The sequence below is a fragment of the Musca autumnalis genome, unplaced genomic scaffold (genome assembly GCF_047663935.1).
Source record: "Musca autumnalis isolate F117 unplaced genomic scaffold, ASM4766393v1 scaffold_3, whole genome shotgun sequence".
In the NCBI taxonomy this organism is placed as follows: Eukaryota; Metazoa; Arthropoda; class Insecta; order Diptera; family Muscidae; genus Musca; species Musca autumnalis.
Window position 1 is genome coordinate 161,919,654 of NW_027411866.1, and position 127,705 is coordinate 162,047,358.

The following is a 127,705-nucleotide window of genomic DNA, read 5'->3' on the forward strand; positions in this document are numbered from 1 at the left end:
TGTTCCAGAAAAAAATATCAGTGTTGGTCCACGGCTTCCTATATTCCCCACAGAAGCATAGCTCTCGATTTACGGTATTTTTAGGTTTTTACCACATTATCTTATGCTTGGTTTATATTTACGAAATCCACTCGATTTCAACTGTCAAATCCATAGGTTAAACGTCAAATAAAATCCAGATGAGATTTCATTTGACGTTTGAACTATGGAATTGACAGTTGAAATCGAGTGGATTTCGTAAATGTAAACTTAGCATTACTGAAATATCCGAAATTTTGTATTTAGTCGTCTTTGAGTCTAAAAACTTTATGCCAGGAATTTGTCGGTATAGATCGACGTTTTGATATAGCCTCCATAGAACGGTACCTCCCGAATTTCGGTATTTTGAAGGTTAACGACATTGTTTTACCGAAATTGCTGAAATTTGGTTTTAAGGCTTCTTCATAAAAACGAAAGAAAACTAATTGTTCCATTTTACCTATATACCACTCGTGGTGGATGGTCGGCCGAACTTAAAGCCGTTCTTACTTGTTGATTTTACTGTTGGCTCATTAAGTTTCTCAATGTTCATTTTTTACGCATTTTTTTCTTTACATTTGTTCTTAGCTTTGTTTGTAACTTTGTCATTAGTAATACATGATCGGATGGGACGTCCGCTCCTCGATATGTCGAGGTTTTTGTTACAAAAGAAGAATAGCGTTTGTTAATAAATATATAATCGATTTGATTCCTAACTATTCTTGTTGGTCTATCCTGGGGTGACTTTCAGGTATACAGTCTTCTATCGGGTAGGCAGAACATTGTGTTTGTAATTTTCATGTTATGTTCCTGACAGAACTGGATCATTCTGTTGCCTCTTTCATTCCTCTCTCCTAGGCCATGTTTTCCCGTAACTTCAACAAAGTTCCAAACAATATGTAGGTCGATAATATGTTTTTGTTTCAATAAGGACCTTTAACATGTATAACACGAATATTGACATCCTGTGGGAACTAAAAGAAGTATTCCAAAACTTATATAAGAAGTTTTGCCATAAATACCATCACATTTTAACACATCACATATTAAGAAATCTATTCAAAAACAAATTATAATACAGCCTGTGCTTACACGTTTCCTCATAATTTTCTTATAAAATTAATAAGCGATCCACCAAAATTTAATTAATGTTCATCTTTGAATATATAAAAATCAAATAAAAAATTATTTTGATAAATGCAGAAAAAATTTTTTGCACGGAGTCGGAGTAGAGTTTCTTCACGACTCCGGCTCCGACTGCAGCAAAATTTGTTAGACTCCGACTCTGGTTACTACAGAAACACTTTTTTCAAATTCTTTTTGCAAGTTCTCCATACTTACCCCATACACAATAACATCTAATTTGGCAATGAAACTCATCTTTAAATCAAATATATATTTTTTGTAATATATACCTTTATTTTGTCCATTCACTTTCTATCGTTTCATAACTATTTTACAATTATATTGCAAAAAATTATATTGTTTCCGTTTTGTTTTATTTCACACTTGTATTTTTTTCTCTTTCTTCTATAGTATGCACTTTTAAATAAATATTCTTCTTCTCATCCTCTATGCAATCAACTAATATAATTCCATTTTACTTCTCTTTTTATACAACAAATAATGCTAAAATCGTTATTACAATACTCGTCACTTATCGTTCATTTCTGTACTTTTTGCTAAATTTATTTTTGGGACACCATTAACCATTTTACCACAAATTGTTTTAGTTTCTCTTTTCACCTTGTTTTATTTGTATTTTTGTTGTTTTTTATGAAATAATCAATTTATTGTTAGTTTTATTTTGTTCTTGTTATTGATTTCTGTTGACATTCATTACTAAAATAATTGTAATTTGATTTAGTTTTTGTTTGGTATCTATCTTCAATATGTTTTGTTTTTGTTGCTATACTAAAGTTGTCCTTTTTTGTTTTGTATTTATTTTCTTTTTGTTTGTAATCAGTGTACTATATATTAAATTAACATTTACACAAATAAGAAAATTAAGGAAAATTTGGTTGTTTGTTTATTTTTTGTTTTTGTTTCTATATTAAAATATCAAATTCAAGGAATTTATTTTTCATATTATTTTCTAATTATTGATTTTTATTTCAATTATTATTTTTTTGGTTTTGTAATTTAGTAATAAAAAATATATATTTTTTTGGTTTACAGTTAACTAACGATAACAGTTAATAAATTTTGATATTTTGACAACTGTTTATAGAGTACGGTTTTTGTGGTTTTCGTAAAGAAAATTTATAACAACACAAAAAAAAAACTAATTAAAAATGTATAGCCAATATAAATTGTGATACATCAATTGAAAAAATAACAAGTAAAAAGTCGTTAAGTTCGGCCGGGCCGAACTTTTTATACCCTCCACCATAAAATAGTCTTAATTAAAATGGAATAATTAGGGTCCTTTCACAATTTTAGGTGGAACAACTTTTCGACAATGAATAGACTCCTACTGCCTCCCACTATTGCTTAAATTCCACTGTGAACACAAATGTTGGGGCAGAGATAATTCCGTTTGGAGATAAAAGCCCTTGGTGTGTGTATGTTAAAAACCCCGAAGGACAGATGCGCCGTGAGTCGATCTTCCGCGTTATGGCGTGATGAAGTTTTTGCAAGAGACCCTGTAAGCCTTCATGAATTAGCATTATATCTTTGTTTGTTGTTTTTGTAGAGCACTTAAGCAACAGTGAACAAAGATACAACGCTAATTCCTAATGGCCCACAGGGTCTCTAACAAAAATTTCATCACGCCATAACGACTCACGGCGGATCTGTCCTTCGGGGTTCATAATATACTCACCAAGGCCTTTCATCCCCAAGAGGAATTTTCCGTGCCCCAGACTTTCACTTCCATTTTGTTCCACAGTGTTATCTAATCTAATCTAAAAAAATGTGTTCAGCTAGGTGAAAGGTACCACCTATCTTTAAATTATCTTTAAATTTTTAAGCGGAAAAGTTTTATAGCTGCAGGGAACTTCAAGAGTCAAATTGAGGGTAGTTTCATCAAAACAATGTAGACCCTCAAAAATGGACCCATGTTGACGAATTTTAGTGAAGAAATTTCGTGACCACTGAAAATTACCGAAAATCGAGGGGGGGGCATATACCAAAACATGGACCTAAATTGACAATGTTTTGTTGGAGATGTTTTATGACCAATGAGAATTTCAAATGTCAAATTACAGCTATTTCGGTTAAAAACTGTAGCTAAAATTCTCAAAATACCGAAAATTGGGAGGTACCGTTACATGGGGGCTATACCAAAACATGGACCTATGTTGACGATGTTTCGTTGGAGATGTTTCATGGCCACTGAGAACCTCAAATGTCAATTTGCAGATAGTTCGGTTAAAAATTGTGGCTAAAATTCTCAAAATACCGAAAATCGGGCCGTTATATGGGGACTATACCAAAACATGGACCTATGCCCATATCCTCTAGGATATAAGTTTGTTGATCACTAGGAACCCTAAGTGCCAAATTATAGCTAATTCGGTCTGCAAATGTGGCGAAGAACGTCAAAATACCTCAAATCCGGAGGTACAAACTTAATATACCCTCCATACTATGGTGGAGGGTATAAAAAATGTGTTCAGCTAGGTGAAAGGTACCACCTACGGGGCTATATCAAAGAGTCAACTTATCTTTAAATTTTTAGGCGGAAAAGTTTTATAGCTGCAGGGAACTTCAAGAATCAAATTGAGGGTAGTTTCATCAAAACAATGAAGACCCTCAAAAATGGACCCATGTTCACGAATTTTAGTGAAGAAATTTCGTGACCACTGAAAATTACCGAAAATCGAGGGGGGGGATATACCAAAACATGGACCTAAATTGACGATGTTTCGTTGGAGATGTTTTATGACCACTGAGAACTTCAAATGTCAAATTACAGCTATTTCGGTTAAAAACTGTAGCTAAAATTCTCAAAATACCGAAAATTGGGAGGTACCGTTATATGGGGGCTATACCAAAACATGGACCTATGTTGACGATGTTTGGTGGAGATGTTTCATGAGCACTGAGAACCTCAAATGGCAAATTGCAGATAGTTCGGTTACAAATTGTGGCTTAAATTCTCAAAATACCGAAAATCGAGAGGTACCGTTATATGAAGACTATACCAAAACATGGACCTATGTTGACGATGTTTCGTGGAGATGTTTTATGGCCACTGAGAACCTCAAATGTCAATATGCAGATAGTTCGATTAAAAATTGTGGCTAAAATTCTCAAAATACCGAAAATCGGGAGGTGCCGTTATATGGGGACTATACCAAAACATGGACCTATGCCCATATCCTTTGGGATATAAGTTTGTTGATCACTAGGAACCCTAAGTGCCAAATTATAGCTAATTCGGTCTGCAAATGTGGCGAAGAACGTCAAAATACCTCAAATCCGGAGGTACCGTTATATGGGGGCTATACCAAAGAGTGGACCGATATAGCCCATCTTCGAACTTGACCTGTCTATGGAAAAAAGACCCTCGGGGGCAAAATTTCAGCACTCTATCTCAATTATTGCAGACGCTAGAGTGATTACAACAGGCGGACAGACGGACAGACAGACGGACATCGCTAGATCGTCTTAGAATTTTATCCTGATCAAGAATATATATACTTTATAGTGTCGCAAATGATTAGTTCGATGTGTTACATACGGAATAACAAACTTAATATACCCTCCATACTATTATGGAGGGTATAAAAAAATGTTCACTCAAAAATTTTAGTTTTAAAATATCAATGTAGATTTAAAAAAGAACATTCGTCATCCCATTCGATTCTACTTTTATTACAATGAAGAAGGAGATTCGAGAGAGTTAATTTTTTTAGCGGCTATATAAATACTAAACAATTTAAAAATGCGAAATAATTAAGTAATCACTAGGTGTATTACTGGTGTATGATCCCTCTTTTAGCCTCCTAACGGTGTGTCGAAAGTAGTAAGAAAGTTTTATATTAGTGAAATAAGTGGAATTTAAAATGAGATTTAATCTTCAACAATAACAGAACAAACAAAAAACAGTGGATGGCATGAGCAAGCGAATTTTGAACAAAAATTCCAACAACAATCATTCACAGGCAACTGTGTTGATGTTCTTTCAACTCACAGAATTCGATGAACTCTTAGTTGATACGTGCTTTTTTGTGTTTTTTGGGAAAGCCGAAAAGTGATTATCATTCTCATTCACATGAGAATACTCGGTACCTCCGGATTTCTGGTATTTTGAAGGTTGTGGCCTCAATATTCCTTCGAAATGGCTGAAATTTGGTATTAGGTCTTCCTTGGGGGTATACAACTTTCCACCTGAAATGTGTCGGTATAGGTCCACGTCTTTATATAGGATTTCTGGTATTTTGAAGTTTGTGGCCTCAATATCCCTCCTAAATGGGTGAAATTTGGTATTAAGTCTTCCTTGGGGGTATAAAACTTTCCACCGCAAATGTTTCGGTAAAGGTCCACGTCTTCATATAGCCGCCATAGAACGGTACCTCCGGATTTCTTGCATTTTGAAGGTTGTGGCCTCAATATCCCTCCGAAATAGGTGAAATTTGGTATTAAGTCTTCCTTGGGGGTATAAAACTTTCCACCTAAAATTTGCCGGTTTATGTTCAGGCCTTCATATAGGCCCCCATAGAACTATACCTACCGATTTTCGGTATTTTGAAGGTTGAGGCTGTGGTTATACATTTCTCTATTTCATTGACTTGTCTCAAAGTATTTTAAACAGAAAAATTGTACATTCAAACATTTTTGTACCTATTATTGAAATATTTGTTGCATAAAAAACAAGTAAAAAAGTATCAGTCGGCTTTGCCGACAGAGATATACCCTCAGCCTGTGCAAATTGAAACACTTTTTTCACAAAAAACTTATGTATTTAGGGGGTTTCAAAATTTTGGTCGTATGAACCGACAAAAATGTTGATTAGGATTAAAGTTCAAAAATTTTGCGGATAAGGTGCCATAGGGGGTTTTTACACCCTTCGGGCTGTTTTCTCAAGAAGTATGGACTTGCCCCTGAAACAACTTTTACCATCGTAATTGAGGCAGCGAATGTAAGTTGCTTCACCAAAAATCAAAACGATTCAATAGCAGGTTAAAGTGAACTTATCCAAAATTTTGTGTGGGAGGTACGGGATGGAGTGGACAAATATAGTCCATATTCGAACCTGGTAGATATTATGAGAATGTGTAAAGTATGGACCAAATCGGTCACTCTCATCAAGAGTTATCGTGCGCACAATTTTTCTGAATATTTTTGAACATTTGTGGGGTAGGTACCTGAAGGAGTGGACCGATATGGCTTATATACGAACTTAAACTAAGTTTGGAAACAATATTACGAAGGCCAAATTTTGGCCGGAATCGGCATACCCGTTCGAGAATTATTTTGCGCTTCCACCCATAAACATGGTGTCATAGGGTTTGTTTTTCAACTTTCAGACTATTTTTTCAGGAAGTATGGACTTGCCCCTGAGGAAACTTGTACCTTCGTATAGGGGACAGTGAATACAAGATGTTACAACAAAAACCAAGGCTATTCGAGAGCAGGTCCTAAACTGAACTTTTCCGAAATTTTGTGTGGGAGGTACTCGAAGGAGTTTGCGGATTGAGTCCATTTTGGAACCTCATATAAGTCTGGTAGAAATTTCATAATGTGCAAAGTATGGATCAAATCGGTTACTCCCTTCAAGAGTTATCGTGCGCACAATTTTTCTGAATATTTTTGAACTTTTGTGGGGGAGGTACCGGAAGGAGTGGACCGATATAATCCATCTTTGAACTTGAACTAAGTTTGGACAAAATATTACGAAAGCCAAATTTTGGACCGAATCGGCAGATCCGTTCGAGAGTTATCTTGCGCTCCAATCACTACACACGGTATCATAGGGTTTTTTGTAACTTTCAGGCTATTTTCTCAGGAAGTATGGACTTGCCCCTAATGAAACTTACAGCGTCGTATAGAGGACAGCGAATACAACTTGCGTAAACAAAAAGCGATTCGAGACCAGGTCCTAAACTGAACTTTTCCGAAATTTTGTGTGGGAGGTACCCGAAGGAGTAGACCGATTGAGTCCATATTGGAACTTCATCTAAGTTTGGTAGAAATTACACGATGTGTAAAGTATGGACCAAATCGGTTATTCCCTACAAGAGTTATCGTGCGCACAAGTTTTGCGACAATTTTTGAAATTTTGTGGGGGAGGTACCTGAAGGAGTGGACCTATATGGCCCATCTTCGAACTTAAATCGAATCTGGACAAAATATGTCGATACCCAAAATTTGAACCGAATCGATTGATCTGTTCGAGAGTTATCGTGCGCACCAGCCAGACAGACAGACGGACAGACAGGCAGACAGACAGGCAGACGGACGGACATTGCTAGATTTACTCAAAATTGTCTGAAACGGATATCGTACAAACATACTTGGGGTCTAAAACCATTATTTCGATGAGGCACATTTTTGGTCGTATCAAAGTGTAAATACCCTCTTTAGCCTAAAGGCTGAGGGTATAAAAATATGTAAAATGCATAAATTTTGCATATGTAATATGTTTCGATTGCAATTTAACCCAAATATGCCCAATGTCCTATATATAGGACACTTGTTTTCATTTTACATCAGCCTTATCAAAGTAAGGTTTTTATTGTTGACATCAAAGATATAGCTAGAAATGCATCTCGACACCGTTTCGGAGGTGCCCAGAACACAAAATTTTTCTCAAGCCTTGGGCATATCCGAGTTAATACTTGTTTTTCGTAATACTCATAATTTTGTACATACAAATGAACTGTTTTGTAGGATATAGGGGGGGGGGGGCTGCCCCCTCCCAAGCTATTCCTGGCTACGCCCATGCTTGCTGCTAATGCAGTTTGTTTCCATAACATTATAATGGGTTATTCGACTCATGTGGCTTCCAATTTTTTGCTGGGTAGTGAACACAAAATGCCGAATAACAGGTTACTCGGTTGAAAAATGTGACTAAAACCTTCGAAATATGGGGGATACACCAAAATGCGGACCCGAGTCAACAATAATTGATAAGAATATTTTTAGCCACAGAGAACATGAAACACTAACTTGCAGCTGATTTCATGAGAAAATGTTCACAATATGAAATATCGGGAGGATCACGACTCCCGTTATGCCGAAATGAAAAATGGGTTTTTGGATGTTATGCTTCCATATACTTAAGAGAATAGCTGAACCGCCTCGTTTCCATAACATATTGTCGCTGTACTTTATATTCACAGTCTCGGTCAAGAGTTATCGTGCGCTCCAGCGCCATAGGGTTTTTTACAGCTTTTTCATTTTTCCAGGAAGTATGGAATTGCCGCCGAAAAACGTGTACTGTAGTAATAAGGGCAGCGAATAAAAGTTATTACAAAAAGAAGCAAACCGATTCGATGGCAGGCCTCAAACTAAACTTTTCCCAAATTTTGTGTGGGAGGTACTCGAAGGAGTGAACCTATATAGTCCATATTCAAACCTAATCTATGTCCCGTAGAGATATTACGATATGAAAAATATGGATCAAATCGGTTACTGCCTTTGAGAGTTGTCGTGCACATCATTTAAGCGAAAAGTTTTGAACTGTTGTGGGGGACGTACCAGAAGGAGTGGACCGATATGGCATATCTTCGAACTTATACTAAGATTGGACAAAATGTTATAAACGCCAAATTTGAGTCGAATTGGCCGATCCGTTCAAGAGTTATCGAGCGATCCAACTACTGCACATGGTGCCATAAAGGTTTTTACAGCTTTCGGACTCTTTTCTCAAGATGTATGGACTTGTCCCTGGTGAAACTTGTACTGTTGTAATGGGGGCAGCGAATACAAGTTGTTAAAACAAAACTCAAACCGTTTAAAGAATAGGTCCTAAAGTGAACTTCTCTTAAATTTGTTGTGAGAGGTACCCGAAGGAGTGGACCGATAGAATCCATGTTAAAATCTCATCAATGTCTGGTAGAAATTTCACGACGTGCAAAGTATGGACCAAATTGGACCAAACACAACTGAAGTTGAAGGGCTGTTCGAGGAGCATTTGGTCTTGTTACAGCGATATTCTATTTTTCATAGCTAAGTCCGTGCTTCCCGACATAATGGTAAAAAAACTATACGGTGACCAACTAAAATTCCTGGTTATATGGTGTTATAACTATCGAAAGGAAAGGCTCTCAAAATAAGATCGACTTCCTAAATGGATATGTCGGTCCATTCCTTCAGGTAGCTTCTCCAAAAAGTGCAGCCCCTTTTTCCCTTTAACCCAAATCAAATTTATTAATGTTAGGATTTATTTGGAACCGTCACAGTCGTTAAGATAAATACCCCAAAAGTTTCGATATTTTTGTTTGAAAGTTCATATGAAGTTCATAAAATTCTGAAAACTCTCTAAATGTACATTTGACTTGATGGGGAAAACATTTTGGTTGTGTAGCCGGTATTCGATCTGTTATGGATAAAATCTTAATTAGCACACAGGCTGAGGGCATATCTTTGTCGGCAAAGTCGACTGATATTTCTTTACTTGTTTTCCAGAAAATAAAAGTCACAAGTTTGCTTCCAACCACTTAAAAGTCATGACAAATTGAAAACGCTTGTATGATCAAGTGATTATTCCTGTGGGCAGAGTTTTTTTTGATATATTTGCTTATTGTTACATACCAACACTATGTAATTTTGAAACTAAAAATGTATTTTTTAAAAGTAAAAAGCGTTAAGCCCTTGCGAAATTTGTAAACCCTTTACCACGAAATATTTTGAAAAAATATTTTTTTCCGTTACGAAAGTACCAATGTCCACAATTATACGTGGAAACATTTTTTGATCACTGGGAACCATAAATATCTAATTTTAGCTAATTCGGTCAGCATAAACTTGAAAATACCGGAAATCGGGCGGTTGTATGGGGCTATTCCAAAACACGGACCTACATAATTTTTGTAATTACCGGAACCCCAAATTCAAAATTATAGACAATTTGGTCAGAAAATGTAGCTAAAAATTCAAAATACCCAAATCGGGCGATAACGCTCTTAATGTCACCGAATCCAAAAAGTCGTACAATTGCGAAATTAATAACTCCTTTTCAGTAACATTATGTATATCAAAAGTAGGGAATGCTGTCTGAACAAAAATCATGGAGTTTTGTATGTTGTAGCATTTTGTCAACATAGCAAAAAGTTTCAGAAAGTTGAGTCCAGACATTGTTTTCTCAGATATTTGTTATGTTCTTGGCAGAGGTCAAACACGAGTTTCGTAGGCTCAAACAGTACTGCGAGTAGGATTCGGAGTCTATGAACCGTAGTCTGTATCTCACGACTTCTTGCATAAACACTTTCCTATTTTCTTAATGTAAATTTCTGACTCTTTTCTGGTAAAATAGCAATTCCTTGGAGTTTTGATACGTAAGATATCATTATTTTCTTATTTTATCGACTGAATGCTGAATTGGACATATTCAATACAAGTCCAATCTGCATTCGCGAATTCGAATTATTCATATTTTTGGAGGTCAAAGAAGTCGTTTAAAGTGTACTTATGAATTAACAAAACCATGCAGAGTCAATTCAGATAAATATTATAAAAGTAGTTTATAGAGAGAAAATACTGAGTTAATAAAATACCATGTCGGATTGCTGTATACCAACTACCATTAAACGGTTTATAAGATGGTAATGTGGTGAAATGTTGAAGATTTGTTCAACTAAAAACTTTTTGAAATAAGGGGCTGAAGTTAGAGTGTGATAACTGGAAATGAACTTTAAACCGAATTTTTATAACTCTATTCGACATATTCGTTATATCGGGGTTGCATTGAGTTTCTACAAACCGAAAGGAATCCCAAAATCCATATTATAGTCGATGTTCTTTAAAAAATAGCCTAAGATCTTCAAGATTCTCAAAATCTTGCTATGGCGAAAACCATGACAATTCTCTGCGTGAATTAGAACATACTCGTAATATGCCTATTAAGAGCGGATGTGGTTAATTTTTTTGGATATATGTACCAAGCCGAGAACATATATGGTTAAAGGTTTCAAAATACCGAAAACCCGGAGAAACTTTTTGTATAGGAGTTTCAAAATTGTATTTCAAATATTGTGAACTTTGTCTTATATTGAATTTATATACTTTGTATCTATAACTGATATAAAATCAATTAACTACACCTTAAAGTAGCTTTAGATAACGTTACACAACATTTTATATTTTCATGATTTTTGGTCAAGTTGGGCGATGATGAACCCCCTAAAAAGGCGTATAAACACGTCCCACATGGTGGTGCACGCAGAACTGGCAGGCCAAGGCTTCGGTGGAGCAAACAAGTGGAAGGAGAGATGACAAGGCGTGGTAGTCCAAAAAGCGAAGCAATAAATAGAGAGAATGTGTTAGAATGTCTTAGTTCGGCTTACGGAACAAATGTTCTGTAATGGGCCAGCTAAGTAAGTAAGCTGCATGGCTGGCATTTAATGGGCTGATACATTAATTTTGACTTTTCGGCAAGATTTTCTGCAATTTTTCTGTTCCTCGTACTTTTTGAACACATTTCTGTGGAAAAGAAAGTTTTGACAGTTTGCGCTTTTGCTAACTTTACCATTAAAAAGAACGGGAACAAACATTGATTCATGGGTGGAATGATAGAAAGAAAATCTGGGTTTGCTGTTTACCGAACTGATAGTTTCAAAGCACAAGCCGGACCAACTGTGGAAAATTAAAACAAGGTAAATTTTGAAATAAAAAATCACTTGTTCAAGGGGATGGAAAAATAGAAGTCATATACATATAGCAGTATTTTGAAACTTTACAACGAAAGTTAACGTAATTAATAAAAACTAAAAATAAAATATATAATTATATATGAGAATTAACTATCTTTTTTATATACTTTAATATAATATACTTACGATTGGATTACACAGTGAAACATACACAAGAGTGGAGAAGGATGGAAAATAATTTACAAAAAAATAAAAAAAGAATACTATCCTATGGAGAATATCTATTAATGGTCTTTTAAAAATCCTCTAAAACGAGATTTTTCTTTTAAGGAGATTTTTTATAATTTTTTCAAATCAGATTTTTTAAATTCCTAAAATATATAAATTCTATGCTGTACAATAGTTTTTGTTTTTTATTATTATTTTTTTTTTTCAGATGAATAGGATATTTCTTTGTGGTAGATTTTTTTTCATTGTTGTTGTTTTTTAATTAACTTCTCTATAAATAAATTTGATCTTTCTTGAATTTTCATAATTATTAAATTATTTATGCATTGTTTCTTTACTTCTATTAGTATGATTCCTTGTGGGTTTTCTTTAATTTATAATCATAAATATTGATTTGTTGATGTTTGTTGTTTTTTGTTTTTTTGTTTAATTCCTTACCATTCTATTAACACATCCACTTAAAGCCTTACATTGTTTTTTATGGTTTATCATTTCAATTTTCTCCAAGTTGGGAGAAAATAAATTCTAATATTTTGTTTACTAAACTATATAAATCAAAATGTACATTTAAATTAATCACTGATATAATTTGTTTGTTTATTTTTTATGGTTTATTGGTAACATATACACTTTACATTGATATTTTCTTTCAAGTTTTTTTCTTAAGAAAATCAGGACTTAAAATTTATTATTTATAGTTCTTTTTTGTGTTCATTTATTTTATTGTTTTATTTAGAAAACGAAAAATTTGACACATCTTTCTAAACCATTATTTACAATAGCTATTGTTTTTGTTTAATATTTAATATACACTGGGCGAGCAAAAGTTGTTACATTGAATGTAGGTAGGTCTTCTTATTGTTATCTTTAGATAACTTCTCTTGTAGTTCTTCAGAGACTTCTGAAAGTCAACTAAGTTCCACTTTGTTGTAAAAAAATTGATAATCCTTGATTTGCTACCCAGTGTATATTACAATTTTATTGACATTTAGGATTGATCTCCTTTCTATTCTCCATTTTTATTTAATAAAATTTCTGTTTCAAAAAAAAGGGTGGTGGGCTTAACTCATGATATTTTTCTAGTTATAGTTTAGGTTTTGAAACATTATGGATTGTATATGTAGGTTGTTGTTACAGATTAGCATTTTATTATCCAATATGAATTTTCAAGATATTCTTTTAATTAGTTTTCATTTATTTCTTATCATTCTTTATACGGCTATGAAACAGTTCCAATATAAAGAAGAAACCAAATTTATAGATAGTAGGGGAGATTTAATTGCCTCAGCATTATTATTTCATCAATTTCAATTAATTATTATTACACATTTTTCAACTAGATAGTCATTAGAATAGTAATGTTGTTAGTTTTTTGTTTAAAACATATAAAGTAAATTTTGTATTCTTGGTTGTTTTTTTGTTTTTCTTGTCTCAAATTCATTTTCTAAAAATATTCAATTTTATTTTATTGTTATAATTTTGGACTCTTTAAAGTTGAATGGTTTTTTGTAGAGTTTTGTTCCTATTAGTTTTAGTTATGTATGTATTTTTTGTTTAAGTTTAGTGTATTTTTATTTTGTGTATTTTTTCGTAGGAGGGAAGAAAGCTTTCTCATGTTTTGTATTTGTTTTACTCAAAGTTCACTAAGGTACAAAGTTTTAGTTTTTTTTTTGGTTCACTAATATTTTTCTATTGTTTTGTTTTTATAAAATAACCAGGAAATTCTTGGCTATATTTTTGTTTGGTTTTCAACACAATTTGTAGTTTTCCAATATTTTGTTGTTGACGGAAGACTGTGGTTAAATAAACTCAAATGAATTCAGCTTTTGACAATTTTGTTGCTATTGTTTGGGGTTTTTGCTTGTTTTCTGTAAGAAATAAATATTAAAGAGAGTAGAATAATTATTTAAAGTGGGCTAAGAGAAAGAATAGATAATTGTTCATTGCAAATTCGAATGGGAAAAATGAGACAGTATAATGTTGTAAATAATACGTTTGAAATATAAATCATACTAGCAAGTGCCCGCTACTTCGTATGAGGAAAGGGAATGAAATATATTTAAACCATACTTAATATAGAAATGGTGATCACTGACACTGTAGTTAGAATTTCAAAAAAAAAAAAAAAAAAAAAAAATCTGCCGTATCGCACCCCTACACAGCTACAATATTTTTTATATCGAATTTCCAAAACTCATCACGATGTGCCTTAACCAAATTTAAATGGAAGGAGCTACACCTAAGAAGTTTTTGCGGATTCTGAAACTGCAATGTTCACAGATGAGAAAAATCAAAGAACTAAAACTCCGGAAGGCTTTTTAAATAAATCGTGGTCAAAGTTTAGGGGTTTTTTAGGTTTTCACGATTTTGCTAGAAAACCGCATGTGTTATGGAAATTAGACTAAAGATAATGTTATAGCAGTGAAAATTCTGTACAAGAGTGACCTATATGATATTTTCGTAGGTTTTACCGTTTTTGAGATATAGAAGTTCAAATTGGGACAATGCACTGACTGTATCGACTCCTTATAAAAAAATGCACGGCCCGCCTTAACTAACATTAAATGAAAACCGCTTATACGGATTTGCGGATTCTGAAACAGCAATGTTTGTAGATGACAAAAATCCAAAAACAAGGAAAAATCACCAGAGGGATTTTTAAATAAATCGCGGTCAAAATTCACATTTTTTGGGATTTTTTTAGGTTTTTAACATTTTCCTTGAAAACGGCAAGTCCTGTCGAAATTGTAGCCGTGAAAATTCCCTAGAGGATTGATCTTTATGATTTGTTTGTAGGTTTTTCCATTTTTGAAATATAGAAGTTTAGGTCACATTTTTAGGTTTTTTTGTTAGGTTTTCACAATTTTGCTTGGGAACGGCAAATCTTATCGAAATGGGACTAGAGAAAATCATATAGCTGTGAAAATTCTTTACAAGATTGACTTTTGCAATTTTGTCCTAGGTTGTACCATTTTTGAGATATATGTGTAAGTTGGGAAATAGTCATTTCATTGTTTTATAAGGAGGTGATACAGTTACTGTGTTGTCCCAATTTGAACTTCGATATCTCAAAAATGGTAAAACCTACGAAAATATCATAAAGGTCAGTCTTGTACAGAATTTTTACTGCTGCAACATTTTCTTTAGTCCCATTTCCATAGAACTTGCGGTTTTCAAGAAAAATTGTGAAAACTTAAAAACCCCTAAAAGTGTGAACTTTGACCGCGATTTATTTAAAATGCCCTCCGGTGATTTTTTTAGTTTTTTGATTTTTCTCATCTATGAACATTCTAGTTTCAGAATCCGCAAAAACTTCCCAGGTGTAAGCTCATTCCATTTAAATTTGGTTCAGGCGCACCGTGTCATATCACAGGCATACAACAACAGCGACTCATATTGCAAATTTCACACTTGACTTCTGGTTTTACTCCTTCAGTAACACAGCAGGTCCGTAAAATTTTCGGCATTCGAAATGGCCATTAATATCTACGTTTTCGTATATCGCCATATAAAATATAATATCCTCATATAAAATATTTTAAAAATAGAACAAATCTATCTTGTCGAATTTCCTTTAAATTTAGACCTTGAATATTAAGACGATATAAAATTTGAATTAAAAAAATTTTCACTTCACATTTTATGCACATTTTCCAATCGAAATTCGGAAATTGTGGCATGAATGGTTAGAAGAACTTTTTTACAAAAAAATTTACTTAATGTACACGGGTATGTCAACCGTATATAACGGCAATTTTTTAAGCGTTTTCAATTTATGCCTTTTTATTATCAGAGGATAAAAACCTTCCAGTTAAAAAAATTGTCGCATTGGACCACGCTTCGACTTAACATACTAAAGCGGTCAGAACTAAAAACATTTTTTGAAAATATAATTCACGTTTGACTACTTAATTTCAGTACATTATTTAGAAACGCCTTCGCGTTAACATAAAATCAATGGAACAATATTGAGTAAAATTTTTTCAAATCTGAACTTTATGTTCATAACAAATATTTTTCCATTTCGTATTTTTTTTCCATATTATACAATCCCAGCTTTGTTCCTATACCCAACACCAAATTTAGTACCATTTAGTACTTTTCGTTCCCTTATAGTAGGTATTTCTCGCCTTAACCGTTTACATAATACCAAAAAGGGTTTTGGTACCAACATGTTACCAAACTTTTCATACACATAGGTAAACGTTTCAAAACTTACTTCCTTATATTCAACATATATCCAATGCGCAATTCCGGCTTTATCTGTTCCCCTGAAACAAATTATAGTACTATTTAATTCTTTTTGTATAAATAAGTACGAATTTACAAAACCTCCTCCCTACCTCCACTTTAAACAACAATTGCTAATCTAATAGCGAATTTCAAAATTCCAGTTCTACCCCCTTTACAAAATCACATATTGTATAAAATCACATTGGTACCAAAAGGTACCAAATTTTGTGCCATTTTGAACTTAAGATTACGACTTTCCAAAAACTACTTCCATATCTCAGCTCTATCCGTTTACCTAAATCTGAATTATAACCAATGTAGTTTCATTCATTTCCATAGCACTTTTCCATAAGTACGAATTTCCAAAGCTATCTGCAACAGTAATCTGTTCACGCAAATACAAATTGTATCCTATTTAGTACCATTTAGTACTGCTTCGTGCACAGTAGTATGATTTCCAAATGTACCTCCATATCTCAATTCTACATTCCAACAGTAATCATAATTCCAAATTTCAAAATTCCAGCTCTATCCGTTCACCCAAATCCAAATCATAGGACTTTTCGACTTTTGGTAAATCTTTCTTACTCTTCATCAATGACCCTCATTCCAAATTTCAGGATTCCAGCTCTATCCGTTCACCCAAATCCAAATTGTATTGAATTTAGTACCATTTATTACTTTTCGTGCACATATAGTTCGAATTTCCAAAAATTTTCTTTGTTACTCTCCATCAGTGACCCTCATTCCAAATTCCAGGATTCCATCTCTATCCGTTCACCCAAATCCAAATTGTACTAAATTTAGCATCACGGAACGGTCTTGAAACGTGTTATAGCTGCCGCGACTCATAGCATGAGTTTGGTTGCGGATTTGTAGTTGCTTAGAGTTTAAAACATATGATCTCCAGCCATTCAGTGAATGAAAGACTCGCTACAATTCGATCACTGAAGACAAGGACCACTACCTTGTTGCAGCAAAGGTACGTACCCTTCTAAACGTTGCAAATAAAGCACGAACAGATACAACGCGGAAGTTGGACATCGGTAAGTCTAAGTCTTCTTCCTAGTGCCTACAAGATATTGTCAGGGATATTATGCGAACGACTAAAGCCTATAGTCAATGAAATAATTGGACCATACCAGTGCGGCTTTAGACCTGGCAAATACACCATAGATCAGATATTTACCCTGCGGCAAATCCTGGAGAAGACCCAAGAGATGCAGATAGACACCTACCACCTTTTTGTCGATTAAAAAGTAGCCTTCGACAGCCCCCTACGTTCAAAGGTATTCCAAGCCATGTCTGAATTTGGTATCTCTGCAAAGCTCATTCCGCTTTATAGAATGACATTAACTGATATTCGGCCCTCAGTTACAATAGGAAACAACCTCTCTGAAGAGTTTAGTAGCTAAAGAGTTTTCAGACAAGTAGCCGGTCTGTCGTGTGATTTTTAAACATCCTGCTGAAAAAGGTTATATAGTTTTTAAGTAATTTTGACGCTAATTTAATTTGTACATGTAAGCGATTTCTTTGTGTACAGTGTTTGTATCTCTAGATTGTAAAAAAGGTGTGATATTAATATTAAGTATGTTTTGTAGATCCCCCGAAGATGCAATTTATTCAATTGCGAAATATTGGAAGCAAATAAATGAAACCAAATATGACCTAAAGCTCAACAACAAATACATTTGTTTTATTGAAATCAAAAAGGTCGAAAAAATAACATCAATTATAAAGAATTTATTACACTGCACTATAGGTAATTTGCCCTGTTTTCGAGACAAAAATTAATAACAGCGGAATTATAGGATTTTTTAACTTTTTAAAGTATTTATGTGTAAAAGTGAGATAAAACAAAGATTTTTACAGACAAATTCGGATATAACGAACAACGGTTATAAGCAACTACGTTTTTAACGAACAAAGTTATTTTTTCCAATGCAATTTTCATTAGTTTTCTAATACACAACAAACTGTTGAAAACGATCACGGTAGTAAGTAGCAAAAATTTTGTCCCCGCTCGTAGATTTTCCAACGAATTGTTGCTACAGTTTTGTATATTTTTTGAATATACGTTAATAAAGACGTGTTTAGTACTCCGTTAAACCGTATCAATGCTTCATATGTAATAGAGAGATAAAATAAAGTTTGCTATTGTCGTATCGTTTATAGAAAACCACTGATATACCGAACAATTTGTCGCCATTACTTATTTTACTTGCAATGAAATTGTAAACAACAATATTTATACCCTACACCACTATGTGGGGAGGGTATTATAAGTTGGTTTTGGCCAAAAAGTTTGTAACGCATCGAAATAATGGTCGTAGACCCATACTTATATATACCAAAATGAATGTCTCGACGAGCTGAGTCGATCTGGCTATGTGTGTCCGTCCGTCAGTCCGTCCGTCCGTCCGTCTGTCCGTCTGTCCATCTAAACCTTGTAATCACGCTACAGGTCGCAATTTTGATCGGATCGTCACGAAATTTTGGATGTTGATGGGGGTCCCGGAGGGGAAGAAGCCTATTGATTTTGGTGATGGTCGGATAATATTTAGGGGTCGGAAAGGGCAAAAAACGTAGGTGGATAAAAAGACAACGTTTTTTTCCAAAGCGAATATCTCAGCTTCTGTATGGGGTATACCAAAAGCAAAACCTGACAATGAAAGCAGAAAATATCACCTTTCTAATGATGCAAAGTAGGTGCTCGTAGGTGATCAAACAACGAAGATATCACAATAGTCGTAAATAAAACCCCAATTTTCAATTTTGCGATTTTAATTACATTGACGAATATCACAGCTTTAGTTAAAAATTTTCCAAAAGCAAATCCTGACTATGAAAATAGAAGATCCCGTCTTTACAATGATGCAAACTAGGTCGGCGTAGGTAACCAAATAACGGAGATATCGCAATAGTCGGTAATACATCCCATTTTTCTATTTTTTTGGAAATCACGCTACAGGTCGCAATTTTGATCGGATCGTCACGAAAACTTGAGGGTTAATGGGGGTCTCACAGATGAAGAAGCCTATTGATTTTGGTGATGGTCGGATAATATTTAGGGGTCAGAATGGGCAAACACTTATTTGCAGAAAAGTCAACATTTTATTTCAAAGCCAATATCTCTGTTTCTTTAAGAGGTATATCAAAAGCAAAACCTGGCAATTAAAGTAGAAAATATCGCCTCTACAACGATCTAAAGTAGGTTGTCGTAGGTGGTCAAATAGCAGAGATATGGCAATAGTCGATAATGCATCCCATTTTCCGATTTTTTTGTAATCACGCTACAGGTCGCAATTTTGATCGGATCGTCACGAATTTTTTGGGGGTTAATGCGGGTCCCTCAGAGGAAGAAGCCTATTATTAGTTTGGGGATAGTCGAATAATATTCAGGAGTCGGAATAAGTAAAAAGCTTATTTGGAGAAAAGTCAACGTTTTTTTCTTATGCGAATATATCCGCTTCTGGTAGGAGTATTCCAAACGGAAAGCCCGTCGATGGAAGAAAGAAAGATCTCCTTTATATTGATGCAAAATATGATGGCGTAAGTGGGCAAACAACCGAGATATCGCAAAAGTCAGTAATATATCAAATTTTTCCATTTTTTTGTAATCACGCTACAGGTTGAAATTCTGATCGGATGGTCACGAAATTTTGGTTGCTTATGGGGGTCCCAGAGAGAAAGAGGCATATTATGTTTGGTGGTAGTCGGATTATATTCCCTAAAAGAAATGTTTACCAGTGAAAAGCTTATGTACAGGTGTAGTGGTGTAGGGTACCACATGGTCGGCCCCGTCCTGACTATAGCCTTTGCTCACTTGTTTTTACATTTATTGTTTATTTCCTCAAACCAAGCTTCCACAATTTTAAGACTTTTTATTGAGAAGTAACCTAAAAAAATCTCATAAATATTTAAAAAACGGCCAAAATCGGGTTTTGAAACCTAGTAATACCAATGAAGAAGACTTTCAGTAATGTGTTCTAGGTGGCAAAATCACGGCCAAACACGGCCAATTTAGTATAAGTCTATATGAAGTGAGTTTAAGAAAATAAAATATTTATTTCTGACTTTTTGTGTTTTTTGGTCGCTACCCAAAATGTTTAAGCTCTATTATATATTAAATAAATTCCTCTCGCAATTGCCAATCTATTCCAGTTTACATATATTTATATTTGGTTTATTTTTCCGCGGTTTTAAATACATTGAAATATGCCTTACGACATACATTTTTTTAGTTCTTCTTCGAAATTTTCACTTTGACTGCAATTTAAACCGCGATAATGACGCTATTTTGAAAAATAGCATTCATATTAATGCATTTTGACATGTTATTTTTTCAATGCCAACTAAAAAATTATTATTATTAAAAGTAGCAAAATCGACTTTTTGCCTCAAAAACTGGGCAAATTACCTATAGTGCACTGTGAACATTAATTTTGGGGCAGAGATAATTCCTTTTGGAGATGAAAGCCCTTGGTGACAAAATCGATTAGTTGTCAATGAGAGCCGTACCTAAAATTTTCTGAGCGACATTTTTGCAGAACATTTCGAAGCTGAAAAAAGTCATTTTGTGGTACTTTTATAGCGGCTCCAAAAATAATGGACGAAAAGGACATTAAAGGAAGCGGGTTAGAAGGTCGAAGTGCTCTACGAAAATAATCCTCATTCGATTTGACTGAAGACATGTCATCTCAAAAATAAGCTAAATCAACTCTGAACAAAGATATAGCGCTAATTCCTGATGGTTTACAAGGTCTCTCTATTTGTGTAAAACATAAACAAAAAAAAAATATTACAAATTATGAAATTTCTTCATTAAATTCAATCGCAACTGAGTCTGTTTCGTCCGCTTTCCATCTAATCCAAGCTAAAATGATTTTGCTTCATCTGCATGGGTTCTTATATTGTCTTCCCATCACTAGTTGAGATTTCGACAAGTACTCCTAAACACTTCATTACGTAATTTTCATCTAGTGAATAATCGTAAAAATGTTCCCAACTTTTGGTTGTACATATTTTTATACCCCCATCATTTATGCATACGGGCAAAATGTGCCTCATCGAAATAATGTTTTTTGACCCCAAGTATGTTTGGACGAAATGGGTTTCAGACAATTTGGAGTCGATAACTCTTGAAGGTAGTAACCAATTTGGTCCATACTTTGTACATCGTGAAATTTTTACCAGACTTATATGAGGTTCCAATATGGACTCAATCGGTCCACACCTTCGGGTACCTCCCACACAAAATTTCGGAGAAGTTCAGTTTAGGGCCTGCTCTCGAATCGCTTTGATTTTTGTTGTAACAACTTGTATTCACACTCCCCCATACAACGGTACAAGTTCCATCAGGGGCAAGTCCATACTTCCTGAGCAAATAGCCTGAAAGGTGCAAAAAACCCCTATGGCACCGTGTGTAGTGGTTGGAGCGCAACATAAATCTCGAACGGATCTGCCAATTCGGTCCAAAATTTGGCCTTCGTAATATTTAGTCCAAACATAGTTTAAGTTCGAAGATAAACCATATCGGCCCACTCCTTCAGGTACCTCCACCACAAAGGTTAAAAAATGTTCGGAAAAATTGTGCGCACTAAAACCCTTGAAGGGAGTGACCGATGTAATCCATACTCTGCACATCCTATTATATCTACCAGACATAGGTCAGGTTCAAATAGGGACTATATTTGTCTACTTCTTCTGGTATCTCCCAAACAAAATTTCGCATAAGTTCACTTTAAGACCTGCTCTCAAATCACTTTGATTTTTGTTGATGCGATTTGCATTCGATACCTCCATTACGACGGCAAAAGCCCATGTTTCTTGGGAAAACAGCGCGAAAGGTGTAAAAAACCCTATGCCACGATAACTCTCGAACTGTTTAACCGATTTGGTCCAACATTTGGTCTTCGTCATATTTTATCCAAACTCAGTTTCATGGGGCAATTCTAGGACGATATCACTTGAATTGGTCAACCAATTTGGTCCAAACTGTGGTTCTCCTAATATTTTGTCAAAATTTTGTTTAGCTTCTAAAATGGCCCATATCGGTCCTCCCTAAGGTTACCTCCCCACGAAAGTTCAATATTTGTGTATAAGTGCAGTTAATTCCTAATCAACATTTTTGTCACCAAGTTCAAATGTTCAAAAAGGGCCACAAATTTTTGAAGAGATCCTAAATACATTCGATCTGCCCGTAGATGAAAGTTTCACTTCACATTGGCTGAGGGTATATCTCTGTCGGCAAAGCCGAATGACGCTTTTTTACTTGTTTTATTTTATATCAAAATTTTTAAAAATTGATGCACTATTTTTTCTTTGGAAAAATTCTGTAGTTGTTTGTAGGTATCTACAAATTAGCTTGCTTGTTTGTAGGGATCACTAAGTCCTTGGTCACACTAGAATGGTTTCATTAAAACAATTTTATGAAAAAAGGGTTCCAGGTCGAATTCCAAACTAGAGTAATATCATAAAGTTACAGTAGTGGGGAACTCGGTCTGTAAATACCTAAAAGTTTCAATGAAACCACTATAGTGTGACCTTCGACTAAGCAACTGCTTGTAAAATGTAACAAACGGAGTGCCTGTTTCACGATTCTGTATGAACTGCAATTCTTTGGATTGCATTCAAAAGCGGTTAAAATGTGATGAATGAAGTGCTATTTTCACGACTCCGTTTTAACTGCATCAAAACTTGCATGTCCAAATTGCACTACTTCCAATTTATTTTGCTGGATATGGCCTAATATACTTTATGACAGAGCCCACTTTAAATAAATATACTTTTTTTGGCCAAAATCAATTAAGAAAAATGTCATGTGTTTTTGTTTATTCAATAACATTCAATTAAACAGGAAACTGATTAAAAATAAAGCTTTTTTTTCGTAAAGTAATTGTGTCAATCTGTGTCTTTATAAATATGCAAATATAATATATGATTTAATCTATAACATGTGGTCCATTTGTTTAGGTTTTTGTTTAGTTTAGTGTTTTAGATATACACAACAACAATATGTAGATAAATTTAAAAAATTAAACTCACATACATTTCAGCAATATTTCATCATTGAGACTCATTTTTTACATAATAAAAAAACAAATTGATACCAAATTTAAACAAAAAAATAGGGTCATATAAACATTGTTAAACTTCATTGATTATACCAATTTTCTTGTCAAAAGTATTTAAAAAATTATTTTCAATTACAATTAACATATATGACCTTGTTTTGTAAAAAATTCAATTTGGAAAAATGTTCCCTTTCACCAATAATTTCTGATTACTTTTCAAATAACTTTTGCTTTAAGTAGCTGTTATGGTTTGGGATTATGTTAGAATGTGGGGTGCAATAAAAAATAAAAAGGGCAAATAAACTTGTTAAACACAATTTGTTTTCACTGTTTTCAATGATTTATAGACTGTCTAGTTTCTAATTTATTTCGTTTAACAAATATATTAGAATATAAATAAAGCTATTTTTGCCAGTAGTCATTTCAATCCAAAAACATAGATTTAGTTTCCAGTTGAAAGTCATCAGTATGTCTTCTAATTATTTTCTCTAGGTTTAAATTTTAAACACAGTTTGGGAATGTTCTTCTTCTTCTTCCTTTCTTTTAGTTGTTTTGGATTTTGTTTGTAAGAGTTTTTAGAGGGGTGTGGAAACATTTAGTATAGATATAGTATTGTATAAGTATTTTTTGTTTTGTTTAGCTATAACAATGACATTTTATAACATTCGATTTTAAAGTTTTAGGTTTTTTTGTGTGTTAATTTTCATAAGAATTACTCTCAATTTTTGTTGTTATTTTTTAATTTTCAATTTCAAATATTAGTTGGTTGGTTGTATTATTTGTTTTGTCTGCCACACATTTGTAGTTTCAATTAAATTTTGTTTTATATAAATAACAATAAAAATAAAATACAATTTTGTCTATAGCTAATTGATTTTAATTTTCCATTCAATTGTTGTTGTTGTTTTGTTCCTTTGATCTTTGCGAATAAACATTGATAAAATTCAATTTGTTTTGTGTTTGTCTTCCTGTTGTTTTTTGTTATTTAGTTTGTTTCGTTTTTGTTTGTTATTAAAAGAAATAATAATTAAAGCTCTTGTTTTTTTGTTCCTTTGCTAATATTGAAATCAAATGATTTGTGTGTGTGTGTTTTTTTAATTTTATTTTTTAAATGACAAAAACCATTCAATTATTGTTTTATTTGATAATGATTCGTAATTGAATATACAAATTTTCAAATGAACACAAATCATTTCTCCTGGGAAATAAACAACACAACGCCAATGTATTTTTTACTAATTGAACAGCTATTATTTTTTACGATATATACGAGTAAAATATTACTCTCATTCGTTTGTTGTCACGAGGATTACGGTAACAAAGCAAAATACCTTGCTAAACAGAATGTAACTAAAGCTATCGCTGTGAACATGCTTTTGTAACAGCCAGCAGTAGTGTAGGGCCAATGCAATATATACTTTAAGTTCTTGGAATATAATTGCCGACTAAGGCTTCGTAATCCTAATTTGGAATCGAAAAATCCGTTGATTGAAGCAGGTTTATTTATTTGCATTAAATAATAAAGAAATATAATCGAAAGTATCATCATTGCCTACAAAAATAATCAAATCAAAGAATCGACATGCCGAAAAGAATCAAATCCAATATGGTTTTTCCTCAAAAAATTGTTTACTTCGGACGTCTAATTTATTTAATTTCCTTTTTAAAAGAGAGCCCATTATAGCCCAGTCAAAAAAAATCCACCAAAGCTGAATTTTGGTGGAGAGCTCATCCCACGTGTGCAAAAAAGTTATTCCGGTTCAAAGGTCATATTCAGTTTTTTTTTTAATTTTTCTCAAAAACAGTAAGACTTAGCAAAAACCGGCTACTATAAAATTTGTAGATTTTAAAAAAAGACATCATATTTGAGATATCGCGATCAAAAAGTCAAATTAAAAACAAGTAAGAAAGTATCAGTCAGTTCGACAGAGATATACCCTCAGCCTGTGTGGATTGAAATACTTTTTTCCCAAAAAAATGTATATTTAGGGGGGTTTTCAAAATTTTGGGCGTATGAACCGACAAAAATGTGGATTGGATTAAAGCTCAAAAATTAGCGGGGGTTTACCGATAGATAGAGCTTTTGTACCATACTGGCCTACGAAAAACATAATATCGCTGTAAACAGAGCCACTAGGAAACCCTAGTGAACATGAACTAAGTTTGAACAAAATATTTCGATATCCAATGCATGGATCAAATCGTTCACTCCCATCAAGAGTTATCGTGAGCACAAATTTTCCGAAGATTTTTGAACTTTTGTGGAAAAGGTACCTGAAGGAGTGGACCGATATGGCTTATCTTCAAACTTAAACTAAGTTTGCACAAAATATTACGAAGGCCACAGTTTGGACCGAATCGGTAGATCCGTTCGGGAGTTATATTGCGGTCCAACCACTACACACGGTGTCATAGGGGTTTTTCTTTAACTTTTCAGGCTATTTTCTCATCAAGTATGGACTTGCCTCTGATGAAACTTGTACCGTCGTATGGGGGGGGGGGGGCAGGGAATACAAGTTGCTACAACAAAAATCTAAGCGATTCGAGAGCAGTTCCTAAACTGAACTTTTCCGAAATTTTGTGTGGGGGGTATCCGAAGGAGTGGACCGATTGAGTCCATATTAGAATCTCATCTATGTCTGGTAGAAATTTCACGATGTGCAAACCAGTGACCTGCAACCGGTGCCAATTTGCTGATTCATATTTAACGCATTGTATGTAAAGACTTTACTGCTTCGTACAAATTAATACCTCTTGCTAGAATTGTTCGTGTTGACTTCGTTTCGAATATACTTTATGCATACAACTAGCGAAAAGAAAAACAATCGAAAACACATAAAAAATCTAAACGCATCAAATGAATCACAGTTATGTCCGCCTATGTACGTTGTCGTAACACCAAAACAAACGCATTCTCTGTTTAGCTAACACAGCCTTTGTATAACACAACAACACACCTCTCTCATAAATTCCCCATATTTGTAGACAGCTATGTTTAGACAACTGTGTTTTTTTGTTTTCAGTTCTCTCATACTTTATGCCTTGTAGGATTACTACTCTCTCTTTGTGTTTGTTTGTCACTGATGGGCAGAAATGCTCTGCCTCACACACAAAAGTGTAAAAAATACATGAGTCTCTCGCAATTTGCCCATCAGTGTTGTTTGTACACTAACGATCACAGATTAGTAGTTCGTAGATCACACACATTTATGAGTGAATCAAACCGATTGTTTGAGATAAGAAATGCATTCTTGTGGTAGTCATTGGCGTTTGCTGATTTTTGGTAAAATGAATGATTTGTTTACGAAATGATGCGATACACTACATAGTTGCGTTGATTCAACGCAGGCCTCTGGTGCAAACCACGGACCAAATCGGTTACTCCCTTCAATAGTTATCGTTCGCACAAAATTTCCGAACATTTTCGAACTTTTGTGGGGGAGGTACCGATATAACTCATCTTCGAACATACATAAGTTTGGACAAAATATTCCGAAAGCCAAATGTTGGACCGATTCTGTTGATCCGTTCGAGAATTATCGTGCGCTCCAGCCAGACAGACAGACGGACGGACATGGCTAAATCTACTCTAAATTGTCTGAAACACATTTCGTCCAAACCTACTTGGGGTCTAAATCCATTATTTCGATGATTTTGCCCGTATGAAAGTGTATATACCCTCGTTAGCATAAATGCTGAGGGTAAAATAACCACACCAGGTGTTAGATATTTCCATTAGCGTTCAAACGATATCCACTTTGCAGTAACCGGGTATAGTCCGGTTTTTAAACTTTGCCTATGGGGTCGAGCCACCGCCCATAAAATAATAAATTTTCTTAATCAACGCAACAAACCCAACATTAGGGGAAAAATTCAAAACAATCGGAGAGATTTCGTTGGGCTTACGATTACGCATGTGACTTAAGTGGGTTAATTTTGCATAAATTTAATTTAACATAGAACAACACTGTGCAACATTTTTAAGTTAATCTTGTTCAAACAATTTGAACTGAGGATTTTTTGAATGTACAGACCCAAACGACAAGAAACCCTAGTTGGGTTTTGTTGTGTCGGATCCAGCTCGGATTTTATGGCCCCATCTAAACATCGTTAAATATTGAGTTTTTAAAGAAATTCGGGGCTATATCTCTGAAACCAATACGAATCTTCTTCTGACCTCTGAGCAAATTTGTAGATAAGGACAAAAATAAAATATTTGGAGAAATAATGGACTGGAAAAACTACATTTATTGCCTCAATTTTCAAAATATATGCAAAAATTCCACATTTTTTGTATATTTCGCACCGTATCTCCAAAACCGTTAATTTTTTCTGAATATTTTCATATGGAAAAATATTCCCTGGAATGTAATACACAACTCTTTAGAACATGTAATTTTTGTAAAATGCCTCTATGCCATAATGCACTGTAGGTCCAATGGCAGGTATCTAAGGCAAAAAGTCTATTTTTGAAGTCATATATTTGGATAAAATAGTAACGGGATTAGATTCTTAATACAAAACAAAATCATTTCAACCTGGCAACGCTTCATGACCACATACCGGGCTGTCAAAGATAAGATGCAATATCTTGTAAAATTTAATAAAAGCTATCAAACGAAGAACAAATTTGTTTCGGTCGACAATTAAAAACCGCTAACATAATAGACAGTTTTTTTTTAATGGATAACACGTGTAAAGGTATGCAAATTAATATTCTTATTAAAAATTAAACAAAGTTAGATTTGGTAAGGAATGTTTGAAGTAGACTAGTGGTGTATTTTTTGTGTAGTTTATATTGTAGTTTATATGGTGTTTGGAATAGAACTCTCGGTATTGCGACGTATTCGAGAAACTATATATATGTGGTAGAAGGTAATAGTGAGTACTATATGTGTAGAAAATTTTATCCCCATATGGATCCGTAAGCGTATAGAAAAACGCTTACAGATAGCGTGACACTTAAAAATTTGGATATTTTTAAGTATTGGGCTTTGCTGGGAGTGGGACTTGTCAATATGACACAAGTCGCCAAATTTGATAGTTATCTTAATCGAGTTATACAATGCATTGAAACCTTTTATGTTCAAGATCTCTTAATTTAGTAACTGGGACTACAAACACTTACTAAATTTAAAAATCCTGTAATTATAAAGTATTCAAAAATGGGACGCGATTGCGGTATTCTACTTCCAAATCATCAGTTAGTGATGGAGGTCACAATTACTATTGTATTGTATACCAATATGTCTAATAATCTCTGAAATTTCGTTCGTTTGGCTAAAACCCGTTGTGGGGGAGGTCCCCCCTCCATTTTTCGGTATAAAAACTACCTTACGATCAATTCTAAGAAAAAACCCGTACTAGGGTTTTTGTAGTCTCAATATGTACTTTCAAAAAATGAATGCTGGAAGTTGTTTGCATTTTCAGTGTTGCATAGTGTAACTCAACTAAAGACTCTCTGATTTTATTGGACTTTTTTAAAGATAGGTAAAATCTTGGGGGGACAGAACCCCGGTTATTTTAGCCGGTTCGCCTTATTATGTGCACACTTCCCTTATATGAGCATAAAAATTATGTGCTTTTTAGAAGAGCTTTATTTCAAAAATGGTTCCTTCTAGGAACAAATTATGAAGACCAAACTTGTAGATAATTTTACTGTCCACAATATACTCTAGTCACTTTTTGATTAGACCAACGGTTTTCAAAAAATAAAGCCGAAAACTTAAAAAAACCTCAAAACTTGACTTTTGGCCACGAATAACTTTTTTTTGCAAACGTGGGATAGATGAGGACTTTTAGGACATTGCTTCTAATGGCAAACCCTAGATCTCCACCAAAATTCAGCTTTGTGGCAATCTTCTAAAAGGAAATTAACAAAATTAGACGTGGAAAATTTTCCTATTTCAATATCTATTTTGACTGGGCTGTTAACAGTTCATAACTTTTATAGACATTCATGAGTTATTAACCATTATATTTCGTCCAAAATTGACACTGAGATCACAGCTTTCGTATGAGGCAGATAGATCTTCGCCTAGAAATTGAGACTTTTATCTATAAATAGATCGAATACCGGCAACACAACCTAAACTCTTTTCACCAAAAATCTTGCATTTTAGGTGGTTTTCAGAATTCTGTGGTTTTTTCATTAATATGAATTTGCCAACAAAAATACAATGCTATTTTTAATTTGGTATTTATCTAAACGACCTATTACTCATTACAAAATTACCTACTTACCCATTATTTTAACAAGGAAATGTCGCGCGAAATAAATAGTTATTCTTTATGAGATCTAAAACCATTACTAAACTTGCACACCAGGTATTTTAGTTGGTGGCAGCTTTAGAGTAATTGTGTCAGGGCCCCATCTGAGGAGCTTTCTTAAAATGTTCAAGTTTATAAATTCCCGAATTTTCAATGATACCGTCCGTAATAACTTGAATAGATCAGTATTAACCATTCTTACAAGGGCCCAATCACTACGTTCATATGTTTTTTGATACCCAAATCCCTGATTTTTACTGGTAAGCAATATGGCTGCACTCCAATATATGAATTTTATTAAATCGAAAACTGAAAGGGGAAGAAATTTGTATCACTTCTGAAGTGACCAAAATGAATGTCTCGACGAGCTGAGTGGATATGGCTACGTGTGTCCGTCCGTCCGTCTGTCCATCTAAACCTTGTAATCACGCTACAGGTCGCAATTTTGATCGGATCGTCCAAATTTTGGGTGTTGATAGGGGTCCCGGAGGGGTCGGATAATATTTAGGGATCAAAATGGGCAAAAAACTTATTTGGAGAAAAGTCAAAATTTTATTCCAAAGAAAATAAATCAGCGTCTATAAGGGGTATGCCAAAAGAAAAACCTGGCAATGAAAGTAGAAAAGTTTTCTAAGAAAACATCACCTTTCTAAAGATTTAAAGTTGGTTGTGGTAGGTGGTCAAAGAGCGATGATATCGCAACGGTCGATAATCCAACCCAACCTTTCATTTTTGCGATTTTAGGTTAATGACGAATATCACAGCTTGCGTTGAGACCTTCAAAAAGCAAATCCTGACTATGGAAGTAGAAAACCCCACCTTTAAAATGATGCTTAGTAGGTTCGCGTAGGTGATTAAACAACGAAGATATCGCAATAGTCGGTAATGCATCCCGTTTTCCTATTGTTTGTAATCACGCTACTGGTCGCAATTTTGATCGGATCTCCACTAAATTCGGTCCCGTCCCGACTGTAGCCTTTGCTCACTTGTTTTTGTTTTATATCGTGTTAAAACTTTTCATTTTCTTATTTTTGGAGCAATTTTTTAAGTAATTTTACGTTCAAAATTTTTTTTTCACTTTTTTAAATGAAATCGATAAACTATTTAAGCTGAATTTATTGTTCCTAATAAGTTGGCCGCCACTGTAACTATCACCAAGGTTTACAATGTTTGGTTCACTGTCTAAAAAGCCATGATAGCCATTTCCGAGCCATTTCTAATAAACGTTTTTATTATTTGTTGGCATATTTTTCTCTTAAAAGTTCAAATTTCATTCAATACCTTTCCCCAAGTGTTGTCGAAATGTATTTACTGTATTTAATAAGTTTCAATTTGAAAAAAAATCTATTTATTTTGAACCTTCGTCTATGATGCCATTATTTACAAGATTTTCTTTGTTAAATAGTTGTTAAACCGAAAGAAATTTTCTTTGTTAAGTTCTTGAAATATTTATTTTCCATTAAATTCAACTATGTTTTTTTTTTAATTCCTTACTTGCAAATTCTTTCTCTGGTCTGTGTGCATCGTTGTTGTGGTTTTCTTTTTTTTTTGTGAATTTTCTTTGGAGTGGAAATAATGGCTTTGAGAGAAAAGAATTATTTGAATGAATTTTCTCATTAATCAACTATTTACCGTGAAGTAATACTTGTGGGGCTTTTTTTCACCGTACCATTTTTTAATTTACTTTTCACAAGGCGTCCACATGAAAATTACACTGGCCTGGCCTGGAAACTAAATTAGGTCAATTACAAGAGAAATGGTGGAGACTACATTTAAATCACTAGCAACAACAAAAAGAAAAACAAGAAAAGGAAAACTAAAACTAATTAACGAAATAAACAGATACATGGTACAAAGAAATAAACACCATCATGGGACCAAACTAAAAGGGGTGACGATGGCGAGAAAGGCGATGATGAGGATGCTAAGTTGTAATGCATACAAAGCAACACGGCAACACGGATATTTACAGTACAAAATTAGTTTATAAGGGTGCTATTGAGAATTGTTAGGTTGTGGTGGTGCAAGGACGACGTTGTTGACCCCTTACAATTGACTATATTTTGACACTTTTTTATACCCTCCACCATAGTGCTTTGATTTGTATTTTGTAACGCATTATGGTAATCATTAGGGTTATAACTTTTTTAACAACTTCACATCCCTGTGTCGTATCGTGATGAGTTTGTAGATACGATTACATAATATATTACATATAAGGTGATTCGGTTAGAAAACCTCACGCACAAAATGATTTTTAATTTGAACACGCAGAAAAAAACGGTATCTCTAACGTATGTCCCAAACATATTTTGCAGCAAACAAATATATGTTTGCAACAGTCCCAAACATAACATATGTTTGGGTCCTACAAACAAGTATATGTTTGGGTGCAAACGAACTATATGTTTGGGTGCAAACAACTTATATGTTTGGGTGCAAACAATTTAAATGTTTGGGTGAAAACAAATACAAACCCAAAAGCCACAAAAAAACAAACACATGCACCAGTAGGCGATTACTGAGAGCAAGGGAGCGTAAATTTCAATGTAAAGCACTTTGAAATATATGCTCTCATTAAGAGCTCACTTGATATCTCTATAATATACACACAATTGGTGTCGTTTTTGTTTATTGAAAGGCACAACAACAACAAACACATAGGTACATACAAAATTCCAAAGAAATATATAACAATAAAAGAAAAACTGATTGAAATAATTTGTAAATAGTCACACTTTTAAAAAGAAAAATATATAGAAACGTAGTTGAACGCTTCCCCAGATAGCATTTAGAAGACCGTTTTTTCAAAAATCACATTGAGGAGTCTTTTTAGAGTCCTTTTGGTGATCAAAAATTGATTAAGTCGCTTGTGTGATCAGAAAGGGACTCGAAAGTGACTCCCTGTAATGATTACAAAGAGTTCAATTTAAAATACAACAACAAATGTGTAGCAATCACAAATAAATCATTGAGGTGTTTAAAATGTGACAATTTTTTGTTATTTATTGTCACATTTTGATCATCTGGAAGATTGAAAAATGCTTAATCAAAAAAGGGTCATACAGGTGTTTGAAAAGTGATTATAATTATGTATACTCTGATCATATTTTGAACAGTTAGGTGATTAAAAACTGATTGTTTTGTTTTATTTTTATTTGGTTGTAATTATTTATAAATAAAAAAATAAAATTCTCATATACACTTTCTACAAAATTTTGATATAAATGTAACGTATAATATTAAAGGTACAGACAAACACAACACAACAGGTTTTGCCAAGTGAAATGAAGAAGCAGTGTACTAACCACCAAGCAACATAAAGGATAATTAAAAGACATAACAAAGCAGAAAAGACTATAAAACAAAGGAAAGAAACAAAGAAGAATAAAAAGAAAATTTTTTTAATTTATTTCGTCTAACAAAAAGACTCATAAATGACTCCCTAAAGACTCATAAATGATTATAAGCATGACTCTAAAAAGACTCGAAAAAGGGTCCGAAATTAATCAACAAAACACCAATAAATGATTGAAATACGACTCGAAAAAGACTCATTTGTGATTTGTTTAGAAGAGTCGCCTGAGGTTATGTTTTCCTACCGACAAAGGAGTCATTTATGATCAGAAAATGACCTCATATTCTAGCTTTTTAATCGTACAGTCGGATCAAAAAAGACTCGAATTTGATTAAAATTTTCAAAAAATGCTGACTGGGTCTCCTCAGTTGTGAAATAAAACAAATTTTACTCAAAGTTGACATCATCAGTGGGGAATCGGCATCTGGAATCAAATGATTATGTAATAAATAAATATGGATATACCATATTTCAAATATACACTAGCGGTCATCTGAATAGGTTTGAATTTGTTTCTTTTTATATGTTAAGGTATCTTCTGATGTGTTCGTATTACAGATCCATACTATTTAGTTTTTGAGAGTCCTATCCTATGCCAAAATTGAAAAATTGTACTACCCATGCAAATATTGCGCAATTTTTTGGTTTAGTTTAGTAAAATGGAACATTCTGATTGATTCTACAACAAATTTGACCCGCTTTATTAGGAACGTGGGTTCAATTCTCAACATGGAAAAGTTACCAAGAACTTTCAGATAAAATCAAGAAATATTCAAACAAAAACGTTTTATAAACTAGCTTTAAATGACTTTTTGATTTCGTAAGATCTATTCTGAGCTTCGAAAATTGTCTGAAAGCAAATACCAAGTGTAACCATATTATTAGGATCGATAAATTAGAAAGGACATTGAAAATAGTTGGTATTTTAGTTCAAGTTTCATTTTTTAACTATCCTTGCAGTACAAATTTAAGTATTATCATGCTCACAAATCCACCATAGTGGACCGCATGTATCATTAATGTTCGAAAATTGGTCTGGAAGAATGTTTATTCGACGACAATAAAGTAGAAAATTGTAATTCAAATTTAACTCAAAGGGGCATGATATCGCCGACTTTTATAGTACTGTAATACCTGTATAGTCAGGTCAAAAAGTTTTTTTCTGTTCACAAGTCATAAAACAAACATGAATAAGTACAAAAAAATGGACTACTGAAGTTATACAGCACTATAAAAGTCGGCGATATCATGCCCTTTTGAGTTAAATTTGAATTACAATTTTCTACTTTATTGTCGTCGAATAAACATTCTTCAGACCAATTTTCGAACATTAATGATACATGTGGTCCACTATGGTGGATTTGTGAGCATGATAATACGTAAATTTGTACTGCAAGGATAGTTAAAAAATGAAAATTGAATTAAAATACCAACTATTTTCAATGACCTTTCTAATTTATCGATCCTAATAATATGGTTACACTTGGTATTTGCTTTCAGACAATTTTCGAAGCTCAGAAGAGATTTTACGAAATCAAAAAGTCATTTAAAGCAAGTTTATAAAACGTTTTTGTTTGAATATTTCTTGATTTTATCTGAAAAAATCTTGGTAACTTTTCCATGTTGAGAATTGAACCCACGTTCCTAATAAAGCGGGTCAAATTTGTTGTAGGATTTATCAGAATGTTCCACTTTACTAAACTAAACCAAAAAATTGCGCAATATTTGCATGGGTAGTATAATTTTTCAATTTTATTTGATTTAAACCTATTCTGATGATCGCAAAAATTGGACTCTTTTTTGTACATTTTTTATTATAATTGGGATATTTTACGAAAATATGGCAACACCGTCAAGTTTTTTTTTTTTGGAATGTTGGCATAGGATAGGACTCTCAAAAACTGAATAGTATAGATCTGTAATACGAACACATCAGAAGATACCTTATCGTATAAAAAGAAAAAAATTCAAACCTATTCAGATGACCGCTAGTGTACATATGTATGTATTTACCAATATTAAATGCGATTTCATCCTTGTCCAATACAATAATTCCATTCAACTTTTCGATTCAATTATAAAATGTATTGGGCATTTAATTTACTAAAAACACAATTTCTTTAAGAAAACACAAAACGCTGATTTATTCAGTCACTTTACCGTCTTGACGCTACGCTGGCAACTAAAACACTGAAGAAAGAACAAAACAAAATAATTCATACCATTTCTTCTTATCCTGTTAACAACAACAAAACAAGAAACACACAATTTTGACGCATATACGCCATCAAAGCACCCAAACCCCCTTCTTCGCTTCTACGTCTTCTATTATACAATACACACAACTCTTAATTATAAAACAGCATTCCGCAGCCGCGAGAGCACTGTTATTACTCTCGTTGACAAACATCCTCTCTCCACCCATGAAAAAGATGTTCTAACATAAAAAATATGTTTTACCCAAACATATCAAATTGAGATATGTTACAAAATGTTGCAAACATATTATGTTTGGATCCAAACATATGTTTGTTTGCAACCGGACCCAAACATATATTTGTTTGGATCCAAACATATTTCTAACATAAATTTTTCTGCGTGAATATACATGCCCGATTTTGGGCAATTTTTTGAAGTCAATATAAGCACATATATAATGAAAATAAAATTTAGATCCACATAAGATAACCAAACTGACATAAAATTTGTTTCTCAAAAGTTTTTTTTAATTCTGAGGATCATAAAAATGTCGTCAATGTTTTTTTCCCTAAGCAGTAATTTGTGCTGTTTCTTTCAGTTAACCAAACTAGAAAGCGAAGAGGAAAAGAAAAATATGGTATGAATTCTTTTTGTTCTTTTTTCTACACAATCGTTGAAAAAAACTAAAACGAAGGCATTTTCGTTCTCCATGGATACCAACACGATAGAATTTTGCATCAGAACGCTTCAATTTTTTCTGGTCAACTTTTGTAGCACAGTGCCTTTTATCGGCATTTTCTAAAAAGTTTGCACCTTCTCAAGGCCAAGACCGCCTGAGAGAATTTGTAATTACTGTCTTGGCTACAAATTTTGTCTTTCGCCCTTCGCGTTTCTGATTCCTGGGATTGAACTGAGCAAAGAAGTCCACTAGACCATATGTCTACGGTGAAAATCGAACCTCCCGATTTTGATTTGAAGTTTTTTATTGACGATTTTGGATATTTTTGGCATATAACAGCCAAACCTTTGAGATTTGCTATCCAACACAAAGACCAAAATTGTAGCCAACACAATAATTAATATATTTTTTTTCGTTTAAAAGTGCTACTTTTTATAAATTATTTCATTCCGTTTTTCTTTTATTAATTCTGTTATGTATTTCTATGGAATTTCTTATGTACCTATGTGTCTGTTTTTGCTTTTGTGTTTGGTATTTCTATGCATTTCAATAAAGCACCACCATTTATCGCGCTTACTGAGAGCAAATGAGCATACATTTCAATGTGTTTTAAATAGAAATTTACGCTCCATTGCTAGCAGTAAGCGCCCACTGGTGCATGTATTTGTTGTTTTTTGTGGTTTTTGGGTCTGTCTTTTTATTATATCTAAACTAATATTTGTTTGCACCCAAGCATAAATTTGTTTGCAGGACCCAAACATATGCCATGTTTGAAACTGGTGTCAAACAAATATATGTTTGCTGCAAAATATGTTTGGGACATATGTTAGAGAGGCGTTTTTTTTTTCTCCGTGTACGTTTACATATAACCGGATTTAATAAACCATTTCCATTGCGTATACATAAAGGGGTCGAATATCAATAGCAATTATCGTTGAGTGGAGTTGCCAGTTGTCAAAATTACTTTATGTATGGCAGCCTTCAACTGAAGTTGCGAATCTCAGTTGACGAACCGGCTATTTTTCAGCAAGAAACAAGAAGTAGAATTGAAAGGAAAAAACATTTTCTTAACAATTGTTGATTATTTGCATGATTATTTAATTATGTGTCTCAAAAATATGGTGAAAATAAAATAATTTGAGTGCAAATCCAATGTGCACATGGGTTCCATCTATACAGCCGGTTACACCAGGGAATTTCGTTTATGAATAAAAATGATTTTTGTGTTGTCTTTTTTTCCTCCTCCGTCAACTTCGATACGATCCAATTTGTCCCCTATCAAGTGGACAACTTCCTTCAATGTATTCGGCAATGTAGAATGATCCATGCAATTATTGTAATCATTGCCATGGGACTTTTGGAAACATCCCTCCGCAAAAAATCTCAACGCAGCGCACACTTTTAAAAGTGATCCGTAACTTACTTTGAAGTCATCCTTTAACGTTTCCACAATGTAAACTACGACAACGTTTGGCAATCGAAAATACGCCTTAAACATAAAATAATTTACTGATTATACCGATCTTTCCAACATGAACTTCAACGTACCGTACAAATGGCAATTCCAATGGATTCGACTTGTCCCTCAAATTTCTTCTAATATATGACATTTTTTTAATCATCAAAAAATAATTCCCCTGAACTTATCATTTTAAAATAGATTTTTTTTGGCGAATTGTGCCTTTTGAATATAGAGTTCATAATAGTGTTCACAAGTTTGAAAAAACAATGACACGTTTATCGACAACCCAGTTTGTTTGACACCAATAATACAACATTTCATCTCAGTTGTGCTGATAATTGACAACGCAACTCAAGTGGCAATGCATTATCGACCCCAAAATAAATCGCATAAAGAAGGTTTACTCCGTAAAAAGCTTAAATATAAAAATGCATCTGAAAACATATCAATGTTTTGCGAGCCAAAAAATTTGGTGGCGTTTTTATTGGTTGAGATTTTGTTTTTTTTATCTCAAAATAGTAGAGCAATCGAAGAATGGGTCTCATTATGCCTCTTTCAGTACATGCCAAGAAGCTACTAGTTTTTACTGCGATATCATTTTTATACCCTCCACCATATGGAGGGTATAATTAAATTCCGTTTGTAACACATCGAAATATTCGTCGGAGACCCTATAAAGTATATATATTATTGATCAGCATAAAATTCTATGTCGATTTTAAAGATAGAGAGTCAATATTTGGTACAGACGTTTTTATAACGTGCAGGATGGTTGGTATTGAAAATGGGATATATCGGTCTACGTTTTGATATAGCCCCCATAGAACGGTACTTCCCGATTTTCGATATTTTTAAGGTTTTAGCCCCATAGAACGGTACCTCCCGATTTTCGATATTTTGAAGGTTTTAGCTTCATTATCCTACCAAAATGGCTGAAATTTGGTACGTAGTCTTCTTTAAGGTTATAAAACTTTCCCCCAGAATTTTGTCGGTATCGGTTCACACCTTCATATAGCCCCCATAGAACGGTACCTCCCGATTTTCGGTATTTTGAAGGTTTTCGCTTCATTATCACACCGAAATGGCTGAAATTTGGTACTTAGTCTACGTTGGTGGTATAAAACTTTCCCCCAGAACTTTGTCGGTATCGGTCCATGCCTTCATATAGCCCCCATAGAACGGTACCTCCCGGTATTTTGAACGTTGTGGCCTTAATATTCCACCGAAATGGGTGAAATTTGGTATTTAGACTTCGTTGGGGGTAATCAAACTTCCCCTCTAAATTTGTCGGTATAGGTTCTCGCCTTCATATTGCCCCCATGGAAAGGATTTTTCGTATTTTTTCAATGTGATATAAAACTGTTCGCCAGAAATATGTCTGTACAGGTCCACGCTTTCATATTGCCCCATTTCTGACTAAAATTCGTCAGTATAGGTCCACGTTTCGATATAGCCCCCTTAGAACGGTACCTCCCGATTTTCGTAATACTGAAGATTGCGACGTCAATATCCCACCGAAATGGCTGAAATTCGTAATTTAGTCTTGCAAGAGTTATAAAATATTCCAGAAGAGTATTATCAGTATAGGTCCACGTCTTCCTATATCCCCATAGAATCGTATTTCTTGATTTTCGGTATTTTTTAAGTTTTAGCCACACTCTCTTACCGAAATATAGGAAATTTGGTATTTAGTCTTCTTTGAGTCTAAAAAATTTCCGTCAGAAATTTGTCGGTATAGATCGACGTTTTAAAATAGCCCCCATAGAACGATGCCTCACATTGTTTTACCAAAATTGCTGAAATTTAGTATTAAGTTTTCTTCATACACGAAAAGAAACAAATTATTCCATTTTACTTTGATACAACTTGTGGTGGAGGGTATAACAAGTTCGGCCCAGACGAACTTAACGCCGTTTTTACTTGTTGTCCTTTATAATATCGAAAAAATAGTAAAAATTAATAGATTCTTGAAGTTCTGGAAGAGACTTATTTTTAGAATGTGCAAATGTGTCTAAGCATCTCAAAATACCCTATAGCGTGGGGAACCATTATATGGGAGCTATAACCAAAATCGAGCATACAAAGTTGATTTTTGCTCTTTTAATGGAACCAATACTGGCAATTTCAGATGTAGAAATATTTTTATCACCTTTTTCCAATGTGTGTATTTAAAGGGCGATAGTATCAATACTATCGATAGTTTGAAATGAAAATATCGAAACTATCAAGTGTTGTGGATATCGATAGTTTGCCAGCTCTACTTTGTATGTAGGAAATAGTTCTCTTTTTTAATTTATAAAGAAACAGTTTTAATCACCATAAATTGCTGACATTTCTTTCCCACATCCTCGACCAAAATCACGTTTCTGCAAAACTCATTGCCTTATTTCAGGTTAATATTATTAACATATGCATATATTTGTATGTATATTCTTTACCATTCAATATTCCTGATAAAATTTAATTTAAAAAAACACATTTTTTAAAATATTCATTTGCAAAAAATACGAATTAAATATTCCCAATATTGCAGTTATACATTGCACATTTCACATGGGCATGTGTTTCTTTGCTTTCAATTTTAGCCCGATTAATTACAATATCATGTATACAGCAAAAAAGCCTAGCAAATATTAATAGGCAATTCAATAATAAATCCCAAAAGCCTCTTAACCAATATCAATTTCCGATTTTGGTGCACATCATATGAATAAATTTTCATATTTGATGAAATTTCGTTCGTTGTGTGTTGTGAGCACACAAAAAGAAGTCTTTGATACTTTGATGATTATAACGATCGTTGTTCAATTAAAATTATGAGCAAAATATATAGTCGCACGTACATAGATATAAGCATGTATGTGTATTGTGTTTGTGTTATCTGAATAGTTTGAGCGTTTGTTTTTTGTTCATCTATGAAAACTCAGTCGGCGGGTTTTTTGTTGAAGGATAATCATGTCACAGACAAACAAGGCCAAACGCGTGATGCACTCAATTTGATGTAAATACATACAAACATATATACCAGTACCAGTACCGAGAGATATTCTTATGTATGTGTGTATATGGGGGGGAGTCTCTCTACCATGTCCTTAAAGTGAGTGTATGTTAAAACACATTAGCAAAAATGTAGAAACTAACGCAAAAAAATATGTATATGTGTATTTATGTTTGTGCAGTTGCATCACAAGCATATGACGATGGTCTTTAATGCCCTGCTATGTTTCTTTGTATTAGCGGGATGTGTGTATGTATGAGTATGTGTAAAGGGTTATCATATTGTAGCATATTTTAAAAAATATTATTTATGCATAAAGTTGTTATGTTTTGAGGTAGAACATTCTGGAACTCTAAAGTGCTTACTTCTTGTTGTTTCAGCGGTATTTTGCATCATATCTTTTACAACATGTATTTCAAACACAGTTCACACCAACAGTTTATTCTTGCATTTCGGATTTAACTGCATTATTGACATTTTTATTAAATCGTCGTTGAAAAATGTAATGAAAACAACGGGATAGAGGCTTTTTACAACTACGACATGTTCTGAAGAGTTGTGTATTACATTCCAGGGAATATTTTTCCAAACGAAAATATTCAGAAAAAATTAACGGTTTTGGAGATACGGTGCGAAATGTATAAAAATTGTGCTATTTTTGCATATATTTTGAAATTTGAGGCAATAAATGTAGTTTTTCGAGTTCATTATTTCTCCAAATATTGTATTCTTGTTCTTATGTACAAATTTGCTTCAGAGGTCAGAAGAAGATTCGCATTGGTTTCAGAGATATAGCCCCGAATTTCTTTAAAAACTCAATATTTAACCATGTTTAGATGGGGCCATAATATCCGAGCTGGATCTGACACAACACAACCCAACTAGGGTTTCTTGTCGCTTGGGTCTCTACTTTCAAAAAATCCTCAGTTCGAAATGTTTGCACAAGATCAGCTTAAAAATGTTGCACAGTGTAATATATCGAACAGAAATTTTTATCAATGGACCCTAGTGGCCTAAAAACACTCTAACAAAAATATCGTAGGTCCAAGTTTCCGCGTGGTTCCCATGTGACGAATCATCCTGAATTGAAGTATTTTACTGTTACCAACATATTTTTCAATAGAATTTGCTGTAATCCGATACCAGGAGTTCTTATTGCATAATAAACCTCCCCGCGAAAAATTGTCAGTATTGGTCCACGATTTGGGATACTCCCATATGATTTATATCTCGTTTTATTACGACAGATGTTAACCAAGTATTCAAACCCACCTAATAAAGAAATGTGATATCGATTCACTTTTGACCACAGCCTCCATGTAAGTACTTTTTTCGGTACTTTATAAGTTATAATCATATTTTTCTGCAGAATTATCTGTAATAACATATTTATACCCTCCACCATATGGAGGGTATAATTAAATTTGTCATTCCGTTTGTAACACATCGAAATATTCGTCGGAGACCCTATAAAGTATATATATTATTGATCAGCATAAAATTCTATGTCGATTTGACCATGTCCGTCTGTCCGTCCGTCCGTCCGTCCGTCTGTCTGTCTGTTGAAATCAAGATACAGCTCGCAATTTAAAAGATAGAGAGTCAAAATTTGGTACAGAAGTTTTTATTACTTGCAGGATGGTTGGTATTGAAAATGGGATATATCGGTCCACGTTTTGATATAGCCCCCATAGAACGGTACCTCCCGATTTTCGGTATTTTTAAGGTTTTAGCTTCATTATCCTACCAAAATGGCTGAATTTTGGTACGTAGTCTTCTTTAGGGGTATAAAACTTTCCACCAGAATTTTGTCGGTATCGGTCCACACCTTCATATAGCCCCCATAGAACGGTACCTCCCGATTTTCGGTATTTTTAAGGTTTTAGCTTCATTATCCTACCAAAATGGCTGAAATTTGGTACGTAGTCTTCTTTAGGGGTATAAAACTTTCCCTTAGAATTTTGTCGGTATCGGTCCATGCCTTCATATAGCCCCCATAGAACGGTACCTCCCGATTTTCGGTATTTTGAACGTTGTGACCTGAATATTCCACCGAAATGTCTGAAACTTGGTATTTAGACTTCGTTGGGGGTACTCAAACTTCCCCTTTACATTTGTCGGTATCGGTCCACGCCTATATATAGCCCCCATGGAAAGGTATCTCCCGATTTTTCGTATTTTGAAGGTTGTGTCTTTAATATTCCACATAAAATGGCTGAAATTTGGTATTTAGTCTTCAATGTGATATAAAACTGTTCACCAGAAATATGTCTGCACAGGTCCACGCTTTCATATTGCCCCATTTCTGACTACAATTCGTCGGTATAGGTCCACGTTTCGATATAGCCCCCATATAACGGTACATCCCGATTTTCGTAATACTGAAGAGTGTGACGTCAATATCCAACCGAAATGGCTGAAATTCGTTATTTCGTCTTCCAAGAGTTATAAAATATTCCAGAAGAGTATTATCAGTATAGGTCCACGTCTTCCTATATCCCCAAAGAAGCGTACTTCTTGACTCTCTTACCGAAATATAGGAAATTTGGTATTTAGTGTTCTTTGAGCCTAAATACTTTCCGTCAGAAATTTGTCGGTATAGATCGACGTTTTGAAATAGCTCCCATAGAATGGTGCCTCACATTGTTTTACCGAAATTGCTGAAATTTAGTATTAAGTCTTCTTCATACACGAAAGGAAACTAATTATTCCATTTTACTTCAATACAACTTGTGGTGGAGGGTATAACAAGTTCGGCCCGGCCGAACTTAACGCCGTTCTTACTTGTTTTGGTTTCCATTGCAGGGAAAATTTCTAAGTTTTGGCGTGTTGCCACATTAGAGTGTCCCAAACAAGAAAAAATATTTATTAAAGTGTGTACCGCGAAAAGCTTTTATTTTTCTTTCACGAGTTTGCAGAGCGGCTCCAAGTTACCATGATAAAAGAAATCACTAATAGCACAAACATATTATAATGAACATAAATGTAAGAAAGAATAATAAAATTTCTTTAAAATATTAAAAAAAAATAAATTCAGCACATAAAAACCGGGCTAAACTTATGGTCTAAACAGTATAGAAAACTACAGACCCTTTGCTTTATTTTGGTACTAGTTTCGATTCTTGCATATGCTTGGAATGTAACTAAAACTTTAAAGAAATCCATACATCTATTTTAATTATTTTCAATTTTACCAATAGTATAACTAAAATATTTGGTAACCCTTGCAAATTAGAGGAATTGTTATAAGAAGGAAAACGAAGAATAGGAGATTTACTAAGAGATTTACATTCAACTTAAGTTAAGGCGTGAATAATAGTCCTTTGCTTCAGAAACTCGCTTATAATATAACCAATTATTTTCATTTTAAAATATTTTTTTTCGAAATTAGTAATTTTTCTAAGCCTCCTTAAGAACCGCGAAATATGGCAAAAATAAGTTGAGTTTCTAAAAAAATATGATATGTTTAGAAGCGGTTTGCATATTTAAATTTTTGGAATGATGACATGAATTGTTTGATTTTTGTCGTTGGGCGCATCCACTGAGCTAAGTATGGACGGTATACTAAGTTCGGTTTTTCTATTTGTAGCTAACTCATCGAAATTATCGTTTGCGACCCCATGCATATTCTAGATCAATGTGAAATTTCTGGTCGATTTATCTGCGGACGATTGTTGTAGTCGCTCTAGAGTGTTGTTTTTCCATAGACAGATCAAGTTTGACGAAAGACTATTTCGAAAAATTTAGGTATTTTAACGTTTTCCCACCAAATCGAACTTCTTCACCAAACAGTTTGGTCCGCCCTTTTTTACTTTTACAAGCCCGCCCTATAATGGTTGATGTTTTTATCTAAATTCTTGGCCTAAAGTAGCTATAATTTGGCTGTTAGTTCTCCAGAATGATTTATACACCTTTGCATGCGCTCAGGCCAATTGCCATACACTGGTTTGGGCCGATGTGTTCGAATTTCTCCGAAGACTTCCGACAAACAAATTGTGGTGTACCACTCAGAATTGCCCGTCCTACGTTGCTCAAGCGGAAAAGTCGCCACATGACCAATTTTGCCGAAGATACATTCGACCATTTGCTTCGTCGCCCTCCTTCCACGAACAACTTTCATTGAATTTGGTTACGTTCCCGATTAAACGTAGCAAATAAAGTAAGAACAGACGCAACACGGAAGTTGGACACCGGCAAGCTGCAATCACAACAGATAGCGACAGCATATTCCAGTCGATTAGCTCAATTGCTTAATCAAAACACTTCTCGTCCCGATAAAATATCAGCACAATGGCAAAGTAATGCCCACTCCATGCATACATCCGCAAAAACCCATATTGGGATACCAGAGGCCTCCACCAATTATCCCATGGTATGACCAGGCATATAGGGGTAGCGCACGAAAGAGGTATTTGGAGAAAAGGAGAGAGTACGTATTTTCCGCAGGAAAAAAAGAGAGACATATTTTACCATAGTGTGAAAGATTAAACTGATGGCTTTGGTACAGGTACATCCTCCTGTAGATTCGAGCAAGGCAATCTGATTACAAATACAGATAGCGTGTTCAGAATATGGAAAAAAAGTGTTCTAAACTGTTGGAATCCAATACTAGCGAAAACGAAGAAGATACCACATTTCCGATCCCAGAAGATGGTATTTAGTGTATACCGCCGGGTCAAGATGAGCTTAAAACAGCAATAAAACGGCTGAAGGATATTAAGGCAGCAAGAGCGGATGGCTTACAAGTAAAACTGTTCAAAAACGGAGGCTACACAATGAGAAGGTGTATGCATCAGCTAGTTAGCACCAACCGGCAGGAAGAACGCGTACCTGACAATTGGAACGTGAGCATCCTATGCCCCGTTCACGTGAAAGAAGATGAGACTAACTATAGGGGCATAAGTCTGCTCCATATTGCTTAAAAGGTAGTGGCGGGGATATTATGTGAACGACAATACGGCTTTGGACCAGACACATCCACAGCTTACTTTACAGCAAATCCTGGAAAAGACCCAAGGGATGCAGATCGACACATGCCATATTTTTGTTTAGGAATAAGCATTCGACAGACCCATACCCCAATTTGAACCCCGCAAAGCTAATTCGGCTTTGTTGGACGACACTAACTGATAACTTATACCTCCAACGAAGACTAAATACCAAATTTTAGCGACTTCTGATGAATAGTGAGGCCACAACCTTCAAAATACCGAAAATCGGGAGATACCGTTCTATGGGGGCTATATGAAGGCGTGGACCTATACCGACAAATTTCTCTCGGAAAATGTTGTACCCGAAACGAAGACTAAATACACAATTTCAGCCATTTCGAAGGAATATTGAGGCCACAACCTTGAAAATACCGAAAATCGGGAGGTACCCTTCTAGAGTTACTTGGTTTAACTCCCAATAGTTTAGCCGATATTGACCAGAATTTCAGCAATTATGTAAACTTTTCTATATTTTATAGAGTTTGATGCCCTAGATGGAGTTTTTATTACGGTTTTTTTTTTCAAAAGAAAAGTTCTACTAGTTTAGGGCTACAATATTGCTAAAGACAGCAAGGCCAAATTCCTATTCGTTTCTGAGATAAAGGCCTGATAAATGCAAAAAAGTGTAGGTTTAGCTCGGTTTAGTCTAATTGCGGCTAGTATGGGGGCTATATCAAAACGTGAGCCGATACAGTTCATCTACGAACATGACCTGCCTATGGAAAAAAGACAATTGGGTGCAAAAATATAGCGCTTTAGTTCAATTATTTTGGACGCTAGAGTGATTGCACCAGACGGGCAGACGGACATGGCTATATCGACTCATAATTTTATCCTGATCAAAAATATACATATACTTTATGGGTTCGCAAATGTATATTTAATGCGTTACAAACGCAAAAACAAACTTAATATACCCTGCATACTATGGTGTAGGGTGTAAAAAGTGGTAAGTTCAAACACATCCTACCATCTCAGTAAGGCTAATAGTTTCGGTCAAACAACTAACAGGTACTACAGCAACAAAAATAGCCCAGCAAAATTTATTTGAAGTTGTTCTATGGGAAGTAGTGATTGAATATCTTTTTTAGGAACAGTCCACGCAGAGTCATGAAAAATGCATTCCGTTCTTCACATTTTGACAATGTACGATTTGAATCCATTTCATAAAATGTTCACATTTTACAATGTTTACATTTATAATAATTTTTTGCAAATAAAATTCTTAAGAACACAAGAAAAAATTTATTTTATGGTATTTTAATTACTTAGCTAAATGTTTGTATCCAAAAAGATAATCATAGGTGCAAGAAATGTCAGACTGCATATTTGTTTGTAGCCAAAAAAGTAGTTGAATCATGAGTGCAAGTGACTATGTCTTTTTACGTGAAAGAAGTCATTATTTCTACAAGGGCATGGTGCATCTCGGGTGCAATCAATTTTAGATGTTTATCGCCTATTTTGCATGAAGCATTTTAAGATGTTTTTGGGTATTTTTGAGTAATAAAAGCTTACTTTCTAGAATAAAAGTATTTGATTTTTATTTGCACTCAGTCGCTTTTTAAAATGATTTTTTGAGATACTCCATTGTTTTATATTATTCATTATATTTCAATTTCATTAAGACTATCGAACTACTATCAAACTACTGTTTTTTTTTTTTTCAAACAAAAATGTTCTACAAAAACATGAGTTTGGTAGTAATTTGAACGAAACTAGAGAAAGAGGCAATAAATATTAATTATAATTCACCACAACTCTTTTAAATATTTTTTCCACATGGTCCTGAGGTCTCAAATTAGTGAAAATCCTCGCTTAATAGATGTTAACTTCTCCCATATCCTCAAAAAGCTTGCTTGCGAGTCAATTTTTAAATGAATCGAAAAATCAATTCAAAATACATTCCATGGAATGTATATTTATTCACTACAAAGAACTAATGCAAAATGTGTGCTTAAGAAGCAAATTAGACAGCATCCTCACTGCACCATGCCCTGTAAAAATTATGATATCTTTCACGTAAAAAGATGTAGTCCGAAATCACTTGCACTCATGATTCAACTACTTCTTTGGCTACAAACATTTTGCTGGGAAAGGAATAATATTGCTATTAGCACCCTTAAGCAGAAGCACGGTGCGGTGCGCCTTAAATAAATATAAATGAAAGTTGCTTACACCTGGGAAGTTTTTGCGGTTTCTGAAACTACAATATTCATAGATGAGAAAAATAAAAAACAAAAAAATCAACGGAGGGATTTTTAAATAAATCGCGGTCAAAGTTCACATTTTTGGGCTTTTTTACGTTTTCACGATTTTGTTTCGAAACCGCAAGCCGTATCGAAATGGGATTAAAGAAAGTGTTGTCGCAGAAAAAATTCTCAACAAGATTGTCCTTTATGATGTTTTCGTAGGAATTACCATTTTTCAGATATAAAACTAGGTCATGACTGCAATTTCCCAAATTAAACTTACAAAAAAAAACTAAAAAAAAAACTAAGAATGTGACCTGAACTTCTATATCTCAAAAATGGTAAACCTAGGAACAAATCATAATCACAGCTACAACATTTTCTTTAGCCCCAAGTCCTATTGACTTGCGGTTTCCAAGCAAAATTGCGAAATTCTAAAATAAACCTAAAAATGTGAAGTTTGACCGCGATTTATTTAAAAATCCCTACATCAATTTTTTCTTGTTTTTGGATTTTTCAAATCTGTGAACATTGCTGTTTCAGAATCCGCGAAAACTTCCCAGTTGTAAGCAGTACATTGTTCCAATTCGAACGTCTATATCTCAAAAATGGTAAAACCTACGAAAATAAAATTGAGGTGGATCTTGTAGAGAAATTTCACTGCTACAACATTTTTTTAATCCCATTTCGATAGGTCTTGCATTTTTCAAGCAAAATCGTGAAAACATAAAAAAGCCCTAAAAATGAGAACTTTAACCACGATTTATTTGAAAATCCCTCCGGCGTTTTTTTGGTTTTTTGATTTTTCTTATCTATGAACATTGTAGTTTCAGAAACCTTCCCAGGTGTAAGCACCTTTCATTTAAATTTAGTTAAGACGCACCGTGGAAGGTATGTTAAAGGCCGATATGAATATCTAAAAACTTTGTATCTAAATGTAAAAACTATGTATGTATGTGCTTTATCTTGTTTGAAATTTTCTCATATCGTATAGACTAAGAAAAGTATACTATAGACAGAGAAATCCTCTCACCTAAATTCTCTCACTGAGTGTGAATTGAGTCAGTTTAATATGCACTCAATTTTTATACCCTCAGCCTTTAGGCTAAGGAGGGTATATACACTTTGATACGATGAAAATGTGCCTCATAGAAATAATGGTTTTAGACCCCAAGTATGTTTGGACGAAATGTGTTTCAGACAATTTGGAGTCGATCTAGCCATGTCCGTCCGTCTGCCTGTCCTGCTGGCTGGAGCGCACGATAACTCTCGAACGGATGAACCGATTCGTTTCAAATGTCGGCTTCCGTAATATTTTGCCCAAACTTAGTTTAAGTTCGAAGATGAGCTACATCGGTCCACTCCTTCCGGTACCTCCCCCACAAAAGTTCGAAAATGTTCGGAAAGTTTGTGCGCACGATAACTCTTGAAGGAAGTAACCGATTTGGTTCATACTTAGCACGCCGTGAAATTTCTATCAGACTTAGATGAGGTTCCAATATACACTCAATCGGTCCACTCCTTCGGCTACCTCCCACAAAAAATTTCGGAAAAGTTCAGTTTAGGACCTGTTCACGAATCGCTTTGATTTTTGTTGTAGTAACTTCTATTCACTGTCCTCTATACGACAGTACAAGATTCATCAGGGGCAAGTCCATACTTGCTGAGAAAATAGCCTGAAAGTTACGAAAAACTCCTATGACACCGTGTGTAGTGGTTGGAGCGCAAGATAACTCTTGAACGGATCTGCCGATTCGGTCCAAAATTTGGCCTTCGTAATATTTTGTCCAAACTTAGTTTAAGTTCGAAGATAAGCCATATCTGTCTACTCCTTCAGGTACCTCACCCCCAAGAGTTCAAAAATGTTCGGAAAAATTCTGCGCATGATAACTCTTGATGATAGAGATCGATTTGGTCCATGCTTTACCTACCCCAGTATATCTACCAAATATATATCAGGTTCGAATATGGACTACATTTGTCCACTCCTTCGGGTACCTCCCACACAAAATTTTGGATAAGTTCACTTTAAGAACTGCTCTGGAATCAATTTGATTTTTGTTGAAGTAACTTTCATTCACTGCCTCAGTTACGACGGTAAAAGTTTTTTTCAGGGGCAAGTCCATACTTCTTGAGAAAACAACCCTAAAAGTGTAAAACACTTTATGGCACCATGTAGTGGCTGGAGAGCACGACAACTCCCGAACCAAATACTGAGTTGATCCACACTTTGCATATCGTAATATTTATTCGAATATTAGATGAAATTCGAAGGCGGTGCATTTACGTCCACTCCTTCCGGTACCTCCCCTACCAAAGTTCGATAATATTAGCTAAAATAGTACACGCGATAGTTGTCGGTTCATACTCTAAAAATTTTTAAAACCCCTTAAATATATACGTTTTTGAAAAAAAAGTGTTTCAATTCACACATGCTGAGGGTATATCTCTGTCGGCAAAGCCGACTGATCCTTTTTTACTTGTTAAAATGACAATAACTATACATTTTTAAACTATTTATTCTGGGTAATCTTTTCATCTACATCCTCATATAAAAATATTCAACAAGATATTGCAATTCACCCCCTGAACATTGTACAATTGTGTAATAGCCCTGGCAATTTACATAAGGGCGACACCTAGAAAAAAGCAAGCACATTACAATTTCTCTGTCTATACATTTATTAGTCTATGGTCGTAATGTTCAATTTTCTTGTTGAACAAGGTAATCTCCTCTGTAAATCACGATTTTACGTGTATATTTCTAGTATGCGTGTTGATTACATCCTACCTCACTCTCTAGCCTATTTTGCACTCTCCTCCCTTGCTAGGTGGTGTTGTCGAAAAAATTAGTAATAAAAACATGAATATTTTCATATCGAATTAAGTTTTTATTCAATATATAAAACAAACTTAAAATAAATTTAAAATTATTTAATTAAATTAAAATAGGAATTTAGGAAATAAATATTTAACTTTAATTAAATTTTAATAATAAATTCTGGATGTTGTGACTAAAGTAAAATAATTTTACATTAATCTTTTTTTATTTTTCTCTCTTCTTGATAACCCTTTTTTTCTTTGGCATATATTTTGTGTGTGTTTGTATTCTTCTCTTAGTTCAAAGTATTTTAACGTCTAGGTAGGGACATGGGAAAATGAGGATAGAGGCGGTTCTTGTTTAACTTTCAGCTGCAGGGAAAACTAAATGTTGTGTTGGTGCTGGTGTTGTTACTGTGTTGTGTTGTTGTTACTGACATGTTTGTGATATGAAAATTGGCGAACAATTTAAAGGAAAATATTAGCAAGAGACACCTTGCTTAGCAACCGTATACCAAGTGCTCACTTTAACCAATGACGGTGAATCCGGCGTGGTGGCCACTGTTGCATGTCCCGGTTCCAAAGTCGCCATGTGGCTAGCTGCTTCATCCGTGGCATTCGCAGGCGGATTGTTGATATTGGTGGTGGAGGAGATGACCGCATTGGTCATGGCAATGTTGTTGTTATTGTTGCTGGTGGGTGAGGCACCCTGTGGAGCAATAACAGTTTCTGTGTTGGTTAATGGCAGTTGTGGTAGTAGTGTTGGTCTAATGCTGGTGGTTTGTTGATTTGTTGCTACCGCCGTTGTTGCTGTCGTTGCCGTTGCTGTCGCATGACAACGACATGAGCCAGGAACTGATGACACTGACTGTTGACAGTTGGGATTTGTTGGCTGAGTTGTGCAACAGTTTTTTAGTCCACATGCAGTAATGACGGCATCTCCATGTGAATCTGGAAGAACAACAACAACATCTTCACTTAAGTTTGTCGTTTGTTGTGGAACTTGATTTGATTTTTGTTTATTTGACAAATGATGAGATGGGGACTGAGGTGAGTGGTGGCGGTGGTGATGATGTTGGTGCTTTTGCTTCAGCTCACTTTCCATGGTCAGTGTGGTCTGCACTGATGTGGGACTGTAATGTTTGCAACTTCCTAAATGTTGTTGCTGCTGTTTGGATTCAGTCACATGTGTTGTTTGTGTGAGTGTGTACTGCACCTGATATGCTGTTAGTTGCTGTTGCACATGCTGGGGATGGTGAAAGTGCAACAATGGTGGCATTTGTCGGTCACGTCCCACTTGTGGTCCCACTTGAGGACAACGGAAACGTATGGCCTGTTCGTTGGCCGCATTAAGATCCCGTATTAATGGCAGTTTGTGTTGTTGCTGCTGGTGTTGTTGTTGCTGCTGCTGGTGGTGATGTTTTCTGTTATTGCAACCTGTGTTGTTGCCAGTTCCACTGGCATAATGTTTGTTATTGCGGGCACGTTTGGCACGACTCTTTGAGCGTTTTTTGCGTGTTCTTGAATGGTCACCACCACCACCACTGCCTCCTCCATTGTAACCACCGCCACCTCCATTACCCCTACTAACACCACCACCTCCGCCGCCACCATTTCCACCACGTGATTTGCTGCGTTCTCGTTTGGCCTGATGTGGATTTCTCAGCTTACTCCGCTGCCTTGGTCTCAGATATCTTAATTGCAAATCAGATTGGGGTCTTAGACAATGGCGGCAAAATGAATGCTCTGACTCACTAAAATCACCTTCACTGCTGACCTCATCAGGAACCAGGCTGGTGTTATTATCGTCGTCATCATCATCAGCATCTGCTTTTACACAATAATCACCCATGTAGGCGGTGGCGGCGGTCTCATTAAGGTTTTCTCGGCTTTGTTTGGTTGTAATGGTTAGCGTTCCTTCCTTCTGTTCATCTCTAAGCAGCTCTTCCTTGTGTTTCTGTTGTTTTCGTTGTTCTTTCAAAGCTTTCAATTGTTTATGTTTTCTATCCTCGTAACGTCCTCCCGTATGTCCTTTGCGTCGATTATCTACAATAGTTTTGGTCTTCTTGGCTGTTTTGTTTGTGGATGTGGATTTGTTCATTTCATATTCGTTGGGCGGATATGGTCAGAATGCAGAATCAAAGACTGACATTGATCTTGAAATGGCTTCGTCATTGTGGCAAGCTTCCAGAAATTCTTCTAATGTCACTACACCATCACGATTTATGTCCATTTTCTGAAAGGAAATCGTAAAAAAGAGAAAGAAACTGAAATTAGTTTTGGAAAGTTTAATGGTAACATATTTTATGGTACAGTCAAGTATAGCACAATTGGAGAACAAAAATAACTTCAGTTGTTAAATTTTATTTTCATTGTAATATAAACTATATTTTTGTCGTTTTCGTGCGTTTTCACTGTTTTTCAAATAATTTCTCTTATAAAAAAATCATGTCCTTTCTCCACAGCAAATAAAATCTTAAAAACAATATTAGAAAAATATGTGAAGAATGTCCAGTTTACGTGACGTGCTTTTCCCTAAAAATAAGAACGGAGACAGATTTTTTAAATTGCATTTCGTTCTCTACCAAAGCGAGTCGTGGCATAGGACATTGGCTGACATTGTTTTCAAAGAATTTAAGACTTGGTAATGAAATTAAATAGGATTTTTAAATTATGTTAGTGGTGATTATGAATTTTTATTTTTTATAATTCCCATATAACAAGTTAATGGAGCTGCCCTCTTCATTGACGATATACTATGGAAAACTTTTAATTTGTAGCATTTTCTTAGAAGACTTAGAAGACAAGAGACTTTTGTGAGGTAAGCGAAAAAAGAGTATCCTATGAGTAGATTCAAAGCGGAGAAAACATGTTATGTACAGATGAGCAGACTAGCAGGCGTTCCTAAAGATCCCCTAGGTTCACAAGCACGTCTAACAATCCGCTTAAAATAAAATCTTTCGATGTGAAAGATATACTACAATCTAGGATTGAAAAATGCTCTTTATCGATTGTAATATAATGTAATATTGAAATATTAATTTCTAGAAAGGAAGGGGGGGGGGACAAATGTTTCGTCTTTGGAAATAGAAAGCTTCAATTTAAATTCACAAATTCAAATTTGCAATGTTGTACGTATAAGTAGGGGCTCCAAATGACGAAAATTGTGTAGCAACAACCACATCTAATATACCTGATAATTACACAGCGGAAATTTATGCAACCCCTATCCGATTCATGTCAAATTTTGGGACTGGCCATATTTTTGGCTTCTGATTAAATTGCAATCGAAACATATGACATATGCAAAACGCATAAACTTTTGCATATGCAAAATTTATGCATTTTACATATTTTCTTATGCAACAAATATCCCTGTGAACACAAATTTTGGGGCAGAGTTAATTCCTTTTGGAGATGAAAGGCTTTGGTGAGTATATTAAGAATCCCAAAGGACATATCCGCAGTGAGTCGAACTTCAGCGTTATGGCGTGATGAAGTTTTTACTAGAGACCCTGTAAGACATCAGGAATTAGCTTTATATCTTTGTTCACTGTTGTCTTAGCTTATTTTTGAGATGACATGTCTGCAGTCAAATCGAATGAGGATTATTTTCGTAGAGCACTTCGACCCTCTAACTCGCTTTCTTCAATGTCCTTTTCGTCCTTTATTTTAAGAGCCGCTATAAAAGTACCACAACATGACGTTTTTCAGATTCGAAATGTTCTGCAAGAATGTCGCTCAGAAAATTTTAGGTACGGCTCTCATTGACAACTAATCGATTTTGCCGCTTTTCAGGCATTTCGGAGGGATATTGAGGCCACAACCTTCAAAATACCAGTAATCCGGGGGTACCATTCTATGGGGGCCATATGAAGACGTGAACCTATACCGAGAAACTTCACGTGAAAGTTTTATACCCCCAACGAAGACTAAATACCAAATTTCAGTCATTTCGGTGGGATATTGAGACTACAACTTTCAAAATACCGAAAATCGGGAGGTACCGTTCTCTGGGGGCTATATGAAGACGTGAACATATGCCGAGAAATTTCAGGAGTAAAGTTTCATACCCCTAACGAAGACTTAATACCACATTTCAGCCCTTTCGGTGGGATTTTTAGACCACAAATCCTTGTATATGTTTTTGCATACGTTCATTTTATGCAAATATGTAAAAACAAGTAAAAAAGTGTCAGTCGGCTTTGCCGACAGAGGTATACCCTCAGCCAATGTGAATTGAAACTTTCATCTACGGACAGATAGAATGTATTTAGCGTCTCTTGAGAATTTTGTGGCCCTTTTTCAACATTTGAACTTGCCTACAAAAATGTAGATTAGGGAGGACCGATATGGGCCATTTGAAAAGTTAAACTAAATTTTGACAAAATATTAGGAGATCCAAAGTTTGGACCAAATTGGTTCCACCATTCAAGTGATATCGTCCTAAAATTTTAGTGACATTTTTTAAATATTTGGGAGAAGTACCGGAAGTTGGGGACCGGTATTGCCCTACGAAACTAAGTTTGGATAAAATATGACGAAGACCAAATGTTGCACCCAATCGGTAGAATAGTTCGAGAGCCACATATGGTGACATATGGCTTTTTACATCCAAGAAATATGGACCTGCTCCTGAAAAAACTTTTACCGTCGTAATGGAGGTAGCGAATGCAAATCGCTTCAACAAAAAGTGATTGGAGAGCAGGTCTTAAAGTGAACTTATCCGAAATTTTGTGTGGGAGGTACCCAAAGGAGTGCACAAATATAGTCCATATTCGAACCTGATCTACATCTGGTAGATATATTAGGATATGCAGAGTATGGATTACATCAGTCACTCCCTTCAAAAGTTATCGTGCGCATATTTTTTACGAAGACTTTTGATTTTTTATGAGGGAGGTACCTGAAGGAGTGGACCGACATGGTTTATCTTCGAACTTTAACTATGTTTGGACAAAATATTACGAAGGCCAAATTTTGGACCGAATTGGCAGATCCGTTCGAGATTTATCTTGCGCTCCAACCACTACACACGGTGCTATAGGGGTTTTTTGCACCTTTCAGGCTGTTTTCTCAGGAAGTATGGACTTGTCCCTTATGAAACTTGTACCGTCGTATGGGGGACAGCGAATACAAGTTGCTACAACAAAAATCAAAGCGATTCGAGAGCAGGTCCTAAACTGAACTTTTCCGAAGTTTTGTGTGGGAGGTACTCGAAGGAGTGGACCGATTGAGTCCATATTTAAACTTCATCTATGTCTGGTAGAACTTTCACGATGTACAAAGTGTTGGCCACATCGGTTACTCCCTTCAAGAGTTATCGTGCGCACAAATTTTCCGAACAATTTCGAACATTTGTGGGGAGGTACCGGAAGGAGTGGACCGATATAACCCATCTTCGAACTTAAACTAAATTTAAGCCAAATTTTGAACCAAATCGGTTGCTCCGTTCGAGAGTTATCGTGCGCAGCAACCACCCAGACAGACGGACAGACAGGCAGTCGGACAGACATGGCTAAATCAACTCCAAATTGTCTGAAGCACATTTCGTCCAAACAAGAACTACATCAAAAACGAGTTCAGTTCTGTGAAATGTCAAAAATGTTTTCCAAAAATAAAGCGATTCACATAATTTTTCAATAAAATTTTGGTAGGCAGTTATTAGTAAACACATTATTACAGAAATCCGTCACGATTGCTCTTTTAAATTTTTGTTTTTTAATTTTGTGTTTTTAATTACAACAACTTTTTTGACAGCTCACAGTACATCAGTACACCGTTATCAAAAGCCTTTGATACTGTTGAACACTCTTCGTTGTTTGAGGACATCTGGCCAAGTTTGAAAGGTTGGATAATATTATATGTGTGGAAGTCAATATTGTGGCCCTTCGCCCATGCAATCATGGAGGGATCCTCATGACCCATAGAGACAGAACCCGTTTAATGCAATACGTGGGTCCGTGAATATAGGAGCAACGTGATGGACAAATATTCAAACCTGTCAGAACGCTGCCCTGAGAACTGAGGATATCTCCTCTTGTCAATAGTGCTTCTATAGACCCTTTCTGAAACAACAGCTGCTTCTATAGACTCTTGCTAAAAGAAGGGTGTTTCTATAACCCTATCAGAATGCAAATATGTTTCTATATATAGACAGACCCTTTCAGAATGAAAGGGTATTTCTATAGACCTACAGGCACTTTCTGAATGAAATGATGCTTCTACAGACCCGTAGATTATTTCTGAATGAAGTGGTGCCATATGGTGGTTAACCCAGGAGGGATCCTCATGATCTAGAGAGAGAGAGGTGCAACGATACAAAGGAGAACCCATATAATGCAATACGTTGGACGGTTCATATAAGTTCAACGCGATGGACAAATATTCCAACCTGTCACAACGCCGCCCTGAGAACTGCAACAAGATACCTCCTCTTGCCATCTGTGCTTTTATAGACTTTTTATGAAAGAAAGGCTACTATAGACTTACCGGTCCTTTCTGAATTGAAGGATGCTTCTACAGATTTAAAGACACTTTCTGAAAGAAAGGGTGCTCCTATAGACCCTTTCTGAAAGGAAGGGAGCTTCTATAGAACCGTTCTGAAAGAAAGGCTCCTTCTATAGACCCTTTTTGAAAGAAAGGGTGCTTATATAGACCCTTTCTGAAATAAAGGGTGCTTCTATACCCCCTTTCTGAAAGAAAGGGTGCTTCTATACTCACTTTCTGAAAGAAAGGGTGCTTCTATACTCACTTTCTGAAAGAGAGGGTGCTTCTATACTCCCTTTCTGAAAGAAAGGGTGCTTCTATACTCCCTTTCTGAAAGAAAGGGTGCTTCTATACTCCCTTTATGAAAGAAAGGGTGCTTCTATACTCCCTTTCTGAAAGAAAGGGTGCTTCTATACTCCCTTTCTGAAAGAAAGGGTGCTTCTATACTCCCTTTCTGAAAGAAAGGGTGGTTCTATACTTCCTTTCTGAAAGAAAGGGTGCTTCTATACTCCCTTTCTGAAAGAAAGGGTGCTTCTATACTCCCTTTCTGAAAGAAAGGGTGCTTCTATACTCCCTTTCTGAAAGAAAGGGTGCTTCTATAATCCCTTTCTGAAAGAAAGGGTGCTTCTATACTCCCTTTCTGAAAGAAAAGGTGCTTCTATACTCCCTTTATGAAAGAAAGGGTGCTTCTATACTCCCTTTCTGAAAGAAAAGGTGCTTCTATACTCCCTTTCTGAAAGAAATGTTGCTCCTATAGTCCCTTTCTGAAAGAAAGGGTGCCTCTGTACTCCCTTTCTGAAAGAAATGTTGCTCCTATAGTCCCTTTCTGAAAGAAAGGGTGCCTCTGTACTCCCTTTCTGAAAGAAAGGGTGCCTCTGTACTCCCTTTTTTGAAAGAAAGGGTGCTTCTATACTCCCTTTCTGAAAGAAAGGGTGCTTCTATACCCCCTTTCTGAAAGAAAGGGTGCTTCTATACTCACTTTCTGAAAGAGAGGATGCTTCTGTACTCCCTTTCTGAAAGAGAGGGTGCTTCTATACTCCCTTTCTGAAAGAAAGGGTGCTTCTATACTCCCTTTCTGAAAGAAAGGGTGCTTCTATACTCCCTTTCTGAAAGAAAGGGTGCTTCTGTACTCCTTTTCTGAAAGAAAGGGTGCTTCTATACTCCTTTTCTGAAAGAAAGGGTGCTTCTATACTCCCTTTCTGAAAGAAAGGGTGCTTCTATACTCCCTTTCTGAAAGAAAGGGTGCTTCTATACTCCCTTTCTGAAAGAGAGGGTGCTTCTATATACCCTTTCTGAGAGAAAGGGTGCTTCTATACTCCCTTTCTGAAAGAGAGGGTGCTTCTATACTCCCTTTCTGAAAGAAAGGGTGCTTCTATACCCCCTTTCTGAAAGAAAGGGTGCTTCTATACCCCCTTTCTGAAAGAAAGGGTGCTTCTATACTCCCTTTCTGAAAGAAAGGGTGCTTCTATACTCCCTTTCTGAAAGAAAGGGTGCTTCTATACTCCCTTTCTGAAAGAAAGGGTGCTTCTATACTCCCTTTCTGAAAGAAAGGGTGCTTCTATACTCCCTTTCTGAAAGAAAGGGTGCTTCTATACTCCCTTTCTGAAAGAAAGGGTGCTTCTATACTCCCTTTCTGAAAGAAAGGGTGCTTCTATACTCCCTTTCTGAAAGAAAGGGTGCTTCTATACTCCCTTTCTGAAAGAAAGGGTGCTTCTATACTCCCTTTCTGAAAGAAAGGGTGCTTCTATACTCCCTTTCTGAAAGAAAGGGTGCTTCTATACTCCCTTTCTGAAAGAAAGGGTGCTTCTATACTCCCTTTCTGAAAGAAAGGGTGCTTCTATACTCCCTTTCTGAAAGAAAGGGTGCTTCTATACTCCCTTTCTGAAAGAAAGGGTGCTTCTATACTCCCTTTCTGAAAGAAAGGGTGCTTCTATACTCCCTTTCTGAAAGAAAGGGTGCTTCTATACTCCCTTTCTGAAAGAAAGGGTGCTTCTATACTCCCTTTCTGAAAGAAAGGGTGCTTCTATACTCCCTTTCTGAAAGAAAGGGTGCTTCTATACTCCCTTTCTGAAAGAAAGGGTGCTTCTATACTCCCTTTCTGAAAGAAAGGGTGCTTCTATACTCCCTTTCTGAAAGAAAGGGTGCTTCTATACTCCCTTTCTGAAAGAAAGGGTGCTTCTATACTCCCTTTCTGAAAGAAAGGGTGCTTCTATACTCCCTTTCTGAAAGAAAGGGTGCTTCTATACTCCCTTTCTGAAAGAAAGGGTGCTTCTATACTCCCTTTCTGAAAGAAAGGGTGCTTCTATACTCCCTTTCTGAAAGAAAGGGTGCTTCTATACTCCCTTTCTGAAAGAAAGGGTGCTTCTATACTCCCTTTCTGAAAGAAAGGGTGCTTCTATACTCCCTTTCTGAAAGAAAGGGTGCTTCTATACTCCCTTTCTGAAAGAAAGGGTGCTTCTATACTCCCTTTCTGAAAGAAAGGGTGCTTCTATACTCCCTTTCTGAAAGAAAGGGTGCTTCTATACTCCCTTTCTGAAAGAAAGGGTGCTCTATACTCCCTTTCTGAAAGAAAGGGTGCTTCTATACTCCCTTTCTGAAAGAAAGGGTGCTTCTATACTCCCTTTCTGAAAGAAAGGGTGCTTCTATACTCCCTTTCTGAAAGAAAGGGTGCTTCTATACTCCCTTTCTGAAAGAAAGGGTGCTTCTATACTCCCTTTCTGAAAGAAAGGGTGCTTCTATACTCCCTTTCTGAAAGAAAGGGTGCTTCTATACTCCCTTTCTGAAAGAAAGGGTGCTTCTATACTCCCTTTCTGAAAGAAAGGGTGCTTCTATACTCCCTTTCTGAAAGAAAGGGTGCTTCTATACTCCCTTTCTGAAAGAAAGGGTGCTTCTATACTCCCTTTCTGAAAGAAAGGGTGCTTCTATACTCCCTTTCTGAAAGAAAGGGTGCTTCTTTACTCCCTTTCTGAAAGAAAGGGTGCTTCTATACTCCCTTTCTGAAAGAAAGGGTGCTTCTTTACTCCCTTTCTGAAAGAAAGGGTGCTTCTATACTCCCTTTCTGAAAGAAAGGGTGCTTCTATACTCCCTTTCTGAAAGAAAGGGTGCTTCTATACTCCCTTTCTGAAAGAAAGGGTGCTTCTATATTCCCTTTCTGAAAGAAAGGGTGCTTCTATACTCCCTTTCTGAAAGAAAGGGTGCTTCTATACTCCCTTTCTGAAAGAAAGGGTGCTTCTATACTCCCTTTCTGAAAGAAAGGGTGCTTCTATACTCCCTTTCTGAAAGAAAGGGTGCTTCTATACTCCCTTTCTGAAAGAAAGGGTGCTTCTATACTCCCTTTCTGAAAGAAAGGGTGCTTCTATACTCCCTTTCTGAAAGAAAGGGTGCTTCTATACTCCCTTTCTGAAAGAAAGGGTGCTTCTATACTCCCTTTCTGAAAGAAAGGGTGCTTCTATACTCCCTTTCTGAAAGAAAGGGTGCTTCTATACTCCCTTTCTGAAAGAAAGGGTGCTTCTATACTCCCTTTCTGAAAGAAAGGGTGCTTCTATACTCCCTTTCTGAAAGAAAGGGTGCTTCTATACTCCCTTTCTGAAAGAAAGGGTGCTTCTATACTCCCTTTCTGAAAGAAAGGATGCTTCTATACTCCCTTTCTGAAAGAAAGGGTGCTTCTATACTCCCTTTCTGAAAGAAAGGGTGCTTCTGTACACCATTTCTAAAAGAAAGTGTGCTCCTATACACCATTTCTGAAAGAAAGAGTGCTCCTATACACCATTTCTGAAAGAAAGAGTGCTCCTATACCCCACTTCTTAAAGTAAGGATGCTCCTATACACAATTTCTGAAAGAAAGGGTGCTCCTATGAAAACCTATTATTCATATTTTCCCATCGTCCTCTGTATGGCATGGCTCAAATTAAATTAATAATCAATATAACAAATTGTCTCCCAATAATACTTCCCATTTTTTGTTTATCCGTTAACCTCAACATATTATTGTTATTACCTTTTTTCCGCCAAAGCTTTGTTTGTAAGCAGATAAAAAAACATCACATTTCAATTTCAGTCACGTACATTTCAATGTGACTTTAAAGAAGTATATTTTTTCCACTTTTTCCAATTCGAATTTATTAAAACCCATCAATAAGTAGTTGAAAACAAATGTCTTTGGCAGGTTTTTGTTTTTTTTTTGTTTCTCTAACAAAATACCAAAAAAAAAAAAACAAAAACGGTTTCTTTACGTTGTGACATTTAAACTTATGCGTTCAATAATGACATTGGCAGTTTAGTAAATGATTTCAAGGTAGAATGACTTTGACATTTTTCTAGGAATTTTGCAGATGTTACAGCCACCATAAGTTTGTTTGTTTAAAATTGTTTGGCATTTTGTTTGCAGTTGTTGGTAATTGTGTAACGTGTGTATCAAAGAAAATTTGATTGCAAATAAATTTATATTTTAGATAAAAAAAACATTCTGTAAACTTAGTGGTTTCAGACAATTATGTTTCTCATCAAAATAATATATCGTTGTCAGCTGCCTGGAGCGGTAACTCTCGAACGAATCAACCGATCAACCTGGTAATAGTTTGCCCAAACTTATGTCCTGTTCTAACATGGGAACTTCCAGGCAATAGTGCCAGGAAAGGTGAATCGTACAGACCAATTTCCCTTTTGTCGCCAGTATCAAAGACTCTTGAGGATTAACTACTACCCAGCGACAGAAATAGTTATTCAGTTACCGATCATCAGCAAGGGTTTAGTAAGCAGCGCAGCACTACAACACGATCCGCAAATGTAAGTGCAACGCGTTGACATACTCACGTTGCAGTACATGATGTTAAACAATTTTTAGAGTAAACCAAAAGCCCTACATTCGTTGACTTTTTAAAGAATTTTGTGAGAAAACCCAAAGTCCTACATATGTGGATTTTTTAAAGAATTTTTAGAGGAAATCCAAAGCCACACAAACGTGGATTTTTGAAAGAATTTTCAAAGACCCACAAACGTGGATTTTTTAAAGAATTTTCAGAGTCCCACAAACGTGGATTTTTTAAAGAATTTTCAGAGTCCCACAAACGTGGATTTTTTAAAGAATTTTCAGAGTCCACAAACGTGGATTTTTTAAAGAATTTTCAGAGTCCCTCAAACGTGGATTTTTTAAAGAATTTTCAGAGTCCCACAAACGTGGATTTTTTAAAGAATTTTCAGAGTCCCACAAACGTGGATTTTTTAAAGAATTTTTAGAGAAAATCCAAAGCCCCACAAACGTGGATTTTTTAAAGAATTTTTAGAGAAAATCCAAAGCCCCACAAACGTGAATTTTTTAAAGAATTTTTAGAGAAAATCCAAAGCCCCACAAACGTGGATTTTTAAAAATTTTTAGAGAAATATCCAAAGCCCCACAAACGTGGATTTTTTAAAGAATTTTTAGAGAAAATCCAAAGCCCCACAAACGTGAATTTTTTAAAGAATTTTTAGAGAAAATCCAAAGCCCCACAAACGTGGATTTTTAAAAATTTTTAGAGAAATATCCAAAGCCTACAAACGTGGATTTCTTAAAGAATATTTATAGGAAATTCAAAGCCCCACAAACGTGGATGTTTAAAGAATTTTTAGAGGAAATCCAAAGCCCCACAAACGTGGATTTTTTAAAGAATTTTTAGAGAAAATCCAAAGCCCCACAAACGTGGATTTTTTAAAGAATTTTTAGAGAAAATCCAAAGCCCCACAAACGTGAATTTTTTAAAGAATTTTTAGAGAAAATCCAAAGCCCCACAAACGTGGATTTTTAAAAATTTTTAGAGAAATATCCAAAGCCTACAAACGTGGATTTCTTAAAGAATATTTATAGGAAATTCAAAGCCCCACAAACGTGGATGTTTAAAGAATTTTTAGAGGAAATCCAAAGCCCCACAAACGTGGATTTTTTAAAGAATTTTTAGAGAAAATCCAAAGCCCCACAAACGTGAATTTTTTAAAGAATTTTTAGAGAAAATCCAAAGCCCCACAAACGTGGATTTTTTAAAGAATTTTTAGAGAAAATCCAAAGCCCCACAAACGTGAAGTTTTTAAAGAATTTTTAGAGAAAATCCAAAGCCCCACAAAGCAATGCAGTTATATGGCGGCTATACGTGGATCATATGTCCACAATTTTTGCTGTATAAGTTTTTCGGCCGTTTTGAACCCTAAGTGCGGAATTGTATCCAATATGGTCCGAAAACGTCGATAAAAACTTCATCATATCTGAGTTTGAGGGGTTCCGTTATATGTGGGCCGTTCCAAAACCTGGGCTCATCTTCAATCATGACTGAGAAGCACGATAGCTTACGAATTAAGTAAACGGTTTGGCCGAAAATATCCACATCGTAAACTTTATTCCAAACGTACATCAAGTTTTTGGAAGGGGTCAATATCGGACAACATCTTCGTGTACCTTTTTCACAAAATTTCAAAATGCTAGCATAACTGCAGCTTATGAGCTGCTCAACTCTCAAAATTTCACTTGGATGATGGGCTATTTTAATTCTTTTTTTAGATAATTCCTTCACAAAAAAGTCAACACTTTTGCGTTTTGATACAGTTTGAAGCCACTTCTCGGATCATGCTGGAATTTTTATAGGTAGGTAAGGTATGGACCCTAACAGTTAGGGCCACACTCTCATAGTAGTAGTCTTTGGGTATTTTTTTGAGTTGGTTGAGTCTTTTAGTGGAATAATTAGGACCACTGTCAATATCACCTACAAACCATCTCTTTTAATACAGTAGGGAATAAAGATTTAATTCGAAGATTTTTATTCCTTCACTCCTTGTATTTTTTGTTTTTCATGTAGCCGTTAAAGGCACATTTGACTTCACAATAAATAGTGTAAAGGGAAAATTGTAGATACAACTGTCCCTAAAAATATTTTTTTAATTGGACATTTTTGTCCATTTCCTGAAAATATATTCATAATCCTCAAATAAATACTATAGAAAATTCTGATATTTTAACTTTCTGTTGAATCCTCTCCCTAATTTAAATTAACTGTTAAATTATTGTCTTGAAATATAAATATGGTATGGGTTAAATATGAAATATTATTGTTTAAAAAACAATTCAAAAACAACAAACAACTACTGAACTATTAATAATGTCGACTATGCAAACAAAAGGAAGTTAAGGACAAAATACACTTTGACATTTTCCGTCTTGCAAAATTTTGTTTTATTTTCACCTCCTTCTACTCCCACTCTCGCTGTCTGTATCTGTGTCACTTCCAATAACTAGCCAATATGTCAGCATAATATTTATTCAATTAACTTCCGCTCAACATCATTCAGTTCCTAAGCGAAGGACACAAACGTTCAACTGGAGAACACAAAAAAAAAATCAACAATGAATAGCAGAGAACGACCGAACGACCAAAAGAAATCACCACAATTTCTGGTATAGATATCCTTAAGAATTTAGCATTTCCCACAACACAATGGTGAAATCCATCAAAGGACTGTTGGCGGCAGATATGGTACCTTTAGTCCTCCCAATAACTTTGCGATATGCAAAGGACTGCCAGCCAACAAGTTAGTTTGTCACATATATTCACCCGAAACCCTCTCCCCATAATATCAGGTGAAATATTAGAATAGCTAATATTTGTTTTTTTTATTCTTTTTTGTTCGCTGTGATATGAAGTCAAGAAAAGGGAACAAAAGATGAAAGCAGTGAGTAATTCTTACCTGAAATATTCTTTCCACCTTGCCTTTGATTTTTTCTTCTTCGGGCATCTCGTCTGGCAGACGTCCCATTAATTCATAAATGGCAGTCACAATATCAGTCATTTCTTCCCGTGTTATGTAGCCATCGCCATTGATGTCATATAATTGAAAAGTCCAACGTAATTTCTCCTCAACGGAACCACGCGACAATATCGAAAGTCCTTGAACAAAATCCTGTAAAAGGAAATGAAACATAAACACGAAGGCACAAACACACAGACACATTCTTAGTATAACAACAATCATTTATAAGTAGGTGAAAAAGAAGAAGATGAGGAAAAAATTATTTCATTTCTTCAATATTTCTTGTTTTTCTCTTTTGGCATTCTTTTCTTTAGTTTTTTTTCAGTTATTTTTACATGATAGGAGATGAATAGCGATTTCATTTTTGTTTTGGCCAAGAGAAAAATAATCTTAAGTGCAAAGCGGTGGAATGAAATGAAAATTATGACAAATTGAAGGTGAATTTATAAAATTGATGTACATCTTGTCAAGCGAAATGGAACATTTATTTTCTGTAGTTGTAATAGAAGGACAGTGGTGATAAAAGGATGAAATGTTGATTGCCTTTGGAATCTATGACCATGAAGTATTATCACAATTCACGACCATTGCCAACAACGTTCTCAAAACAAAATCTATAATTCTTACATAATATTTTTCGAACAATTTTCAAAAGTTTCTCATAAAAAATTGTTTTCACCGAATACACTGTTCGCGCACAATTGCAAATAAATCATTCGGGATAGTAATAAAACCTGGCAAATCATCTCTAGCCTGAAGTGAAATATTTTCTTTTGAATTACATTTGGTGAATGTCATAAAAAATAGCCGATAGCCACACAGTAATTGTCCAGAATTTGTCTTCTTCCTGTGCAGAATTCCAATTTTTTATTCCGTCACGTTATCCTTGTCGTTGTTATCATTTATTATTTATCGTTTTATTATTTTTTCCTGATTGGTTTCTACATCGATGTGTTTTTTGTTTCGGTTTCGCAAAGGTCATTTGTAAAGTAAATTGTGGTGGTAGAGACAGCCGCAGCAGCACCCACCGAAAGTGGTGGGAGGTGAAATTTAAGGCAAAGTTTTCGCTCTTCTCTTTGCCCCACTGAATGATTTGTAAAAAAATAAATAAATCGAAATTTAATTTCCGTTTCAGCTTCATCCATGAGCAACTTTTACCAAAAATAAAATTCATAAACTTTGCCATAATTTTTCTTGAGCTTTTTTCGTATAGTTTTGTGGCTGCCTTTGGCGCCTAGAAACAAGCATTAATAAGTGATCAATCAAATATTCGAATATTTTTTTCAAAATATTTTGTTTTTGTGTTTGGTTATTTATGGGATATAAGAAAGAAAAGTGAAGGGAGGAAACAGTTTGGTAAATGCTTGAAAACTTGTATCTTAAAAGTTTTGGGATTTGTGTATTCGGAAATTTTTTCCAATAGTCATATCATTAGCATGGCAAACTCTTTGTACAACATCTTTGTATAAATAGTTGTTAATTTATTGTAGCTGTTAAGGCTTTGGGAAGTTTAAATAGGAAGGCAATTAGAGAGGGTATTTTACAGAGGCTTGAAGGATTTTAGCCTTAAAGGATTTTAGCCTAACATATAATTTGTATTTTTTTGTTACATTGATGTTGTGATCAGTCCTTTGTTCTACATTTTCTTATTTTATACTTCCAAAAATCTATTACATCCTATACGATTATCTGATTTTTTCCCCATAATTCCGCCAAGACAATGCAACTTGAATTGTATGACGGTGGTTGTTACAGAAATAAGTGGGCAAATTATATCGAAATTAGTTCAGATTTGAAGATAGGTCCCATATATATTTTCGGCCGATTTCACGTATTTGCTGCGCCAAACACATTATATATTTCCGATTTCATTGAAATTTGGAATATGTGACGGAATTCAGTCTAGAAATAAGATTAGGATATAGCTTCCATATATATTTTCGGCCGATTTTACGTATTTGGTGCACGAAACACCCTATATATGTCGGTCAGATTGGGATATAGCGCCAGTGTTGCCGACAGTTTTTGATCGGAAATCGTCAATAAAATTTGGAAAATCGTCAAAAATCGTCAACATGTTCCAAAACTACGTTTGATTACCGTTTATTGCAATTTTTTCGCTGATAGTAATGGCTATGAGACTAACAACATTAGATATACAACCCACAGCAATAAATCTAACCCAATCTCACTTAAATACCGCTATAAACAGCAGCTATCACAAGATGGGTCCCAATTGCCAGTTTTGAATAAAGTTTTGTTCAAATATCGCTTGCTCGACAATGTGACCGTCCATGTTGTCGATCATCCTCATACATTTTACATTTTGAATAACTGACTGACCGCTTAAAGGGCGCATAAGTAGGATGTTGACAATACTGGGCATAAGTAGGATGTTAATAAGGCGTACAGAAATAAGGCCGCGTGAAATAACACCCCAAATTGAAAGTGGAAATAGCCCCCAAACAGATATATGGAAAACAACAACAAAACTTTTGGGGCCTATTTTCGTCTTTTTGGGACCTTTTTCATTCAGCTGTTGGGGCCAATTTGTATTCACAACAAGTAAATCGAAAATTTGAAAATCAAATATGGGTCTAATTGCATTTTTCATTGAGGCCTTTTTGTACATGTTTAGGGCCCAAATGCAATCCAGTGTTTAACAGAAAAAATAAATTGGGGTAAATTTTAGAAAGTTATGAAGAAAACGAAAGAAGTTAGGGTTTAGCTTCATCAAAGCGTTTAAACCAGGGCTTCGGAGTCGAGCCATTTTTGGTCAGACTCCGACTCCGACTCCAACTCCGGAGTCGACTCCGAAAATGAATTCCATCACTCAAAATGTATCAATTATTTACTAATCAGTTAGGTTTACCTCTCAGTTATCAATCCAGTGATAATACAAAATCCTAATTACAGCGATTCCAAAGGTATACTAAAATATGGACCTATATTGTTCGTTTTCTTCGCTGAGGTTTTCTATTCTTTGGGAATGCGCAATACAAAGTAACAATCACTTCCGTAAATTCGCACGGTGTCGTTATGAGGTTCCTCCCTAAAACAAAGAGCTACCAGTATATTTACAATTTTCCGAATTTCAATTATTTACCCAATGAAACCAGAAATACCATATTACCGTAATTTCTGTCCGATAACACTGTTTGTAATTTCTTGAGTCATGGACAATTAACCACATTCTAACACCGCAGCATGTGGGCCCCAAAAGACTTGAGGCCTTTATGTCAAAAGGAATCACTTTGTCCAAAATTTTAAGAAGTTTGATTTACTCTTGAAGGCAAAGTTGTGGCTCTTCAAAGTCAAAAACATCCAGGTCAGATTCCTTTTACAATTTGTCTGGGGTTTTGGTCTGTAGAAACGGTTCAGAACTTTCTAGGAACGGTTCTTAAAGATCAAAATAGTAAAACAAGTTTAAAAAAGTAAATTTTCGGGCCCAATTTCTTCTTTTTTTGGTTTTTCATGTTACAAACGTGATGGCAAACTTAGTATCTTATGGTGGAAAGTGTCATTTGTCTAACACCTCAAAAAGAATACAAATAAAACCAACACTAAGTTCGGCTAGGCCGAACACATAATAGGAAATGATTAAATGGACATAGGAAATGATTAAATGGAATGCCCACAATTTAACGTCGATTTTTTAAATATTTTTCCTTTCGGTCGTTTCAATTATAACTCCATTATAAAACATATATTTTCGCCTTCCCCAGAATAAATCTATTGACAAATTTACCCGACACGCCTGATATGGACATTACATTTAATCGAAAATTCATTTGATCTTTTTTCATCGAAGAACAACAGAATTTGTCATAGCATACGAGTAGGACCTTCCATAAAAAAAAAAAAAAAACAAAAGCTCAGGTAGGTTTTCTTACAGATGTTCACATGCTCTTCCGTTTTAAAAAAGCAGACTTCCTCGTAAAAGATCCTCGGTTCTTCAAAAGTCATTTTAAAAATAGCAGGAACATAATCTTAAAGAAGACTATAACTTTTCTCATATAAATTCAGAATGAGGTATAGTAGATTCAATGTCACTTCTATAAAATCTCAGTACGATTTCTCTTAAAGTACCACAAGATTTTTCTTAGAAGTCCAACAGGTTCTTTCACAGAAGACGTTAATGACTTCTAATAAAAAACAAGAAGAGAAAATCAGTGAGCCTTCTATGAGATGACCAGTAAATCTTCTGGAAGTTCTTCCCCAAGAATATGTGCGATATGATTATTCTAAAATGTGTTATAAATAAACAATTGACCCAAAAATGTTCCAGATATGCATTTTCTTATCAGCATAGAGATTAAAAGGGTTTATTTAAATTATGGTCTTTTAACAGATTTAAAGAATTTTAGATTTAACACATTTTTGATAAATGTTAAACAAATTGTTGTCCGGAGTCGGAGTCGAATTTTTTTTCACGACTCCGGCTCCGACTCCGACTCCGACTCCAGCAAAATTTGCTAGACTCCGACTCCAGACTCCGACTCCAACTCCGACTCCGAAACCCTGGTTTAAACAAAAAAAAAAAAAAAAAAAAAAAAACTGTGCACGGAAAAACTTCAAAAATTCGTTGAGAGTTATGTCCGTGAAGCAAAGCGAACATAACTACAAAAAAACGCGGACATAACTCCCAACGATTTTTTTCTTAATGTCAAAGTTACTTGTTTTGCTTTTCGAAATTATTTTCTATAGAATATTAAAGGAATTGCCAAACAATACCGAAGTCTACACAAAATCTTCGAGATTTCATAAAAGTACTTAAAAATGAAATTATATTTGAATTTGCCAGTAGCAGTTCGGAGAATTTTTACCAGACTAAGGTATTCGATGAAGATATTTCGTATATAGAGTAAATTAAATAATTAATATTAAATTGAAAAAAAATTAAATCGGAATATTTTTATGTGTTTGCATTTTTTACAAAAGCCTGTATTTTTTTAAAAAGCAAAAATATTTTTGTAAAAAATCCCGCGATTTTTTCAAATATATTTTCGACTACGGCGTTTTTCGGTTTTTATAAAATTATTTGCAATTTTTTAGAAAGCTTTGTATTAAGTAAAACTGTGACAATATTTCTAAAAAAAATCGCGCGATTTTTCACTAATAGTTCCGTTTGGGGTATTTCATGGGGCCTTATTTCGGTACGCCGTTAATAATGCTGGATTTAACATCCTCACAACGCGATGGATATAATTCCCCTTTCATCTCGAAAACTTTTCACGGGAGGTTTTCATTCATTAACAATCCTAAACGAAAATTTGTATCTGATATAATTCGAAGGTGCGACAAATACCATCAAAATACATGTATACCAGAATATAGCCAATTTCGTTGGAAATTGCTTAGAACAAAATGCTCATAAAATCGAGTTTGCAAAATTGTTTTCCTTAAAGTCTTTGGTGAAATTTTGGTCAAAATATAGTTATCATGTGTTATTTCATGCAATTTTGGTTTACGTGAAAAATCGTCATTTTAGACCACAAAATCGTCAAATCGTCTTTTTTCGATTTTGGGCCTAAAAATCGTCAAATCGTCATTTTTCGATTTTGGGCCTAAAAATCGTCAAAATGACGATAAATCGTCAAATTCGGAAACACTGTATAGCGCCCATATATATTTTAGGCCGATTTCAGGTATTTGATGTACGAAACACGCTTTATATGCCCGATTTAAATTAAATTTGGTGACGGAATTCAGTCTAGAAATAAGTGTGTGAAATTATATCGAAATCGGTTCAGATTTGGATATAGCTCCCATATATGTTTTCGGCCGATTTGAGGCGTTTCATGTATGTACGATGACCAATATTTTTGGATGAAAATAGAGTACACATACAAATGTGTAAAAAGTGAAAGGCCAAAAAACGACGACAATAAACCTTTGGAGGTCTTCTAGAGAATACAGAGGACTTTTGGAGGTCCTTTGCAGGTCTTTTAAAGCATACATAAGGCCTTTGAAGGTCTTTTAAAGACAACCGACGACTTTTGGAGGTCTTCTAAAGCCAATAGAAGACCTTTTCTAAAACTGAACTTTTCCGAAATTTTGTGTGGGAGGTACCTGAAGGAGTGGAACGATTGATTCCATATTGGAACCTTATCTATGTCTGGTAGAAACTTCACGATGGACCAAATCGGTTACTCCCTTCAAGAGTTATAGTGCGCACAAATTTTCCAAACAGGTAGGAGTGGACCGATATAACCCATCTTCGAACTTAAACTAAGTTAAAACAAAATATTACGAAAACCAAATTTTGGACCGAATCGGTTGATTCGTTCTAGAGTTATCGTGCGCTCCAGCCAGACAGACGGACGGACATGTCTATATCAACTCCAAATGGTCTGAAACGGATTTCGACCAAATATACATAGGGTCTAAAACCATTATTTCGATGAGGCAAATTTTACCCGTATGAAAGTGTATATACTCTCGTTAGCATAAATGTTGAGGGTATAAAAAAGGAAAAATGGGATGCATATTCGTTTGACCATCTACGCCAACCTAATTTGCATCAGTGTAAAGGTGAGATTTCTACTTTCATTATCAGGCTTTGCTTTTGGAAGGCCCCAAACCAGAGCTGTGATATTTGTCATTACGATTTAAATTCCTAAAAATGAAAAATTGGGTTGGATTAGCGACTGTTGCTATATCTCGGTGGTTTGACCACCTACGCATCATTGTAAAGGTGATATTCCATTAACAGACTATGCTTTTGGAATAAATCTTTGACTTTTTTCCATATAAGTTTTTTGCCCATTCCAACTCCGGAATATAATCCGACCATCACCAAAATCAATAGGCTTCTTGCTCTTTGGGACCCCCTCAAATCCCAGAATGTTGTGACACTCATGTTGGTACATAAAAGTATTTGGTTGCCACCGTGGTGCAATGGTATGCGCACCCGCCTTGCACGCTAAAGGTCTTGGGTTCGATTCCCCGGCCAGGCGACATCAAAAATTTCAACGGTGGCAAAATACCCCTCAGTAATGTTGGCGACATTTCCTGAGTATTTCAGCCATGTAAAACTTTTCTACAAGTGGTGTCGTATAGGATACGCCGTTCGGACTCGGCAATAAACAGTAGGTCCCTTATCATTGAGCTAATGTGAACCGGGGCGCACTCATTGATATGAGAGAAGTCTCCCTTGTCCCGTATGGGATGTTTGTGGAACAATTATTATATATAAGTATTATATTATAAGTAATTATTATATATAAGTATTAGGGTTATAACTTTTTTACATCATCGTAACCCTTTATCATAGACTAATGAATGTGTAGACTCGTGATACTGGATTTATAAAATGGCAAGAACTATACATTTTTAAACTTTTTTGATGGTAAAAGCAGGGTTTCGGAGTCGAGCAATTTTGCTGGAGTCGGAATCGGAGTCTGAGTCGAAAAAAATAACTCGACTCCGACTCCGGGCAAATTTTCTTTTACATTTTGAAAATATAACATCAAATTCGGGACACAAAATTTTTTTTCACAAATCATTATTTATTTTTTAAAAAAGCTATAAAAAACATACAAGCAAACTGTATATTATAACGGGTGTTTTTTTAAGCCCGATAGAACTTGAAATTGTAAAAAGTAACACAAAAAATTAAATTGTAATCAAATTTTTTTTTATTCGAAAGATCAATACGTGACATTAAGATTTGAAAATGATTTCGGGCATATGGGCACCGCGGCTGTTCTTGACGAAGTGCATTCTGGACGTCCAATTTTTGGCCACTTTTTCGAGCACTGCTGGCCGTATGTCACGAATAACACGAACAATGCTGGCCTCCAAGGCATCAATTGTTGCTGGTTTATCAGCATAAACCAGTGACTTCACGTAGCCCCACAGGAAATAATCGAGAGGTGTCAAAATCAACTTATCGCCAAATTTTGATTTCAATAAGTCGATGGTTGCGTTCGCCGTATGGCACGTAGCGCCATCCTGTTGAAACCACATCTCCTCCGGATCAATGTCATCCATATTTTCAAACAAAAAATCATTGATCATGGTGCGGTAACGATCTCCATTGACCCTAACGCGAGCTCCGGCCTCATTTTTGAAGAAATAAGGTCCGATGATGCCACCAGCGTGAAAACCGCACCATACGGTGCATTTTTCTGGATGTAATGGAGTCTGTAGGGTCTCTTGTGGATTGGTCTCACTCCATATTCACAATTTTGCTTATTAACAAACCCGTTAAGCCAAAAATGCGCCTCATCGCTGAACACAATTTTGCGATAAAAGTCGTCTATAAGTTGCGCGAATCGACGACTGATTTTCAAAGTTAATTTTGATAATTTCGTAGCGTTGTTTAAGCGTGAGCCTATTCATGATGATTTGTCAGAGTATACTAAAACAAATAAAAAAAAATTTCATCAAAATTTAATTTTTTGTGTTATATTTTACAATTTAAAGTTCTATCTAGCTTAAAAAAACACCCTATACTAAGTTAGAGGAAGATTTACAGCATATTGACTATCCTTTGAAGTCTAGCCTTTTCATCTCTATTTTGATCACAAATCGCGAGTAGAGCATATTTTTGGTCCAATTGTACTTTAATTTTTTGAAACCAAAAGAAAAATCTTTGACAATCGAATTATAATTGGAGATTTAACGTTTTCTATATAAGCTTTGACACTTAAATCTAAGATTTTTAAAAGCATAGTTAATCAATGTGTGCACTGAGCAGCTCAACTATGTATGAATTTCAGACGCTTGCCAGGGTTATGAATTTTTTACAACCTCATATCCTTATATGATATTGTGAGGAGCTTTTACAAAAGATTATATAAAATCGTAGTTATAAAAAATTAATAAGGATATCAAAATCTAATAATTAATCGATTGATTATATTTTTCAAATTTTGTTTGTCCGTTTTAAAACTTCAGCTTTTTAAGCCAAAAATTGAATTTTTGCCTTTTTTGACTACCATTTCCGTAAAATCTAATATTTTTACAAAATCGATCGATAAAGGACTAGGTTTTGATGTTTATTAGTTTTCCATCTTGAGTCGGCGCCGCAAAACGCATTAATAACAAGTAAAAACGGCCGTTAACGGAATTCGGTTCGAAACTTTAATAAAAAAACCCTTGAAATACATAAGATTGGGCAATACCGGTTCGTGGAGGCTAGGCATAAGCCTAGATGTACATTTATGGATAGATTTTGTGAGTAAGTTTTTATCTTGAAATTCGGGATGTACCATTCTATGGAGGCTATATGAAAACATGGACCTATGCTAACAAATCTCACAAGGAAAAGGGATGTATCATTCTATGGAGGCTATATGAAGACATGGACCTATGCTAACAAATCTCAAGGAAAGTTGTATATCCGCAGCCATTTCGGTTTGATAATTAGGCTAAAACCTTAAAAATACCGAAATTTTGGAGGTACGGTTCTACGGTTCTATATCAAAACGTGGACCAATATAGACCATTTTCAATACCAACCGTCCTAGGAGTAATATAAACTTCTGTAACAAATTATAGGTCTCTATCTCAAAATTTGCGAGCTGTATCTTAATTTCAACAGACGGAAATTATTAAATCGATTTAGAATTTTATGCTGATCAAGAATATATATATACTTTATAGAGTGTTACTATATTTCGATGTGTTACAAACGGAATGACAAAGTTAATTATACCCTCCATATTACAGTGGAGGGTATACAAACAGGATTTCATAGAGGGCCATTTGCCACAAAACTTCTTAATATTTTTCAACAAAAATTCAGAAAGCAGATTAAGTTATGCTCATTCTGATAATTGGGGAATTAGGTTTTTTTTTGGCTTTCAACTGGATGTCACCCCTTAAGGCTCTCGAAGCACTCTGAAATGTTGGCTTACTTCCATTTTAAAACCAGGTCATGAATTGCTTATGAGTTTTATCGCATATAGTCCTTATGTTTTTATTGCCCCTTCATTTTCACATATTTTAAAAGCTTAAATTTTTTTTTACGGGGAAGAGTAACTTCCAGAATATACTCGTGCAAAAAAACGGCAAAACCGACAAATGCTTTATATCTTGTATTTTGTTGCCGTTTTTTAAAGGAAGATTCCGACGAAACAATATAGGTATTAATTTTACTTCATATTTATGTTCTGTAGTTGCTCTGTCTAAAGAATAAGTTAGGAAAACCCAACAGATTAGCCTATATTTGCCAAAATATAGGAAAAAGTTAAAATTATTACATTACTAAATTACACTCGGAGTCGCCCCGGAGTCGGAGCCGGAGTCGTGAAAAAATTTGGTCTGGAGTCGGAGTCGACCCAAAAATATCTCGACTCCGAAACCCTGGGTAAAAGACAATATGTGGGTAGTATTTGGCCGGATCTACACCCTCATATAAAAAAATCAAAAAAATCTTGCAATTTACCCAAAACCAATTTACAAAAAACAAGCGTACTACAATTTCTCTGTCTATTCTTTTATTTGTCTATGCCTGTATGATATTTTTATAAGTTTTTACCTTAGAATGCATAAGATCTTAATTATAAATTGATTCGACAAAAAGCTTCCGCAAAAAAACTTTTAAAGTTTTTATTTTTCCAAACAATTGAAAATTTTTTTTTGAAGTCACTCACTGTAAGTAGATATCAAAGACATAAATACAACTAAGACTAGATAAAATGCATGCAACAAAAAAGTGTTTACGAAACTTTGTATAGAAACATGAAACATTTCCCTTAACAGTTTGCAATTAATTAAAAATCGCAACCAAGGAGGAACATTTCATGTAATGGTATCAGAAACGAAATTTTTGAATTCAAGGATCTATTCAAGAATAATTCTATGTCAATTGGATCGGTAAATTCGGTTAAATACGTTAAAATGTATAAAAGAAAAAAATGTTATATCACCATATCGTAATATAACATTATGTTAAATTCAAAAGCCATTCACTGAAGAATGATAGCAAAAGAAATGTCTTATCTTGTGGTATTTATGTCTTTGTAGATATTTAACAGAAAACAAGGTATAGGGGCACACGACGTAACAAATATGACATAACCGTTTGTTTCTCAGTAGTTTAATCATCGCATTATAACATATATATCATTTTATATTATATATAGCTTTATTTCTTATATCATAAAAATTTAAATTGGTTTGAGCGGCACCTTTTTAATATTTAAATGGAATAAAAGTTATTTTAGTCATTAATAGAAAAAAGGACGTGCAACAGGAAATAATTTTTTGAGAAAAACATTTTTTCATTTCATCGAATTTTTTCAAAAAAACTTTTTTTTTTTATTTTAGGCATTAATAGGCAAAAGTTCATTCATTCTCACTACAGGAAATCATTTTTGAGAAAAAATTTCAAAAAGTCATAACCCTAATAAGTATAGTTCTACGACCATTATTTTGATGCGTTACAAACCTTTTGGCCAAAGCCAACTTATAATACCCTCTCCACATATAAAAGTTTATGGAATCAAAAGCCGTTGAACCGATCTTCCTGAAAATTTGAGAGTATATCACTACATGGGCTGAAAGTAATATAGACTATACAAATTTCGAAAATTCCGCGTTGATCCAGAGATATAGCATCAGAATCGGAAGTATCTGCAGAAATTCAGATTTTTATGCAAATTTCTATAGAATGATAACAGATAATGTCTCCAAATTTTGGATGTGTGAAACAATTTGGTTTAGAAATAAATTAGCCAAATTATATTAAAATCGGTTCATATTTGTGTATAGCTCCCATATATTTTTGTCCGATTTTATGTATTTTATGCACCAAACATGCTATATGACGAAAATTGGCCTACAAATAAATGTATAAAATATATTTTACCTTATTCGGGGTAGCAAAGCGCGCCGGGTTCAGCTAGTTATAAGAAATGGCACCTTATAATCAACGAGAACAGTGTGTGGTTAAAATAAATACCGAGTAGGTTTTCGTCAAAATCAAATACGAATTATGTTACAACAAAAGGTGTCAAGCTATACTTGTGAGTGAGTTTTTACATTTCTTCGATTATGTTACCTTTGCCACAAATTAACTCTTCATTGTTTATTTACTCGTAAGTATTAGATGTTGAGGTGTTAGGTTCACCATTTCTCATTACTATTACAAAAGTTTTTATACCCTCAGCATTTATGCTAACGAGGGTATATGGGCAATATTATTGAAAATTTAACATCGTTGAAGCCAAGGTTTACCCCTTTATAACTCGCGAATAGTGGTTGTATATTGTACAATTTAAATGCTTTTGGATAAAAAAAGAAATGTTTTTAGACTTGGCAAAAAATATTGGCCTTCAAAGTTGATTTGGATGGAAGCTGTGGCTATATTTATGTTAAAAAATGGGTTGAAGCCAACGTGATTTTTTTGTTTTCTATCGATTTGTGATTAAACCACGTTTTTTCCCGATTTTCCTGTCAAAGTGAAAGTAGAAGCCAACTAAATAAGGATCATCCCACCAATGTATATCTTTTCAAAATTTGATCTGCGCCTACCATTAAATGATGCTGACATTTTGAAGCCAGATTTTAAGTGTTTTTTTGAAATTTTCTTATAATTTCGTTCCGCAAACAGGTTTTTGAAAAGATCATATACAGGAATGAAGAACTCACGATTCTGATTTATTTGATACATGTGTCGTGAATGTAGCCTACACAGCTTCAGAGAAATCTGTATCCAAATACGAAAATTTTGTGGGAACAAATTTCTAAAAATCATATATTTCGGGTCTAATTTATACAATTGGCATTCGATTTACTCGTGCATGATTGCAAATTTTGGATTTTTACGTTGCGGATCTAATAAATCATTATTCGTTAAAATCTATCTAGTAAAACGCGAGATCGGAGAAATTACAAGGTAGGAAAATCACTTAATATTGTTTTTGAAAATATCGCGCATTTTATCGCGTATTCTGCGAGCCGTTTCCACTGCAATGAAAAAGCTAGTGCAGCATCTTTCTTTTTGCGGAAACAGAGATTTAAAAACTTCACTGATAAAGTAAAACCGCGATAACATTTGTCCGCAACAACCAAAAATTTGCTCAGATGGGTTGTATCGGTCCACTCCTTCGGGTACCTCCCATACAAAATTTCGGAAAAGTTCAGTTTAGGACCTGCTCTCGAATCGCTTTTATTTTTGTTGTAGCAATTTGTATTTGCTGCCCCCCATACGACGGTACAACTTTCATTAGGGGCAAGCCCATACTTACTGAGAAAATAGCCTGAAATTTGCAAAAAAAAAAAAATAACACCGTGTGTAGTGGTTGGAGCGCAAGATAATTCCCGAACGGATCTGCCGATTCACTCCAAAATTTGGGCCTCGTAATATTTTGTTCAAACTTAGTTTAAGTTCGAAGATGGGTTATATTGGTCCACTCCTTCCGATAGCTCTCCCACAAAAATTCAAAAATGATCGGAAAAAACTGTGCGGACGATAAGTCCCAATTTACATTAGGCGAGTTTACTTGCGGCAAGTTTTCTCGTTCCCTTTTAAACTTGACTCTTGCGTTTATACAAACAATTCTGTTTCGGCAAGTTTTGTTTTCAAAACATTGGAAATAATGTCAGAAACGAAAAATATAAAAGGAATTGCCTGAAAATTGCCGGTACGAGCAATTTTTTTCCACTTCCATACACATTACGTGTCTCTCCAACAAACTGAGACTTGCACAAATAAACTTGCCTAATGTAAATTGGGACTTTCTCTTGAAGGGAGTGACCGATTTGGTCCATACTTTGCACATCCTAATATGTCTACCAAATATAGATCAGGTTCGAATATGGACTATATTTGTCTACTCCTTCGGTTTCCTCCCACACAAAATTTCGGTTAAATTCACTTTAAGACCTGCTCTCGAATCGATTTCATTTTTGTTGAAGCAACTTGCATTCGCTGCCTCAATTACAACAATAAAAGTTTTCAAGAAAACAGCCCGAAACGTGTAAAAACCCCTACCACCATATGTAGTGGCTGGAGATGGATATCGTAATATTTCTTCGAATATTAGATGAAATTCGAAGGTGGCGCTTATAGGTTCACTCCTTCCGGTACCATCCCCCACAAAAGCTCGATTCGCTGAAATTGTATGCGCGATATCTCATAAACGCAGCAACATTGAGGTAGCTTGTGGTACCACTCACACAAATGTTCAACATTTTTCAAAATTTTGAGCTTTAATCCAATCCATATTTTTGTCGGTTCATACGCACAAAATTGTGGAAACCAAAATAAATACATATGTTTTTTTTGGGAAAAAAGGGTTTCACTCCACACAGGCTGAGGGTATATCTTTGTCGGCAAAGCCGACTGATACATTTTTACTTGTTAGTACGTAATTTATTTATTCCCCTTTTAATTTCGTAATTTAATAATTAAATTACAAAGAAATCCCAACTGCTCCCGCTTCATTGAAAGTTATTATAAAGCCATTAGTAGTAAGATTATCTCATTTTTCATTTACCCAATGTAACCTCTATTACGATAATTTTATTTTCATCTTTATTTTCAATCTCAATGTAAACATTTAACTTGCAACTATGCAAACAAATTTGAAAACTTTGAAGTTTAAAAACCATCAACGAGCAAAAACAGTAATTTGTTGTAGTTCAATCAATTTTTTCCTTCCTGAATTCCTTTTATCCTTCTGAACGAACCACCTCTCAATTTATTGTTTACTTGCAAAGGCAAAAGTTTACAATATTTTTATTTATTTAGTTATTATTTGCCTACTACTCTACTCCTCCCTGCCTGTGTTACGACTCCTTCTTGTGTTAACTATAATGGTATTTGTAAAAATTTTGTTGAGTGTTATTGTTGATATAGTTGTTGGTGTTGTTGTTTTTTGAGCCCTACCTCCTCCACAACCATCACTCAACAGAGTGTTCAATTATGGTTCAAGTTGTCGAATATAATAAAACTCTCAATATATTTTAGCAGCAGAATAACATGCAATAGACTTTGTCTAGTATTTTGTGTTCTTTTTGGAAATTTCTTCTACAGACTTCCGAAGTAAACCTCCATTATTCTCGTCATAGAGTCATCAACAACAAAGGGGATAAGTGGTTTTTGGTTGGTTATAGACTATGGTTTTTAAGAAAGGAAAGGAAGAAAGACCTTTGGGGCATAAATATATCCTTACGTACTTAAGATGGAATAACAAACAACAACAAGAACAACAGCAACCTAAGCAGAAGCCGAAAGAACCAGCAGAATATAATGGCATAACAAACTGTCTACTTTAGTAAAGTTTAATACACTTAAGTATTTGTTGAAGTAAAAAATTATAATTTCATTAAATAAACTTGAAATAACCGGAATTCTTGTAGTTGGATAAAGAAACAAAATTTTTGCCTTTTGTGAAGCATTATTTTTTTTTCTCTTTTGATGCATGAAGCTCTTAATGCCAGCAATGTAAATTGTTACATACAACTGCAAGCTACATGGTAATGAAGGAGGAGTAACATTTATGTGAAAAATAAAGTAAAGAAATGTGAAAATGTTTACATTGTTGCTGGAAGAATTTTGTTTTCGTTATAAGAAAACTTTTATAACTCAGAAGAATTATTTGACGAACAAGGAATACATTATTTCAAGGAACTTTTATGGTATTTTCAGCTACTTTGTAAGATTTATAACAACATTTTTTGTTATTGTCAATTGCAATAAAGGGAATCATTGAAAAGAAAGGAATAATGCAAACGAGCTATGCAAGAAAATGATTAATTGCAAATCAGGATTTAATTAAACCCTTTGAAATATATTAATGGAAATTCATGTAAAGAACATTGAAGTTGAAAAGTGCATGGAAACATGTAAATATTGATATAGGTCAGCGGGAACGACCATTGGATAGGTAGAAAAATAAAAAGCCTCATTTGGGGACCCATATGTTTTTACGACAACATCTTAGCTATTTCGCCATATTTTAATGCATGTATATTAAAATATGGCAAAGTGGCTAAGAAGTTTTGGTAAAAACATATGGGTTCCAAATGTGGCCTAGAACCATATCGAATGAAAACCTATTAGAAATAGCTGAAGGCCGTGGAAACCGTAGATTCGCACAATTTCGATTGTATATGTGTGTATTGAAGAAGGATTCTGTGAAGACCAGAGACACTAGGCTGACTTGATAGTAAAACGGCTTCAAAAATACTTCACAACTGAAAATTTGTAATAAGTTTAGCATAAATACAAGTTTTCAAACTCAGCGTTTGTCTAGCACCACATCTAAATATGCCTGATGAGCTGAACTAAACCACCAGCGAAACGATCGTAGCATATTGGTTGGATGTGTGTGGACTTCGCTAGATACCACTTTTTCAATACAAGAGTCCTTAGGTCATGAAAGTTCAATTAATTCAATTAAATAAAACTCGAAAACAATTAATTTAATTAAAATATTAAAAATTCTAAATTCGAATATGGATCGGGTTTAAATATGGACTATATCGGTCGTTCGGGTACTTCCCCACAAAATTCGGAAAAAGTGAAGTCTAAATTTTGAAATTTTTTTCAGCTTGTTGTCCTTGCGGCCCCTTTACGACGTTAAAATTTTTCCGGGCGCAAGTCCATACCTCTTGATATCACCGACGTAGCCGGGCCCCCCGCCCCCCCCCCCCCCCCCGAAATGATTTTCGTTCCCATAGGATATTAGCTTATGCTACACATTTTTTAATTTTTAAATAAATTTTGAACTGTTTTAAATTTTTCAAGAAATATGTAAAGTATTTGGAGAAAGTATTACAGAGAATTATTTAACTACATTGGTATACTTGTTGCCCAACATATTTGAAAGTATACAAATAATGAACACTTTAGGCTTTTTGAGCAATTTTCAGCATAGTTGTTGTTAAGTTTTAAGGTGTTGTTTAATTTAAGCGTTTATTCGTAATTGTAGGCTGACTGTAAGTGTTACTGAGTTCAGAAGAAGATTTTTATTTGTATATATTGAACGTTTGTAGCACATTACGTCCAATACTTTGGCTCATAAACAACATCTAGAAAATACATTCTTGCGATCTTTGTGTTTAAGTTTTTGATAAGAAAGTAGTTTTTGTTGACCGTTGAACTGTCTATTTTTGTTGGTTTAGTTTGGCTTTTAGGTCAGGAATAAAAACAAGAGTTTTTGTTTTTATTTAGTTTGCTTTATTATCCAATATTTCGCAACTTCAGTTGGACATTAGTTGTAAAGTGCAGATGTTGTAACCAATAGCTAATTAAGTGAAATTCTTTATTATGTTTGAAATTTGCAAAAAATATATATCAACCATTTTTTATGATATAATTCTGTTCCAACGTAGTGTCGCCCGTTGAGATTATTTGAAACTGGTCTCTTGCTGCAAATTAGTAAATGCCTATTGTACAAAAAAGGATTTCTCTGTCGTATTATTATGATTTGTTCGATCTTTCGAATGATAATAAAATCAAGATTATTGAGATTGAGGACAAAGCTTATGTTTATTTATTGCATATTATTTCCAATATTTCGAAATTACATTGAATTTCATCTTCAGGGTTTTTTTAATGGACGCACATTTCAAGAAATGTTCCTTTTCCTTCTTCGGAAAAGGACTTTGTGATGACAAGCGAAATTAAAAAAACTGGTCGGAAACAGATTCTTCTTCTTCGAAATCTCAACAAGTATCAGTCGGCTTTGCGGACAGGAATATACCCTGAGCCTATGCGAACCGAAACTTTCATCTATGGACAGATCGAACAACGACTACACAACCAAAATCCCTTAACCCAAAGCTATGTATTAGGAGATTCTGTAACCATTTTCGGACGTATGAACTTGCCAACAAAATATGGATTTTATCATTGATCACAAGTGTTGGGGAGAAGGTACCTGAAGAAATGGACCGGACCAACATTGTTTATTTTGGAAGTAGATATTGTTTTGCGAGTCATTCCTCTTAAAACATATTGCGCCCACCAGTCATTTCAGTTCTTCACAGTATTATTTTCAGCTTTTTTCAGGAAATATGGACTTGCCCACGAAAAACATAATACCGCTCTAAACACAAGAAATACCTTTAGTAAAAATTTCTAAGGTTCTTCGAACAGACCTTAAACTGTATTAAACAACTATTGTGAAGATTTGTAAGGGATGTACCCAATATTGTCCTTTTTCGAGCTAAAAGTAAGTTTGGACAAAATATTACTAAATCCAAATTGACCAAATCTGTTGCTCCCGTCAAGAAAAATCGCACATACCGCTTTAGCTAAAATTCTTGACATTTGGTGGGAAAATACAAGAAGGAGTAGACCGAAAATCACCATCTTCGAACTTTATATAAGGGTTGCAGAAATATTAAATAAATAAAGTTTGGACCAACGTAGTATCCTCTTCGAAAGTTGTCGTGCGCGCCAACCACTACACACGATTGCCCTAGGTGTTCTTTAAAGCTTTCGGGTCATTTTCTCTGGAAGTATGGACTTGCCCCTGAAAAAACTTGTACTGTAGTAATAGGGGACCCGAGAACGCTTGTTGCAAAATAGCAAAGCGTTTCCCGAGAGGTATTTTTGTTTATTAATTTATTTATTTCATATTTTTACTTATAACTAAATTAGTAGCATAAAGGAAGTGAAGCTACTACTGAAGTCTTAAGCTTACACAGGTATATTTACTATTTATCCAGAAAGGTCTTAAACTACACTTCTCTGAAAAAATTTGATATATGTACTCTGTGGAAGGTTATCGAAAGAGCGATCGATATTGTCCATATTCAAAGTTGACCAAAATTTGGACCGAATCGATAGATCTTTTCGAGAATTATCGTGCTCTCCAGGAAGCCACTCAGATGGACGAACATAGCTAAGTCGACTCCAAATTTTCTAAAACAGATTTCTTTCAAACACTCTTTGTCCTTAAAACCATTATTTCGATGAGGCACATTTTGACTTAAGGCTGAGAGTATAAAAAATGTAGATTGGGAAAAATTGTGTTTATGGATTTTTGCTAAAAGAATGTATACATGTAAAGACCTTGGATTGGGCGCCTGAATTTAATTTTAAAATAATTCAGGACTGGTTTGCCAGAGTTTTCCTAGTTCCCGATCAATTAATGAGAAGATCCCCGATAGGAAATCAAATTTCCAAAGAACTGTATTGTACGCCAAAATTAGTCTGTTGACAGATGCACGATTGGGCGACAGAATTTGTCATTTACATAACCGCGATTTCATCATGGATAGACTCACTATTGCTCAGCATTAGTTCTCTATAAAAAAAACACTATCAGCATTCAGAATTCTTTGTGATAAGATCTACGATTGAACACCAAAATATATTTAGGGAAATAACTATAATTAGTTTCTTTATGACAATAACAACGATTGAATTTCCGAAATCGACCATATTCTGACTCGGCAGCGTGATAAAAGACAAAAAAGAAGACACGTGTCTCGGCGTTTTTTCCTTTATTTAAATAACTCCTAACTTCTACCTTTAAATATAAAAATTGTATAACACCATGATATCCAAACGTTCCCTCTGCTTAAATCAATCCTCTACTAATCCCATTTTCCTTCCATAAAGTACTCAATAAAATTGGAGTGGAAACCTGAAGCCGTGATTTTGAAATTTTGTGATGTAGAAAACAAAGAAATTGTCCTCAACACTCCATGTAAACAAAAAAATTAAATGTTAAGATATTTTTTTAAGCTTTCCCGATTGTATAATCTTTCTTTTGGTCTTACCGAAGTGACATCACTGAATTACATAACAGTCACTGTAGTTGTGAGTTATTTGATAAATGATACACCCAAAAATATATGCGATTATTAATATATCCATTATTTTTAACATATATAAACTCTGATATATTGTCAAAAAAGTTCTGAAAACAAGGGGACATTGGACAAGAAGTCTTACCTCATTTTAATTAAAACATAGTAATAAGAAATATTTCATCAGTAATATAAGCCTAAAATAAGGTTTACATCATTGCTAAGTAAGACATTTTCGCTAACATGAACTTTCAAAATTTTGGTCAGGTGGCCCCCCCCCCCAAATTAAATCCTGGCTACGTCCCTGCTTGATATAATGGCCTATAATCTTCATGAAACCCTGACGGTAGCAACTAAAATGGCAAATCCGCAAAATAACACTAGTAGGGAGTTTCCGAGTGGTCCAAACTTTTATTATTTCATAATTGTATATATATATATATAGGTCTCGTCCTGCGGGTACCTCCCACAAAAAATTTGGAAAAGTGGTGTTTAAGGACTCGGCTCGGATCGTTTTCAATTATTTTGCAGAAGGTTGTTTGCACGGTTCCTATTACAACCAGGGTTTCGGATTTGCACCATTTTTGGTCAGACTCTGACTCCAGTCCAAATTTTTTCACGACTCCGACTCCAACTGCGGAGTCGACTTCGAAAATAAATTTCACCACTTAAAATGTATTATATATTTACTAATCAGTTTGGTTTACCTATCTACGCAGTGATAACACTATGCAACACTGAAAATGCAAACAACTTCTAGTATGCATTTTTTGAAAGTACATATTTAGACTACAAAAACCCTAGTAGGGGTTTGTTCTGTCAGATCCAGTTCGGATTTTATGGCGTCATCTAAACCGGGCTAAATCTACACTTTTTTGCATTTATCGGGCCTTTATCTCAGAAACGAATAGGAATTTGGCCTTGCTGTTTTTAGCAATATTGTAGACCTAAACTAGTAGAACTTATCTTTTGAAAAGACCACATAGGAAAAACTCCATCTAGGGCATCAAAATCTATAAAATATAGAAAATTTTACATAATTTCTGAAACTCTGGCCAGTATCGGCTAAACTATTGGGAGTTGAACCAAGTAACCTTTTGCAAAAATCTTCCAAATAAAGTTCTCAACAATTCTTTAGAACATTCTGAAACTCTAAAATGCTTACTTTATGTTGTTTCAGCGTTATTTAGCATCAAATCTTTTACAACACGTATTTCAAACACAGTTCACACCAACAGTTTATTCTCGTATTTCGGATTTCACCACATTATTAACATTTTTATTAAATCGTCGTTGAAAAATGTACTGAAAACAACAGCATAGAGGCATTTTACAACAATGACATGTTCCGAAGAGTTGTGTATTACATTCCAGGAATTATTTTTCCAAAAGAAAATATTCAGAAAAAATTAACGGTTTTGGAGATGCGGTGCGAAATGTATAAAAATTGTGGAATTTTTGCATATATTTTGAAATTTGAGGCAATAAATGTAGTTTTTTGAGTTCATTATTTCTCCAAATATTTTATTCTTGTCCTTATCTACATATTTGCTTCAGAGGTCAGAAGAAGATTCGCATTGGTTTCAGAGATATAGCCGCGAATTTCTTTAAAAACTCAATATTTAACGATGTTTAGATGGGGCCATAAAATCCCAGCTGGATCTGACACAACAAAACCCAACTAGGGATTCTTGTCATTTGGGTCTGTACTTTCAAAAAATCCTCAGTTCGAATTGTTTGCACAAGATCACCTTAAAAATGTTGCACAGTGTAATAGAAAATCCATATTAAAGTCTTTCCTGTGCACTGCAGTGGGAGGTAACCAAAACATGGTATAGTGTTCGTTTTCTTCGGGAAGGTTTTGTATCTGTTGGGAATCCGGAATACAAAGTAGCAACAACTTCAGTATGAATATGCAGCAAAACCCTTAAAAATAACTAAAATCGGACTGTATCGTTATTAGTTTTCTCTAAGGTAACCAAAACATGGTATAGTGTTCGTTTTCTTCGGGAAGGTTTTGTATCTGTTGGGAATCCGGAATACAAAGTAGCAACAACTTCAGTATGAATATGCAGCAAAACCCTTAAAAATAACTAAAATCGGACTGTATCGTTATTAGTTTTCTCTACCAAAACATTTTTTCGAATTTTACTTATGTACCCAATGAGACCCGAAATACCAAATTACCGCAATTGCTGTCCGATAAGACTGATTGTAATTTTATGAGTCATGGAAAATTAATCATATTCTAACTCCGCAGCGTGATCGAAAACCAAAATAAAGACACGTGTCCCGGCGTATTTACCCATCACATGTACTTTCGCGGTTATGGGCTCCAAAAGACTTGAGGCCTTGATGTAAAAAGGGATCATTTTGTCCAAACAGTTAAGAATTTTGATTTACTCTTCGGTCAAAATCGTCGAGGTCAAATTCCTATTACAATTTTCTGGGGTTTTGGACTGTAGAAATGTTTCTTAAATGCCAAAATAGCAAAATAACATTAACAAATGCTGTTTTTGGGTTCTGGTCCGTCCATTCAAAATTCAAGAAAACAATTAACTACAAAAATTTTGCTAAGGTCTTACTCAGTAAGTAACTTTCTTGACTGTATAAACTTTCAAGGAACGGTTCTTTAAATAGTAAAACAACTTTAAAAAATTCCATTTTCAGGGGCACATATCTTCTTTTTTTGTCTGCTATAACACTGCAGTGTCAGAATATGGTGTTGCACTGTGTAATGTGACAAAAACAGACTTCGAAATTCATAAAATCTTGCCGTATCGTTATATTGTATTATATTAAATCATAAACCTATACCGACAATTCTTTTCGGGAATGTTTGATACCCCTAGCAAAGACTATATAACAAACGTAAAGCATTTCGGTTCGATAATGTGGTAAAATCCTTTAAAATAATGAACCATTTAGTTATGTTAAAACGTGGACCGATATAGCCCATATTGAATACCAAACATCTTAAGAGTAATGTAAACTTCAGTAGCAGTAGATAGACAGACTACTTAACACTTTATAACGTTTCCGACGAATATTTTGATGTGTAACAAACGGAATGACGAACCGACAATCGGAATTGATTAACATACTATAGAGGTAATACACATAATTTAACGCCGACCCTTCGGTATTTTAATTATAACTCTATTGACATATTTGCTACCCCACACGTCTGATATGGGCATTAAAATGTAATTGAAAATTCATTTGATCTCCTATCTTCAAAGAACAACAGGATTTCTCATAGAATACGAGTAGGTTCTTTCATAGAGAGATAAAAGGTCAATTAGGTTTTCTTACAGATGACCACATGCGCTTTTGTTATTAAAAACTTCCTCGTAAAAGACGCTTGGTAATTCAAAAGATCAAAATGTCCTCATAGCATACGAATAGAGTGTCATTAAGAAGTGGCAGGAATATAATATTTAAAAAGACTCTAAATTTTCTCAAACAAATTCAGAAAGAAGTCTAGTGGAATCAATATTACTTCTATAAATTTTCAGTTGGTCTTCAGTACGATTTCTCTCAAAGTGCCACAAGGTTTTTCTTAGAAGTTCAACAGGCCCTTTCACAGAAACATTAATGAATTCTTATAGAAAACAAGAAGAGAAGGTCAGTGAGCCTTCTACGAGATGACCAGTAAATCTTTTAGAAGATCTTTCCTATGAATATAAATATGCGATATGAAACCATTATTCCAAAGTGTATTAACAACAATCAATTGACTCAAATATGTTTTGCATATGCATTTTGTAATCAACATAGAGAATAAAAGGGTAGTATTTAAATTGTGGTCCTTTAAAGAATTTTTGATTTATCAACTTTTCGATAAATGTAGAACATATTATTGCCCGGAGTCGGAATTGAGCTTTATTTCAAGACTACGGCTCCGACTCCAGCAACATTTGCTAGACTCCGATTCCAACTCCGACGCCGAAATCCTGATTATAACGGTATAATTTTTTTCGAAGTAAGTCCATACTTCCTGAGATAATGGGCCAAAAGCTCCAAAAAACCCTACCGGCCCATACTAAATTTGCTAGTGTGCCAGATAACTTTCAAACTTTTTCCAAGATTTCTTCAAAACTTAGTTTATGCTAATTTAATATTTCGAGTTCTCTGTGAATCTGAAGTTCGCTTTCCAAAATTTTTTGGTAGATGTCACCAGATTCCTAGTATTTTGGAGAAAACAAAATCAATATATGTTATATATGGCATAATTATTGTGTTTGCTTCTTTTTTGATCAGAGACTGAGTGTATATCTCCGTCAGCACAGCTGACTGATACTTTCTTACTTGTTGTCAACAAATTTTGATGATCCTATTTACTTGATTAGTATTATTATAAACATTTAATTTGTTAGTGAAATTTGACGATGAATATTTCTTCTGCGAGAATTTATAACCGAATTGAGAAATTATATATTAACCCTTGTTAAAGCTCTATATAAATAATAATTGTATATAGAGTTTTAATGCTTTAATAACTTACGAATGAATATTACGTTCCTTTAGATATTTTATGTTTCCCGCGTTAGCCATACATATAAATATGCAGCTTAACTACCTTGCGAACGAAAAAATTATTGCCAAAAATAAATAACAAAAATGTAATTGCCTGCATTTCCATATCTTCCTCATAATTTATCACCGAAAATCCCAACGAAAAGCCAAAACTTAATTGAGATTTTGCTTTATTTAGCGTTAAATTCATTGCTCGTTTATGTTTTGGCTTTTTTTCTTTAACGCACACACAAGAATAAAAAAGCAATGCAAAGGAAAACAAACGAAAAAACAAAACAAAAATCCTTGTACAGGATAGTGGACAATTTTCCGTTGCTAATGGGTGTTAATTTTCATAGTGGCTAGCGAAGAAAAAAAAAGACAGCAAGGAAAAATCAAAAAAATATGCTCAGCTGCTGCTTCATTGCAAAATTTATAGACCATCCGCCCTAACACCCCGACCACCTCCTTTGTGAAACATAAAATATAGAAACTAAAATCATACTGAATTGTTGTTAACGACAATTGGGGAGAACTGAGAAATGTGTGAAAAACAAGCCCTCCCCCCCTTCCCCAAGTAAACAAACAACAATATTGTAAACAAAAGAATAAACTGATTTTTTTCTCCTGTTTCGTTTGGACAGATAAATGCTTTTGAGCATTTTTCTCATCATGTTTTTTCTCTGTTTGCTGTAGAGGAGCCACCATAAAATTAACATTATTTTTTACAGATCATTATTTGTTGTGTTTTTCTTTCCTTTTTGTTGTTTTTTGTCTTTGTGCCCATCTCGTAATGAGAGAACATGAATGAAACTACGGTGGCCCGACAAAATAAAATTATTAAAAAAAACACACACACACAGAGCAGCATCAACAAAAGCAATAAAGTCATTAAAATCTTAGTATAATGAGCTTTTTTGGAGACCACAAACTCAAACCTCCCTCTTCGGACCACGACAACAAAGCCTTGAGAAGTGAGGGAAAATGTGTTGGTCTTGTTCTGGCTTTTTGTGAGATTTTGTTTCATTAAAAATTTACTTTTTTTTGTAGTTTTTGAGTTTGGATAACATTAAAGTTGGCACAGTGTTTCATATCTGGGCATGTCGATTTTAAAAATGTTGTGCAAGTATAGAAAGCCAAATAAACGTATGGCACGGAATGACGGAGTTTTCATTGTAATGCTTAAACAGCTCGATGAGTCGGGAGTTAAGTAGTTCACCACAGTCATCAACTTGTCGCAAGCCAAACACCTCGTGTAGGAAGACAGAAGAGTTGGCAGGGTGGTTCTTGTACAGACCGATTTCGCTTTTATAGCCCCTGGCAGAGACCCTACTCCTCCCCAGCGTCAGTAATGCCTTTCAATTTGCCGATCACCAGCATGGCTCCCATCACATCTATACACACATTAGCCAAGGGATCAACCAGAACCAGCCGTTCGATACGACAGTGACGCATGACTTATCGAAAGCCGTTGATACTGTCAACACTCCATACCCTTCGGCCAAGTTTGAAACGTTTACTAATAAGTTATATGTGTCTAGGGACGCACCCTTACATTCAGAAAACGTCTACAAAATCACACTTTCTTTCAGAAAAGGGTCTATAGAAGGAAAATTTCTTTCAAAAAGGGTCTACATAAGCACCCTTTCTTTCTGAGGGGTCTACATAAGCAAACTTTCTTTCAGAAAAGGGTCTATAGAAGGAACATTTCTTCCAAAAAGGTTATACAGAAGCACCCTTTCTTTCAGAAAAGAGTCTACAGAAGGAACATTTCTTTCAGAAAGGGTCTACAGAGGCACGCTTTCTTCAGAATGAGTATATATAAGCATCATTCCTTTCAGAAAGTGTCTACAGAAGTACCCTTTCTTCCATAAAGGGTCTATAGAAGCAACTCGTCTTTCAGAAAGGGTCTATAGAGGCACCCTGTCTTCCAGAAAGGATCCAAAGAAGCACCCTTTCTTCCAGAAAGGATCCAAAGAAGCACCCTTTCTTACAGAAAGTGTCTATATAAGCATCATTCCTTTCAGAAAGTGTCCATAGAAGCACCCTTTCTTACAGAAAGTGTCCATAGAAGCACCCTTTCTTACAGTAAGTGTCCATAGAAGCACCCTTTCTTACAAAAAGTGTCCATAGAAGCACCCTTTCTTACAGAAAGTGTCCATAGAAGCACCCTTTCTTACAGAAAGTGTCCATAGAAGCACCCTTTCTTACAGAAAGTGTCCATAGAAGCACCCTTTGTTACAGAAAGTGTCCATAGAAGCACCCTTTGTTACAGAAAGTGTCCATAGAAGCACCCTTTGTTACAGAAAGTGTCCATAGAAGCACCCTTTCTTACAGAAAGTGTCCATAGAAGCACCCTTTCTTACAGAAAGTGTCCATAGAAACGCCCTTTCTTACAGAATTTGTCTATAGAAGCACCCTTTCTTACAGAAAGTGTCCATAGAAGCACTCTTTCTTACAGAAAGTGTCCATAGAAGCACCCTTTCTTACAGAAAGTGTCTATAGAAGCACCCTTTCTTACAGAAAGTGTCTATATAAGCATCATTCCTTTCAGAAAGTGTCTACAGAAGTACCCTTTCTTCCATAAAGGGTCTATAGAAGCAACTCGTCTTTCAGAAAGGGTCTATAGAGGCACCCTGTCTTCCAGAAAGGATCCAAAGAAGCACCCTTTCTTACAGAAAGTGTCCATAGAAGCACCCTTTCTTACAGAAAGTGTCCATAGAAGCACCCTTTCTTACAGAAAGTGTCCATAGAAGCACCCTTTCTTACAGAAAGTGTCCATAGAAGCACCCTTTCTTACAAAAAGTGTCCATAGAAGCACCCTTTCTTACAGAAAGTGTCCATAGAAGCACCCTTTCTTACAGAAAGTGTCCATAGAAGCACCCTTTCTTACAGAAAGTGTCCATAGAAGCACCCTTTCTTACAGAAAGTGTCCATAGAAGCACCCTTTCTTACAGAAAGTGTCCATAGAAGCACCCTTTCTTACAGAAAGTGTCCATAGAAGCACCCTTTCTTACAGAAAGTGTCCATAGAAGCACCCTTTCTTACAGAAAGTGTCCATAGAAACACCCTTTCTTACAGAAAGTGTCCATAGAAGCACCCTTTCTTACAGAAAGTGTCCATAGAAGCACCCTTTCTTACAGAAAGTGTCCATAGAAGCACCCTTTCTTACAGAAAGTGTCCATAGAAGCACCCTTTCTTACAGAAAGTGTCCATAGAAGCACCCTTTCTTACAGAAAGTGTCCATAGAAGCACCCTTTCTTACAGAAAGTGTCCATAGAAGCACCCTTTCTTACAGAAAGTGTCCATAGAAGCACCCTTTCTTACAGAAAGTGTCCATAGAAGCACCCTTTCTTACAGAAAGTGTCCATAGAAGCACCCTTTCTTACAGAAAGTGTCCATAGAAGCACCCTTTCTTACAGAAAGTGTCCATAGAAGCACCCTTTCTTACAGAAAGTGTCCATAGAAGCACCCTTTCTTACAGAAAGTGTCCATAGAAGCACCCTTTCTTACAGAAAGTGTCCATAGAAGCACCCTTTCTTACAGAAAGTGTCCATAGAAGCACCCTTTCTTACAGAAAGTGTCCATAGAAGCACACCTTCTTACAGAAAGTGTCCATGGAAGCACCCTTTCTTACAGAAAGTGTCCATAGAAGCACCCTTTCTTACAGAAAGTGTCCATAGAAGCACCCTTTCTTACAGAAAGTGTCCATAGAACCACCCTTTCTTTCAGAAAGTGTCCATGGAAGCACCCTTTCTTACAGAAAGTGTCTATAGAAGCACACTTCCTTTCAGAAAGGGTCTATAGAAGCACCCTTTCTTTCAGGAAGGGTCTATAGAAGCCCCCAGTCTTCAAGAAGGGGTCTATATAAGCATCCTCTCTTCCAGAAATGGTTTATAGAATCACGCTGTCTTCTAGAAGCACCCTTTCTTTCAGATAGGGTCTATAGAAGCACCCTTTCTCTCAGATAGGGTCCAAGGAGGCACCCTTTCTTCCAGAAAGGGTCTATAGAAGCACCCTGTCTTTCAGAAAGAGTCTATAGAAGCAACCTTTCTTCCAGAAAGGGTCTATCGAAGCACCCTTTCTTTCAGATAGGGTCTATAGAATCACCCTTTCCTTCAGAAAGGGTCTATAGAAGCCCTCGTTCTTTATTTAAGAGTCTATAGAAGCACGCGCTTTTTTTTAAGAAAGGGTCTATAGAAATAACCTTTCTTCCAGAAAGGGTCTATAGAAGTAACCCTTCTTCCAAAATGGGACTATAGAAGTGTTTATAGAAGCAGCCCTTCTTTCAGAAAGTCTTTGTAGAAACAGCATTTCTTTCAGACAGGTTATATAGAAGTAACCTTTCTTTCAGAAAGACCATTGTTTTATAGACCCTTTCCGAAAGAAAGGTTGGTTCAACCGTAAAACTATGAAGAGTACTTTTTGACCGTTCTTTTTGGACGAACGGTCTGAGGAGAACTCTAAATCTGACACCAAAATATGTTTAATCATCGTGTGGGTGATTCCTTGGTTACAGCCAACATGAGCCCCAAATTAATTTGTATAAAACAATACAAAAATCTAGTTGAACATATCTCTCCGATAATGCGTAAATCCTTGAAAAACGCTATTTCGACAATAAAATTCACGATTACTATCAGCTTTTCTAGCACTTTTATTCGTTCCATGATATTGTGCTAGCCTGTCCAAATATGTCTTAGCCCTGATGGCTGAACAAACATTTTCTCAATGCAAATATCTCAGTGTGTGTGTGTGTCATTGTTTGGTAATAATGATGCTTGGTGTTTTGTGTGTGTTACACATTTGTTAAACTTTTATGAAAGCATACAACATTAAGGAGGCTTAAATAAATTACCATCCTGACGCGAAAGTTAATGTGTAAAAGTGAGATAAAAAGTCAATCGTTAAAATCCTGTTGGTCCTGCTGTTGGTTATTTGACTTTCTTGTTGTTTGTTGTCCTTCTTCTTTTGTGGCCCTCATCATTTTCGAAGTTAAGTTCTTGGGGACAGGACATGTTGAGCGACAGCATTGAATGTATTTCTTGTTTTTTTTTCTGTAGTATAAAAACATCTCCATTCATTCACTGATGAGCATGTTGTCGTTTTTTTTTTGCTACTGTCTTTGTTGTAGTTTTTGTTCCATTGGTTATTATTGTGGCGAACAAGGAAAAAACAATGAAAACCTCATTAGCCTCTGATGTTGTAACGATCCCTTGACAGCAGCAGGACATGATGAGCAGCCGATGTGGTATGTAGAGGTAGTGATGTTTGTATTGGTAGTAAGAGATGACAATGTAAAAAATCGCTAAATACTTTCGTGGTAGGAAACGAATGCCACGATGAGTCTGTGTGTGGTGTTAAGGCCATATTCCTTATAGATTGAAAATTGCTGAAAAAACAAACCATCGTTACGGAATATAGCGTAAGAACAAAACATCATGGTTGACGGCAGCTGTTGTTTGTTTTTTTTCAAGCTAATCAGGGTAGTAGTCCAACAAGAGCATGTGGATATTGACACAATTTTTGGGAAAAGAACAATTCTACACCTTTAGGCTCTAAAGTAATATCGCAATAGTCAAGGGAACCTTTAGAACCATATAAATATACTGTAACTAACAAAGTGCCCGTTACTTCGTATACGGAAAGGATATAAAAAATAAACAATATTTAGTATCGAAATGGTGAACACTGAAAATGTTTATTATTCTAATACTTATTTTAACTGATATTTATTTTTATTTAAGTACTGTTCGTACTACTTTTGTTCGATTTTCAAAAAAAATCAGCCGTATCTCATCCCTACAATCAACAGCAAACCTCATTTTAGAGTTACTTTAAGTAAGGGCTTTCTGTCCTCAGGAGGTAAAGGCATTCTTGTTTCCAAATAAAATTACTAAAACGTTCAGGATAAAGAAAGAGTTTTGTTGAAAAGATAGAAACTGTCGTCGTGTTAATAAAAGCCAATGGTACAATACCATATCAAGCCCAGGTCCTTATCTCAAATTTTACAGCTTTCGTCCTAGTTATTCGCCCAATTCTTATTGTATTACATGTATAAACATGTCAGACATTTTAAGTGGTAATTTTCATAACCATTCTGATCTAATCCTAACGGTACCACTTGGTACTTTTCATAGCCTTTCCATCCCTTGTTAAACATCGCCAATTTTTCCCACCAATAAATTAAAGTTGTTTTAATAAAATATTAAAGCAACGACTATGGGTCTAAGCTTGACTATTTTGAAAAACAAAATAGAAGTCGTCATCCCAAATAAAAGAAGTAAAATAGTATCAGTCGGCTTTGCCGACAGAGATATACCCTCAGCCTGTGCAAATTGAAACACTTTTTTCATAAAAAACTTATTTATTTAGGGAGTTTTAAAATTCTGGTCGTATGGACCGACAAAAATGTTGATTAGGATCAAGAGTTATCGTGCGCACAATTTTTCCAAATATTTTTGAAGTTTTGTGGGGTAGGTACCTTAAGGAGTGTACCGATATGGGTTATCTACGAACTTAAACTTAGTTTGGAAACAATATTACGAAGGCCAAATCTTGGCAGGAATCGGCATATCCGTTCGAGAATTATCTTGCGCTTCCACCCATAAACATGGTGTCATAGGGTTTGTTTTTCAACTTTCAGGCTATTTTTTCAGGAAGTATGGAAACTTACAGCGTCGTATGGAGGACAGCGAATACAACATGCGTAAACAAAAATCAAAGCGATTCGAGACCAGGTCCTAAACTGAACTTTTCCGAAATTTTGTGTGGGATGTACCCGAAGGAGTGGACCGATAGAGTCCATATTGGAACCTCATCTAAGTTTGGTAGAAATTACACGATGTGCAAAATATGGACCGAATCGGTTAATCCCTACAAGAGTTATCGTGGGGGAGGTACCTGAAGGAGTGGACCTATATGGCCCATCTTCGAACTTAAATCGAATCTGGACAAAATATTTCGATACCCCAAATTTGAACCGAATCAATTGATCCGTTCGAGAGTTATCGTGCGCACCAGCCAGCCAGACAGACGGACAGACAGACAGACAGACAGACAGACAGACAGACAGACGGACGGACATTGCTAGATCTACTCAAAATTGTCTGAAACGGATATCGTACAAACATACTTGGGGTCTAAAACCATTATTTCGATGAGGCACATTTTTGGTCGTATCAAAGTGTAAATACCCTCTTTAGCCTAAAGGCTGAGGGTATAAAAACGCCAACCCTCCTCCTAGCTTTTCCAAATTTCAGAATTTGTACGTATTTACAAACAAATCCTTGTGCTATCGATTACACTGTGTGTCATTTTTTGAGCCATGCTTTATTAGCCATATTCTGACTTCACAGCGTGATAGAAGACCGGTGTTTTCCCTATCACTTCAACTCTCGCGGTTGTGGGCCCCCAAAGACCTGAGGCTTTGATGTCAAAACGGATCATTTTGTCAGGCACATAACTTCTAAACCGCTGAGAATTTGGCTTTACTCGTGGAAGCAATGTTGTAGATCTCGTCCTAAAGAATAATAATTGCGATACAATCCATTCAACCTCATTTTCAAGGTCAAAATCGTCAAGTTCATATTTCCATTATAATTTTTTCTAGGATTTAAGTCCGCAGGTATCAAACCGATCAAAATTGAAGCAGCAAACAAACTAGAAAAATATTTCTTAGATCTCAATAAACAACTTTCTAGAACATACGAACTCTGTAGAAAAGGTTCTTAATGGCCAAAATAGCAAAACAATTGAAATCCTCTTTTTTCGGTTTCCGCTCATAGAAACTAAACCGTTCAAAATTCAAGAAAATAATCAACCACAATAATGTAGCAAAGATATCTGCAAACAACTTTTTGGAACATACGAAATGTCTATGAACGGTTCTTAAATGCGAAAATAGCCAAACACTTTTGAAAAAAATTAGTAATGGTACGTATTTTAAAAACCACATACCTCAACCCTTCACTGACATTAATACCAAAATCTCAGGATTCCTGCTCTATTCGTTCGTCCAATACCAAATTGTACCAATACTACCTCCATCCTTCACTTCAACAGTAACCTTAATTCCAAATAAGAGGATTCCAACTCCATTCGTGAACTATACTCCTAAGTACTATTTTCAAAAACTACCTCCATATCTCAATCCTACACTCCAACAGTAGTTTTGCTAAATTCAGTGATTCCAACTCTATCCGTTATCCCAAATCCAAATTGTACTAAATTCAGTACCACTTAGTTCTTCTCGTACCAATAAGTACGAATTTCTAAAATTACCTCAGTCCTACACTCCCACTCCAAATTTCAGGATTCCAGCTCCATCCGTTCACACCTATTGTACGAAATGTAGTGGCATTTGGTACATTTTGTACCCACAAGTACGAAACTACCTCAATCGTAAACTCCAACAGTAATCTCGATTCCAAGTTTCGGGATTCCAGCTCTATCCGCTCATACCCATTGTACCAAATTTAGTACCATTTAGTACTTTTCGTACCCATAAGTACGAATTTCCAAAACTACTTCAATACTACACTTTAACAGTAATCTCAATTCCAAATTTCAGGATTCTAGCTCTATTCGTTCACCCAAATCCCCATTGTACCAAATTTAGTACCTCAATCCTACACTTCAACAGTAATCTCAATTCTAAATTTTAGGAGTCCAGCTCTATCCGTTCACCCAAAACCCCATTGTACAAAATTTAGTACTTCTCTTACCCATAAGTACGAATTTCCAAAACTACTTGAATCCTACACATCAACAGTAATCTCAATTCGAAATTGAAATCCTAATTGTACCAAATTTAGTACCAATTAGTACTTTTCGTAAACATAAGTACGAAGTTTTAAAACCACCTCAATCCTACACGCCAGCGGTAATCTTAATTCCAAATATAATGATTCGAGCTCTTTCCTTTTATCCAAATCCAAATTGTACCATATTTAGTACTATTTATTACTTTTCGTACCCATAAGTACGAATTTCCAAAGCTACCTCAGTCCTACACTACAACAGTACTCTCAATTCAATCCAATCCTTATTGTACCAAATTTAGTACATTTCGTACACATTAGTACGAATTTCAAAACTACCTCCATATTTCAATCTTTCGCTCCTACAGTGATCTTAATTTCAAATTTCAGGATTCCAACTCTATCGGTTCACCCAAATCCAAATTGTACCAAATTTAGTACCATTTAGAACTTTTCGTATACAAGAGTACACATTTTCAAAACCACTTCTTTGCATCAACCCTTCTTCTCAACCTGGGTTCTAATTCAAAATTTCAAGCGTTTAACTCTATCCGTTAACATGATTCCAAATGGTACTAAATTAAGTATATTTTAGTACTTTTCCTACACTTATAGTTCGAGTTTTTAAAAATCGTTCGGTACCAACGTGTGTAATTGTTTGATTCATGGAAAATTAACCATATTCTGACACCGCAGCGTGATAGAATATGAAAAAAAGAAGACACGTGTCCCGGCGTTTATCCCGGTTACTTTGCCGGAATATATTTCAAATGAATTTGCATTTTTCGGCATCATGCCGAACAGAGTAAAAACGGCCAAAACGACACAAAACTTTACCCAAACGTTGGATGTGTTTTCAGCTAAAGACCTGAGGCCTTGATGTCAAAAGGCATCATTTTATCAGGCTCATACCTTCTAAACTGCTAAGAATTTTTATTTACTTGTGGAATAAACTACAACCATTTTACAACTACAAAAATTTACCTAAGATCTAGGTAAACAACTTTCTAGAACATACATACACTGCCGCTCACTTGAATAGAACCCCCCTGCAAAATTTTATTCAACCTTGCGCACGACAATTTACAAAGGAGTTCAAAAACAGTTATTTCCAGTATTGAGAAACATTTTCGGATATCCCGAGTGGCAATTTCATCACGATTTTATAAACTTTTGTACACTTCGAGTCATCAAAACTTAAAGATTTGAATAGAAATGCGGATATCCTGGAGGGGCCACCATATTCTACAGTGGTAAATGTTCTCTAAACTGTATGGGAATGACTTAAGCGTAAAATATATGACTCTAGGAGACAGTACGCTTCCAAAAATAAACTTGTTGACAGAAAAAAGCAAGCTTTGTATGGCATTACACCTGAGTATTTAAAGAATCCTTACCGAAGCAGGATAAACGGGTGTATCCTTAATCAGGAGGGATATCCTTTTACTGAATAGTACTGAAAGTACTTCGTTTTTAATATAGAGTAAATATGCATCGATATTCTAATACAATCTTTCTGTATTCGCAAGTTTTAAAGGGGGGTTCTATTCAAATGAGCCAAATTTTTTACTCCAATTTTTGACTTTATTTTGTTTTTCTTGTATAATTTTTATATAAATTGGATTTGAATGGAAATGAATGACTAAGTTTTTTCCAAACACATGAAGCTAAACATAATAAAGGTTAAAAACTTCATATCTTGTATAATTCGGAAAAATATGAAGGTTGAATAAAATTTTGCAGGGGGGTTCTATTCAAGTGAGCGGCAGTGTATGAACATTCTTGGAAAGGTTCTTCAAGCTCAAGGCCCTTCAAGCCGGGATACGAGTCTTCTTATTTTTCGTCTTATATCACGCCGCGATGTCAGAATATGGTTAATTTTTTTTTTCGTGTCGCACAGTTTACGTCTACCCTATATCCCATCAGTGACGTCATTCAAAATTTCAGAATTCTATCTCTATTTATTTAGTGCATTTTAGTTCTTTTCATACCATTCTAGTTCGAATTTCCAAAAACCCAGCCTTATCTGAACCCTTTGGACCAAAAGTGACCTTTACCCAAAATTTCAAGATTTTAGCTTCAGCCGTTTAATCTTGGTTTTTATTATTAGTCAGTCATCATTACTCAACTCTTTTATAAGTATAGAAAATATATTGATTAGATCCCTAATTTTTAAAGCAAATAGCAATTTCGTGAGTGAAAAACATATTTGGGAATGTTCAGCGTAAATTTTTAGTTGTTGGTAGGGTAGGTGCCATAAACGGTGAGCCCAATTAAATAAACCTTATGAATAAATAATAGCCCGTTTCATTGCTTCCTTTTTTGCTGCTTCCCTTTTAAATAATTTCTCAAATAATTTTCATATCTTCTTATTGGAGAGACTTCTCCTCCTTGTCGGTCCAACACATCCTTACTTAAACGCAAAAAATACTTAATTATGCAAACGTTTACGGTCAACATGCCTCTAAAGGCATTTTTGTGTTTGTTTTGTGATTTGTTAATTGAATTAAGATATACAAATTTTATTCATGAATCATTTATACGCGACATATTCCATTACCAAGAAACACGGAGTGACCGGAAAATAACTTAAGTCTAGAACATATTGTTCTATAAAAGACTAGAAAACGAAAATAAGAGAAAAACACGTAAGAAAAGTCTATAGTCGGACGGAGCCGACCATGTGATACCCTATACCACTATCCCTGGACAAACGCTCACCACGGAACTTCTTTTCAATGATTGTGAAAATTTAATTATCAAATACCAGAGATGTAATGTATAATACTTATGACCAAAACCAAAAAGTTATCTAGCATGACAAAGACATTTTTGTAGCAGGAAAGGAAAATTTAGTTCACACAAACTAAAATGTAATAAAACCCACTTATGTAGTACTACTACTTCCGTTGTTTAACCGCTACGTTTTTGAAATTTTTACCAATTTCACACAAAAGTTTCAGTCCATTAACCCGCTAAGTATTATCTGATATTCACGTTGGTTTGTACGCTTCTTCTTCATCATAAACTTAAACTTTGTTTATTTTGCGGGTTATTATTTTGACCTACAGAGCCGCTACAAAATTGGTTAAAATTTTGTTTTTGGTCCATTTCATCCCCTGAACATTTCACGATCATCACCAAAACTAATCATTTCTATTCTGGCCCGAACCCAATCTCATTAAAAAAATTGTTACAATCGGTTCATAATTGCGGCCTTAAAAGCTTGTTTACAATTTTTAATGGACGGACACACATCACTAAATCGCTTTATCTCGTCGAGATATGAATTTTGGCATACCAAATAAGGGGTCTAGGACGAATATTTCGTGGTGTTACATAAACTTTTGGAGAGACAATATGTAGCATGGTATAAAAATGTGGTTCTCTACACACAACCCATTATATATTAGGCAGTAGGCCCGTTATTTAGCAAACATTTTATTGCAATTTACATCAGAGGAAAGGTCAGTAGTTTTTTTCCATATGTAGGCTACTTTGCTAATTCAAATATCGACAAAAAAAAAAAAAAAATATATATATATATATATATATATATATATATATATATATATACATATATATATATATATATTTCATACAAAAGTAATGGTCCATTTCACCCGCTAAAGAATATCAGATCATCATTCAAAATTGTAGGCATCTTTTTCGACCTATACTATTACCAGGTGCAAAATTTCGTGACTATTGATGTATAATTGCGACTTCTAGCGAGTTTATTATTACACTACAAACAAATAACGGGATATATTAGGCTGTAACTCTGTTATCTAATCATGCACACCAACATAATTGGCATCAATTGAAAGGTCAAGCGTTCCACTTTCAAGTATATCTCACTTGTCCGGAATGTCACTTCCAGGAATTAAGATATAAGCTGTATATTAAAATTTTTCACAATTTTCACACAAAAGTTTTGGTCCATTTAACCCTCTAAATATAATCCGATCGCCATCTCAAATTGCAAGCTTCTCCTTTGTGATATACTCTTACCTTATTTAAAATTACGCGTTGATCGGACTATTATTGAGACCTACAGAGCCGCTACAAAATTAGATAAATATTATGTTTTTGGTCCATTTCACCCGCTAAATATTTCACGATCATCACCAATAAGAATAGGGATCTATTCTGATCTGAACCCGACCTCCATACAAAATTTCGTGACGATCGGTCCATAATTGCGGCCTGGAGCGTGTTTACAATTTATAATGGACAGACGGACGGACGGACTGACGGACGGACACACATCTCAAAATCGCTTTATATCGTCGAGATATGAAGAATGGTATACCACATTGGGGGTCTCCGACGAATATTTCGCGGTGTTACATGAATTTTTACCAAAACAAACTTATAATACCCTTTTCCACATTGTGGTATAGGGTATAAATAGGGTTTTTGTGTAATAATCTTTTTTAGATGGGAAGTCAAATTTCAATCGCCAACTTAAAACGCGTTTTTCTCGAAACAAGATTTTTTGAGATGTGTCACTCTTTGAGTAAATGAGCGATATGTCTTCTGTCTCATAAATTTATTGATATGCAGAGCAAACTTAGTGACCTGCTCAACATGGCGAAAAAGGTCGGACTCGAAATCGACACAAAAAAAAACATATGCGATGCTATTAAACAACATAACAGACAACCACTTCTTGATTGAAAACCACATAATTAACTACGAGGGGAACTAGAAAAGATTGCGGCCTAGGCAGCACGCAGTGTATTTTTTTTTTTTTTTTTTTTGGAAAGTTTGATAGTTTTTAGCCTAAGCGTACTCAGGACAGTTTGACATACGGTTGCGTTATTTACAGTGACATGCAAAAATCACTTTGCAAAAAATGGAATTTAATGGATTAATGTTTGTTTACTAGTCACTAGTTACAGGTTATACATATATATTTGTGATTTTTGTGTCTGGGGAGCCATATTTATATTGTTTGTTTTTTTTTTTTTTTTGGACTTTATGGGTGTGATTCCTGTAGACCTTCTATGTTCACTCTAGTGATTGAGTGAAACATAGCATTTATTGTGTAGGGACGTCCCTTGCTCATCTCCCCTCCACTTTTCTTAACAATTGTTAAGTGAAGTGCAGTGGTTAGTGGCTATGAATAGGGAGTCTATTTATATTTGTATTTCCATGAATTCCTTTGATAGTCATTAATCATAGTATGCATAGTATTTATGTATATATTTTATTTATGTATGTATATATTTAATTTTAATTATTTACTTCTAAGTTCTTGATGTTTGGATATTGTAGTAAGATAATATAAGTTATTGGCCATGTTGGCTTTTTTATATTACAATTGATGAATAAATGAAATGAAATGAAAAAAAAAAACTGGTTTAATGAATTGAATCTGACCGACACTCGCCAAAAAAAACGAAGTTCGTCAGGGTTGTCCAAAAACGATCGCGGTGTCAGAAAATCGTAAGCCGTGTGTAAAAAGATAGAGGCATACGTGGACATTTATTCCACCAACTAACATTTTATATTGCAATGACACTTGGCGCCAAAAATTGGGTTTTTCTCGACGGATCCCGTTTTAATCGGTGCCACAAATTTCGAAAAAATACGATTGCGGTACTTCAAAAGTCGTTTGTTTATAAGATGGATTCAGGTGACGAATGCGTATGAAATGTAACTATGCCCGAAAAATCGCAACAATCGCCAGAAGATGCTGTAAAACGTTCAAAAACCATGTTTTTAAGGCGTCTCAATCAATCCACTGTAAACAATCCAAGAGATGGTCGTATGTCAAACTGTCCTGGGTACGCTTAGGCTAAAAACAGTCAAACTTTAAAAATAAAAAAATAAAAAATGTCAAATGACGACGCAAACTTTTCTAGTTTCCCTGGTATACGAACAATATCTGCTACTTGGGAAGTATAATGAAAATCAACAACAGCAACAATATGTGATAAACAGACTCAAAAACGCCAGACGTATTATTTTTCATTCGATTTACTTTTGTTCTTACCTAATCCTGGTCGGCCAGTACACCCTCAAATCCATCATCTGACATCTGTGGTATATTCGTCGTCTTCGCTATCATTGGATACCAACAGTGGGAAAATGTTCTTTACGTAACCTGAACACGCTATCGATATCTGTTACCAGATTACAGAGAAGACTAAAAGGGTCAGTATATCTCAGCACGCCTACATCAAGGGCATGTCAGTAGAAATCGCATTACATGAGGGTTTTTGGACACATTGAGAAGAATATGAAGAATACTCTGACCTCTACTCTGACGTCTGATGATAAACGAAATTCTTGTATACATCGACCAGACCAAAAGAAATAAGGCTGATTAGTAACAAATTTTTACCAATGCTGTCCGACTTTCTGCGTGGTGATGGGGTCATGAACTTGTACTATTCCCCAGAAAAAGCGAAATTATACCACCACTTTTGGACGGAGTTGCACTGGAAGTTTCTCCGAAAGCTCAGTCCTTTGGAACAATTCTGGAGCATCGTTTGACATGTAAAAGGAATACCGAGGTGGGGATGAAGAAAGGTTTTATTGCACCCCTGCAAGATTACCATTGGGAAAAGTTGGGGACTCAGACCACAACTGTTACACCGGCTATATGTGACCATGGTTCTGGCCATCTTAACCTCTGTTGGTTTCCTGGTTATAGCAATAAAATGGAAACAAATCATCAAATGAATTGAATCTAGGTGGCTCTATCGATCTACCAACTGATGAAAATGTGAGTCCACAAATGATGTACTACATCGGAACACTTCATGAGAACTACCTTGAGAAGACACACCGCAGATGGTTTATGGAACCTGGATGGACCACATCCAAAGCAATCTAGCCTAAGATCTTCCATCGTAGAACGACTTCCCATTTCTCACTCGATACGTTAGGGACGAAAATCATTGTGAGGTCTTATTACGGTCACTGTAGGGTTACATCTCTAACGTCAAGATGGGATGGCAGTTGCGTCGTCGATTATTGTAGATTATGTGATGATACAAAAGACATAGAGACGGTCGACCATCTACTTTCTTCCACAAAGAAAAACATCGACTACGGGATAGATATGAGAGACATACTTTTGCCATATTAACAGACGTAGATTCCATTGTCCTTTTGCCAAAAACCTACACGGTGCTCTTGAAGCAACATTAAATGGAAGGTGCTTACACCTGGGAAGTTTTTGCGGATACTGAAACGACAATGTTTATAGATAAAAAAAATTCAAAAAAAAAAAAAAACTCGCCGGAGTGCTTTTTAAATAAATCGCCATTCAAGTCGGCATTTTTAGGGGTTTTTTAGGTTTTCACGATTTTGCTTGGAAACCGCAAGTCCTATCAAAACGGGACTAAGATTGTATTTCATGACATTTCCGTATGTTATACCATTTTTGAGATACAGAAATTCAAATTGGGTCAATTCACTGACTGCATCGCCTCCTTATAAAACAATGTCATGACAGCCTAGGAAAAATTACGAAAGATACTCTTGTAGAGAATTTTCACAGCTATAGGATTTTGATTAGGATTAAGGATCTAAAAGGAATGGATCGACATTGACCGTTATTGAAGTGGATCTCCAGCCACAACATATGGTTCCATAGGGGGTTTTTACACTCTTCGGGCTGTTTGCTCAAGAAGTATGGACTTTCCCCTAAAAAAACTTTACCCATCGTAATTGAGGCAGCGAATGCAAGTTGCTTCAACAAAATCGAAGTGATTCTATATCGGGTCTTAAAGTGAACTTATCCGAAATTTTGTGTGGGAGGTGCCGGATAGAGTGGACAAATATAGTCCATATTCGAACCTGATCTATATCTGGTAGTTATATTAGGATGTGTAAGGTATGGACCAATTCGGCCACTCCCTTCAAAAGTTACCGTACGAACAATTTTTCCGAACATTTTTGAAATTTTGTGGGGGACATAAACTATGTTTGGACAAAATATTACTAAGACCAAATTTTGGACCGAATCGGCAGATCCGTTCTAGAGTTATCTTGCGCTCCAACCACCTCACACGGTGTCATAGGGGTTTTTTGCAACTTTCATGCTATTTTCTCAGGAAGTATTGACTTACCGCTAATGAAACTTGTACCGTCGTATGGGGGGCAGTGAATACAAGTTGCTAAAACAAAAATCAAAGCGATTCGAGAGATGTCCCTAAACTGAACTTTTCCGAAATTTTGTGTGGGAGGTACCCGAAGGAGTGAACCGATTGAGTCCATATTGAAACCTCATTTAAGTCTGGTACAGGTTTCACGCTGGACAAAGTATGGACCAATTCGGTTACTTCCTTCAAGAGTTATCTTGCGCACAAATGTTCCGAAAATTTTCGAACTTTTGTGTGGGAGGCAGGGACGTAGCCAGGATTTCATTTCGGGGGGGGCCCACTTGACCAAAATTTTGAAAGTTCATGTTAGCGAAAATGTCTTATTTAGCGAAGATGTAAACCTTATTTTAGACTAATTTTACTGATGAAATAATTTTCATTACTACTTTTTAATTCAAATGGCGATTTTATCGAATTTTATCTTGTTTTTAGAACTTTTTTGACAATATGTCACAGTTAATATATGGTCAAAACAATGATTATATTAATAATCCCGTATATTTTTGGCGTATCATTTATCAAATAATACACAACTATAGTGAATGTTATGAAATTCAGTGATATCACTTCGGTAAGACCAAAAGAAAGCGAATACAATCGCAAAACCTTAGAAATATCTTAACATTACAATTTTCAAATATATACAAAAATCCGATGTCTACTTATCACAATGAATTTCTAAAGTCCGAGAACTAATGCTGAGCAATAGTTAGTCTATCCATCAAGAAATTCTAGCACCTAACCGCGTTTATGTAAATGACAAATTCTGTCGCCAAATCGTACAACTGTCAATAGACTAATTTTGGCGTCCAATCGTCGGACTTCACTTATAGAAATTCTAGTTTCCGATCCTTGGTCTTCTCATACATTAATCATAAACAAAGGAAACTCTGGTCCAGTCTTAAATTCTTTTAAAATTAAATTATGTCGCCCAATCCAAGGTCTGTACTTCTATACATTCTTTTAGCAAAAAAGCATAAACACAATTTTTCCCAATCTACATTTTTAATACTCTCAGCCTTTAGCCAAAATGTGCCTCATCGAAATAATGGCTTTAGGGCAGGCCTGCTCAGACACATACAAACACATTTTGTAATTGTGTTGGTTTTGAAATACACAAATTTCAATTTTCCTTTGTCTCTCTGTATACTGTGAGAAATATCGTAACAGTTTTTTTTATTTTATATTTCAAAATATAGAGTAGAATAATTATTTTATTTTGACCAAATGTGACTGTTGATGTTATAATTTGTTGCAAATCAAGTTCGTGACAAACCAAAGTGCGTTGACAAACCAAACACTCTAATTTGCCGTAAAAATTTTAGGCAAATAAAAATTCGTATTCAGTATCTTCATTCATTTTTTCAGTGTACGCATATAAATTCATAGACAAATTCGAAAACAGAACCTTCCTCATTGAATGTTCAATAGAGACTGATTTTTAATTTTGAAAATATTCAAAACAAAAACAAAAGCTCTCTTTTTAAATTGTGTGTGTGAGAAAATTGACACACACCGACAGCTCAGGTGCGCACCTTGAGCAGGCCTGCTTTAGGGCCAAAGTGTGTTTGGAAGAAATCTGTTTCGACTAATCTATGTCCGTTCGTCTGGCTAGCTGCCTGAAGAGCATGATAATTCTCAAACAGATCAATCGATTGGGTCCAAAATTTGGCATTCGTGATATTTTGATCAACTTCGAAGATGGGCCAAATTGATCTACTCTTTCGGCAAACTTCACTTCCTTTATGCTAATAATTTAGTTATAAGTAAAAATATGAAGTAAAAATATGAAATTGCAACGAGTGTTCTCGGGGCCCCTATTACTACAGTACACGTTTTTCAGAGGCAAGTCTATACTTGCAGAGAAAATGGGCCGAAAGCGGTAAAGAACACCTAAGGCAATCATGTGTAGTGGCTAATGCGCACGACAACTTTCGAACCGGATACTGCGTTGGCCCAAACTTTGTTTATCGCAGTATTTCAGCGAGCCTTATATACAAAATTCGAAGGTGGTGCTTTTCGGTCTACTTCTTCTGGTACTTTCCTCCAAATTTCAAGAATTTTAGCGTGGTATGCGCGCGTTTTCTTGAACAGAGCAGCAGATTTGGTCCAAACTTTGGATTTAGTAATTTCCAAACTTAGTTTTTGCTCGATCTTTAGAAATTTTTACTGAAGGTATTCCTTGTGTTTAGAGCGGTATTATGTTTTTCGTGGACAAGTCCATATTTCCTGACATTAGGGTCAAAAGTGAAAATTATACTGTGGCGAACTGTAATGACTGGTGGGCGCAATATCTTTTAATATGAATGATTCCCAAAATAAGATCTACTCCCAAAATGAACTATGTCGGTCCGGTCCATTTCTCCATACCAACACTTTTAATATTTTGTTTGCAAGTTCATACGTCCGAAAATGGCTACAAATTTCTGAAAATCTCCTGATACATAGTTTTTGGGTTTAAGGATTTTGGCTGTGTAGCCGCTATTCGATCTGTCTATAGCTGAAAATTTCAATTCACACAGGCTCAGGGTATATTCTTGTCCGAAAAGTCGAGTGGTACTTGTTGAGATTTTGACGAAGAAGAACCTGTCGACCTTGTCGTCACAAAGTCCTTTACCGAAGGAAGTACTTCCCAAAATAAATTGCTGTGGATTTCTATGACGTTTTCTTCTGGTTTTGTTCAAAGAGTAATCGACAGAATAATCCCTGAAGATGAAATTCATTGTAATTTTGAAATATTGGAAATAATATGTAATAAATCAATATAAATAAAGTAGAAAAATGTTTGTACGTTTGTTTGTTTGCAGTTTATGGACTCAAAAACCGCTGAACTGATCTTCCTGAAATTTGTAGAGTATATCACCACATGACCTGAAAGTAACATAGGCTATAAAAATTTCTGAAATTTCGCGTTGATCCTGAGCATCAGAATCGGAGGTACCTCCAAGAAATTTAGATTTTTTATGCAAATATCTATAGAATGGTAACAGATAATGTCTCCAAATTTAGGATGTGTGCAGGAATTTGGTCTAGAAATAAATTTGCCAAATTATATTGAAATCTGTTCAGATTTGGATATAGCGCCCATATATATTTTCGGCCGATTTCATGTGTATGTCCAATTTCAATGAAATTTGGGATGTGTGGCAGAATTGGGTCTAGAAATAAATTTTCCAAATTATATTGAAATCGGTTCAGATTTGGATATAGCTCCCATATATATTTTCGTCCGATTTCATGTATGTATTTGATGCACCAAACACGCTTTATATACCCGATTTTAATGAAAGTTGGAAATAGTGACGAAAATTGGCCTACAAATAAATATGTCAAACTATATTTTACCTTATTCGGGGTGGCGAAGTGCACCGAGTTCAGCTAGTAAAATATAAACATTGACCTCAAGCTCAATAATCTTGATTTTACTAATATTCGAAAGGTCGAACAAAACATAAAAATTGGACAGAAAAATCTGTTTGTCCAATAGACATTTACGACAAATTTCAACATAATAAAGAATTTGTAAATGTTTGAATTCCAAAATAGTTCATTATAAAAACGTGTTAGAGAAAATATACAAACATTTAAAACCACAAATATTAAGCAACGGTTTTATCTTTTAATGTTGAATTGCACTTATAAAAAATTTCAAAAACAAAATCTCGCAAAAATGTTTTTTCTGCACGTTGTTTATAAGCCAAAGTATTGGACGTAGTATGTTATAAACGAAATATATACAAATAAACGTTTTGTTCCGAACTCAGCAACACTTACAGTCAGCCTAAAATTCCGATTAAACGCTTAAACAACACCTTAAAACTTAACAAGAACTATGCATAAAATTACTGAAAAAGCCTAACTTGTTCATTATTTTTATACTTTCAAATACTCGTATGTTGGACAATAAGTATACCAATGTAGTTAAATAATTCTTTGTAATACTTCCAACTACTTTACATATTTCTTGAACAATTTAAAACAGTTTAAAATCTTACTAAAAAAATTAAAAAATGTTTAACATAACATCCTATGGGAACTAAAATCATTTCGGGGGGGGCCCGGGCCCCCCGGGCCCCCCCCCTGGCTACGTCGGTGGTGGGAGGTACCGGAAGGAGTGGACTGATATAGCCCATCTTCGAACTTAAACTAAGTTTGAGCAAAATATTACGAAAGCCAAAATTTGACACGAATCGGTTCATCCGTTCGAGAGTTATCGTGCGCACCACCCAGCCAGACAGACAGACGGACGGACATTGCTAAATCAACTCCAAATTGTCTGAAACACATTTCGTCCAAACATACTTGGGGTCTAAAACCATTGTTTCGATGAGGCACATTTTGCCCGTATGAAAGTGTATATACCCTTTCTAGCCTAAAGGTTGAGGGTATAAAAACTAAAAATGTGACCTGAACTTCTATATCTCAAAAATGGTAAAACCTAGGAACAATTCATAACGGTCAATCCTCTAGACAATTTTCACAGCTGCAACATTTTCTTTAGCCCCATTTCCATAGGACCTTGGAAACCTAAAGTCGCGATAACCTAAAATAAACCTAAAATGTGAACTTTGACCGCGATTTATTTAAAAAATCCCTTTAGCAAAAACTCTTTTTTTGAGTTTTCTCATCTATGAACATTGCTGTTTCAGAATCCGCAAGAACTTCCCATGTGTAAGCGGTTTTTATTTAAAGTTAGTTAAGGCGCACCATACCTGACATTGCTTTTAAGGAGGCGATACAGTCAGTGCATTGAACTTCTATATTTCAAAAATGTAAAACCTACGAAAATATCATAACAATCAACATTGTAGAGCATTTTCTCAGCTAAAATAATTTTCTGAAACCCCTTTCGATAGGACTTGCGGTTTCCAAGCAAAATCGTAAAAACCTAATATAACCCTAAAAATGTGAACTTTGATCGCTCCGGCGATTTTTTTGTTTTTATAATTTTTTCATCAAGTTTCAGAATCCGCAGAAACTTCCCAGGTGTAAGCGGTTTTTATTTAAAGTTATTTAAGGCGCACCCTACATGACATTTTTTATAAGGAGGCGATACAGTCAGTGCATTGTCCCAATTTGAACTTCTATATCTCAAATATGATAAAGCCTAGGAAAATATCATGAAGGTCAATCTGGTAGAGAACTTTCACAGCAACAATATTTTCTCTAATCCCATTTCGATAGAACTTGCGGTTTCCAAGCAAAATCGTGAAAACCTAAAAAAACCTAAACAACTTTGATCGCCATTTATTTAAAAAGTGCTCCGGCGATTTTTTTGTGTTATCATTTTCTGATCTATGAACATTGTAGTTTCAGAATCCGCAAAAAAACTTCCCAGGTGTAAGCTCCCTTAATGTTAGTTTAAGAGCACCGTGAGGTATCTTGTGTATCAAATTAGTCACTTCCACTCTTCAATTTCTTTTCAGACATAATCCACTTCATTGAAAATTGCTCTTTAAAACAATTTTCTTTTGTCTTTTGCTTTCCTTACTTTTCAAATAAACAATTCTTGAACTACAGGACATAAAAAATAATACAAATAAAATTACATTTTTACGTGTTGAAATAACATTTAATGGTTATTGTCATTACCTGGCTGCAACAAAGTTCACATTTCAGGGCAGAACTAAGTTACCCCGTATTTAATTTTAGGTTGGAGGATATAAAAACATTATGAAATCCATAAAAATCATTGAATAATACATTGTACGACTATATAATGGATGACATAGGTATAGGAGAAGATGAAATCAAGACAATTTAAATAATAATTAAAGAATTTACAACTTCCTGCTGTGATATCGACAAGTCAAAAAGAATAAAGCAAATTAAAGTTAATCTTGACACTTGTCAAGCTTAATCTTATATTTAAGCTGCCCCACCAGTCTGAATGAAAAAATATTTAATTTGGAGCCCCTAGAAATTTTATGCCAAATATAAATCTCTCAAAATGCTGGCAAAATAAACATCCACTGCCCTATGCAATTAAAATCTTTCCCATTCACCTTCGCATCAAACTAATCGTTTTTTTTTCTTGAAGCGGCAACAAAATAACAAAGTCACAAAAACTTTTGTTATATTTCCTTTGTTTAACTAAAAAATACAAACAACAAGCAAATTTTTCTTCGGTGAAATGCGAGTGTAACTTATTTTCAATTACGCATTGGTAAGTTGTTTGAACGACTGGCAAGAAGTTGGCTGTTTGGCATGTGTTTGAAAGTTTATTTCCTGTGCACCTTCAACTTCATCAACATTGGGGCGGCTTTGGCAACAATTGTTGCAGTCGAATTAAAAAAAATTGTTGTTTTTGTTCAAACGTCTCTACTGCGGCTTATTAAATTCATGTAGCCTCTTTCATCCATCAGACACTAAAATCAACAGCAACAAAGTCATGAAAGTTTCTCATTGAACTTTTACCGTTGGCGTTGTTGTTGTTTGATGATGTGTTGGTTGGTGGTCGTGGTTGGCCATGAAATTTTAGCTCCAAATGAAGCAGAGGTAGAAGAAGAGGATGCTGATTTGAAATGAGGCTAAAAAACTGAACAGAGTCATAATTAATTAAGCATAACATGAAAGCCCGCCACCCAGGTACCAAGAAGTTGAATCTGTTATTCTCTTAGTCCTTGTACGGTCTTCTTTATGTGGTGGTGTATGGTGTTGTGGATTGTAATACCTAATGCAGAAGCAGCCGCAATCAGTAGCTAGTCATCATCCAGTGCCAGCTGTTTACTTAAGAAGTTTTTTTTTACAAGGCCATATTTATCTTACAATATTTTCTCGGTTTTACTTTTCTATCCAATTGCGAGGAATTTACAAAGTTGTGAAGTCGCCTCTGCGAGTTTCTTCCTCAGGGGAATACATTTCACCTTTAGATTAAATTTAATGTCAAAATAATGACTCCATAAGGGCCATGTGGAAATGGTAATTGTAATCAACAATGACAGGTTATTGTAAACATCTTGCGGGTTGTAAAATGTTACGGTTTTTGTGTTTTAGTCTCATGAAACTCAAATTTTTGATAAATTAAATTACAATTTTAATAGGGGGAAATTTTGAATTTTTGTTATTGTTTGGAAGGCAACATGGGGAATGTAAAGTAAGGATTCTTCTTCATCAACAGATATCCACTAAAGTTTAAATTTTATCAAAAAACAGTTCCTTAAATATCTTTCTGCAGTAACAAGAAAATGACCGGTGCAACCCACAGTGGTCGAAATCACTGATCTAGCGGCGCGAAATAAATAACTTGCAAACGACTGGAGATATGTTTCTGAAATTTTGCACAAACTCAGTCTGGGTTCGTGGGTAACAACGGTCTAAATACGAACAACATCGGCTAATATTTTGGTATAGCCCCCATATAACGGTACTTCCCGATTTTCGGTATTTTGAGGATTTAAGTCACATTTTCCTTAAAAATTAGTTGTTGTGTGGTACCTAGGTTTTCTATTGTTCACTAAACTTTTCCACCAAAAATTGTGGACATAGGTCTACAATTGGGTCAAGGCCCCGTTTTACGTACCTCCCGATTTTCAGTATTTTGGTGTATTTAAGCTACTTTTTCCGACCAAATTAGATGTAATTTGATATTTGGGGTTCCCAGTAGTCACAAAGATTCTCTACCAAAAATTGTGGACATAGGTCTATGTTTTGCTATTGCCCCCATATAACCGTACCTCCCAATATTTGGTATTTTAAGGATTTCTTTAACTTTTTAAGGATTTCTTTAGCGTTCGCTAGATCAGTGATTGCGACCAGTGTGCTTTCATGATATTACCATTATTCTAGGCTATTTTAATGTCAAAATTGTAAAGGAGAATATCTGTGGACCAACAGTCGGAATATTCAGTCTCCATGAAATTAGGCTGATACACGGAGGAAAAAAACGGCCTCTCTAACATATGTCCCAAACATATTTTGCAGCAAACATATATGTATATATTTTTTAACAGTCCCAAACATAACATATGTTTTGGTCCTGCAAACAAATATATGTTTGGTGCAAACAAATATTTTGTTTGGGTGCAAACAAATATTTTGTTTGGGTGCAAACAAACTGAAGATAAATGAACAAAAAAAAATTCATAACAATTTTTCTTTCCCTCTTCGCATGCTACGTTGGTTAACTGTGAAATGCAGAAATAATGACTGCTTATGTAGAAAAAAATCGCAAGAACAACAAAGCACGAAAAACACGCGTTTGGCCGCATACACATCACCAAAGCAGAAACAAACGTTTTACCCTCCAGTCTTCGCTTCTGCGTCTTCTATTACACCATACACACAGCTCGTTATTATAAAAAATCAATCCGCACCCGCGAGAGCCCTGTTGTTACTCTCTTTGACAAAAATCCTCTCTCCACCCATAAAAATATGTTCTAACATAACAAATATGTTGGTACCCAAACAAATAAAATTGAGATTTGTTACAAAATTTTGCAAACATATATTTGTTTGCAACCAATCCCAAACATAAATTTGTTTGGATCTAAACATATTTCTAACATATATTTTTCTGTGTGTAAAAAAATCGCAACAACAACAAAGCACGAAAAACACGCTTTTGGCCGCATACACACCACCAAAGCACAAAAAAACATTTTACCCTCCAGTCTTCGCTTCTGCGTCTTCTATTACACCATACACACAGCTCGTTATTATAAAACATCATTCCTGTTACTCTCTTTGACAAAAGTCCTCTCTCCACCCATAAAAAATATGTACTTACATAACAAATATGTTGGTACCCAAACAAATAAAATTGAGATTTGTTAAACAATTTTGCAAACATATTATGTTTGGACCCAAATATATATTTGTTTGCAACCAGTCCCAAACACAAATTTGTTTTGATCTAAACATATTTGTAACATATATTTTTCTATGTGTAGATTTCGCAGCGGTAAAAAACACAACGATATTTATGAGGGCACCTGGCTGTCTTCACAAAAAAAAAAAAAAAATCAAAAAGCCTAGGGCTGAAGAAAAAATGCGGCGCAGAGCACGAGAGATATCGGGAGAAAAGGAGAGATAAGAAACTCCTTTACTGCAGGAAAAAGAGAGAAATGAAAAAGAGTGAGCGGAAGCCGGAATGCTATTCTAAAATTCTAACTAAGAGTGAAACATCATCCTGATAGCTTTGGTACAGTCACATCCTCCTGTAGATACCAGAAAGGTAATTTGGTAAAGGTGCCATCAGGCCAATTTGGACGACGAAAGTACCACAGATCCAATACCAGAAGATGATGTTGAATGTGTACCGCCCGCTCAAGATGAGGTAACGATAACAATAAAGCATCTGAAGAATAATAAGGCAGCAGAAGCCGATGGCTTAACAGTCGAGCTGTTATAAACCGGAGGCGACATGTTAATAAGATGTATGCATCAGCTCGTTACCACCATCTGGCACGAAGAACATGCACCTGACTATTGGAACCTTAGCATCCTGTGTCCCGTGTAGAATATGTGAGATAAGGCTGTGTGCTACAGGGGCATAAGTGTGATTCCTATTGCCTACAAGATAGTGTCAGCATCAACGAAATAATTGGGTCATACCAATGGGGCTTTAGACCTAGCAAATTTATCATTGACCTGATATTTACACTGCAATAAATCCTAAAGAAGACCCTAGAGATGTACATCGACACCTACCATATTATAAAACGGCCTTCGACAGCCCCCTACGTTCAGAGGTATTCCACGCCATGTCTGAATTTGGTATATCCGCAAAGCTCATTTGGCTTTGTAAGATGACATTAACTGATACTAGGTTCTCAGATAAAAAAGGAATGAACCTCTACGAAGAGGTGAGTACCAAAAGAGGTTTCAGACAAGGAGACAGCCTTTCATGTGAGCTATTCAACCTTCTAATACGAGATGCAGATGTAAAAATAAGTGGCACAATTTACGATATTATTCAACCTTCTAATACGAGATGCAGATGTAAAAATAAGTGGCACAATTTACGATATTAACATCATGGGTCGATCAGTAAAGGATGTGTCTTTAAGAAGGTCGAAGGAGAATATGCTTAAGTGAGTCTGGCGGTAAACGGCAAAAAGACAAAGTTGTTGATAACGACGCGTAGTGCGTCCGTAGAACTCGGATCAACGGTGGAAGTTGGTTCATATAATTTTGAGCTAGTTAATGACTTTGTCTAGCTCGGTACCGCCATAAACACAAAAAACAACATCAGTTGTGAAATTAGAAGAATAATGGATGTTACTTTGGCTTAAGCAGGCAGTTTAAAAACAAAGTCACATATCGTCAAACAGAAGAAATAATACTTTATAAAACACTGATACTACCAATGCTAATGAATGGTTCCGAAGCCCGGGTAATTGCGCAAGCAGATAAAGCAATGATTGGTGTTTTTGAGAGAGAAATTCTTCTACAGATATACGGGCCAATATGCGATGACAGTGAATATCGAAAAAATGCGGCGCAGAGCACGAGAGATATCGGGAGAAAAGGAGAGATAAGAAACTCCTTTACTGCAGGAAAAAGAGAGAAATGAAAAAGAGTGAGCGGAAGCCGGAATGCTATTCTAAAATTCTAACTAAGAGTGAAACATCATCCTGATAGCTTTGGTACAGTCACATCCTCCTGTAGATACCAGAAAGGTAATTTGGTAAAGGTGCCATCAGGCCAATTTGGACGACGAAAGTACCACAGATCCAATACCAGAAGATGATGTTGAATGTGTACCGCCCGCTCAAGATGAGGTAACGATAACAATAAAGCATCTGAAGAATAATAAGGCAGCAGAAGCCGATGGCTTAACAGTCGAGCTGTTATAAACCGGAGGCGACATGTTAATAAGATGTATGCATCAGCTCGTTACCACCATCTGGCACGAAGAACATGCACCTGACTATTGGAACCTTAGCATCCTGTGTCCCGTGTAGAATATGTGAGATAAGGCTGTGTGCTACAGGGGCATAAGTGTGATTCCTATTGCCTACAAGATAGTGTCAGCATCAACGAAATAATTGGGTCATACCAATGGGGCTTTAGACCTAGCAAATTTATCATTGACCTGATATTTACACTGCAATAAATCCTAAAGAAGACCCTAGAGATGTACATCGACACCTACCATATTATAAAACGGCCTTCGACAGCCCCCTACGTTCAGAGGTATTCCACGCCATGTCTGAATTTGGTATATCCGCAAAGCTCATTTGGCTTTGTAAGATGACATTAACTGATACTAGGTTCTCAGATAAAAAAGGAATGAACCTCTACGAAGAGGTGAGTACCAAAAGAGGTTTCAGACAAGGAGACAGCCTTTCATGTGAGCTATTCAACCTTCTAATACGAGATGCAGATGTAAAAATAAGTGGCACAATTTACGATATTATTCAACCTTCTAATACGAGATGCAGATGTAAAAATAAGTGGCACAATTTACGATATTAACATCATGGGTCGATCAGTAAAGGATGTGTCTTTAAGAAGGTCGAAGGAGAATATGCTTAAGTGAGTCTGGCGGTAAACGGCAAAAAGACAAAGTTGTTGATAACGACGCGTAGTGCGTCCGTAGAACTCGGATCAACGGTGGAAGTTGGTTCATATAATTTTGAGCTAGTTAATGACTTTGTCTAGCTCGGTACCGCCATAAACACAAAAAACAACATCAGTTGTGAAATTAGAAGAATAATGGATGTTACTTTGGCTTAAGCAGGCAGTTTAAAAACAAAGTCACATATCGTCAAACAGAAGAAATAATACTTTATAAAACACTGATACTACCAATGCTAATGAATGGTTCCGAAGCCCGGGTAATTGCGCAAGCAGATAAAGCAATGATTGGTGTTTTTGAGAGAGAAATTCTTCTACAGATATACGGGCCAATATGCGATGACAGTGAATATCGATGATTGTCGGTTTTTTGGAAGTATCGATTAATGTCAAACTGTCCAGCAATCACAGAACATTTTGTGGCAAAAATGAACGGCCACCGGTTGCCTGCAACCGTGAATTGAGCAAAACTGACAGTCAAACCTGATCGTGTGTAGGCCGATTAAGAATAAACGATGATGAACCGCTAAAAAGGCGTATAACTACGGGCCGCATGGTGGTAAACACAGAACTGGAAGGCCAAGGTATGATGGAGTAAACAAATGGAAGACAAGATTGAAAAGCGCGGTACTTAAAATTGGAGGAAAGACAAATGCAGATGGGCAAATAAGTAAGTTTTAATATGTTTACTACACTAAGCGACTTTTTTAAGGTGATCTTGTGCAAACAATTCGAACTGAGGATTTTTAAATGGTTTTATTTAGCTCACCCCGTTTGTTTTATTCTTGGGTCAAATTTAGTAATTCAAATTTCGCCCTCTTCCTGTCAACCGATTAATCTGAAATTTTGTATACACTTTGGATTTTGGTGACAATACAATTATATTTATTCATTATCATTATAAATTCAAGATGGCGGCCGCTACAAAATGGCGGACAACGTAGGTTTTATCAATCCCATCGATATGGGTATCAAATGAAAGGGCTCAACAAGCAGAATACAATATACTATAAAAATTTAAATCCAAGATGGCGGTCGCTACAAAATGGCGGATAACGTAGGTTTTATCAATCCCATCAATATGGGTATCAAATGAAAGGGCTCAACAAGCAGAATACAACATACTATAAAAAATTGAAATCCAAGATGGTGGCCGCTACAAAATGGCGGATAACGTAGTTTTTATCAATCCCATCAATATGGGTGTCAAATGAAAGTGCTCAACCAGTAGAATACAATGTACTATATAAAATTAAAATCTAAGATGGCGGCCTCTACAAAATGGCGGATAACATAGGTTTTATCAATCCCCTCAAAATGGGTATCAAATGAAAGGTCTCAACAAGTAGAATACAATTTACTATGCAAAATTGAAATCTAAGATGGCCGCCGCTACCAAATGGCTGATAAAAATTTTTTATCAATCCCACCAATATGGGTATCAAATAAAAGGGCTTGACAAGAAGAATACAGTGCACTATACAGTACATCTTACACACCCGAAAGCCATACAGTTTCCAGCTAAGTACAATTACGGGGCGGCTGAAAGAAGAATGTTGCCTTTAATACTATCATGGGCTTCTACTATACATAAAATGCAGGGCAGCACTGTGGATCACGCAGTCGTATACTTAGGTGCGAAACTGTTTGAAGAAGGTCAAGCCTACGTGGCTCTTAGTAGAGTAAGATCTTTGCAGGGACTACGTATAGAGGAGTTAGACTGCAATAAACTAACGGGCAAGAAACCTTGCAATAATGAAGCACTAAACGAATTAAACAGAATGCGAAATAAAAACTAGAAAATAAAAATAGGTAAAAAAACTTTTTAAGTTAAACGGTTTTATGTTAAACATACATTGCAATGTTTAAGATAAATGTACTAAAAACCAAAAAATAATAAAATAGATACAGTCGTGGGAATTATAAACATATGCATAGACTAGACTAAAATAAAACCGTGGGGCACGTCAATTGTCTACAGTCATTGTTTAAAATGTTTGTTTTGTAATGTTACACTATAATTAGGCAGTTGTTCAACCGACAACGATGGACGTGTGGTAAGTAGCGCTAGAGTGTGGAAACAAGCTAGCAAGCTCGATTATAAGCGAGTTTTTGGGTTTCATAGTGGTGATAAACTAGTTGAAACATCTCTTTTATTTACATGGAGTGTATAACTATTGGAATTTCCATGAGCAAGAAAATAGTAAGTAATTTCCTCACAGTCTGCGGGCTAACTGCCTAACGACGAATTAAACGATTCATCTATCGCACATTAAGTCGATAATTTATAGACAATTGACGTGCCCCACGGTTTTATTTTAGTCTAGTCTATGCATATGTTTATAATTCCCACGACTGTATCTATTTTATTATTTTTTGGTTTTTAGTACATTTATCTTAAACATTGCAATGTATGTTTAACATAAAACCGTTTAACTTAAAAAGTTTTTTTACCTATTTTTATTTGAAAGTACATACCCAAACGACAAGAAACCCAAGTTGGGTTTTTTTTGTCAGATCCAGCTCGGATTTTATGGCCCTATCTAAACATGGTTAAATATTGAATTTTTAAAGAAATTCGGGGCTATATCTCTGAAACCAATGCCAAACTTCTTCTGACCTCTGAAGCAAATTTGTAGATAAGCACAAGAATAAAATATTTGGAGAAAGAATGAACTCGAAATATTACATGTATTGCCTCAAATTTCAAAATATATGCAAAAATTCCACAATTTTTATACATTTCTCACCGTATCTCTAAAACCGTTAATTTTTTCTGAAAATTTTCTTTTGGAAAAATATTTCTTGGAATATAATACACAACTCTTTAGAACATGTCATTGTTATGCCGTTGTTTTCAGTACATTTTTCAACGACGATTTAATAAAAATGTCAATGATGTAGTGAAATCCGAAATGCGTGAATAGACTGTTGGTGTGAACTGTGTTTGAAATACGGGCTGTAAAAGATATGATGCAAAATACCACTGAAACAACACGAAGTAAGCATTTTAGAGTTTCAGAATGTTCTAAAGAATTGTTTAGAACTTTATTTGGAAAATGTTTGCAAAAGGTTACTTGGTTCAACTCCCAATAGTTTAGCCGATACTGACCAGAATGTCAGCAATTATGTAAACTTTTCTATATTTTATAGATTTTGATGCCCTAGGTGGAGTTTTTCTTATGTGTTTTTCAAAAGATTAGTTCTACTTGTTTAGAGCTACAATATTGCTAAAGACAGCAAGGCCAAATTCCTATTCGTTCCTGAGATAAAGGCCTGATAAATGCAAAAAAGTGTAGATTTAGCCCGGTTTAGATAAGGCCATAAAATCCGAACTGGATCTGACAGGACAAAAGGGTTTTTGTAGTCTAAATATGCACTTTCAAAAAAAGCATACTAGAAGTTGTTTGCATTTTCAGTGTTGCAAAGTGCTATCAAATCCCAACATATATTTTAGAAATCGGTTATTTTTTGTTTTGGTGTCAGAGAGAACAATTTTATTCCTTTGCAATACCATTCACACAACATTAAAAATAATTCGAGGAGATAATTTAAATAATTTATATAATTAACAATTTCTAATAGCCTTCATTGGAATTCCTTCTCACTGTTTTGCTTGCAATAACCAAATGTATACATTAATTTACTGATATTGGAGTTTGGGCTTAACAAAGTGCTTTGGAACAAAGGAACTACAGCTACATTCTTTCGTTCATTCATTAATTCATTCATTGTTGTCTTAACGAACGGATTTGTTATTCCGCATTGTTTTTGATTCACGAAGTTTGAAACAGTGCAATTAGTTCACACTCATTTGATCACAATTTGAATAAAATAATTGAATCGATAAATTGTGCTGCTGCTGATTTCAAAACAATGTACTCTCGCAGGCCATAAACCCACAATGAATAAATGAATGACTGAATGAATGAGCATCAGGCCAAAGCTTGAATGTGAAATAAATGAATGAAATGGAAATTCATTTTCCAAAAGTTTAAACTCCCACAAAGAATTTTAATTGAAATGGGAGATTTAATTGTGATGAGATTTTTATTGTTTTAATGAGAAGAAGAGTTCAACAGAAATTTATGTTGAATGAATGAATGAAAAAATTGTTTGTTTGATGTGCATAAAAAACCCTCAACTTAAATAAATGAAAATGGCCATAGTTTGGGTTATTGGGGATTAAAGTTTTCACATTAAAATTTTGTTCAAATGATAATAGATGGCTGTCATGTGGAAAAAGTTTAATTTGAATTACAAAATTCATTTTAATACTCACCTCAAAGCTCACAATTCCCGTATGGTCCTGATCGAGTGTGTTGAATACATAATGGGCATATAATGTTGGATTTGCTATTGATTTCAAAATCATATGGCGAGTAGAAAAAATAAAATAGAAAAATTTCAAATTAAATAACTGGCTATTAGAGATTTAAAATTAAGTACATAAAATAGTTCATATCAATGCTATTACATAGATTAAGGTTAGTACAGGTTGTACAGTAAAACATGGTCAGAACAAGCTGGATTTATAATCAAGGACTCTTTATTTCGTTATAACCATGTTTCCTTGTACAAATGTAATTAACTTCTTTCAGTTAGTTATCAACGAACATACATACACACATACATTAAAAAACATATAGCATATAATTATCTTTTGTCATTAAACAGGTTGTTTTACACAAAAACACAAAACTAGTAGAACCGGCAAAGCTAAAAGCACAGCTGCATTACTGATTTCCTTACGAAATAATAAACTGGAAAGCAGAATGATGATGTTGCATGGATAGCGATGAAGATGTAAGAAAGCACATAATTCTAGAAGTACATACTAAATATATTGTAGTTGATATTTTTGTTGTTGTTTTTTTCCAAAGGCATATCATCCAAATGATGTGGATTCCAGTTGCACGTACAAAGTAGATTTTTCTTCTCAGGATTTTTGTTGTAAACTTAGAGGTACTGAAGATTTTTTGGTCGGTATTACCGACCATTGAATACCTAATGCCACTACTGCGATATTGTATTAATAAATAATAAATATTAAATATTAAATAATATGTTATAAATAATAAATAAATACATAATTAATAATAATAAATAATTACTTACTTAGCTGGCCCATTACAAAACATTTGTTCCATAGACCGAACTAAGAAAAGATCTCCAACTCTCTCTGTTTTCGCTTCACTTTCTGGAATACCGCGCCTTTTTATACCCTCCACCATAGTATGGAGGGTATATTAAGTTTGTTTTTCCGTTTGTAACGCATTGAAATACTCATTTGCGACCCTATAAAGTATATATATTCTTGATCAGGGTAAAATTCTAAGTCGATCTGAGCACGTCCGTCCGTCCGTCCGTCCGTCTGTGGTAATCACTCTAGCATCCACAAAAATGAAGATAGGACGCTGAAATTTTGGGAAAATGCGTCTTTTGTTTGCAGGCAGGTCAAGTTCGATGATGGGCTATATCGGTCCACGTTTTGGTAGAGCCCCCATATAACGGTACCCCCCGATTTACGGTATTTTGACGTTTTTAGCTACATTTTCAGACCGATTTGGCTATAATTTGACATTTAGGGTTCTTAAGTGTCAATAAACATATATAACAAAACTTGTGGACATAGGTCCACGTTTTGGTATAGCCCCCATATAACGGTACCCCCCGATTTGCGGTATTTTGACGTTTTTAGCTACATTTTCAGACCGATTTGGCTATAATTTGACATTTAGGGTTCTTAAGTGTCAATAAACATATATAACAAAACTTGTGGACATAGGTCCACGTTTTGGTATAGCCCCCATATAACGGTACCCCCCGATTTGACATTAAGGGTTCTTAAGTATCAATAAACTTATATAACAAAAGTTGTGGACATAGGTCCACGTTTTGGTATAGCCCCCATATAACGGTACCCCTCGATATACGGTATTTTGACGTTTTTAGCTACATTATCAGACCGATGTAGCTATAAATTGGCATTTAGGGTTCTTAAAGTGTTAGTAAACTTATATATTAGAAGTTGTGGACATAGGTCCACGTTTTGGTATAGCCCCCATATAACGGTACCCCCCGATTTGCGGTATTTTGACGTTTTTAGCTACATTTTCAGACCGATGCAGCTATAATTTGACATTTAGTGTTCTTAAATGCCAATAAACTTATATAACAAAAGTTGTGGACATAGGTCCACGTTTTGGTATAGCCCCCATATAACGGTACCCCCGATTTACGGTATTTTGACGGTTTTAGCTACATTTTCAGACCGACTTACCTATATTTTGACATTTAGGGTTCTTAAGTGTCATTAAACTTATTTAACAAAGCATGAGGACATAGGACCCCGTTTTGGTATAGCCCCCATATAACGGTACCCCCCGATTTGCGGTATTTTGACGCTTGTAGCTACATTTTCAGACCGATTTAGCTATAATTTGACATTTAGGGTTCTTAAGTGTCAGTAAACTTATATAACAAAATTTGTGGACATAGGTCCGCGTTTTGGTATAGCCCCCATATAACGGTAGCCCCCGATTTACGGTATTTTGACGTTTTTAGCTGCATTTTCAGACCGATGTAGCTATAATTTGACATTTAGGGTTCTTAAATGTCAATAAACTTATATAACAAAAGTTGTGGACATGAAACTATAATTTGACATTTAAAGTTCTTAAATGTCAACAAACTTATGTGACAAAACTTGTGGACATAGGTCCGCGTTTTGGTATAGCCCCCATATAACGGTACCACCCGATTTACGGTATTTTGACGTTTTTAGCTATCAATTGACATTTAGGGTTCTTAAATGTCAATAAACGTTTATAACTAGTGGACATAGGTCCATGTTTTGGAATAGCCCCCATATAACGTTACCGCCCGATTTCAGGTATTTTAAGAATTTTACCTACAAGTTTTAACCGAATTATCTGTAATTTGAACATTTTACATTTGAAGTTCTTAGTGGTCAGAACACCTCTCCATCAAAAATTGCCAACATAGGTCCATGTTCGGATATAGCTTCCATCTAACGGTACCTCCCAATTTTCAGTAATTTGGCAATTTTAGCTACAATTTTTAACAGAACTAACTGTAATTTGACATTTGAAGGTTGTAGTGGTCACCACACATCTGCATCAACAATTTTCAACATAGCCCCAATATAACGATACTTCCCGATTTTCGGTACTTTGAGGATTTTTCTTAAAATGTTTAACAGAACGTACGTCCATGTTTTTGTATAGCCACAAAACAAACCTCCCGATTTTCCGTACCTTAGCTTTATTTTTTGGACGAATTTCTGTAATTTGTTCATTTAAGTTCATATTTTCGTATAGCCCAGATACCTCCGAACTAGCTGTTAATGACATTTGAAGTTCCCACGTTATGTACCGATTTTCGATATTTTGAGGATTCTAGCTAAATTTTTTAACCGAATTAGGAGCTATTTGACATTAAAGGCTCCCATCAAAAACTGTCAACATAGGCCCATGTTTTATTATAACCCCTATATAACAGTACCTCCCAATTTCTAGCCCACCAAAAATTGTCAACAGTTAGATATAGGCACCATAAAAAGGGACCTCCCGAATGAAGCATTTTATGTACATTATCTGACATTTTAGCGTACTCACTTAAAGTTGGGGACAGGAATGAATATTTTATGGTGGAGGGTATGAAAAGTTCGGCCCGGCCGAACTTAATGCTTTTTTACTTGTCATTTCTTCATCCACTTGTATGCTCCATCGCAGCTTGGGCCTACCGATTCTGCGTGCACCGCCATGTGGCATGTATTCATACGCCTTTTTAGCGGGTTCATCATCGCTCATTTTTATTATATGGCCTAGCCAACTCAATCGCTGCATCTCGATACGTTTAACTATATTGATGTCGTTGTATAGCAGATACAGCTCGTGGTTAACACGACGCCGATATTCACCGTCAACGCAGATCGGTCTGAAGATCTTTCGAAGAATTTTTCTCTCAAACACGCCAAGCACTGCCTTATTTGCTTGCGCAAGTACCTAGGCTTCGGAACCATACATCAGCACGGGTAGTATCAGTGTTTTTTTTTTTTTTTTTTGTAAAGCGTTATTTTTGTTGAACGAGTTGTGGCTTTGTTTTTAAATTACTTACTTAAGCCAAAGTAGCACCTGTTTACGGCAGTAGAGGTAGACGAAGTCTTTAACTACCTCAAAATTATAGGTACCAAGTTCCACAGTTGGTCCGAGCTCTATGGACGCTTTGCGCGTCGACACCATCAATTTGGTCTTTTCTCCGTTTACCGCCAGACCCACTTTCGCAGATTCTGCTTCGACCTTCCTAAAGGTATCAGTTACTTCTTTTGCTGATCTCCCATGATGTCTATGTCATCAACATAAGCAAGTAACATGTGGCTATTGGTGTAAATTGTGCCATTTCTTTTGGTATTTGCATCTCGTATTACCTTTTCCAGCAAAATGTTGAATAGGTCACTCGAAAGGCTGTCTCCTTGTCTGAAACCTCTTTTGGTACTAAACTGTTGGGAGAGGTTCTTTGCAATTTTTACTGAAGACCTAGTATCACTTAAAGTCATCTTACAAAGCCGGATGAGCTTTGCGGGGATACCAAATTCAGACATTGCATGGAATACCTTTGATCGGAGGGGGACTGTCGAATGCTGCTTTATAATCGACAAAAAGGTGATATGTGTCGATCTGCATCTCTTGGGTCTTCTCCAGGATTTGCCGCAGGGTAAATATCTGGTCAATGGTGGACTTTCCAGGTCTAAAGCCACATTGGTATGGTCCAATTATCTCGTTGACCATTGGCTTTAGTCGTTCGCACAATATCCCTGACACTATCTTATAGGCAATAGGGAGAAGACTTATGTCCCTGTAGTTGGAGCATACAGTCTTATCTCCTTTCTTAGGGACTGGACACAGGAAGCTCAGGTTCCAATCGTCGGGTACGCGTTCTTCCTGCCAGATGGTGCTAACTAGCTGATGCTTACATCTTATCAGCGCGTCGCCTCCTGTTTTAAACAACTCGGCTGGTAAGCCATCGGCTCCTGCTGCTTTATTATTCTTCAGCCGGTTGATTGCTGTTTTTACCTCATCTTGGCCGGGCGGTATACATTCTATACCATCTTCTGGAATTGGATCTGTGGTATCATCGTCTTCGCAGCAGATTGGAGAAATGTTCCTTCCATATCATGAGCACGCTACCTGTATCTGTTACGAGATTACATTGCTGGTCTCTACAAGAGGATATGCCTGTACCAAAGCCATCTGTTTGATGTTTCACTCCTGTACATCTCGATTTTTTCAAACTCCCGCTTTTCCATCTCTCTCTTTTTCCTGCGGAAATCACGTTTCTCCTCTCTCCTTTTCTCCCGATACATTTCTTGTGCGCTTCTTGTTGCTACGAATTGTAACGTAGCCCTATATGCCGGATTTTTCACTTCTGGTCATACCATGAATTCCTTTGTGGAGGTCTCTGGTATCCAAATATGGATTTTGCGGCTGTTTGCATGGAGTGGGCAATATTTTGCCATTGTGTTGTTAAGCAAGCATTAAGCAATTGGGCTAGTTGAGTGGAATATGCTGTGGCTATCTGTTGTATTTGCAGCCTATCGATGTCCAACTTCCGCGTTGTTCGTGCTTTATTTGCAACGTTTAGACGGGTACGTACCTTTGCTGCAACAAGGTAGTGGTCCGAATCAATGTTTGCGCCTCTGAACGATCGTACATCCAACAAGCTCGATGAATGTCTTCCATCTATCACAGCATGATCAATTTGATTACTTGTTCTTTGTTCTGGAGACATGAATAAATCTGGTACTGCTAACTACCATGTTTTTTGCAGCTGCAAAGTCTATCAGCCTCATACCATTGTCTGTGGAGACTAAAACACCCGACTGTTGGGCCAAAGATATTCTCCTTTTAAATTTTGGCATTAAAATCGCCTAGAATAATTTTAATGTTATGGGCAGGGCAACGGTCATATGTTTCTTCTAAGTGCTCGTAAAATATATCTTTGGTATGTTCGTCCTTTTCTTCAGTGGGAGCATGGGCGCAAATAAAGCTGATGTTGAAGAATTTAGCTTTTATTCTATTGCAGCAAGTCTTTCATTCACTGGGGTGAAGCTGGATACCAGATGTTTTAGTCTCCGACTAACTACAAATCTGCAACCAAACTCATGCTTTACGTCATGACAGCTAGAATGCAGTGGGTCACCTTTAGGTTTGTTGTGACGCCTTTCCCAATCCATCGTATTTCCTGTATGGCAGTAATATCGGCCTTGTATTTTTCAAGTACGTCTGCACCTTCTCTATAAAGAGTGCGAACATTCCAGGTGCAGATTCGCAGATCATAGCCCTTAAAACGTTTGCGGGGTTCGTCAACTTTAGAGGGGTTTGTTTTTCTTTCGTTTTTTCATAGTAGGCTGTTTTTTCTAGGGGAGGGTTACTACCCGACGCCCAAACCCAAGTTTTCAACGTTCTTATGGGTGAACACGTGGCACAT

General features: G+C 35.3%; 1 protein-coding gene across 1 annotated transcript; it reads right to left on the reverse strand.

Annotated features, from left to right (window-relative positions):
• Positions 1-50,632: 50,632 nt before the first annotated feature.
• Positions 50,633-121,568, reverse strand: LOC141398357 (uncharacterized). Its single transcript, XM_073975645.1, is given in 3 exon segments — positions 50,633-52,519; positions 64,480-64,692; positions 121,476-121,568. Coding segments are annotated over 3 exon segments (2,061 nt in total). The 3' UTR covers positions 50,633-50,764.
• Between the last annotated feature and the right edge of the window lie 6,137 nt (positions 121,569-127,705).